The 144,179-nt window shown below is 38.8% G+C and overlaps 3 protein-coding genes across 9 annotated transcripts; 1 reads left to right on the forward strand and 2 right to left on the reverse strand.

Annotated features, from left to right (window-relative positions):
* The first annotated feature begins 4,123 nt into the window (after nt 1–4,123).
* On the forward strand, nt 4,124–92,374 carry MTUS1 (microtubule associated scaffold protein 1). Of its 6 annotated transcripts, none has more exons than XM_066548380.1 (15): nt 4,124–6,100; nt 8,274–8,469; nt 20,157–20,343; nt 24,082–24,206; nt 26,047–26,136; nt 27,393–27,440; nt 59,463–59,680; nt 72,045–72,111; nt 79,908–80,122; nt 80,643–80,748; nt 81,726–81,799; nt 81,904–81,999; nt 84,488–84,604; nt 85,801–85,898; nt 86,698–92,374. In XM_066548380.1, exons 1-15 carry the CDS (start codon nt 4,124–4,126, stop codon nt 86,912–86,914), a joined length of 3,831 nt encoding a protein of 1,276 aa, XP_066404477.1. In that variant the 3' UTR covers nt 86,915–92,374. The 6 variants fall into 6 exon arrangements, with proteins under 6 accessions (XP_066404477.1, XP_066404476.1, XP_066404475.1 ...); XM_066548379.1 differs by having other exon boundaries at nt 20,157–20,339; nt 24,075–24,206; nt 26,047–26,151; XM_066548378.1 differs by having other exon boundaries at nt 20,157–20,339; nt 24,075–24,206.
* On the reverse strand, nt 92,316–113,025 carry PDGFRL (platelet derived growth factor receptor like). Its single transcript, XM_066548385.1, has 6 exons — nt 112,953–113,025; nt 105,372–105,666; nt 97,969–98,120; nt 96,405–96,698; nt 95,975–96,114; nt 92,316–92,969 (listed from the first exon to the last, which is right to left on the reverse strand). The coding sequence occupies exons 1-6, from the start codon at nt 113,005–113,007 to the stop codon at nt 92,781–92,783; spliced, it is 1,125 nt and encodes a 374-aa protein (XP_066404482.1). The 5' UTR covers nt 113,008–113,025; the 3' UTR covers nt 92,316–92,780.
* A 7,242-nt stretch (nt 113,026–120,267) lies between these two features.
* SLC7A2 (solute carrier family 7 member 2) lies at nt 120,268–142,071 on the reverse strand. 2 transcript variants are annotated; one of them, XM_066549084.1, is made up of 12 exons: nt 142,020–142,071; nt 135,711–136,101; nt 134,339–134,494; nt 131,322–131,487; nt 130,832–130,968; nt 129,950–130,172; nt 126,809–126,945; nt 123,515–123,617; nt 122,150–122,349; nt 121,697–121,863; nt 121,009–121,117; nt 120,268–120,451 (listed from the first exon to the last, which is right to left on the reverse strand). In XM_066549084.1, the coding sequence occupies exons 2-12, from the start codon at nt 136,084–136,086 to the stop codon at nt 120,273–120,275; spliced, it is 1,953 nt and encodes a 650-aa protein (XP_066405181.1). In that variant the 5' UTR covers nt 136,087–136,101; nt 142,020–142,071; the 3' UTR covers nt 120,268–120,272. The 2 variants fall into 2 exon arrangements, with proteins under 2 accessions (XP_066405181.1, XP_066405180.1); XM_066549083.1 differs by lacking the exon at nt 126,809–126,945 and adding an exon at nt 127,351–127,490.
* Between the last annotated feature and the right edge of the window lie 2,108 nt (nt 142,072–144,179).

The following is a 144,179-nucleotide window of genomic DNA, read 5'->3' on the forward strand; positions in this document are numbered from 1 at the left end:
GTTAATTAGAGCACTCTAGACAGCCTCCCTGCATGTCTGGGCATGCCCTCTCCTTTCAGATTTATTCCCCACCCCACGTCCCCCCCTTCATGCAGGCTTCACAAACAGCTGATGGGTTTGAGTAAGTGCTCTGTGATGATTTGCTTGAAAGAATCAAGTTCCAGATGGAGTACCAGGAAAAGTGAAAAATTATTAACGTCTGCACGGTGACACTAACACAAACTAACTTGAATTCTTGTAGTAATTTGTTAACCTGTGAGTTGAATTATGTATTGTAATTATCTGGTTTTGATTCCTGTTTACCTCACCCTGAACCAGTGACTATCCCCCTGCCCTTTAACAGCACACCCGTGGACGCCTCTTGTTGGTTAGTAGAAGTGACAAGATCTTGCTCTGAGCCCAGTTCTGTATGTTGTAGTGTATTTAGTGTATTTCTCCTGGATCCGGGGCAGTTGGCAGCCAATCCCTCCTCTTTTTAGGAGAACCTACTTGCCAAGCTTCTTTTGTTGTGGTTTTTTGTTGGTTTTGTTTGGTTTTGGTTTTGGTTTGGTTTGGATTTTTTGTTTTTGTTTTCCAAGTGGTCCTGCTGTTACCCCAAGCTCTTATTTCAGTTGAGGAAGGGGAAAACTTTGAGCTCAGGTACTGAAGACTTTTTCTGCTGTGTATAAGCACTGGAAGTATGCAACTGAAGTAAAGCTGAGGTTCAGTAAAGCTGAGCTTTACTGAAGGCAAAACCAGACTGAACTGTTTTGCACTGCACTGTAGTGTGTTGTGGAGGCCAAGCATTCATAATGCTTGATGTAAGACCAAGTCAAAGCAAATTTATTAGTATTTAGTTTAGAGAATTCCTCCAGTCACTAGTTGCCAGGAACAGTGTGTTCTCAGCGAGGGCGACTTGTTATGTCTGTGCTTCTGCTACTGACTCCCTCCCCATGGAGGAGATGCTGGGCTGAGGTTAATTTTGCATTCAGCCTTATATGGCAAATCTAAAACTAATGAATTTCATTGTTATATGAAAGTTACAGAATGCCAGTTCTTTAAGGAGTAATGCTCATCAGATTTTTAAATAGCAGAGCTGATCCTTAGGAATGCCTCTCTTTTTATGCAGGATGCTTTCAGGACTCTAAATATGGATGTGAAACCAGTCTACTTGTTCATGAAAGTATTGATTGTGAAAGTGAAGGCTTGCTTAAAAATAGTTGAATTAGTAATTGATTTCTACAGGTGCTATGGCTATGTGAAAGTCCAGAGCATTGAGTAACAGACTTATATATGTATATGTCCACCTTGGTGTGTGCAACTTTATTGTGCTTCCTCATTTCTCTACTCAGTATCAAATCTGCTTTTACTTTTTTGGAGTTTCTTCAGCATCAGTTGAATCAAGCTTTACTTACCTAACTGTGTTGTTTCAAATTTTGGCATTATTAGCTACATATACTGTAAGGTAATGCAACATTCTTTAAATTCTTGGGATTTTATTCTTGCTAAGTCTTGAAACTGCCTATTTTCTTCAGAAGGAAAACTCTTGAAAGAGGTGAGACTTCTGGTTTGATCTAAGCTACTGCTGAAACAAAATGGAATCTTAACTTCTGTTGCATGACTAGGTGAGCAAGCTGTGTTAAGGGCTAGTATCCAGACAAGCAGAAACAAGTTTCAATGTGTCAAAACAACAGTGAAAGCAAAGTTTGCAAATATTTTTCAGCAGTTGATTCTGTGATTGACTTAAACTAATGGAAAATTATTCAGAACAGATTCTTGCCCTGCCTTCAGGGAAGACTTTTTTAAGAACTCTGCAATCTGCATAAGTTTCCTAATTAAAGGTGAAAGTGAGGGTACTACAGTTGTTTATGTTTCTTTAGGGATTGAATAATAGTCAGTAAGCAAAAGATCTAGATCAGCCTTGAAGAAGCAGGAGATGTTTTAACTAGACAAGTCTTTTCATCTTGGGGATGGGAGGGGGGGCAGAGGAAGGTGTGCTGTCTGATCTCAGTAGCTTTTTTTTTTCCTTGTTTCATGGTCTTTTTACCTTCAATCTGAGTCAGATGTTCAAAGTACCATGTAAAGAAAATGGGTTATTGACCAGAATCCACTCTGTGTTTGGTTCATAGTGAGCAGACAAATTCTTGAAGTTCTGTAGTAGTCTTACTTTGGATGTTGCTGTTTTGTTCTCAAAACTATTTATCAGCCCTGCAGCTTTATACTTTTCATTAGTGCGATAAAGGCTTTATTTGAATGTAGTCACTCAAGCTGTGTTTCCAGCTGAACAAAGAAAGTTTTAAAGAAAAGTTTTTTGCAAGAAGTTTAAAAAAAAAATTCTTGCATTTTGAATAATGCAAGAAATCACTTACCTTTCCCTACTTAGTGTGCTGGCTTCATTTTACACTTTCCAAAGTATTTGTGCATGAGAGTTTGTTTTCTTTCCCCTGCTGTGGTTTCCAGAATGGCTTATATGGTTTCTGTGAGGATTCAAACGTACTTGTTAAAGAACAAATCAAGAGTTGCTTCTCAGAACAAACTTGTTTCCCAAAGAAGTCTTTGATTCCTCTACAAAAATATGATTACAGAATTATTCTTCAATGTTCCTAAGCAACATTGCGATACCAGAAATCTAATATTAGTATTATCAGTATCATTATAATCTTTTCTGATCTTGTTGCAACTGTCTTGTATTGCATCCAGTATTGTCACCATAGTTGAAACAGTGAAATAATTTTGGACTTTAATATAATTCTTATGTGAATTATGAGTTATTCCACCCACTGTCCATACTTAATCCTGATTTACATGTACTGCTGCACCAAATTTCAAATATGTCATTAGATCAGTGCTCTTGTTTGAGGACACCACACTGTGATATCAGTCTGCATTTTTATTTGAACACCAGAGACCTGTTTGCTCATTGTTTTTGATGACAAGTGTCCTTCTTCCTGTTCTTTGGTTGAAGAGTATAGACTATCATTCCAGACAGGTGAAGGTGTTCAAGGTGTTCATTTTCTTCAGTTGGGAAGCTGACCTTTGTCCAAGAATGCATCTTCTGCCAGATTGCCTTGTCAGATCTATTGAACTTCTTCCACCTATTCAGGTTTTAATTGCTCCAAAAGCCTCCTTCTGACAGATTCCCCACCCACTGCAACTATATGTTATAAATCTGAGGTTTTTCCTGCCTCTGGTCTCATTTCTGGTACTAGGAGCCTTTCATATGGAGTGCTCCAGAGGTCATCCAGCTGCTTTGGACAGTTTGATCTTCTCTCTCATTCACATCTTTGTGGTTTTGGTACTTGGGTGCAGTCTTAGTGCTTGTTAGGAGCTTGTCACTATATGTTGCAAGGGCTCTGTGCTGTTTTTTGTTTGTGAATCTCCACTCCATGTGTGGTCAGTTGTCCTCCATCGTCTGTCCATGTCAGTCCCACCCCTTTACCTTTCCATTGGGTTTTGGGTGAGGGTATATGGCTCTGCTCTGCTGGAGAGGACATTGGAATTGTTTTGTCACTTGGCTAATCTCGGCTCATCTTTATAGAAGATGGAGGCAGTTAACTGATATGGAATTGCTTTCCAGTGACTCTGAAGGGATCCCACGTGTATCTACAGTTGGCTGCCCCACCATGGGGGCATGTGTACTGCTGTAGCCCCAGAACTGATCCCAAACCTCCCTCTCCTCTCTATTTCAACTCAAATGTCTTAAGTAACTCTTCCAAAATCTTCAGCTGCCTCGGCTATGCATTCCTGCCTTGAAGGGCAGGAAAAAGGCCTTCAGTGCAGAGAAACAGCAGTCTCTAGGTGCTCTGCAGCAAGGGGTGAAGACTGAAGTTTTTCTTTGCTGGGGTTCTGAATGTTGCTTCTGTGTTGCTGCTCTGATGTCTAAAGACTAGGAACTTGGGATTGCGTACTGTCTTAAAATCCTGGTTTGGTTAACTTTTAAAAATTTCTTTTTAATTCCAGAACATTTGAATCTTCTTGGGAAACATGAAAACAAAGAACTGCTTTTTAAATATCTTTCAGGACAATTGACACATTCCAGGGAAAAGAAGTTGTTTTTTTTTTCCTGCAAAGTTCAGAAGAATCTGCATTCTCTGAGATTTTAAAGAATTCTAAAATGAAAACAGTTTAAAATTTAGCTTTCAAAATGAATGTTGGGAAGTCCGATGACAAAGCAAAGAATGGGTTGAAGTCTTCCTTACTTATAAGGGATGAAAATGGAAATAGCTATGCATGTGACAGAGGTACACCTTCCTCAGAGAATTGTGCCACCAAGATACATGGTAATTCAACTGCCCAAAATATAGGGGCTGAGCATGAGGGTGATACCATTTTTGAAAATAAGGGCAACTTCAGAAGTCTTTTAAAACAGCAGTGTATTGAAGTGCTTGATCTGCAGAAGACACCTGGTAAATACAGCTGCACAGGAGCTCCATCGGGAGATACAGATGCTGCACACAAGTCTTCTGGGACTGAGCAGACATGTATGTGTCCTTTGAACTGTGGCTTGGAAGCAACAACAAGCTTAGTGAAAGGTGATTTTGCTATGGCAAAAATGCAAAATCAGAGTATCAAACACTCAGTGCCTTACAGCCAGACTGACTCTAAGTCTGTACTAACTCTTCCTGCTTCAGAGGAGAACATGCAGTCCCTGGAAAATGACAGGGCATGCTGCCAGCTGAGCACATTGGATGTTACTAATGTTACAGGTGAAAATCTGAGAACTGATCAAAAAGATGACATGCATCTGGGGGAAACATTGGTCTCTTCTGAAGTATCTATCTCAGAGAAATTTGATAGAACCAGCTCAGAAAGAACACCTAATTTCACCTCTGCAGGTGTTGAGCCCTATCAAAAAAACCCTATCAAGAATGATAATGAATCACAGGAAACAGAAGCACAGGCTGTAGAACTACCTGCTGGATGTATAGATCCTTATAAGCTAGATGCATTATCACCATGCATTAATATTAATGAGGATGACCAAGTGAAATCCTTGCAGATTACTCCTTTCCATGAAGGAACTGGGAATTCCAATGCTGAAACATGCATGGATAGTGTTGTAAATAGTGTGCACCTTCTCCCAGTAGATCAAATAGAAGGAGAACAAGTATCAAACAAAACTAGCGAACCTTTAACCAAAGAACAGAGTATCTCTGGAAATGCTGCTCTTCAGAATATGCACAACATTCCTTCTGTATCTTGCAGTGTTCCAAAATTAAAGAAGATGGTTATGCCTGAGCTGAAATGCGAAGCAACTTTTTTAGTCTTCAGTCCAACAGCTGATGAAAGCAATTCATCTCTATGTACTTCAACTCCTAAAGAACGATCAAAAAATAGGACTTTTTCTGTTTCAGCTTTGGAAGAACTTGGAGACAAGTCTTCTAGACTAAGACAAAGTGAAGCATTTGTAGGAGGGCGTAGCAGGTCTGGGCTTAAAGCTAGTTCAGATCAAACTGCAAGAAAATCAATGGGCAGGTCTCCTATTGCATCAACAATAACCAAAGCAAGGAAATCAGAGATAGTTAGTTTTCCCAAACCTAATTTTAAAAATGTTAAGCCAAAGGTTGTGTCTAGACCTGTGCCACAGCCAAGAGACAGTGCAGCATTAAAACAATCTCCCCAGTCCCGTCAACTATCATCTGTCTCTTCACCTTCAAGGGTTGGTTCCCCAAGGCAATTGTCCTCCTCTATAAAAGTGCTGAAGAAAGCAGTAGATCCAGCTAAAGATACTAAGGTGGAATTGCCTGTAAATAAGCCCCATAAGCTACATGTTAACAAACACCTTTTCACTAGCCAAGTCGATCATGCCACAGCACATCCCCGAAATGCTTCCCATAAGGTTTCAAAAACACCTGCATTAAAGTTAAGTCTGCAAGACATTGACAAAGCAAGCGCTACCCATCCGGTGTGCTCCTTGGCTTCTGCTGCACTTCCAGCATCTAGAGAGAGCTCAAAAGACATGTTAAATGATAAAATGGAAAGTTCAAACTCCTTAATGACACCTTGTTCTCAAAACACCAACCTGACCAAAGGTGAAGAAGAGCAAAGCAGCAACATGGGAGTGCTTCTAGAAGACACATTGGTAAAAGATGTAACATTTGAAGTGCACTCTGTTCCTTTGGTAAGTTTTTTTGCTTTCATGATTACTTGTATGTTTTGTACATTTGCAGAAAAGGAAATTCAGTATTGCACAGTGTGAAAATTATGGAATGGGTTTGGTGTCTGCAAATGTAGCTGTAGTGTTGATTTCTACATGGAGTCTCTCCCTAGTAAAAGCACTGAAGAAGTATTGTTTTACAGATTAGTTGCAGTTGGCTTCAGCTGCAATTTAGTGTCTCCACCTTCATCTTGTTCCATAACACAATTTTTTTAGTAAAGTCCTTTTTTAAGACAATACAGTTTGTAAGAAGTCTAATAAAAGCAAACAAGTCTTAGTTTAGTCAACCTTGTAAAATTGCCTAGCCTAACTTGGTGAGGTTTTCTAAATACATCTTTTAATGTACATTTCTTCAAGATTATTCTAGCAGTGCTGTAACTTCAAATAGACATTAGAGATAAAGTGCTGGTTTGGGAATTTTCTTTCAAAATGTGCTTTAGAACTAAAGTAGACTTTTAAAAATTAGTTGTGTAAATGTTGTGCTTATATGAACAGTAACATTAAGTCACACAAAACCCAGAGACAATAAGTTGGTGAAACATTTTATTTTTAACAACTTAATTTCACTGTCTCCTTTGTATAATTTAGGAGTTTATTTGTTTGAAGTAGAGCTGGGACTCATTAGAATAGTTGGGAGTAGTCAGGAAATATTTCTCATGCAGAGGGCATATACCTGGTTTTAGGCAGTCAGCCAGCTGGAAGGTGCAAACTTCCTGGCCGGGAGGTATTCCTGTGCTGGTTGGTTGGGAAATATTTTGGGATGAGTCAGCTGCCTGTCAGGAGAAACATGCTGCTTTCAAATGCACTGAAAGAAGGTTAAAAGACAAGGAGAAGGGGAAAGAAGGGAAGAGTGTCAGAATTGGGTTGACCAGGATTTCTGGAGGTGTAGTAGGGACACAGACTTAGTGCTTTTTGGAGTCTCTTGTTGCTGGCTTGTGGATTCAATAGCTTACATTAAATTGGTGAAATGGAGGCAGCAGCTATTACTGGTAAAACTGTTGTCTGAATTTTTGACAGGCCTTACTAATTTGCCAGAAAAATTTCAGTGAAGCTCAGTATATGGGAGAAGCTACTTAGAACATTTTTGAAACATTGCACAAGAAAGTAAAAAGTACTATTATTTGGCTAATAATTTAACTTGAAAACCTAAGTAAGAATGAAAGCAAGGATGGTCTATTTTAATTCTACAGTCTTTATGAGTTTGCATTCTTTGTCAGTCCTTACTTTTGGTATGAAGAGTTGGAGAGAGTGCTTTTAATTCATTCCATTGCCAAAAAGAAAAACTTTGTGATTTTAATTGTTCTGCTTGTACCTGGAGAAGCAATAGAGAAATTTCTATAAAATGCACAGTAGACAGATCAGCTGGATTAAATTTAAGAATGGTCTTTTTAAGTGGAAAAGTACAAATTAACATCTGAAAATGAGCATGAGGATTGTCATTGAAAATGGAAAGTCTGGTACTCTGACCGAACTGCTGCAGTCAGCTTGAGTCACAGAAAAGCACATGAAGAGCTGAACTGTCAAGTGTGTCTTTATAGGCCTGACAGGAGTGGCTGTGAACTAAAGGCTGTATAAACTGGAGCAAGAATTCTCTGTGAAACATATATAAACCAGTTATTTTATACCTGCCCTGGATCTACTCCTGCACTTATGTTTTGTGTATGGCACCTCAATGTGAAGGATTTTAAGCTGTTGTGACATAAGACCTAGATCAGGAAACTAATTACAAGAACTGTGACACTTCAGGTAGTACAGGACAACTAAATTTTCAGGGCCTTGAACATGTGTAGTTTGTTGATCTTGAGAGTAGGTGTAGTCATGTAATTGAGTGGTTTAATTAGAGTTTGGGGAGGAAGAAATTCTGATGACCTCTGTAACCTCTTTTTAGTGTGTTGGTCATTACTAGTGATTAGTTTCAAACTAATAGGTTTGCATTGCTGAAGGCCATTCAGGGGATTGTTCTTGAGGTTCTGAACTGCAGATGTTGACAATGGGATAAAGACTACGCATGTTTCCTACTTGGGTGGTCAGTATTTCATTGCAGATGCTGCAGAGGGAGATCTTTAGTTTCTCACAGTGGTGGTGTGTGGGTTGAATTGTCGTTGGCTTTTTGTTTTCTGTTTTTTTCTTAAAACAGATGCCTTCTGTGAAAGATGGAACAACGCAAGGGAAAAACATACCAAAGAAAGACCAAATCACACTACGAAGTGTATTAACTCCCAAGGTTAAAATGGTGCCATCTGTGTCAACCTTGAAGAAAGGATGTGAAAATAAAACTATCAGCACTATTAAAACACCTTCTCACAAAGAAGCTCTTATGTCATCAAACTCTGGTAAGAGAATTTTTCACTGGAATATTATCACTTAACTAGTTTCTTAAAATTAAGGTATCATACTTAAGGTACTTTCTGACACAACTTTTAGGGTGGTACAGAGCTATATGTCAGTCTTAAATACAATACTGTCTAAATTGTAAATTGCTAATACAGGGTGTGGTGCTATTACAAAAATCAATATTAAATATTATTTATATTTTGTTCTATTATAGGATTTTGGGAAATTACAACTAAAGTTACTTGAAAGAGGGAAAAATAGAGTGCTCAGGTACAGTGCTCTTGTGATAAGCAACTGCATGCTACCCCAATGGGAATGAGTCCTTATTTCAGGACACAACATATTTTGTTCAACCTAATTTTAGCACAGCTCTGTAGTTTCTAGAAAGGGGAGAACATAATTGAAGGTGAGACTACTGCTTGAGCTGCTAATTAAACTCAGACTGATTAGTAGCAAGGGCAGGGATGAATCTCTCATCTAGTCTGTAGGCTGCTGCTCAAGTCTCATGACTAGAAAACTACATTCTGTAAGTGTATTATAGGGATTCAGAAGTGCTCTGGTAGATTATGTGCTGGGGTTTTTTAACCAAGTGTGGCAATCTAACTAGCTGCAAAGGTAGCCTGTGTATGAATGACTACACTGCAATGCACTGTAATTTGGAGAGTACACACCCAGCTGTACCCAGTAAAACCTGTTCTTTTTTTTATTTTTTAACCCACTCAATCTAAGATTATAAAACAGTAAAAAAAAAGTCCTCTTAATTATATACAGGTGGTGAAGTGTGATAAAATCTGTGTATGCATGTAGGCCTTTATGGGATGAGTCCCTCAAAGAAAGTGGGTATAGACTATTCTCCCATTTGAGGCTTGCTCATGTGAGGCACTTGCTCAGTGAACCAGGCACCAACCTGTAGGCTGCCAGTTTCTTGGAGAACTCATCACCCCCCTAAATACCAGCCCAAACCTTTCCTGTCTGTAATTATGACCTTAGAAGAAGAGAGATGGTTAGATATAGAGTTTTCCTTTAGGTTATTAATCCAGATAGGATTTATGATACTGTCACTAGAAATAAATGTAAGCACAGGTGAGTTATAGGACTACTTCCCTTCAGAAAAAAAAAAAAAATACTTTCAGAAGAAACAGAAGTCATTTGCTGTTGAAAATAAAAACATTTACTCCCCAGATTTGTTTTTTTAAATAAACCTGTCACTCCTTAGCCAATTGATGTACGTTGAAATGACGGTAGTCAGTAGAATATTTTCCAAATTTTTCCTACTGGAAAAAGGCTGCTTAAACTAAAAGCAGAAAGTAGCACTTCAACAAGCAGCATTTTAAACTTGTGGTATGATCTGGTACTGGAACTTTAATGCTGCACATGAGAAGAAATTTGTTTTCTCCATGCCCTTTCTCCAGTTCCGTGTTCCTAGTTTCCTGGTGCTAGCACGTACTACCCTTCATCTTCCTTATGCAGTGTTTTTGTGCTGCGAAGTAGGGTTTGATGCATTCAACTGTATGAGATTAGTTTCCCCATCCCTTACAAAGGGAGTTTTTAAAAATGTGTCCTTGCTCCTTGGCAAACCTTGTACTGATGCAAATCATAGGATAAGATTATGGGGTGGGATATGGGGCAAAGTAGGAGTTATTTGGGATTGCTGCTAAACCCCCACAGTATTATGTGACCACACCTTTCAGGTAAAACCATACTTACTGCTGCTTACCCCTTCTGTTTTTAACATTTTTGAAGTAAAACTGTACATACACTTTTTGTGACAAAGTGGCAGTTTGTAAACCAAACCCAGTTACCTCTTTAGGCTAAAGCATTCCTGAAGGGGTATAATTGTTTTTGCCTGTGGAGTAATTTGAATACTTTGGTATTAAACTTCAGCCCCCAGATAAATCATTCAGTAGCTGTACAGTTGTTTGCTTTCAGGATTTTGTCAGACTACAAACAGACTAGCTAAATCCAGAAAGGAAAGGACTTCTGAAGGTCGCCTAGTCCAGCCCCTGCTGCCTGTAACTGGGTCATTACTGAATTCAGACTAGGTTGTTCAGTTGTTTGTCAAGTTGAGTTTTAAAAATGTCCAAATCCTAATGAACTTGTTTCTTCCTGAGGTACTAACATATGTGCAGCTATTTCTTTTCCAGTTACTGATAGTATTTGGATCGTTGGGCAACAAGAGAAGTTTATGTAGTTGAATTCATTAAATACTCTGAACAAGACAAATAATAGTATAGCTCTATGTCAGCTCTCACATGTGTGTGGTGAGGGACAGAAGTGGTGCATCTGTCCAAAATGTACTAGTGTGTGTATTATTCCTAGAATAATCAAGAGCTTGTGAGTGCTGTCTTCATATAATGGCTGTTCAAGAAATGAAAGAAAAAAATGCCATGTATAAAACACCAGTTAAAAGATCCTTGGAACTTCTCAGGAGTTAAGATTTTGATAATTTTTTTTACCACTTGTAAAACTTAAGTACTCAGTGGTAACATACTAACCCAATAGAAAGAATTTCTTCTCAGGAAGTTTCCTGATTCTCACCTGAACAGCAGAAGGAGACAAGAACTCATATCCCAAACACTATTTTTGTGAGGTTATTTGCAGAGCATGTTAGGCTAGAAATAACTGGGTTTATTTATTTCAAAATGGTTGCTGAGCATTGTCCACCAGTATTGGTGTATTTTAGCTGGAACTTGAAGTTTTTGCTGAATTAGAAATAGGTTCTCGAAAAGACAAGCCCACCTTGATCCAGTGTACCAAAGTGATATGGGAAATGATGAAGCCCCATTTCTGCAACTGTGACCAGATTTGCTGCAAGCTAGATGCGTCAAAATTATTTCTGTAACTGTTTATCTCTTTTCTTCATAAGAGGGGATGACACACTCACTCAAAGACAAAAATCTGAGTTCTCTACAGGTAACTCTTCCATGGAGTGGTGTGTAGGTTTCTGTAGTACTGGATGGCAGGCTGTATGTCTTTCGCTGTGTTTGTTTTCTGTCAATGAAAACATTTATTAGAATTTAAAACACAGAATAACATTTTTGACTTAACCCATTTTTACTGGAAGGGATATATAATTTTGGAGCCGTGGTAGAGGACTTTGAACTAGTTTCAAAATCAAAGCAACTGTTGTTTCTGTTCTCATGAAATACACAGAGCCTTCTGATTTGGATGTGTCATAGCCAATGTGGAGGAGTAATAGCCTGATAATAGTTGAAGTGTTATGGTTTGGGAAGAGTCATGTCTTTGCCTCACCTGAAGGGAGGAGTTGAAGGGGATTGGAGAAGCCAAGGAGCTTTGGTGTTCCCATGGAACATCACTCCATGATTTTCTGCTATCATACCTGCCCCAGCAACTGCATATTACCACCTGTGCAGTTGAACAAAAGCACTGTGACAGTTTGAGCCACAGGAAATTATTTAAACAGCATCAAATAGGAAACTAAATGATTTACAGTAAATCTAAAAATGTATATGCCCACCAATGCCTTTTTAACCATCTTTTGTGAACTAGCTAGGACTAGGACAAGCTACCTGAAATAATGTAAAGGGGAGAGGAGCTTTACCTGCAAGTAACAGTTCTGCTATGCTATAACTTCACCTTCAGTTCTGCCTTAAAATTACACTATTAGTTTAAATTATTTCTCATTGTAAGAAACTTCACATTCTTTTGGATGTCTTAGCTCTGTCAAGATGCTTTCTATGTAATTGAAACTCTTTGGGAACCTGAAAGTGTCAGTAATACTGTTCCTCTGCTTACTGTTAAAAGACTTGCAGAAATAAATGGAAACCATGTGAATCATCTCTGTAACAAAAACGTCTCTTGCTGTCTGGTGGGTTTTTTTTTTTGACATTTCGGGTACCCTTTTGTCTCTGATTTAAGTCACTGATATTCCTTCAGCAGTAATAGTAGCCCTGTTCTTTACTTCTAATTTCCATTAATCTAGTCCAGTGGTGACTCCCTTTTTCTCTTGAGGGTATTTTTATAGCATTTAACAAGACCACTGGAAGTTTGGATACAGAGAAGCTTTAAAGTGTGAATTCTGTGTTTCCTTAAAGATATTTTTGAACAAGTGAGTCCTTTCCCTGATGACAAGTTGGTCATACTGAAGGACTTTTCCTGTGTTCTGCGACTACTAGAAGCATGGGAAAAATAATTCCCCAAACGGTATAGAGAATCAGTATGCAGGACTAGTGATACTTTGAAATACTGATTTTCTTTGTAGTTCATAATTGCTAAATTCCTGCAGCTGAATTTTGGCTTGATCATACATTAAATGTGTGATTGAGAGAAGCTTCCATAGTTAAACAGAACAGGCAGGGACAGATTAAGACTCAGTTTGTTACTGAGTGTTATTGCTTTTTATTGCACAAAGAAAGGCTTCTCAGATGGAAAATTCAAACCAAATGGTTTCATTCAGTTTTCATACAGCTGGAGACATATATAAACTTGATAATTCAGGACTTCTTGGTACAGCCTTTCACAATACTAGTGAAGCAGGACCAAAAGAATTTAGTTCCACTAAGCATTCTCACAGTCCTTGAGTCTTTGTTCTGACACTGATCTAGGAGCCAACCCAAATGTAGTTACTGAAAACAGTTTTTCAGCTTGTATCATTCCTTTTATCTACCATGTGACTCTTTAAAGCTGGATTGACATGCTGCCAAGAGGAAACAAAATATTTAAAAAGACAAATATAACTTCCAGGTTCTCTGGATTGAAACAGTCACGACTTTACTCAAAATCCTAGAATAGACAGTCACTTGTAAAGGTGTTCATATATTTTCTCACAAACAGGTCTGGAATGCACCAGGGTCTAAAAATAAGGCTTAAAATTTCATTTCAGACAGTATTTTTATGCTTTTCTTTTACAGAGCAGCCAGTTTCTTTTATGGATCCTAAAAGCAGGTTCTTCATAAACTAGCTTACCCAGGATGATTATTTGTCTTTCTTAGTCCAGATTAGTGAGTTTCAGTCTCATTTTCTTTAATATATCTGTACTAATTAAAGCCTGTGTTAAAAGTGAACTTAAAACTTGCATGTTTCCCTTCAGAGGTATAGGAAGGAGGAAACTAAAACATGACACAAAGCTTGTGTCATACTCCTTCTTTGGTCGTCATAATCCAGACATCTCCTCTGCATAGTGATTCTGTAACATGTAACTAGTTCTCTAAACTGGGGAAGAATTACACTGTGTATCCAGAAGGACTTTTGTCCAGTTGATGAGTTTGTGAGAGTTCAGAAAGCAGTGTGAATTGTGAGGGCCTGAGAGCCTTGCTGTTTACTGTTTCTCCAGTCAGTTGAGTTGGAGTTGCCTGGTAACGTTTCCAGTCTACTTCGCCCTTACTTCCTGGACATCCTCAACAGGAATGGTTTGCTGGAAGCTGCCTGGAGCAATATATTTATTGTGCCAAGTACTGACTGTTAAATTCCTGCCTCAGGTGTTGATCATTCAGCTACAAAATGGTCAATTCACAATTTGAAGCCAGAAAGGAGCTATAAAATGATGTAATCTGAATTGAAGCTTCGTCAATTTGCTTTTGGCCTTGACTACATACACTATCAGAAAAGCTTACCATAATTTTGACACCTATTTTCTTTTGTTACTTTTCATTAACAAGGAACTCTTCCTGTGGGATAGGTTCAGCTTTTGTTTTTGCAAGCCTTTCATAGGTTCTTCAAAAAAATGTATTTTGCAATAAAATACTTCCTATTTAGCTTTGGAAGTCAAGTTGACCATGAAAAACAAGTAAAAGTGAAAGGGTTTTTGTTTGTGAGGTGGTATGGGATCTGTTGCTGTGAATGACTTCAAAGTAAACTGGATTATTTATCTCTGTATAATTTGGATGGGGTTATCTGAGTTTTGAGGGGATGGGAGAGAAGAGGCAGAGGGAGTTGGAAATATTTGAGTTTATGGATAATTCAGATAATATGGCTTTCAAAAGGGGGCATTTCATACTGTCAGTGTTGCTTAAGGTGCCATCAGTGACCATAGTTTAGGAAATAAATGTTTCCCATATGTTCCCACAATTTTTACAGGCAATTTTGTTACTAGCCCCATTGAAGTTTTAGTATGTTGTACCTGTACCAAGAAGCGTGATCGTACTTGCAGAGACTGATTCTAACAGTCAGCATATTGACGCTGTCAGAAGTGTGAATGTATCTATAAGAATATTCTCCTTTAGGAGAGAGGTGTGCACTACTTCCCTGCAGGGGAATTTCTTGGTGCCTAGTCATTTACTTGCTAGGGCATGCTGCTGTGTCTTCAATAACTCTTTACCTGTACTGCTTAGTTCTGAATTCTCTCAGGGTGGGTGTAAAGGAGGAGGGAAGTACGCATAATTGTCTTCCAGAAGAAATTTGTGTTTGTTTGGCTGCAGTGAGCTTCCTCTTTCATTCAAGAAACACGTGAAGTCCCACAACAGAAAACGTAAGATTTGTAGATAACGTGAGTTTTAAAGCTACAATCTAAGTCAAAAAAAATTCAGTGCCAGGCATAAAGGCTGTGTGGTATGGAGAGTTGTACAATAATGAAAAGCATGATTGGATGAACCCCATCCACCAACCTGGTGGTTTGCTTCTGCCTCAGCTTACCTTGCAGTACATTGATTTAACTTCTTGTGCCCAGTACTCCTAAACAGACTGAGCTTTACCATGGCTGTGTGAAAGCTAGTGGTTGGGATTGGATTGTTTAAGTCAGCATGCAGCCTACGAGAGTCTCCTGGCAAAACCGGAGTGGGCAAGCCTTGTGAGCACTACTGTGCCTGGGAAGCTGATGTAAAACTATCTGCTGTCCAGAGATAGGCTTTGCTTGGGCTCATAGGAGGTTGGTAGCATGACTGTGCAGACTGCATGGTCCCTCATGGGGCTGCTCTAGTTCAGTCTTCAGAAGGAAAAATTCAAGATGGAGTAAATCCAGTAGGCATCATTGTGGGCAGACAGGAGGTGAGAGAGTGGGTGTGAGCTCAAACTTGAGGCCAGGGTAGAAAAGGGCTGTTTCTAGGTGCTGGAGAGGTTATAATGCAAAGGGTTGAAAGGAAGATGGGGAAGGGAGAAGTCTCTGATTGTGGAAGGGTTTAACCAGGAGAAAATCTGCCACATTTCAAAACTGGACCTAGGAAGGGGCAAAAGTGAAATTGAACAGTAGGCAAACATGAGACACTACTCTTCCTCTCTCTTCCTCTAATTGAAAGCACCCCAGTCACTCTTCTGATGGTAGGATCATTTGAGGGAAGAAAAAGGGTTGTTTTGGTTGTTGGTAACTGCTTATAAATGCTCTAGTAGTAGTAGTGATGATCCGTTCTCCAGTTTTAGTCCAAGAATGTTTAGCTGAGAGGGGAAGAACATGTGAACACCTACCTGCATGGCTGCTGACACTCTAGTTAGATTTTTGGCACTAGCTTGCTGCTGGTTCCTTGCTACCTGTCTGAGGGTTGTAGGGGAAAGGGAAGAATGCTGTCCAAGTCTGTATCAATGGAGAATTGAATCTTGCCATAGCATATAAACTGTTCTCTGACCAGCTGTTACCTGTTAAACTAGTAAATGTCTCTCCTATAAATATTTCAAGACCCAGAAATAACTTGAAATTCCCTGCTTCTGTCCATGTTTATGTTGAATATTTGAGCATTCATAGCAACATAATGTAACTGTGTCCTGCCTTTTTGGTAATTTTGGTAGTAATTTGAGACTTTAAAAGGGAGACATAATTAGAAAGACATTACCTCAGAATTACAAAACATAATGTAAGCAGTCTTCCTTCCTTGAAGGAACACTGATACATGTATAGCATAATAGATAGTATAGTTAATAGTGCTGAGTGGCTAATCAGGCAAACTGGGGAGCTTGCAGCCATCAGAAAACTGTTAGTATTGCTACTGCTTCACACTGTTTAAAATGGCAAGCATAGGCACTCTTACATGTATGGCAAGATCGGTCTGCTGGAAACAATACCAAAGTCCGGTTTATTTTTCCATTATTTACTTGTACTTTTCAGTAGATGCCAAAAAAAGCTTGTTTTCTTGGAGGTTTACTCCCAAGGTGCATTATCAAGACCTTGTACTGTAGGCTTAGACAGGACTTTTTTACCAGCTAAGAAGTTTAGCATTTTTAAAACAGAGCCCTTTGGATTTTTAAACTCACAGGGAAAATCAGAAATGCATTAAACAAAAATCCAAAATTCAACATTTCCAAGAGCTTGGGCATTGGAGGGCTGAAACAACTATTAGTGTTAGCTTTAGGCTTAAACAAAAGCAGCAACAGCAAACAATATCCTTCAGAAAACTCCTTTTGCACTTAGTGTGCTCAAAATTCGTGTTTGGAAAAGGCTTCCAACCACTCATTTCCAGGTGCCGTGTAGCTCAGTGAATGCCAATTGCTCAGTGTTCAGCGCTAGATGTAAAATGTGTTGATGTGTTTTGAAATGGTGGACATGAAATTTCAGAATTTGTGAATATGTATGTATTGGCTTTACAGTCTGCCTCATGTCAACATTCTGTCATTGTGTGGTTTTTTAGGCTCCAGTGCTGTTTAAAGGAAGCCTTAACTTTTTCTTGACAATAACCACCTATGATGGATTGATATGAAAGGATGATTATTTGAGTAAGGATATGAAAGCTGACTTCAGAGCTTCTTGAAGAATGAGCTTTGTTCTTTAATGATTTCCATTCCAATACAAGAGAGACTTTAATGTAGTTCAAGTAACATGGTTGTTGCATGGAGACTTTTTTCTAAAGAATTGCCAACTCATTAGTTCACTGTAGAGGAATGCAGTATTGCTGGTATCCCACTTCAGTGACTAGATTAAATAACTGATGAAAGCCTGTTACTTTGATGCTACTGCTTGTTTTGTTTATAATAATGGTTGACTAAATATCCTGCTTTTATGCTCATTTCCAATACTTTTGTTTGTATTCCATATCTTCCTGCTTCTGTCTTCAAAACCTTTGCATTTAATTCTGTGTAACTCCTTTCTTAGGGAATGGTACTTATTAAAAAACTTTTAAAACCATTAGTTGAAGTAGTGCCTAGAGTAGTTTCTTAATAATCTTTTGTCATTACTTAAATTCTCCCTCGAGCTGGGCTTTTGAAAAATGCATTTGAGTGCTTGAGTAATTACTTTAATAGAAGCATTATAGGAAAGTATCAAGCAGCAGAAAAGCTAAGAGAAAAGGTGATCTGCTTGGGAAAGGTTTGACATGCTTTTGAAACTGGACGTGGTAGAGATTGCTGTGCTCACTGGATGGGTTTGCACTCGGAGCACTGCCACACTGCAGCCTCTGAAAAGAAATTGGGCTTGCTGCAGATCATGTATAGAGAACATGCTGTACTAGACAAGACTCAGATTTTCCCATGCTTACTTTGATTCCTCTTGAGTGAAAATCACTGTGAAGAAAACAGGATTTTGTTCCGGTACGTTTTGGAATGGATGAATGAGTTCAGCACAATGGCAATCAAACATGTTACCTTCACCTTTAAGTAATCAAATACAGCTGATAAAATGCATTTGTTCCTCTAGCTCCCTTTTGTAATGTAGAACATTAACTCACTGAGTCATACAAACTTTAAACACAGTGTTTGCACAGTGACACTTCTTTCTGTTTGTTTTTTGGGGGAGTTGTTTGGGTTTGTACCTTGTTTTGCTGGGAGGGTATTTACAAAAGGAATTCTGACTGGTTTGGATTAGTTATTTTCCTGGTATGTTGACCCATTAATGAGAAAAAATTTTAGAAAACATTGTGGGAAGCTTTATAAAGCTGTCAGGTTTGTTCTATGACATGCAAATGGGACAGAAACTTTTTTGGTCAAACACATAAATTTGTTTCTGTTATGTTGTCTAGAGTGCTGTTTCAGAGGTGTTTTTAAAAAGTGTGAATTTATGGTGTTCTCATAGCACAACAAAGCTTGTATGCTCTTTAGCATGTTCCATATATTCAATTGTCCCTTTCAATAACTTTCAAAAAATTCTAAAATACGGCTGATAATTTTGTCTCAGAGGTTTAATACCAAGCTACAGTAAAGTTATGTACAGAATCAAAGTTCTGCATAATTAGTGACAGGTAGTAATAGTGTTCCTGTGAAGAGACATCTGATGCAAAGCTTGTTTAATTGCTCATTGAAGTTTGTGTGTTATATTCTGTGACCAGTAGTCTGTAATAGGCTAATGCAGGTTTAGTATATATTATGAGGCTTCTCTTTTGTTTCTGAATTGATCTGAACTGAGGGAAGTAGCTTGGACATACCTTCATTTACCAATCCTGTTCCTGGTTTTGTCTACTTGATACAGGATGTTTTGACGCAAGTTACCTAATCCTGTCACACCACCTACTGTTGAAAGGCAGACATTGGGCATGTTTTTATTTTCTAAAATTTAATCCAATCCCCTTAATGTCATGATTTCCTGGGTTTGGTGCAAATTGCAGGTTTCTTGGTCATTAGTATTTAGGAGTAAAAATTGTGTAGTAAAGCTAGTGTTGCTTAAAGTGAAATTACTGGCTAATTTTGTCATATTTCAGCAGTCTTCTAGCTTAAGCAAAATTGAAATGTTGTTTAGTGACAAGAAGTAATGGAAGGGTATTCCCTTTAAATAGAAATTTGATTGTTCTATGTAAATTCTTAGACACTGTATTGCTTCTTTTCCTTTAAGATAAACTGTCAGCTTTGAAAATGGCAGTGGCATAAGAAATCAACATATTGTAGATATATTTTTTAGAAAATATTTTGTTATAAGAAAAACTAAGTTTGTCTTCTCTGTTTTTGCACAAAAATGAAAAACTTTTATCCATATTCAGAAAGCTGATACTAAGATCTTGATACTGGGGCTGGCAGGAATAAACTCAGAGCTGGCAAGAGAAGTCTGTGTGTGTATAACTTCTCTGGGCCATTGAAATTTTAATCTGCGTGCCCGCTTCTCAGGAAATAAACTAGAAGCTTAATTTGTCTAAACTCAGATTTTCTTGTGGAAAGTGTATTTGCTTTGTTAGTAATGCAAGAGTGAGCTCCTCCTACACCTATCTCTTGTGTAGGTGCTTTTCCTGTTTGATTAACTTAGCTGTTGGGTGCTGGTATTCAACAAGCTCAAATGAAAACTGGACTTAATGCAAAAATGTTTCTGCACCAACTGGCATTAAGAACTTGTTTTTGGAAGTGCTGTTAAAGTAGTTCTGTAGAACTACTCAGTTTTCAGGATATGTATTATATGAGTACAAAGCAATTTGATACTCTCATGCTAATTCCTTGAAAGGGTTTTATCTTTTAGAGATAATAGATAATTATCTGGCCAAGGGGAGTGGGGTTGTGGATCTATTTTGGGGAGGAATAAACAGAAGAATCCTTTCTTAGACTGTCTTTGAAATGGAGGTTATATTTTTGTGGGATTGTCAGTACAGCAAACCATAATGTGAGGTGGGAAAATACAAAGAAGACTTTTTTAATATATGCAGATGTCTGCACTGAAGGCAAATCTGTTAAACTCTTGACTTGTTTCTAAGGCTTTAAGTCGTTGGAACTGTTTTTATGCATTTACAGCACTTTTTACCATGTCAAAAGGAAGTAGATTAAGCCATTTTATATGGATTTTTACTGTGTAAATATTTTTATTTGTAGGCATACACTTAAAAGAAGCAATCATTTAAGTTTCTTTCCTACTCCTTTTGTTCTTATTTCTCCCTCCTCTTTCCTCCCTAATTGACAGGTGTAGGATCTTTGCCAGGAGAGAGGCATGCCTCAGTGAAAAATTCTCCAGCCTCATGGACTAGCTTTGGTAAATCCCTTGCCAAATCCAAAGTGCCTGTGAAAAGGTCAGTGCTTGAGAGAACATCTAGCCTCTCATCAGTCAGCAGTGCTCAGAGTGAGCAAAGTCTTTTCAGCACTAACTGTAAGTATATGTGAGGGTTATGGGTTTTAACTGATTGATAGCCAACATCAACTGTTTGTTGGTAAAAATCCTCTTGGAAGGGAGTCCTCTCTGACAAGTACCTGAGTGAATTTGTACTACTTATTAGTTCTAGGTCTTACTCTTTTTGCCTCTTTACTTAAAACTTTCCTTTTTGAGACATACTGTCGGAAAGAGCTTTGAGCCTTGGATTTTGGGTTGATGAGTAGAGATTTTAGTATAACTTCTCTTCCATCCTGAAACACTACATAATCAGCATGTCTTTTTAAGCGCCTAGTGCTTACATGTAGTGTAATATGTCTGAACAGAATGGTTTACTTGTCAAAATATTTGGAACAGTGTGTTACAGGTTTTCTGATGCTAAATGTGTTCTTGAACCAGTTTATATCTGCTTTCAGCGTTGTAGGACAAAATATGTAGATCAAATTTCAGGCACATAAGTGAAACTTTTTTTAGAAGATGAATCTTTGTATGGGTAGACTTCTGTAATTTCTAAGATAGCTGTAAACATTGGTGTATGACCTAACCAAATCAATCTTGATTAAAATCAGAGAGAATAATACCAGGATTTGCTTTGATTTGAAGTTCTACAGCACTTCTTAGGAGTTCTGAGGGGGAAAAAATATTAAGAAAATATCATGCAAGTGACTATCAGACATATTAGTATTCCCGCTATGCATATTTAAATCAATACATTCAAATATTCTGCTAGTATTGTATCACCTGTTAAATATTGACAACTAGGCAAAGACCTTTTATTTGTGCCAGATGTCACTTAAATCTCTCTTCAATGGACTGAAAAAGAGAGCTGTGATTTAGCACACGTCTGTGGTTTATATATGCGCATATGCATGCACACATAACAACATTTTCTCCTATTCTTCTCCCCCCTCCCCCCCCACCTCATACTGCCTTCATTAAACTAAACCTCACATATTCCTCTAATGAATAAGAATATGTGTAATAAAATAAGCATGTGCATCTTGCTCTGTAATGGGATCAGTTCTGATACTGTGACAGCCATGTTGACTTTTGCTGTTCAGGTTTAGAACTGTATCTGGAGTTGCTAAGCAGCTTTGTCCTCTTAGTTTTGCTCCCTCATGTAACAAAGGAAGGGGTCAGCGCTTCATAACAAAGGAGTGTATTCAGATTAAGTATCCAAACAGATGACTCCTTATTTAGCCTGATTTGCTAGCTGCTGTAATCTGTTTTGTCCACTGCCTTCAAGCTTACAATTTTTTCCACTCCGATTCACGAAGACCAAGCAAGAGCAATATGAGAGGCTGAACATGGCTGCAGTCTCATAGACTTTAAGCTCGCTTAGATCTTTTTTAAATGACTATACCAGGAGGACTCCGCAGTTGCACAGAAACTAATTTTTCTCCTGTTATTTTCTTCAATTCTACACTAACACCACCGACTGACTCAGGAAGCCACTATGATATTACCTTACTGACACTGCTGGTAGTGGGGTCTTACAGCTTTTGTATTGTTCCTTTGTTAGCCACGTTTACTGGGAAGAGAAGTAGGTTGTATTCCTTTTATTTCTATTCTAAAGCATGTATTTTGTTTTGTGGAGGTTGGTAAATATATGCAATGTTTTGATCTGCTGATTTTCTGTGATATTATTTTTCTTTAAGGAATTTTTTACACTTGATGAGAATTATTTATATCTAATAGTAAGGTTTTGTGAGTATAATGACTTAAGATTATGTGTAATTCATATGTTAATGAAATTTGACATTGAATCAAATTGGAAAGAACTAAGGACTTTTCTTTGTATTCTAATGCTAAGTACAGTGCTGTTCTTGTTTTCTATTCCTGCATTTAGTCTACTGTGTAATAATTTCAGAAAAAAAATTTTGAAGCTTAAGTGTTTTCATTAGATTGGTGGGACACACAAAGATCAGAATGGGAGGCTTATGCTGTGTGTTTCATGAAATGTATGACAAACTACTGCGGTCCTGTCAACAATATTAAATCAAAAACGTGCTTGGCTTGTTTGGAGTTTGTCTTCTGTTAGCAGAGAAAAAAAATGGCAAGCTGCTGCTTTATCAGCTCAGCCCTTTGTTACGGGATGTCCTTGGATTGGTAATTCCATGTGGCAGCATTAGCCTTGTTGTTTTTTTTTGTCTAATGAGCACTTGAAATTTATGATTCTTTTCTCTAAAATGACTTCTTATTTGAGAAGCTCAAAAATCACAAGGTTTGAAATGCTGTTGTTCATAAAAACATATTTTGTATGCAGTCAGTTGAGCATTGAAAACCAGACTTTTTTTAACATTAATTTCAGTTTTAGTGCTGAGCTGAAAATGCTATTCTTTTGAACATACCAAAATGTTTAACTCTGAGGTTAAGAAAAAATATTCCAGATTTTAATTGCATTAGAATAATTGTATATTTAGTAAATAGTGTTTCAAAAGTTAAAAAGCTGATCCTAGCAGTTGACCTGCATCTGCCATTTTTGTACAGCCAATACTTCATTAAAATTCTTCTAATGAGTTGAGTTTTCAGATCTTTACTGGGCTAAGATAATTTCATACCTGTCCATCTTTATTCAGGATTGCAATAGCTGCTCTGAATTTGAATCCAAAAGTGATCAAACTCTGTAAACCTGGGAGGTTTTTGTGGGGTCATTTTGTTTTTTTTAATTCTTGCACACAGCCTGGTTAGCTGACTCTGGAGTTTTAATAGGACAAAACAGTTCCCTAACTAGTCCTGCACCAGAAGGCTGCTCACACACCCAAAGCCTTACCACCATGGTATGCTGCTGATTTAGAAGAGGAAGTAGCACACTAGTTTGCAGGCAATTCTTAACTCCTTGCAGTGTACTCTGAGCAAACATCCTTAATTTAGTGATTCACAAACACAGTTAAGGACTGCTTCACGCCTTACTAAAACAAATTTGTTTTAATTATATAATGTTGATCAGGGTCAGATTCCCACAGAATAACTGTGTTGCTGATGTGTTATGCAAATTGCTCCTCATGCATAGATTTTTTTGGCAAATACTTAGCATTTGTGTTTTTAGAGAGGCTCCAACTTCCTTTTTTTAAAAAAAAGTTGATGGCTTCAGTTGCATGTGTTTGTTAAAGGGAAATCCTCTTTCCGTGGTAGAAAATACTTAGTGGCCAATTGCATCTTTTTGAAGTAGTTAACTTACATGGTTTATACTAGTCTGTTTAAAGACAATAAAATGATCTCAAGACTGCATGCTCCATCTTTTGATGAACAATATTAGACATGTAGTTCACATTGTCTTTAAAAAAACCCAGTCTCATTAAAACACTTATCTGAGGCAAACCTGGTAATAGATGATAAAAGCTTCCCCCTCCCCCACCCTTTTGTTTTTCAGTGACTAGAGACAAAAGCTTTGACAAACAATTCCACAATGACTTAAATTTTTTTTGTCTCTGGTAAATGCCATGTGAATTCTTACTCTTTAATGTGTTAGTATACATAATTTTTTTGTGTCCAAAGCAAAGTCTACTCAATCTGTACTTACTTTAGAAATATTTTCGGTTTTTTTCTAGAGAACAGAAACAGTGTTGCCCAAAATTTCATTTTTTGTTTTTCAGGGAAAAGTTTCTCTTGTGACCATAAACTCAAACCTCTTTCAAGGTTGTTTAGTCTCTGGTAAAACTGACTTGTTTTATGATTTAATTTTCTCTAAACTATATATGCCTAAAGCAAATCCTTTGTGATTCTGTTTTGCAGCTGCAAGTGCCACAGTCATCAGGAATGGAGAATGGCCTTCAAAACCAGCCTGCCAGAATGGCACTTCGGGGTCTGTCCCTTTGAAAGCACTACCAAGACCTAGACTGCACTCGTTGAGGTCAACTCCAAAAGGTATATGAGTCTGCTTGTAGACAGAGGAGGTAAAATCACATCAGTGGTGCTTCAAGTGTTGTAACACTTCATAGGAAGGCTGAAATATTCTTTGTATTGCCATAATTAATTGATGGAGGTATTTCAGGGAAATGAAGAGGTCTATGCCATGGTGCAGCTCAGGTTTGCATGGTAAAGGGACTAAATGCATCTTGCTACGTGGCAGGTGTCATTGCATGGGGTTTGTGTTGTTTTAAAGAGTTTACCACTGCTGGTAATCTGCAGAACAGACACACCTGAATTTATCCTGAGTGTTTGGTTGTTCTTGTCTTTATGCAGACTTTGTATTATCTTCACCCTTTTCAGGACCGTCAGGGTCTTGGGGGATGGGGATATATTTTTGAATAAGATATTGTTAAAATGTATCTTCTTCTGTAGATCAGTGACACTGTCCCATCTTTCAAAGGGAAGAGTCACAGAAACTTAGATATTCATGTTGCTTTTTCTTGATATTCTTCTTGGGCTGAATTAGAAGATTTAATGGAGACGAGACAATTACTTGTGTTTTATCACCTTGTGCTAAAAGAAACATTACATGTACTTCCTGACTTTGTATTAAGCATTGTTCAGGTTCCTATTTTGGTTCGAGCTAGGAACTCTTGATTGGCCAACAGTGCAACTTCCACTCAAGCCACAAACAGCAGTTGACAAGTCATTCTCTGACCAAAATTAAAGACATAATGGGAGCAGATAAACAAGCTTGCTGTGTCTCTTTCCTAAGTCCTAGCTGTAATCAGCTTGTTTCTGACCATCTTTATGGTGAACTCGTTATTGTAATTGGATAAAACCTAATTAAATGCTGTACTCCTGCATTAGACTTAAATTTTAAGCTGGTATCTGACATAATGGAGAATAAATAAGAGATGCCGGCCAAATATCTTGCTGTAATGACATGCTTTAAAAGAGTAAACAGTGAAAAGAAACAGAATTGGCCACAAATTATAAGTCACTTTGAAACAAACACGAATCATATGGCTTTCTGACAGGCTGATGCTTTCTGTTGGCGTCCAGCACATGCAGCCCAGCTATGCATCTTCAGTGACCTGGCAGTGTGTCTTGAGCACCTGCAGGAGCAGTGTGGCCAAAGGAAGCTGGTATTCCCCTTCAGATCAGCATTATCTGGACTCTGGTGTTGTGTTTTGGGTTCTTTCCAGACCCAGTGGATGCTTAAGAAGATGGGTGGGGTCTCTGTCCAGAGAAGAGGTTGAGGGAGTTGAGCCTGTGCAGTTAGTAACTTGAAAAGGACAGCTATAAAGGTCATGCTGCCAAAGTCTTCTCAGTAGCATCAGATCATGCAGCAATCAGAAGTGCTTGCAAATTGTAGAGTGGGAGATGCATCCTTGCCCAGTGGTGCTGTAGAGCCACCTTTCCTCGAGGTTTGCAAGGCCCATCTAGACAAAAGCATGGTCAGCTGATCTCATCTTAATGGTGACCCTGCTCTGAATGGGAGTGTTGCTATCTGCCCTCTGGAGGTCTCTTTCAGCCAGTGTTTCCTTAGCTGCATTGTATTTGCTGCTGTTTTGAGACTTCAGTAACTTGATCTTAGTGCTAAAAGGAAATCCTTACTAATGTTTTCTCCTGCTTAGAAGGTTTTTTAAATTATCTTTTTATTTCTTCCAAGGTGAGTTCTGGCAAAGCAGGGCTAAGTTTAAATACAGCTTAAACAGTCTAGGTTTCTCTTTTTGAGTTTGAATAGATTTGTGGATCTTGTACTTAAAAGTGAAAATGTAAGATATGTCTTTAATTACTTTAAAATTTTAAATAGTTCTACTTTAAAGTTAATCTGAGCTTTTACTTTTAGGAGCCAAGGCCAGGTCTGCTTCACTGAACCAGTGCACACCAAAATCATCTGGGCCTCTACACTTAGCAAGGAAAGTTGGTGAGACTAGAGGTAATCAGCTGTTGGGTAGTCAATTTTTCACTTTTTCTTGGATCTCTCTGGCTTGAGGAGGAGCAGCTATGTTTTATGATTTCAGAATAATTGGGATAGTTGACTCATTTTCTTTGCAGTTCACCAGACTGGACACTGGCTCTGCAAGGTTCTGTTCCTTACCTATTTGCTTTAGGGATATTCATTGTCTGCTACTATCTGCTTGAAACTTGCATCCCATAAGGACTAAAAATACAACATAATTAATCTGTGTGTTAAATGCTGTTCTGTCACCTGCTTATAAGGTTGCATGCTTGCAAGACACAGTGTAGACTGGATTTTGCCAAGTTTGTGTTTAATTTAAGCAAGATTCTTGCGACAGCATGCTGATCAGCCCTGGCTGCTGAGGATATTTACTCCACTTTGTTTCTGTATCAGATGGTTTTTTTACATTTAACTTTGAATTAAAATTAGTTATTTCTGCTAGAGTGAATCAAAAGAACAGATAAAAACCTTAGGACAAGGTTTGTAAGACCAAATTTTCAGTTTGGGAGCAAAGCTCTATTTGAAAGGCTGAGGTGGGGGGAAACAAGTACAGTGGTGATACCAGGCAGATTGTTTCCTGAGGAAACCTGTGCCATAGGATCCACACTATTCCTAAAGCCCGCAGAAAGGTGTTGTCAAAAGAGCTTTTATGAACTTCTGCACATGACTTTTTCACTTACACCTAGCAGTCCAAAAGATTGCTTTCATTGAAAATCCTTCAAAATAATAAAGTTTGTAGGTCAATTTTCACATAACTTTTAAGTAATACAGTAAGGGTGGGGTAACTTTCTCAGTGCTGTCATTTATACCTAACTTGATTGTTAGCACATTTGAGAATGTTGGTAATTTATTGCTGTTCTATGCAAATAACATAACTGTAGCATACAGAAGGAAAAAAAATGCTATAATACCAGTATAGATGATAGTTTTTTGTTTTCTGTGGTCCTCTTTGAATGAGTAAAGTGAAACAGTGCTACCTGACTTAAATGAAATATAGTAATTTGTAATGGGATAATTGTAATTGGGAATGCATCCTACATTTCCCAAACAGTTTCTTATAATGCTAAATCTTGCTGTAGATCATGCCATCAGCCATCAGAAGAAGGAAGCTGAAATTGCAAAGTTGGATGAGCTTATGTGGAAGGAATCTTGAATCTTAAAAAAAGGCAGCCCTACTGCCCCTTACTGGCTTGAAGTATAATTTTTTGGTTTTGTTTGTTTCCTTTCTGAAGGTACTCCTGGAAGAAATGTACACCAAAGCCTATCTTGTTTGGGTCCTGGTGAGTTTTCTGAGTGCATTTTATATTTTCTGTGGTGCAACTCAAGTTTATACATTATATTAGTGTGTTGTTTTTTTTTCTGGAAAGAACAGATGCATAGTGGATAATTCTGTAAACTATCACCGACTCTAATTTCAAGGAATATGGAAAAAAAGCCTATTTTCCTGGGTTTTGTCTCCTTCCTGTCTTCTGGCTACCCAGCTTAGGCTATACAGTCTGTTCTGTTTCTTCTGTTTCCAGTGAAATCTAAGGAGGTTTAAACAGTATGCAAAAAAAAAAAAAAAAAAGGAAATTAAATTTGGATGTATTTTTTACTTTTTAGCCAAAGTAAGTAATGAATGAACTTGTGTGTTGCAGCATTAAAAAAAACCCAAAACCAAACAAATAGAAGAATCCCACATAACCTTCCTTTTCTGGTGCGTTCATTGTAGATCACCTGTCAGTGTGAGCTGCCTTTGTGTATCACTGTAGACTATGTTTGTGTAAGAAGTTGAAGTTATCAGAGCATGTTGATGTGAGTGTCTGCTCATGTGGCAGAGGGAGAAATCGCAGCTGATTAAGTGGCAGATGGCGTTTCAAAATCTGGCAGAGTTTTAAGGACTTCATATTGGGTTTGTTTTTGGTGTTTGCGCCAGTCAGGACACCTGGTGCCAATTTCTGTCTGCCAAGAGACTGAAAAGTCTTCAGATGATGCTTCTACTTGCAGCAGTTTCCAGGTCTTTTCAAGAGAGTTGGCAGTCTAAATTAGTTTCCCGAGAATCAGTGTGTGTTTGTTGAATTAAAAGCTACTTGTAATTAATTACTCATTGAAAAGCCCTTTTTGAAAGAGACTGAAGATCACCGGAAAGCCCTGTGTCCCCTGAGTGAATAGCAGATGTCTTTCTGAAAGAGGGGCTGTAGCCAAGCAGATGTTGTAACTTTGAGTCTGAAATTACTGGGCAAATCAATTCTGACCTGTAACTCTGGAACTGTGGCAGTATTTTTTACATTTCCTGTAGTAATAACATGCATTTAATACTTTTGTCTTTTCCTCTCTTGGGTGTCAAATATATTCATATTAATTGTGGCTGAGTACTTCAATATCTTCTGTAAAGAGTCAGGGCTTCTGTCAGACTTTGCCCAAAGTTTGCTCTGTTTGTTGCTTTTAATGATATTTGACTGAACTAATGTTAGTTTAGGTAAAGCCTGACACTGAGTTTCAAGAGCTCAAACACTCAAACCTAGTCTGTTGTATAAGCATGTAGGGCATGATTCAGCTAGCAACATTGATCAGTTCAATTGAGGAAACTCCTAATAAGCAATAAAATCTGTGTCCGGACTAGAAACTAGAAAAGTAAATTTCTCTTACGCTTGCTTACAGTAGTCTCAAAATATAACTTTATTTCCCTCAAAATTCAGTGTGCCCTTTCTTTCTGCTTTCCAGAAAGTGTTCTCTCCCCTTTTTACTGGTTTAGTAGACTTTTGCTTATGATTCATCTTTTCTGACCTAAAGAAAAGTGTAGCTACATAACTTTGAAGTGTTGGATTTGAAAAACACAGCCAAACTCCAAATTGACTGTAATATTTAGCAATATTTTAATAAATGCTCTTTACTCATACTTATGCCTATAAAATGGCTGTATTTCAGTTTGTTTTAACAAACCTGAACTGCTTACTGTACTGAATCAGTTTCCAAAACTGGAGATGTTAGACATTCAACTTAATACATTTCTAATTTGTACAGAGAATTAGTATAATATCCCATTTATGAATGCAGAGCTGTCTGGTGGAGTATTTTGCACTTTTAAGAAGCTTTTCTCCATCCTTACAGTTGCAGATAGTTCTTACAGAATAAAAATACTGTGTGACTGCTTGGATATTCTGCAGTACAATGTCATACATTTTAAGAAAAGACAAATGATCTTTTTTGAAATGAACTGAAATAATGCCAGCCAGTACCATGTAGAATGAGGCCCAGTATCTTCTTTTTTTTTTCTCTTTTGGCTTTGATATTACAGTGAAGCTTTGTTCTAATGACTACAGCTAGTATGAAGCTTTTGTTCTTTTATTTCAGTGCCGTAGTTAAGTCTACAGTTTTTAGCCTTATCCAGTCAGAAGTTCCAACGTCACTTCTATTTCCCGCCCATGTGCCCAGGACTAATTTGTTACAGCAGAACTCTGGTAATTTATTAACTCTTAACCAAGAGTTAAAATATTAACTCTTAATATCAGAATTCTGATATTAAGGTATAACTAAGTGTCTAGCTCAGTTGTTCATGCTGCCTTTCACATTTCTTCAAGGATGAAAAAATAGCAGGTTTTTCTAGATACACTTCTGTTCCCTTAATGTTGGTGGTGTTTCTCCATTTTCCATTCATTTACAGCAATGATGCACAGCCAGAATCTGCTTGATGAAGCAAGCCACAACATACTGTTAGTGTGCCTGTAAAACTGGACAGACTTGCCTGTTTGCAGCAGTTTGTTTCTTGTTTGTGTTAAAATATTCACAAGGCTTCTTTTTCTGAATTCTGTATTTTTCATGGGTGATGTTCAGTGCATTAGATAAATTCTACAAGTTCTATGGTGTATTTCTTCAGCACTGGCTTTAAAGCTAAGGCAGAATTAAGTTCTTGGGAATGTTTTATTATACTTCTTAACTTTCTAACTTCAAGTAATGATGTTTATGTGCACTTGCTGTAATGTCTTAAGGTAAATATGAATAAAAATGTTGTCTCTTATGAGATGGAATTTTGAACTATATGCAAAACTGCCTCTAAAAATGCATAAAGTAAGTGCTGTTTCCTTTTTACTTCAGCTTCCCTGTAGAAAAAGCTGGCTGTGTCTAATCCCTTTGTAGTATATTACAGTGCAGTGTGTGTGGAGGCAGTGGGTATTCACATGTCAGGTCTCTGTTACTGGCCAAACATTAAGTTACAGCACAGTAATCCCTAAACCCATGTAAGTCAAGCAAAAACAAATATCCTGTTTGGCAGTTCCAAAGGTAAAGCAATCACTTTGGGAATAAAGCATGTGAATGTTTGGCTTATCCTGTTTTTCCATGACCCTGAAAGGGATCTGTGGTGTATTATGGATGACAAGTTAGACTTACATGTGCAGCATAAGACCATTGTCAGGATAACAGCAAGGACAACTGATGGATACACCTGTAAAGTGTTATTCAATATAAACAGTGTGATTCATGTTGTATCTTTTAGCACTGCGATGGAGTATGCAGCATAGAATTGGTTACTAAAGGCTGTAGAAGCCATGAAAATCAAAGAAGCTTTTATCAAAAAATGGTACATGCTCCACCATGGTGTTCTGTTTTCTTACTATCTTAAAGAAAGGATGTTTGCTTTAGTTCAGCTGTTTGTGAGAAAATATAACACTGAGAGAGGGAATAAATTAAGTCAGGGGGCTTATTGTAGCAGTGAGTAATAGTGCGGATCAAGCTCAAATGGTAGAATAATGTATAAATGTAACAGTCTAAGAAGTTGTCCCTTGGAAGAGGTTGTTAAAGGTGGGGCCTGACTCTTCACTCAAACCCTTATACTGACAAAATACTAACAAAATACTCTGGTTCAGACAAAAGTTGGAGGCATGCTTTAAGGTTCAGTTTACACCCCTTTCTTTCATGCTCTTAGTCATCCCTGTTGAAACTTGAGAGGAAGCGGTTCTTATGTTGTAGATTCTTTGATAGAAAAGGTTACTCTCAAAATACTTGCACTTTCCAGGTCTGAAAAACAAGGATTGATGTTTATCACACTCTGATTGTGATTTGTCAACAACAAACAAGACTTAATATTTTAAAATTATATGTTATACTGTGTCAAAATGTGTATTTTTCTTAAAAATTGGGAAGACTGTTCTGAGATGTGATGCACATGGTTTTGAGTGCCAGATAATTAGGTCTTCAGTTGACTGGCATTCAGCAATGTACGGGAAATTACCCTAACTGATGAGGGATATCTGCTCAAGTAACTCATTAGGGCTCTGTTTCTCCTTTTGTATCTGATTAGAAGATCTTTAGGGGTTTGTTATTGATTGGAGAGTGGTGTGTATTTGCTTGTAAGAGTTTTTGCAAGTGTAGAAGAATCTGTGCAGGCAGTAGTGAAAAGGCCTTGATATGTATGTGAACATAACATGCCCTGACAGCCAAGAGGTGCAAGTCTTCTACATTACAGAAATGGGACTTCTGACTAGCTCTAACTGGGAATTTTAATACAGAAGCACTGGATACTCTGGATTCTCAGTCTCTGGTGTTAAGAGCTTCAGCATTTGTAAATAAGTTGGGTTCATCAGTTTTTCTGTCTCTGTCCCTATTTCCACAAGAAAAGCCAGGAAATCCTGAAGAAGAACTTGAAACAGCTTTGTATGTTTTGGGGTGACCAGATTAGTACAAGATTGTATTCTGTATTCATTTAAAACAGTTAATGTTTTACACACTGGAAATTCTGGGAGTTGAACAATGCAAATTAATATTTTCCCTTTATCCCTTGAAAAGCAACAGACATCAGGCTTAAACCTCTTTTTGCAGATATTTTACTGTGGCTGCACAATTTTGTTGCCTTCCTAGCTGCAATAGAAAGCTGGCTATAGTCTTTTTTAGATGTTTTTTTCATTCATGTGAACTATGAGGACTCTCTGAATGACTCAATTGTCTCGTGATCTAACCTTAGAATACCTTCAGGCTAATGCTCTTATAAACAGACAGCAAAGCTAAGTAGAGTAGCTACTGCATGTGAACTAGCTATGAAAGCTGGCATTTGTTTTGCCATTTCTATATAAATAAATACATATAATCTAAATGTATGAATTGGAGTTTTTTAATGATTGTATTCATTGGGGACATATAATGATATTTATTTTGAAGAGTTAAAGGAATGTATATAAACCTGAAATAATCATTGAAACACAATAGCTGTTGCCTTCTTGGCCAGATTTTTTCACTGTTACTAAATATAGTACAACAACTGGATCTAAGGATTTAATTTCTTGGGTGAGAACCAGAATGCTACAGAAGTCTTCAAAGTGGAATGGCTGGTTTTGATAATCGGAGAATGCTCAAGTAATCTGTTTTGGGTTGGGTTTTTTGGTTTGATTGTTTATATTTAAACAAATGGTGTTTTCCTGATATAGTGTGTTTGTTACAATAGGCAATAGGACGCAAAAAAGCCAGAGGTACATGACAACGCTATATAAACATATACCAGATTTGGTCCCTTCAGCTGAGTCTATCAGTGTATTTGCATTCACGTTCCTTGTGTTCTTCTCAGACTTGATCTTCTGAAAGTTAGCCATTTGGGAAGGTTGTCTGTTGTTGGGTGCTAACAGCACTGTTCCCTGCGCCTTCAGTAATATATGAGCCATCTAATTTAAGTGGTAGTAGTATTGTGTGGGCAGTTTGTGAGATTGATGGACTGAAAATGTTGGGATTATATTTAAAATTCCAGCAATGAGGACTTGGTAGGGGTTTTATCAGTTTTGCTCTTGTGACAGGTGATCATTCATTAAGGCCTTTTGTAGCCCAACCAAAATGGTTTTCACACTACCAGGTCTGTTTCTTCTGTTAATGCTTTTAAGTAAGGACCTGTTTTGTGGATTACAGGTTAGATATTTCAGAGTTCTTTGTTATTATTTAGTTTAGTTCCAAACTTCTGTGAGAACCTTGCTCTCCAGCTCCACACATCCATACCCCAAACAAGTGGTGATGCAGAAGTATGCAGGCTTTCTGCAGCAGGAATGTTTGTAGTTTATTTCTGTGGTATTTATTCTGTTGTGGGGAGGAATGTCTGTGGTTCTCTTCCCTGGTATTTATTTTGATGTTTTACAATAACAAGCCACACAGGAGAGCAGCACAGAGCTTTGGTTTTCTCACACTTCTCTAAAGATTGGATAGGCCAGCCTCTGTGTGAGTAGAGAGGACAGCTGAAAGGGATATCTACAGAGTGCATCAGCTCAGTCCAAGTGATAGAGAAAATTCCCATGTTGGGAGCTGGAGTTCGTTGGACCCTGTTAGGGGCTTAAGTGGACATAATACTTGAGAGATCATTGAGCTGTCACAGAAATGTGAAACTCATGGCCTTGTGACAAAGATGGTTAAACAACTTGTACATCTGCCTTTTTTCTGCATGTCTGCAGTGAGGGAGGGTGTACAAAGCCCACACAGGTGGGCGAAAGACAGTGAGTTATCTTGAATGTGCTTTGTGCTGTCCAGATAAACCACTGTCATGTCTTAGGGCATATACTTGCCAAATTGACTTTATTTACAATACTGCTCTTTCTTAGAGGCTCTCTGGGTATTGTTGTGAGGCCATGGGTGAAATACATGTGCATGGGGAATATAAATCAGTATTGTGTAAATAAATAATTAATAGATCTGTAGGCTGTGGGTCTAGTTAAAGCATTTATTTTTCTTGTGTTGCTTGAGGCTTGAGCTCACAAGAACTTAAGCATACACCTACCCTATTTCTGAATGGCAGCTAAGAGGTGGTTGCGAGTTTTTTTCACATCTGGCCAGATCATTGAAGGGCATTTTATTTCAAATTTTAGGGCATTTTACTCTAACATTAGTGGTATTGTACAATGTTGTAGAGTAGTAGCTCTGTAGGATTTTGACTGAGGAAGTCTAACAAAAATGCCATTTTGAAAGGGATATCCTGCAAATGCACTTCCCTTAAATCAGAAGTTAAAAGTGAAATTATTCTTGTAGTGTTTTGTGGCTATTCTCAATTATAAAAGAGTGAAGATAATTTAAATACCACTGTTGCATGTGGGAGGCACAGATCAGCCTGATTCCTGTATCAGTTTGCTAGGGACTCCACTGCAGCATCACCTTCAGTTTGACAGGCTACTGAATTTATAATGATTAAAAGCTTCTGTATACAGAAAGAAGAAACATAAATTATTTAGGATTTTAGTTCCTGCTCTGAGGAAGGAAGATATTTCCTTTTTTTTTCCAGGGGAGGATTTGAGCTTAAAATTAGTCTTGAAGCTGCAGTTTGCATTCATTGTGGCAGCAGGTACTGTTGCCTACAGGACGATTAGCTTTTCAAAGTGGAGCACTGGCTAGAGCAAGCAGATCACAGGAGAGTGGAGTGGGAGCAGTCATTTTCCAGAAATAAAAATGAGGACACAGATGACCCTTTGGCTCTTAGCAGGTTCCTGCTTTTTGCATCTCTCTTTGCATAAGCAATTACCCTTCAGTTCTTCCTGAAGTAAAGCATGCCAGTAAAATCCATCTGCTCTGCACTGCTCTTGCTGTCTTGTGACATGGAGCCAAGTGTCCTTTACATGGACTTCTTGGATCTAAATATCTAGCTCCTGATTTAGACCTTTATACAGAGAGACACTTAACTGTGTTCCAATGGCATTTTTAGAGATTGTTGGATGAGGAGAGAGGGAAAGGGGCAGCAGAATCGCAAGCCTCGTGAGGCTGAATTGAGAGCCTATGCATGCCAGTGCGCTTTGCTTCTTTTTTTTCATATTGCTAATGTTCCCAGGAATGGCAGATATACTAAATCTGCTGGGGTTAAAATAGGTGTGGTCCCTCCATCAATCTGATGGTGTCATTAGGTACTGATGCATTTAGCAACCCAGACTGAATTACACGGTCATAACAGGATATAGCCCCTTTGTCCATGTTGATCACAAGTTGTGCCCTTGGAGTCAGAGGGAAGCCAGCAGTAAGATGCTAGTAAATAAAATCTGTCTTGTCCTTTGTGTATTGCTTTCTATTTTATTCTGCTCTTTTCTGGTGCTGTTTTCTGTCACCCTTCTCTAATGTCAAGAAAGAGAAAGACCTGTCTGTGATCCTCATATTATGCATGAAATGTAGACAGTGCATGCTGCTGGCATGCTCTGTTAAGATCCCATGGATTACGCCCTGGCTTTGTAGTCTGGCAGCACGAGGCCCTAGATGACTTTCGTGGGAGTGCAGACAGGAGTGGAAGGTGCTGTTTTCCTGAGCCAAGGAAACCATGCTGGCACATGCATGGCCACCACAGTGGGGCTGTGCTGTGGTGTGACACTGAGCTCTAGAAAGATTATTGGAGGAGCCTCTCTGCAAGTTGAATCTTGCCTGGGAGTTGTTCAGACTGGCATGGTCAGTGCTCTTGCTGGCTGCTGTCAAAGCACTCAGAACATGGGGTACTAGATGGCACTAGATGAGACATGCATCCCTTGCTCTTTATTTGTGCTGTCAGGTCTGCTTCTGAATAACACAGACTTGTTTCAGGTTTCTGGGGTTTAATAGAATTAAAACTCTAGAGGCTGGAAAGGCATTTTTGTCAGATTAGAAGGTTTTTTACAAGTAGTGTGATGTATCTGTTTCTTCATGGCCTATTTTCACCCAAACAAAGAGCAGGAAAGAAGAGGCAGTATAAGTATTATTTGTGTATCTCGGTAAAAGTAGTTTTGGTCTTTCCTAAAAGGATTTTGATGTTCATATAGAGCTTTGGTCTGCTCATATTTTGTTTGGTGATTCATTCCTTCTGCAGTTTCCAAACTGGTTCATTACATCATGTTTTTCCTGTAAGATTCTTTGTTCTACCTCCTATTCCTAGGAGGTTTCAGCAGGGTGTTCCATCTTCTCTGGTTTTACAGCCAATGAGGAGTTCTTTACCTTTCTCCTAAGCACTGATGCAAGGATGGGGAGAAGTGGTGGGTTGTTTTTTGGATGTGTTTTGTTGGTTTGCAGTGGTTTGGGGTTTTTTTTAAGCCTGATTGGATTGTTTCCACCTTTTTGAGAGCATCAGATTGGGAAGGTGAGAAAACATTTACTACATAGGGCAGTTTCTCCCTTGGAGGAATGTGGGAATAGGAGGGAAATAAAAGGGAGTTCTTCTGGGGGTGCCCTGGCAAAAGGGTAAAACTTGCTGTGGCTGGGTGCTAAATGATGTCTGAAGACTGGCTGTATGCCTAGCAAAAATCTCAAAATGCCTTAATTAAGAAAGGATTTGACAGTAATGATCTAATATTTGATGAGATGTGCTAATGAAACTGTGCATGTGTGAATACACAAGTCTACTGAACTGTGCTGTAACAAGCCTTCTGGTTTACTGCTCAGTGTGGTTTTCAAGCATCATAATAATGCAGCCCAGAAAGGGGCAATGTCTTTGATAATAGTATTGGATGAGGAAAGAGTCTGGAACTGCAGGCTGTTGGAAAGATAGATGAACACACATTGCTTGTGCCAAAGCTCTTCAGACTAGAAGGAATAGATGAGGTTTTATAGTAGTAATGATATGCATGCCCTGCTGTGTGCAGAGGCTGCCCTGGGAACCAAACAAAAAAACCTGATTTACTGTCTTTGTACTTATTTTGAATGGTTTTGTGTGGACCGAAGATGTATTATCGTACTTCAGAGTTGGTGTTTCATCAGTGTGCTGGGAAATAAATATTTTGGTACCTGCTTTGAAAACATGCTGGTGTATTCTCACACAGTCTGCTGTGGAGGTTGCCTTGATGGGTCTGTCTGGGTGCTGTGCTGCAGCTCTTCTGCTCTACATACAGTGAGCATCTGCTTCACTGTCACTGCACCGGGCTCTGCGTGATCTCAGAGATACCCAGATACAGCAGCAACATGCTATTTTTAGTTCTAGCTGATGTGGAAAATAAGCTCTATAAATTTAAAGTGCATCTTGAGCAAGTAAGACATGCTATTAAAATATAAAAGTTAGATTTGTAAGGTAAGGAGGTAAAGAGAGGACAGGTAAGGCACTGCTGAAATGAGACCTGTCACTGTGATATTTGATTTGGCTTATACCTGCTTCAGACTAAGCTGAGTTAATTGTTTCTGGAAGTGGAAAAACTGTTCAAAGGTATAGATGTTAGAGAACATTGGCTGGGGTTTGCTGAAATAGTAGACGTGCAGAATCAATGGAAAAGTCCCTAATTTTCTTATCTCTAAAGAGTGACAAAGTCTGTGGAGGCCAGCTCTTCAAACAACGCCAAAGAAGTATGAGCTGCCACTGTCTTGTCTCCACCTCTGGCTGAGAGTACTTGGGTGGTCCCTGCTGCAGTGGCTGCCTGGTAAGGCAGCTGCTGACCTCAGGAAAAGTAGTGAAAGGTTTCTTTTTGCACAGGAACGTGGCCAGTGCATGTGTGGCTAGTCATGGTCGCAGGTAAAAAATGTGACGTTTTCTAATATGTAAAACAGTTACTCCTTTATTTTATAAATTTATTTTTAATTTAATTTTTGCTAATGGCAGTGGACTTCAGCAAAGTATATGCAAAACTTTTCAACTTGTTAAATAATAAGAGGAAACTTTTTATATGAGGGCTAATCAAATATGGGAAGTACATCTATTTTGTAAGAATTCCTCCAACACTTATTTGCCTCAGTGTTTGGGTGCCTTCAAAACCGAGCTGGCAGAGAACTGCTTTAATGTGAATTAATGCCTGAGTCCTTCTCCTCTGATGATAAATGGAAGCATCTGCAGTGTTGAGCTGCCAAGCTAAGCAGAATTTCCCTTAAGCAGCTCTCAAATAGTCAATTGTTCTTAGAGAATACATGTGTCTTTGAATTTGTTAGTACTTTAAATGTGGACATAATATTTGATTGAAAGAAACAGTTTTAAAAAGTGCACCCTGAGAAGATTTTTGGAGAGCAAAGCTGAACTATGCCTCCAGGAATATTCAAATAATGTTCCTTACAGTTTCCAAAGAAAAATTACATGGACTGTGACATTGCCGGATGATATATTCAGCTGGTGAGACCACCCACTTCCTCCTCCTCCCTCCTCATCCTCCTCCTCCCATTTCTCCTTTTCCAGTTCCCAGCTCACGGAGTCCCATAGCAGATTGAGCATTGGTACTGTGATGCAATTCAGAGGCTGCTGGTTTTCGAAATCACTAAGTCGGTTTTATTCTGAGGACAAGCTTTGTTTCCAGAACATCTGGTGAGGAGAAGCTGCCAGCAGCATTTACATTGTGGATATCTGCTTTTACTGATTTTTTGCTTGTCTGTGCATAAGGAGTAACAGCAAAGGAATGGAGACCTGATTATTTCTTCAAGCCTGTTTTCTTTAGCAAGAATTGCTCACTTCTGCCAGTAGTGATTTAAAAACATAGTATGTGACGGTACATGGAGGCTATTTCTTGCTTGTTTGTCTTCAAACTGCACTGAAGACATGTTATGGTCCCCGAAATTTTCCTTATCCAACATGCGCATAAGGCTGACAGCAAAGGGATTGCTCCGAAACATTCGTCTGCCTTCTGGCTACAAGAAAAGCACTGTTATATTTCATACAGGTTTGTGTATTTTTAATATGATGATTAGAGCATGCACTGAGTATCTTGTTTACTTTAACAGCATCTTATTTTTAGCAAGTAAGAATTGTACTGGGCATGAAAGTTTTTGAATTTCAGACAGAAGTCTGATTTTCAAGCAAAGTAGTTTCATATTCTAAGCCTCTGCATGTGTGCTGAGCTGCTTGTTTGGAAGATAGTTATTCTGTTTGTGAAATGCAAATTGGGATTTGCTATTTCCTTGCACAAATCCAAAAATAGTATCAGGAAGTCTGTGCTATTAAATATTTATCTAATCATTTTAATGGTTATCTGCTAGGAGCACTGTCTTTTCTGTATCTTGATTGGGTGCAAGGGGGGAAGCAGGGAGGGAAGTAGAATGAATACAGGCTGTCATGGTGTGGCTGTCTGTGGGAAATATTTGAATACTTACCTGTAGACATCTGTTATCACAGTTGTGCTAAATACATCTTACTTGCAAGTGGAACAAATAAACTTTTGTGCCTCTTCTTTCGAGAGAAACATAAAAGGTACAACATTTTGAGACACTGGAGACAAGTGTGTGTGTGTTTAATTCATGCACACACACAGAGAACACAACAAACAAAAAAAAAAATTACAAAATTCTCAGCTGCATCTGACCTGATTTTATTTTCAGTGTCAGGTGAAGCAAATAAAGCAAGTTTATGGAAGGTGGGCTTTATTCCCGGACATACATGTGTCATTTTGGGGGTGAGGGGTGGAAGTTGTTTTCTTGTTTGAGCTGAGCTATGTGACATCCTGAGATACCCAAGAGCATCTTATATAAGCATTTTTCTCCACTGTACTACTTACAATTTTCTTTCATTTTATTTAGAGGGGAGCAAGCAGCTACATAAGCTAGTTTTGCAGAAGTTCTTCAAGAATTTCCTCTCTCACTTGAATACCACCGTTTCTGCTTTTATTTTCTTGGAGTTGAGTGCTACCAGTCAGCTTTCCTTACTGTCCTATCTTTTCACACGGCAGCTTAAACCATTTGCCTTGTCATTTCTTATCCTTGCCAAAGTAAATCCAGCTTCAAAGTTCTTCTGGGACGATAAATGCATTTATGAACATAATACAGGCTAACTGTACAATATAGGCTTCTGTTTGTAGGTTGCTTGTGTTGGCTTTAAACTAGGATTTAAATACCTTGGTGCCAAAAACTCTTATGTAAAGGGTGTCTTTGTGCATATAACTATATAAATAATGTGAAATTTCTACATAACACATACTCCAGCATCAAAAATTCTATAGAAGAAGATAAGGGGAGATAATGCTCAGTCTTCCAAATGTTCATTAAATGCTACTGAAATTTGTGTAATTTTGGAAAAATAAATGTCAGTGCATGTATTAAGAGAATTTTGCAATTACAAGAATCAGCTTTTGGTTTCATTTATTTTGAGTGGATGTGAAAGCAAAACCTGCCTGAAAGTATCTGTGAAATACAACATGTAAAATAGATTTCAAGCCCTGTGTTCTAGTTGAGCAGCACTACATTAAATAAGAAGTGCTGAATAGACCTTTTGTGTGTTTTCTCTATGTGCAGTTTGTACAGACTAATAGCACAGCACTGAAGCCTCAGAGGTTTTTGCTTGCTTTTCTCCTTCTGCTTTGTTGTCCTTGTGTCTTGTAGGAAGTTAGTATGTTAGCAGAAAGATGACCAGTGATTAGCTAGAGCTGAGTATACCAAAAAAGTAGGGCATGTGAAAACCAGGTCATAGTCTGTAGTGGAGAATGCAAGTATGTATAGATAATACTGCGGGTTTTGAAACAGCAGAATGCATCGAAGCTTGTTAGTGATTATTTCAGGTTCATAAAACTCAGCAACAGTACATAGGGCAATGACTGTGTATATCACAAGCCTAAAAGGTTATTTTCTGTTGTTGTTAAATGCCAGGAGGAGCCATATTTAGTTTTGCAGCACCAATATGACTGTCTTTTCTTGTAGTGGTTTAATTTGATTAAAATGATGTGTGGCTTCTTTCCAAGGTCACATGAGCAGTAGGCACAATAAGCAGTTGAGAGTGTGTCAATAAATAAGGGAAGGGGTAACTGCCAGATGGAATTTCAGGGTCCATCTAGGAACATGAATATGTATGAGTGTTATGTAAACAACCCTGAGTTCCAGTTTTGATGTAGATTGCACTTCTAAGAAGCTTTATCATGAATTTCATTCTTTGCTCTCTTTGTTCATAGCATAGATCTCAACTGCCTTTATTACTATAGACCACCCTTGAGATACAGCAATTGTTGAAGTGTAGAATTTTGAAGTAATCTAGAGCACAGGTCAGGTTGGATTCTTCTGTTGTCATTTTGTGCTTGACAATTGCAGTGCAGTGACTTGGTGAGGTTAGGATGTAAGCACTTTTGGGAGGAAGAGGATGGAACTTGTTCTTTGGTTTTCAGTATGACCTGAGGGTAGTTTGCAGCAGCCTGATGAAGTTTCTTCACATGGAGCATGGGGGGGACACAGAGTTGTTTACACAGGTGTTAGGTTATTCTACGTTAGTCATTGCACTTTAGCATTGAATGGATCCTTGGGCTGGATATCTTTGCACTACTTGTATTGTCATTCATGTGGAGGTGTCCAAGTACCTAGAGTAATTCAGATATGTTGCAGCATAACCATGCAGTCTGTTCAGGGGAAGCCAAATAAAATCAGATGTTTTTCCCATAGGAAGGGAATAAATCCAGGTGAAATTTAATGTAATATTTAACATGTTTTTAAGGTGTTTCAGCTTGTTGCCTTGTGTCTAACTTCCATGACTGTGCTTTGCACTGCTTCAAGGTCAAGATATCCAGAAGTTTCTTCTCTCTCCTTAAATGCAGGCAGACATCAAAGTATCATTTTTCTCAGCAACTGGAAGTGTACTACACCTGCATTGTTAGCTGTATATAATGAGTGCCCTCTTCAGCAAAATAGAATCCTGATACCTTAAGGAAATAATTTATTTTCCCATCCTGTGACTTATAAAACTTAATTGTAGCAAGTAACTGCAAAAATCTAAACAATTCAGAACTGCATAAACATGGCAGAGGAGAGTGGGAACCACTGCCTTTCAGTGATGAAATATTATATTTGCTTCCTTTATTGAGCCATTTAGGATTTTTACCAGAGTGACTAAAGTGCTCTTATGTTCTTCATGCTTCAGTGGTGTGACAGAGTAAATCATCATCTCTGTGTAGATCATCAGTTCTGTGTAAACTGTGAGAGAAAGACATTCTCTTATGAATGATTCAAAATACTAGTTTTGAATTGCTTATGCTTTCTCTTGTATAAGGATAAAAGTCCAGACAAGAAACTAGCTTTGCAAATGGAGGTCAAAGCTCTTGCGATTTTTGTTGAGAATTTGTCAATGTTTCTATATTGTTTTGTCTCAAAATGTTTTCATCCAGCCCCTCTTGCTGCTTTTCCTCTTTCTTTCCTTCCCTTAAGCAAACTGCACTTGGTGCTCTTGTCTTGCTGATTTCCATTGCTTATTAAACATGTCTTTTCAGCAATACCAGTTTTAGAAGCTCCCTGGCTAATAACAAGCAAGCATCATAAATGTGTTTACTTGGGCAGCTGACATCCTTTTTCAATGACTTCTTCCCAAAGTTGTTCTTTGATCACATTGGGAACTATAAAATTACTTCTGTGTGTTGCAAAGCAGGGCTCTTAAAAAAGGATTCTAAAAGCCTGAGATGTTATGGGTTGCTTAACTGTTCATATCACTTTTTTCCCATCCCCCTGAAGAATAAGTGAAGTGCTGATTAAATGTCTGACACTGCAGTTTAATACAGCACCACTGAAAGATACCCAACACACTGAATCCTACTAAGTATTCTAAATCCAGAAGTCTGCTGAAGAAATTTTATACAGGACAAGTATGTTAAATATTTGTGTCACCCACCAAGGAAAAAAATAGTTCAGAAGTAAAGCCAGCTTATCTGTTCTGAGCAAGAGAAGTTGAATAGCTGGAAACCATTCGTCATGGGGGATTTTGAATTTAATCATGTTCCTGTTTAAGTCAATGACATTCTGCTCCTGACTTAATCTATTCAAGACTGGGTACTAAATGACCTGCCTGATGTGCCTGATTTCAGTCTTAGTAGGTCATAGCTTCAGTAGGCATGTACATGAAAACTGAATGGAGATTCTTATTTTCAGGTGTTTCTGGGTTTGTAAGTACAATTTTTACTCTGTGCAAGTCTCATTCAATGGATGTGTTTACAATAGCTATAAAATAAAGATAGCACTAGGAATTTCAAAGGTAGTCTCAGCAGCAGAAAGGATCTTCCAAGCTCATCCAAAACCCTGCCCCCTGAACAACAAAAGAAACTCCCCAGCCCAACAAAAAACATGCCAGAGTCAAAACAGGGTAACTTATATGTGATGTTAAAATTTAACCTGTGCATATATTTAATAAAGTATGAAAAAGAATTGAAATGGGGAGCTTTGCCCCAAAAAATCGGAAAAAGAATAACTGGTGTGCTACTGAAAAACAGATGCATAGCAACTTGCATTCTACTCCACTGTAGCAAGTGATGCTGGATTTTTTTCTTCCTTCACTTAAATAGATAATTATATGTGAAGGATGCCCCAAGTATTTGCCAGTAGGAAGTAAATAGAATTGTTGCTTCAAGCTCAACCTCATAAAAGAAAATTGGAGAGTAAATTGTTGGAGTAAGTTGGAGAGTAAATATAAAAGACACAACAAATAATCTCTACTAGTACCACTGCATATTCTAAGTGTGCATTTTTCCCACTTGACAGATCTAATAGGTGAAAAGCGTCTGGCTGCAAGTTCTGTTGCTGTGAAGTAGGTTAGGGTTTGAAAATGACAGGCAGCTACACTTACACTTAAAAACTTGAATAGCTTTTAAATACCATACTTCATGGTATTCCCAGTGTGGTAAAACGAGGCTTATACTTCTAAATCTGCCTCTCCCAGTTTTGCAGTTTGTGCAGATGAACCTGTTACCATAGTAGAAATAGCTTGCAGCATTCAGACAAATGAAGTATTACTACTTATTCAGCCCTTCTAATCTGAACTTCCTGAAACATACAGCAATAGCTTTCTTTTGTGGAACATACCATGACATTTCAGTGGGAGAATGCAATGTTTTGAGTGTTAGCCAACTGTCTCACTGTCTTGTGTTACCCTTCTTTCTTTGCTGGCACTGAAAACTGATGTGTGAAGGAGAATAGAGTTTCTTCCATTTCTAGTTAATTTCATTTTATGTTAAGTAATGTGTAGATTAGGACCACAGTTACCGCTCTTACTGCCATGAATGGCAAGAAATTATGATTTCTGTTTATAGATATTTGCTATTAATTTAGTATCATGTAGTGAAGCAGCATTGCTAGTGTTTTCCTTATTTAAAAAAAAATTCTAGTCTCTCAGTATTGCGACGCATAGAAATAAGCTGGATCCAAAGGTGATGGATTTGATGTCTTTAGGGAAGTTGTGTTGTTCCAAACAGCTCTTGACTGTTTTGCCCAATATCATGCCAAAACATAACTTATTTGGAAAATTATTTGCAAGCAGACCCTATCTCTCCTGGCTTGTCTTTTAGAAAAAAAATCTGTGAAGGCTGCGCTGGTCAAGCAGTCTAGCTGGAATAGTGTTGTTACAGTTAAACAGTAACAAGTTAAAAGTTGTTGGTGTAACAACTAAAAACGTTAGCACTATCACCAGCACCTTTCTAACCATGTACACCAACAGGTCATGGAGTATTGTTTCTGTTCTTTCTCCTACAGAGACAACAAAATAGCATTTGATCTGGTGAAAAATGAATGTATTGGCAGTGTTACTTATGTCTTAAAATAGTGTAAAAAAGCCCCCCCAAAACAACATCCCATTTAATTTATCTGTCCAGATACTCAAATGTGAAAATAACTCACCTTAAATAACCTGAGTTGTATCTGCACATGATATTGCTTTACAGTTGCTATTTACAAACCTTTCATTGGTATCTTCTTTACTGATGTGTAGTAATTGTAGCTAGGGCATTAAATAACCTGGGGTCCTGTGTTCAACTCCTGGTTAAATTTATATTTGCTACTTCTTGTCACAATAGTGTGCTGCTTGTACACTTATAGCAAGTAAAAGATCATCCTCAGGATCCTTGTGTAAACAGTTTGTATGTGATGTTATGGAAATACTTTTAGTTAGGCAGGAAATAGAATGGCTGGGAACATCTGTGGTGAAATTCTTTTTATGAAAGCTCATCCTTTTCTCAAAGAATAGCAGTCTTTCAGTAGAAAATTCACAGTATTACAAATTATACTCATTTATTGCTTAACTTCTGTAAGAATAATTTTACACTTTCAGATATTGCTTATATCAGAAGCATCTAAGTTATTAAAAATGTTTTGTTTGTATTTATTACATGAATAGACTTTGTGCTAAGCTTTGTCAGCTATTTTAAGTCATAAAACAGGATTATTGGAAATGTTTTCTGCAAAAGAATAAGTGAACTTTCTTAGAAAGCCAGTTGCAATTATTCTACTCCAAATAAAACAGAAGACTAGAAAAAAATTTGCTTTTCTTAGCCTTAAACATGGCTATGTTGTGTAACATAATAAGGCTTGCTTATTTCCACAAATATTACTGTACAATCTGCCACCTGCTTAACTCACTTATCAAGTTAAGACATTTTGCCAGTTAAAAAGATGAAAGGTCCTGATATGAAATGAGTAGCATAACCCTATTAAACCTGTATTTCACCAGGGACCTCAATTAGGATTTAATGTAAAGGAAAGCAAGATGTGTGTGTAATGTGCAGTGAATATTTATCTTGCTGCCTTTGTTAGTGGCAATTAAAGGTGCTCATATTTGGAGATTTTTCTTGAGGATTGACCTCACATATGAATATTTTGGTCCTTGTGATATGTTATGGGTATGCCCCAGTGAACACCACACTTACCTCAGGTGTCAGCTCCTCAAGAAGATTTCTGATGTCTTCTTTCTCTTCCTCCCTCCCAGCCCACCACCCAGTTAAGCCAAAATCTGTCTGCCATCTTTGTAGTTTGTTAGCTTGAACAGAAGAGACTCAGGGGCACATAAAGTGCAAGGAATGATATGTTGAATGTTTTAAACCCTCTCCACAGGAACTGCTTGGTCTCCACAGTAAGCATGACAAGCAGTCCCTCCTTGATGGAAGCACTGGTAGCAGTCAGGCAATGTTTGCCAAAATGGTCTTCAGTTGTGCAGCTTGGTTAGGAGCGGCTGGTAAGATAAGTCCCTTAACTGCTCAGCAAGCAGCAGAAGGACTTTGTGCCTCTCAAAGGGTGGAGGCATATTTTTAGCTGATGAAAGTGGTGGATGCTGCCCTGTTCTCTGTTTTGTTTTCAGCTTGGCAAGATGTTTTCAAATAGGCTCCGAAATGTTGCACTAAGGGTGTTCCTGAAACAATGGTGTGCAATGTCCCAGGCACATCCCTGGGGAGATACCTTTGCTGTTTAATAGCAGGAAAACTGCTTAACATGACAGGAGAGACACAAATAGGTCCTTGATGTGTGACTGCCAAGATCTATATAAGCACATTTTGTGTGTCTTTTGAAAATGTGGATTTCCAGCAGCACTTAGAGCTGGTATGAGGCACTTGGGATGTGATATTTTCTGTCTTGAACTTGCAGTGAAGCATGGAAGATTGAGTTCACATGAATGATTTTAACCAGCAGCAACTGAAGTGCTTCTATTAAGATGCTGTGCTATTCTGTTGACCAGCAAATGGTTTTTCAGTGCTAGGGTAGCTTTAAAGTACCATTTCAAGTTTAGATTTAGACACATGTTCATCTACCTTGGTATTCCTTAAAACATGCTATGCTGCTGTCTCCTTAAATACATTTTCCTAAAGTTGTGAGTTTAATTTTGATAGTTTAAATTTTCTTTTATTCTTCAGGGACTTAATGTTAATTGTTCTGATATATGTAATCAAAAGGATGAAAAGCACAAGTGCTTAAATTTCACCTTAGAAAAACAACTTTCACTTGTGTGAACCAGCCCAGTGGAGGTGATCATGTGCAAGAAATATTTTTAGTGCTTTAGAAAATCAGTACTGATCTATAGTAACTCAGTCTTAACTGAGCTGTAAAACAAGGTAGAAATAGATAATCCTTTACTTAGACACAGAAAAGTTTATTGCCACTTCCTTATGTGCTCTTGTCATGCCAAGGTAGTCATCTGCCAAGAGGGTAATGGTATGTCTCTGCCCTGTTGTGTGGAAATGACAGTACAAATTAACACTTCTTGTAAAGTAATTGCTTGGTTATTTTTTGGTCATGGGAAAACACTAAGTCTGGGACTGATCCTGAACTTGTCAAATGAAGTCAGTGCAGCTGGGGAAGAGCAGCCTGCTAGGTTACTATTTTGGGCTGTGATTAAAACCAATCAAGATAATGATTGGAGCAAACTCACTGATGCCATAGTCAACAATGTTGAAACCACTGCATCAGTGTTTTATGCATAGCCCCTAAAAGTGCTAGGACTGATTCTTGAAGGGATTTGGGAATTTGATCAGTTATTGTCAGCTACTTTTCTTAATTAATTTCCAGCCTATAAGCTTAATCATGCCTATATCATCACTGAATTTATTTTTTTTTAATCCTTGGTAAAAATTCACGTACTAGCTTTGTCTCTGAATTGGGTTGTACTCTATTTTATACTCAGAAATTTGTGACTTCTCTTACAAAGTGAATCTCTATGTACCAAAAAAGAGAATTTGGATGCTAACTGCTAGTTTTGTAACTTGATATTGCAATCTGTGGCCATCAATTTTTTGAGGAAAATGTTAGAATTTAACTTCTTAGTGATCTTTTGGTAAATAAATTATGATTATATTGGATAACTTAGCCCTGATTATACTGCTTCCTACATGCTTAGAAATGCTGTCACCTTCCTTTTTAAAGAACATTTTTTTTAAAAGCAAATTCAGATTAAAAATCAAATCTGCATTATCAGCAGATTTGATTTTTAATCTGAATTTGCTTTTAAATGGTTATAGAGTTTCATGAACACCAGAAGATGTGTTTCAGCTTCAGAAACACTTTTGGTACAAAGACAATAATGCAGGCAAGGCTTTGGAAGCTCTCTAAATTCCCAATGTCTGCCCTACTTTTTGTTCCAGTATATCCTTTAGGCAGGATTTCAGTGCCATAGTTAAATCAGTGACATTTGTTAGAGTCATATAACATCAGCTCACACTAGTATGATTAGATAAATAGCTTCTGAATTCAAACTAAAAGCCATTCTGTCCTCTCTATCCAAGATAGCTGCAGATACTGCACAAGGAAAAATGCTGCATATTAATGTACTAGTCTTGTGGTCAAAAATGTATTTTTCAAGTCTCTTCTTTGTACAGTTGGTTTCAAGGGAAGATTATGATTCTTTGCAAATTTCTAAGCCTTACATAGGCTCTTCTCTGAAGGACTTCGAATTGCTGAGGAAAAAAATCAAGTTCTTGAATCTAACATTAGTCTGAGCTAATATATGTTCTGACTGTTAGCTAATGTGTTAGTTGTGAAGAAAGAATTACCATATTGAATTAGAAGCAGGCACAATTGACAAAATGAAGTTTAGTGATTCAGTCAAAATTCCAAATTCATTTCAGTTTGATTGGTTTGTTGGTTTTCTTTGCCTTTACTGCAACAAAGTAGAGGTCTATAGTACATCAGCAGAAAGCAGTTTGCAACTTTAAAATATTAGTTGTATATGCTATCAGAGTCCTGGTTGGGGTTCCTCCTAGTCCTTTCTTGGGTTGTTGAAGCCAAGTTTTTTATGTAGATATAGATTTAATTTATGATGCAAAAAATTAAGTCTGTTTTCTTCTCTTACTTGGATTTGTAAGTAACAGTCTCTCCCAGTCACTTTATGTTTATCCCTAGCATAACTTATAATGCTTGCCAGCTCTTTCAGAAGGAAGCATGTTAAATAGTTGAAAAACAATTAAGCTGTTCTCACATCTGACTTTTCAGAACATAGGAGACTGCTCTGCGTGCGTGAGAGCAGAAGAGAAAACTCAGATAGCCTTTTAGTATCTGTGTGAAATGTGGCATGAAGAAAAAACTCATGTCAGTGTTTTCATCTATGTGAAATCAGGTTGGGTTTCATATGGAAGAAAATATACAATGAAAAAATGCAGCAAGTCTTAACCTTCTTTGTGATAACACTTGAGGTAAAACTTTTGAGCAGTAAAAAAACTTTTTGAGGTAAAAAAATTGAGCAGTCTGGTGAAATGCCCTTTGTGTCTAGGTACTGTTTACCTTGCTTCAGCAAGGAGTGATGTAAATGGTTTCAGGAGGCTTTTTCCAGCCCTGTATTCTTGATGTTGAGCAAGGTGGTGTGGACTGTAGTATTAAAGAAGGAATACATTCAAGTGTTGCAGCTTAAATGGCTTCCTCCTTTCTGGCTGTGTTTCAGCCATTTCACCCATGGTAACATGTGAGGGCTGGGATTTCACAAAGGCTCAAACAGGAAGAGGCCTGTATTGGCATCGTTCTGCTCTCAGGTCTTGTGTTAGGGTTTTCTACACATGTCTGTAACACACATACTTTCTGAGGGTATCCAAGGAGGATATGGAGAACCAAAGGGATCAGGATTTGTACTGGGGGGACAGTTCATTGGATCTGGGAAGGTTTGCCAACAGTATGAACTAATCATGGTGAGACCCCTGTCCCCAATGACTCTGGGTTCTGGTTTTGTGGACAGAGGCTGCAGAATGAAGGGCAAAAACGTGCCATATCCTGTACTTGCAATGAAGCAGTAGAGGGCACCAGACAGTAAGGAGCAACTTTTTGTACAGGAGTTAGGGAAAGAACAGACTGAGGAACTAGGAGCAGAAGGGAGAGATACCAGTCTTCAACATCACTCCATGCTTGGGCTTGGTTTTTTGGGAAGTTGTGTACTTTATGGATGACATGGCAGAGCTGCAACTATAAGAAAAAGGAGAACTGGTTCGCATATTTCTTTGCCTAATCAGAGAAATACCTGAACTAGAAACTTAATGAAACACATACCCCTTATGTAAAATAAGTATAGCTTCCACTATATTGTATATTTTAAAGTTAGGAAATTCAAAGATTTAAGGTTGCCTGTAATGTATATGATGAACTGATGTAGCAGAGTTCGGATACCTAAACTGAGGATAATACATTGAGATGTAGTTTAGTCTTTCATTCAGTCCTCACTGGCCAAAGCATCAGCACGCTGTAATATCCTCATGCAATTATTTTCCATCTTGTTGTCATCTTTTTCATTAAAAATGGATGACAGTGGGGGTTTTTTAAGGTGGATGAAGTAGTTTTATTAATGTAGGTATGGTCAATCCATCTCATATCAAAATACCCATGCTCTAGGCTTTCTAGTACAATAAACTATTTCTGCCATCTTCCTTTTTTTCCCCCCCAGACAGTGGTACGTAGCACTGTATGGGTAACTAACATGTGTTAGGCTTTGTCCTAGTTCAGAACAAGCTAAAAAATATTAAAAAAAAATCAAGCATCAATATCACCCTTGGTTGTTTGGAAAATAACCAGGACAGCCCTGATGCACTGGTAGCCTATCTGGTGAATGTTAGAGTTGTTTTCTGTGAATTGCATTGCATTCCAAATTTGTTTGTTTTGTTTGTGGTCATCTCTGAATGTATGGTGAGCTTATTAATATTTTTATTTTTGTAGTAGACATGTGTCTCATATGCATGCTTGCTGTTTACTAGCTAGATCACACACAATCATGCAGAATATTCTGACGTGGAAAGGACCCACAAGGGTCAGTGAGTGCAGCTCCCAAGTGAATGGCCTTAGAGGGATTGAACCCACAACCCTATCATGCTCTAACCAACTGAGCTATGAAGACTTAATTCAGTTCTACATATTACAGTTCCTGTTAACTTGACAAAATATACACTGTGAATGCAGAGGCAAAATCACTTTGTATAGTAGGTGTTCAAAGCCCAACTAGTGTTTCTGTAAAACACACCTGTGGTACATAAAGTAAAAGATGTGATGGGAACCATAGTGAGATTTTAGAAGAACATAAATACTTCTGAGATTTCCCTTTCCTTTTCATTGTTGTGTGTATAAAGATAATATCGAGTTCTGGCTGGAGAAGAGGAATGAAAAGGGATGGATTTAAAATGTTGCACTGAGGCTACAAGTCAGTGCTGTAATAAAGTCAGTGGGTGAGGATAGACAGAGACTTCAGGAACAGTACTTGAAACTGAATGCCTGGAATAGTATGTGATGACTCTGCACTCCCCCTCCAGGCTGTACAACATTTAAAAAATACATGCTGAAGAACCTTTGTACCTCTGAAAAAAAACAATGCTGAGAGATTTCTGCTGTGTGTATTAGTCCTGCTGAGTCGGTTGAAGCATCTAGGTCAAGTTTCCCTACCTGCAGTTAAATTTTGTTCAGTTCTTGCATCTTTCTTAAAAGCCTCTGTGGTGGTTGATTGGTTTCTTCAGAACAGCTTGAAACAGATATGATGACAGCTGAAATAAGCTGGTGTTCCTGGACATGGGCTAGTACTAGACATTAAAGAAGGGAAACTCAAGAGGTTACAGTAAGAGTAGAGGAAAGGGAGAGCTGCTGTACTGCTTTAGGAAACATTTAGTTGTCTTCTGGGGCTTCACACCATGTTGATGCAGGGGAGATGCAAGATGAGAAGTGCTGTTTCTCGTCACCCATTTGCTTTGAGCTAAGACCACAGATAAAGAAGCTTCTGAGATACAGCATCTTAAGCATTTCAGATGATCCAGGTACAACTCTGAAGAATGAAGTCTCTTGCTGCAAACTAGAGCTGGCTCCTGACTGGCATGCTTGAAGTGTGAACAGAGCAAGTTGGGACTGTCTGCACCAGCTTATACAGACAGGCCTGAGGCAGAGCTTAGAAACAAAACATCACTTCTTCAGGAGTCTGTGTTTGTACAATCACCAGCCAGGACTGTGAGAGGCACAGGAGGAAGGTGTATTCACCACTTGCCAAGATGGATGCGGGCAAAAATTACAGTTGACGAAGCTGTGGAGGGCCTGGGGGGGGTTGAAGACTTCCATCCAAGTCCAGCCTTGCCAGGCTGTCTGCAGACACCATTAATTTAGTTTTGTGACTGCTATCCCTGTGTATTTCTCCGACCTGGCTTATATTATAGCCCAGAGCAGGAGTTTTGGAAGAATTTAAGGTGGTAATTTACAGCTAGCTGAATTTCCAGGTCCTCTCAAACGTAGCGTATGTACTGCTACAGACTAAACCCAGCAGCTTCCTTATTTGCATGGGTGTTCTTAAGTTGTCCTCTCCTAATGGGCATAGCTTGTCACAAGGCAAGCTTTAAAATTACAGCCATGAGATTAAATGGCAAATCAGTCTTCCTGTTGCATTGCTGAAATAACTTCTACACATTGTACTGGGGGAAAAGCATAATTAGAGCTGTAGAAATAGGGGTGCTTTGTGTTTGCTGGTTGGCAATTGTCTAGAAGATTTTTGTATCTCTGTAATGCGAAAGAAATACCTTAAAAACAAAACAAAAGACACCCACAAAAAAAACCTCAAACATATCTCACACAAAATAGACCAGATTTTATTTAAGTAAAATAAGTCCTTTGTTGTTTTGCCCTAATTCTTAATGTACAATTGAGAGGAAATCCTCAACAGTGGTTGATCCATGTTACTCTATGTAATTAGGAGTTTTTTTCCTAAACAGGAAAATCTGTTAACACACTTGAGATGCATCAAGGATAGAGACATCTCAGCTGGAGCAGAAGCTGATGTGCAGCAGGTGAAATGAGTAATTCTGAGACAATGAATTCTAGGTTCTGAAACTTGTGCATTGATGGAATGTTCTCCATCTGTTGTTGGCTATCAAGTATTCCAATTGAGGGACATGTTGTAAAATTCAGAGTAGCAACAGCTTCTGTGGACTTAAAATTTGCTTTGTAATATTAACCTATAAATTTAATTTTAGGTAAGGTTTTAAAGAGTGTCTTTCAGAGTGGGGAAAAGTAAAGGAAATCTTTCTGAAATCTATGTCAAGAAGGTGGTCTTTACAAATTGACAAGATTCCTTATGATCAATCAGCCCATCTTAGTTTCAGTGAGGAAGGTACCAAACACATTGACTGCATTCTGGATGGAATTAATGTATTCATATAGAGCAAGAGTCCAGCTTCCAAGGACAGGTTTTCTCAGTGTATTACATTATAGCAGAGAACACTTGGCAATTAGGGTGGGTGCTCACACTTGTAGAAAGGAGGCTGCAGCTTTTGGATTTGATGATGCTGGACAGGAAGGACAATTACAGCACCTAATTTAGTCACCTGAGCTTTGTCAGGCAGGTTTTCAATGTAGCTTATGTAGAGAAAGGCTTCCTTCAAGTACTTATTGATGTTGTAGTTAGCATTCTGCTCTAAGGATCTGCAGGAATCTGTTCCACTACAGAGGGACTAAGGGGTCTCAGTTGGAGACTTTTTTTTGTCCCCAAACATTTTTAATGGTGCAGGTATTTTGATTTGGTTTTGGTCTTTTGGTTTTGTTTTTTTTTTTGTTAACTCAGCTGAAATCACTGCTTCATGGAATCACTCTTTGTGTAACCATACCTTTAAAATCATCAGAAAGTGATATTATGCAGGATGGCACTTAAGCTATTTATCTTACTATAAACACAGGATTCATGTTAGCTGCCTAAAGTTTCTAGGAAGATTTGGATCTTGGAGGTTACATGCATGAGTCTGGAAATACCCTCCCTTTCACCTGTTTTCCAGCTTTATCACAACAGAAACAGTGGAAATAATTTCAGATAGATTTTGCTTCTGACAAGGTCTTCGCAAATGGTTCGCCAAGTGAGATTTTTAGTAACCACTAAGGTATGGTGAAGAGTGGAATGAAAACTTACACTGCTCAGCTGAATTACTCCAGCTGATGGTCAAGGGACACAGAAGTACTGCTACTGCTCTTACCTGGCTCTCTTCACCTACCTAAATCTTCCGTCAAACATGTTAACTGGATTCAGACTTCAGTTTGGGTTTCTGCAACCTATGTGCTAGTCTTTAGTGGTGACAGTGTGAATAATAATGCTTAGGAGCTCTTGGGGTAGCTAGGAATGGTGCAAGGAGCCAAAATGGGAGGAAAATATGTCTGTGGCCTGTGCTGGGAAATCTCATTAGAAAATCCATGTCTGGCCTTCTGACAGGTGATGCAGTGACTTGGAAAAAACCTCCAGCATTGACTTTGTGTTTATCAGGGGCTGTGATAGCAAAAGAGTTGGGGAATACCTGCAAGTCATGAGGTGCTCTATGTGGAGGGCGCATCTCTGATACCTTCCTGGTATCACACTAATGGGACCTTCCTCGTCCCATTAGTGTGCCTGGACTAGTGTAGGAGGAGCACTGGCAAACCAGCAGTAAACTTTCACTGAAGGCAAGAGTCCCCAGATTGGCCTTTTGGCCAGCAGCACTGTGGTGATTTGGAAATCCTGAATCTTGCATGCATGGGCTATTGGCATTCCTAGTGATGCTTCCCAGCCCAAAACAATGCTGAGGAGCGTTATTGCAGTTATTGATGGATAGCATGGGTTTTTGCTCTGGGGTCATCACTGCCTCTTAAAGCATCCTGGAGTCATGACAGGGCCAAAGGTGTGGTGTGGTGTAGTTCTCCTGAGTTCCAGGTTGTGTGGTCTGAGTTCTTGTTCTGCTGGTGCCATGCTGAGTATGTGCTCACCTCTTTGAAAGCAGAGACTGACACCTTCTGTAGACGAAGATCTACATGGTGTTGGTAATTCTTTTCAAATTGAATGCAGTGACTGTGTAATTAAACTGCTGTATAACACAACAGCCAACAGCCCAGTGCCATTAATCTACCTGTTTTCACATGGAGCCTAGACCTTTTAAGAGTTTTGTGCTTAGAAATAAGAAGCCTTAGCTTTTCCAGAGAAAAGTTAACACTCAGACATGGGAGCTAAAAGGCTTGGCCTCCTTAACATGGCAAAAATATCTCATTAGTAATTTTCCCCATATTGCTGCGATAAGCCTTTATTGTTTGTGGATTAGAGGGTTTCCTCAGGAACTGTGTTCTTCCAGAGATTGCCAGAAGGGTGTTGCTTGCTGTGTGAATAAGGAGAGCACTCAGTGTGAGTGGGGCATTATCAAACATTCAGATGTACACCTGAACCTCACATTAGCAGGACAGGTGCATAATCACCTTGTTGAATATACAATTGAAATAACTACACACTGTTGAACTGTTTGGCTTTCAGCTCCTGCAGGCAATTCAGGCTTCCTTTGAGCCTTTGTGTCATACAGGAAGGGGCCAGTGTGTTCTCGCAGAGTGTTTGGCTGCGTTGCAACAAACCTGGTTACTGATGCCCAGGCATATTTTGATTGATGCACAGATCTAGTGACTGTTGGGAGTGGCTTTTGAGGTGACGTCCCACATAGAGTGATGTCAGCAAAAGATTTTAAAAAATTCAGGTGTGGCATAATCTGCCAATTAAACTGATTAGTGCTCTGGCTGAGTCCTGAGAAGGAGCTCTGACTACAGCCCTGCCTGTTGAAGTCTTTCACATAGTGCCTTTGGCTCACCTTGTACGAGACTTTTACCGAGTGCCTTCACTGCAGGGTGCTGTAAATTGTGGTAGGATACCATCCCAAGGGCTGTGTGCTTGCTGGCTTGCCATCAGGGGAAATCTGATACTGGCTCACAGATGTCCCTGACCGTGTGGAAGCTGTGACACTGGAAGAGGTCCTGAAACTCCCGTGGGATCGGGATGGAGTGCATCGCTGCTCTGTTGGCAGAAGTGAAAGCTAGCCAGGAGGCAATGCAGGCTGGGCAGAAGGCACTAAAGCATGATGTGGAAACATCTCAGAAGGAAATCAGAACGGTGTTAGCATTGCAGAGGAGCCAGCAACAGGTGAAAGAAGATCTCAAAGCAGAAATGAAGTCCAGTCACTTGGATATAAGAACTGTGCTTGAGGAAATCCAGAGAGTAAGAGAAGAAATGGAAGCTCGATTAAATACTCAGGCTGATCTGGTGCTACTGATCAAAGAAGTGAGCACTAATTTAACATGTGTAGACAAGGCTTTCCAGAAAATGGAGGAGAGGCAGAAAGTTTTTACCAGCCTGCATCTTCCCATGACAGAAAATGTTGAGCAAGAATTTTTCTTTGAAAAATGCTTACACCCGACGCACGTGGGTTTTGAAAGACCTGTAGAAGCTAACAGTTTGGATGATGAATGTGAAAAGACTGTGCTTGGGGGTAAGACAATTGTGACTGTCGGTGTGGGGAGAGAAGTGAGGTTGTTTCAATTTGTGCTTGTCAAGAAACTTGTTTAGTCTATTTCGAATGCTTTTAAGAAATTTGTTTTTAGAAATTGAATCTCTTGTCTAAAGTAATTTGTAGTTAGTGTAGATACTACTACACATACCTTCCTAGTACATGATATGCAAAGGAAGGCTTTGATTTGGTTCTGAATCCAAAGAAAGTTGTTAGAGATTTTTCTGGTAATCCAGCAACAATGCACAAGATAGGGAGGCTCAGGAAACCAGTAGCACAATGCAAGCTCAGAGGCAGCCAGCCAGACAAATACTGTGTCAAGCACTGGGCAGAACCCCAGCACCTAAATGTAACTTTATGGAACACACCCTATGTACTGACAGTTGTGTATTTCTTGCCTCTGAACAGCTATTAACTAGAGAAGCTATGCATGAGAAACAGTTTGCTTCACAGAGAAGCTTGGAGTGGGTCTAATGTTCTCCCCAGTGAACTGGAGACTGCTGTGCCATCCATATAATGGCTCTGGGGAGAGGGAGAGGATTTGTGGACCTTGTCCAAGATCCAAATCAAATCTTCTGTGAATGATTTAATCATCAAAAGGCTTAGTCTTTGCAAAATCACTGCTATTTTTTTTCTTCACTGGTGTGAAGGATAGGACTTAGGATGGTGATTCTGTCCAGTTACTGTACTACATGTAGTACTTGAAAATCTGATTTTCTGTCTTCCAACTACCAAGCTTTCCAACTTACCAAGCTTTCCATTGGGAAAGGCCTGCTGGAGAGGAGTCCAGAACCTGATTTAAAGGTGGAAATTGTTCTGTATTACAAGTCTGACTGTATAGAGGTGGCAGGTGAACTGGCCCAAGTGAGAAGGGCTTGGGCTGTTAATCAATACCATCTTTAAATTAGTCTCTGTCATTGATGTGGTGGTACCAGTAATCAGACTCATGATGCTTTTGTCTTAATGAAAGCATGGCTTTTGCTTTGACACCACAGCATGCCTTCTATACAAATCTGGAAACGATCTGTCATTGCCCAGAGGTACGTAGGCCATAAATAAACATCGTAGTGTCAGTGGTGTTAATCTGTAGAGGCAGTTCATGCTACAGAGGGCTCATGCTTTTCAGCATTTGAAGTGGCTGTGTATAGCACATGTCTATGATAAAATTGCCAACAGGAATGTCACTGAGTTTCACTTCATGCATGTTTTTTGTTCAGCTTTTTTTAGTGTAGTATCAAGCGCTGGCTTGGTTGGATGCTTGAATGAGCTTCTTGGAAAATACTTGGTGGTCTGGGCAGCAGGATAAAAGCAGTGGCATGAAACTGACAAAATGATAAGGGCTGGCTGAACTACAGAAATAATGAGTATTTGGAGCCTTTTGTCATTTGTGGTTAGCTGTTGTATCACTGTATTTAAATGAAACTTTTTCATTAGATAATTAACTGTGTGATGTAATTTTTCCCCAGCGTAAAAACTGTCTGCAATTGTTCAGGTTTAACACAGCTCTGTCAGTGTGGTGGTTGTAAAACTAATTTCAAATATTTAATTAAATTATGACACTAGCATCTGTATCAGTGAATTTACCCAATACTCCTACATCAAGAAGAATGCTCTTGTTCTCTATTTGTCATAAGTGGAGCATTCAGGAAGGGAGGTGGAATATATGAGAGAGTAGGAGTATGTAAGGCAGTAGGGAAGGGAAGAACTGACTCTCCATGTTTATTCTCTAGTCCCTGCTCTTCCCCCCACCCCCCCTTCTCGATTATTATTTGTTGTGATTTTTGAAGGAGCTTCAGAAGGTAACCAGTAGTTTCCTTCACACAGTATTGTCCATAAGATTGCTGGAAATTTGGCACGGTTGCTCTCAGATGTGAACTGGCATTTGTGTAAAAGTGTCTACTTAAAAGATGTTGTTACACAGTGAGAGAAGAAGTAATGTTAGTTAAATAGTGGTAAAAATAGCTAGAACTGGCAGCCAGCCTTGATGCTTTTGTCCTACACATTTGTATTTTGATTTGGGTTGATACACCTTTTAATAGCTCTAATATTAAGCTGCACAATGGTATGTTTCTAATTTTAACAGTCTTTAACAGTCTGCATCTCTGAGCAGAAGTGTACGGAGATCTCCAAGAGTACAAGGGCATTTGAACATTATAAAGCACGATATGATGACAATTCTCTAACTAGCAGAAATTCTTGTCCAGAGCAGATTTATCTGGAAAATTAATAGGCTCAGGAGGCACTTTATACCAGGCTCAGTAAGGAAGGCATAGAGGATGTTAGTATTTTGAACAGCAAAACTATTTTCAAAGAATTTAAAAACAAATGCAGGCTGTGGAAGACTGAGGTATTGATACAATGCCGATATGTCAGTCAGACTAACATTAACTGAGAATTAAAGCTTTTGTTCATAATACTTTATCCAGTTGTGAGATTGAACCTTACACTGCTGGGATGATTCTAGGGTCATTTGACAACCTTCAAACCAGGTGCTTGGGATTCAGAACAGATTGACTCTTGTTGCTTAGTTTGTCCCCTGTTTTTTTTCCACATGTTCCTATCTTTCTTTTATCCAGATCTCACCTCTCAGGTTTTTTCACTCTATCGTGAAGAAATCTTGTTAAGTTGAAACTGTACAAAGTAATCTGCTTAGATGTCTTCACTAAATTGCCAAGAGATATTTGTCTATTGCATCAGCCTTTTATTGCAAAATTGTTTGCTCATTCCCGTTGTGATCAAGGGGGAAGACAGCAGTACTGTACTCCCTTTCCAGTCTGAAGGCAGCAGAGAAACCTGAAAATACAGTGTTTATGAGTCAAGTGCTGATTTATGTAATCTGGTTTCCTCTGACATGAGATGAATGTGTACTGTGAAAGCATTGAGATTGCCACAAAACTAAGACTATTAAATTAATAATGTAATTTCAGGACTGTGAATATATATTGAAATATATTACATTTTAGAGCTTTCTTAAAGTCTTATCCTTGTGACTGAAAATTGCTAGCACTAAGAAATGCTGCAAGACCTCTAGTTAATAAAGATCAAGCCTCAGCTGCAGAGAGGGGAGTTTTTATAACTAAAATTTTAAAAGGAAGAAAAATAACAAAGAAAATGTAGCGAAAATGGTTTTGTATTCAGTGTTACTTTAGATTGCATTCCATGGGGCACACAAAAGAGGACAACTCTTATGTTAGAAATAAGTTACAGAATAGATAGGAGGACAGATATCTTGCATTTTATAAAAGTATTTTTTCAAAGCCCAGTGTGAAGAGTATGCTGAAACGTATGCCGCAGATCACACGAAGGTGAGGATGAAGTACAGACCATGGCATCCAAGGTTATGGTGTTAGGAATTAACAAATTGGTAGTACCTGCTCTGCAATGCTACTGAAATGACCCTTTCTCCTAGTTAGTATTTCAGCAAGTGTTTGTAGGAATTTATAACTACTTTCTTTTGCACCTGTCCTTTACATTGTGATGAGATTTCAGCATGAAATGCATATTGATTTGTTGTTGTTTTCTTAGTTGACAAGGGGAAGCAGCGGAGTGCCAAGAGCTCATGCATACGGACTCAGGCTTCCACAGATGCACGTTCACCTAGCACTAAAGCAGCCGAGTTGACACAGTACAAAACAAAATGTGAGACCCAAAGTGGAATCATCCTGCAGCTGAAAAAATTCCTGACGTCCAGTAACCAAAAGTTTGAAGCATTAACAGTTGTCATCCAGCACCTGCAGTCTGAGGTAAAAACTCATGGCTCATCAATTTTGGCTTTAATTGTTTGAACTCTTCTCAGCAAGGGCTTCAGAAAATACTAATATACTGATAATAAATTTTGTTTCCATTCCAATGGTTTCTGTTTCCCTGTGGAGGTTATACTTCTAGCATTAGTTAGCTAGAAAAAGAATCAAACCCATGACACTGGGCTTTGTGGCCTCTGCATGCTTCACGTGCTCTTTAAAAGAGTTTTTAAATGTTTGTAGTCAGAGAGTCCTTCAGGGCTGAGTAGCGTTCCAAGTATGTCCTTCAAGTTCTGCCCTTGTAGGAAAGACTAGTTTCAACAGATAATCTACATAGCCTTGCTTTGTTATCTGACATTGTATGGAAGAGTATTTAAGGGGTGGATATGTTTTTCAGCTACTCAGAATAGAGCCTGAGTTGTTACAGTTTTATTTATTGAATCCTGCATTGTTGATGGAGTTTTTAAAATTACCAATAAAAATACAGAAATGCATCTGGAATTATAGAGTGGAATGAATCAGATGTGGCTTAATCTTACTTCTTCTAATCTGTTTGAAATATGTAATGACTTAATAGTTTGATACTACACTAGGAACTGTTGGTCTGCTTTGAAAACTGTTGAGAAAAGGAAAATGTGAAGTCAAGAAAATTATAACAGTTATGTGTTTATACTGCACAGCTGATGCAGGCTTTAATAGCCATTATTCTTGCATTTATAACTAATGTTCTAAGATTGGTATCAATTTCATTTCAGCTCTTCTGCTACGTGGTGATTTTAGAGTCTGTTTACAAAAAAGCACTAAATTGTCTTAGTATTGGGGCAAAAATGTAACGTTCTCATGGGATAATATCTGCTTGCTTTCATTTAGTCTAAAAATACTGCATTTATCTCCTAGTCTGCTTCAACTCTAAGAGCAGTGGCTCTTAGCCAGTTTTCTGGGATTGGTTTGGTTGGGTTTTTTTAAACTCTTGGTTGAAACACCTTTCTCTGCCTAAGGAACTAGCTTGAGATATTCAAAGCAATTTGATGCAGGATTTTTGGATGCCTGTCATCCAATATGATATTGTGAAATTTTAAGTGAAATTCTCCCTGCTAAACTTCTGCACCGTCTTCTAATTACAGTAGAAGAAGCACAATGATTTTTTCAGTAACTCTTACAATTAAATGTCTTGGCCTAGGTTCTTCTCTCCATTTTTTTATTGCAACATTTTAAAACTCTCAAATACTTTATAAATGTCATGTTTAGTAAGAAGAAGGTCATCATACTAATTTGCTTTTTCTAGGCTATTTTACAGGTTCCTCTAGCCTAAATGTGTGGGTTTTTTTAAAGAATATTCAGGGGTTTAAGGAAAAAGTGATTTTGAAGGAGAGAAGAGAGAACTGCATAGAAGAAACTAGTGATTCTTTTCCTTATTCCTCTTTGTTAGTCTTTTGCAGATGGAAAGAAAAAATATCTCTGTCAAATGATATAAAATTAGTAATCTTGGACAGTTAAGTTTGAGCACATGAAATTGAGCTAGATATGACACACTGATGTATTTTCATACCAGTTATTGATTTTGAGATTGCTCTCTCCTTTCCTGGGGTAAGACAAATACTCATTGCCCCAATCTTGTGGAAGTACCACAGGGATGAGAAGGACTCTTCTGCCATGGTGCTGTAAGGAATACTTAAGCACTACTTGTTAGTTAGCTGTGGCAGACATCCTGAAGGATTTCACTGTTCAAGGGAACACTGTGAAGAGTAGTTTTAATTTTGTTTGCTTGTTTGAGTTTTTTCCTTTATGGTGAGGGGTGGAGTCTGGTATAGCTAAGAGTCTTAGCTGCCCATCTGATTATTTGTCTGACGTATCACTTGGGGAATTCTTTGATGTAGTTTTCAAACTCTGGATAAACTCAGGGAAAAACTTAAGTTAGGCGTTAACTCATGAGGTAGGTTTTCATAGGTTAACTACTGCATAGCCAACTGAAAGTAGCCTCAGCTTCTGTCTTTTTTAAAAAAAAATAAAAAACATACTTAGCTGATTACACTAAGAACTGTGCTTCCATTCTTCCCACTGGAGCAAGTGTGAAGTGACATGATGCAGCCTAAGAAACAGCTTGCTGGAACCAGAGGGAGGGGAGGGCCTGCTCTGGACTCCTCTAGTGCTGCTCTGTCCCTGCAGAAAGCCAGTTCAGCCCACCACTACCAGAAAGCTAAACCAGCCAAGGAGCATTTCTTTGCCAGGTGCTGACATGGATTGCCAGAGCCAGTGTGAGGGTGAGATGGGGTGAAGGACAGGCTGCCTGGCCAAATGGAGTAAAGTACTGCAGTGAGCACTTGGGTCACTTCAAGGCTGGGCAGCCCAGCCTGAGCCTCTTGGCAAAATCTGCTGCAGCCTCTCCTGCTTTATCCCCAAAGCTGAGGTGACTGGGATATGATTTGCTGTTAGATTTGTTTGGTTTTACTGTCATGTGTTTTTTTTTCTTTTTTTCCCCAAGAGTTCCTGATATATTTCTGCACAAAAGATTAAAGTTATTTCTTATGAGCTCATTTGAAGTGGAATATAGCTGAGAACAAAATCAGGACTTGCTGGCAATGGCTTCTGCCAAAACTGCAGCTAGCCCATTGGAGTGAGGTTGAGAGGCTGCTGTCAGAGGGTTAAATGGGATTGAGCAATGCTGCTCTATGTTTCTAGCTGAGCAGGAATCTCTCAAAAAACCCTGAGCTCAAACCTGTTTGTTGCAAGAGTTACCTTGGAGCTGTCAGTAGTAACAGCTGCTTCTGATAAAACCTTCCCACTTGATCTGTTGGTGTTTCTTTAGGGAGGGTGTCTATGCTTAGCTACCTTTACTAAGACTCTTCTGAGTTAAAAAATCCTAAAAGTCTGATTTCTACCTCACAGGAGCTATTGTTGCACTGGATTAATGCTAGATGGAAAACCTCTTGGCATCCAGAATATTTGATGGCAATGAGCAGTGGGGCTGATGAGAACACAGAGTTTTTCCATTGTTGGACAGCTATGTGTGTGCTGGCAGTGATAGGAGCACATGTTAAACTGCACACTGATCACAAAAGCAAGTTGAGGCTTTCTAGAGTGCTGTGCTTCCCCTGATCCCCTGGTAATTCCTGTTATTTCATGACTGCTTTCCTGTTTCTTAAGTGACAGAAAAGTGGCAGTACAGAGGAAATGGTGAAATCGGCCATTTACAATAAGTGCATGAAGTGCCAAGGAAAGCAGTTTTCCATTAACTTTCAACTGCACTGAGTTCTGAAATTTGCACTACTGCATTTGAGTTGATCTTTTAACTTCCACTAGTATTAATTTTGAATTTATTGTCCCTTCAGTAAGAGATATGTTCACAGATGCTTTAAAAACGTGGTTAGCATGTCTGTGATAAGTCAGGTTGGGGATGCCACTCTTGCAGCTCTCTCCTCTCTTCCCTAGCCCTTGTGTATGCTTGGGCTTCTTTGGAAAGCCAGTAAAAAACTTACTCTGGGTCTAGTTTTACAGGTCTGTCCATGTTGAAAGTGTTTTGGGTATGTCCCCATGCAATGGTTCACACTGGGAAGGAGTGGAAGTGAAGAACTGCCAGTGCTGGGGTGGGGTGGGAATGTGTGCCTGAGAGGTCTGCAGCTGTGGCTAGGAGCCAGCTGCTCCCTTGGGAAGCAAAAAACCCCCAGTACATCACCAGCTGATGAGGCTGGGGCTATGGCAGCTTGTGCCTGAACCTCTGCTTCCTGCCTCCTGAGAGGTGTTCAGCCCCTTCCCCTGCCTCAGGGCTGCCCCCCGAGGCTGTGTGAGCCCTGCACCTGGGCTGTTCTAACCTCCAGCTCACTGCTGAGTATAAACTCTTACATCTTTGGGAGTGGAGGGTGATTGTTTTAGCAGTGTGATACCAGCTTGGTTTTAAATCTAGTTTCACATTTGTCTGTCTAAGGCAGATTTGGCTGTCAGAGGAAAGGGTAATGTGTAATTAGAATGGCTTTGTAACTGTTCAAAGTCTGAATTGATAGATATTTCATCTAATTTTAGTGCATCAATTGCTACATTCAGAACTACTACATAAGCTGTTTAAAAAAAAATAGATGGTAAAATATTTAGTTATGAATATCCATTTTTATTTTTCTAGTTTAATAAATTAATCCAAATTAAGCATCTCAGTAATTCTCTACAGATTCTGATATGGACATGGGCTTCAAATTTGAATCTGTGAAACAGGGTACTATAGAGATGAAAAAAAGCTCAGTTTTACTGTTGTGCTTTTCTTGGTATGGTCATGGGAATGCTGCTATTTACTGGTCAGACTTGACTTGGGAATGTTGTGGTGCCATCTCTAATAAGTTTCCTTAGTAGAGGAAAAGGCCATTTGAGAGGGTATAGAGCCTTGACAGTGGGTAACACTAATTGTGGATGTGACACAGGAAACAACATGAGGAATATGCTAGAAATGGTGTGACTGAGCAGGCTTCAGCATTTCTAGGTGGAAATAGAAATTAACCATTAGTATAAGAGCTGTAGTAACTGGCATTTCCTGACATGTGCATGACTGTAAGAGTCAAGATGCTTGTTTCCTTGGGAACTTAGCAGTTTAAAATGTTTTGGTTTTTTTTTTCATTTCGGAATACATGAGCACATCTATCAGAAATGTTTGTCTTGGCTTTTGTGGAAGTTCAGCAGAAAATGTTTATATTTATCAAATGAGAAGTGCATATCTAGGTTAAGGGGCAGAAGTACACATTGCATCACTAGACCCCAAGAGTTTTGGAACAGTCATATCTTTTGACCTATATGTCCTGTTGTTTAGAGCAGCTGTCTCTGAGGAAAACTTTTAGTTTTGATTTTCTAGAACTTAACATCAAACTTGGCCAGGTTTTTTTAGAATTTTCATACCAGGTGTATCTGGCTTCCCAAAATATGGACATAACTTTGTACGAGAGAGAATAAGGATATGTAATTGAGATAAATTTTGTGGTTACTTTAAAAAAAAGAAAAATCAGTTAGAAGTCAAAATGTAATATCCTGATTTTGAGGAATGCAAATATTTTCTGTTTTATAACAGAGAGGATTTGAGTAGTAGCACAGTAGTTTCCCCCTGTAGAGAAGACCTAGGCTCTGGAAGCCTGTGTCTGATGAGAAGCACTTGGAAAGCAAGGAAGTTTCAGGTGATTCTCAATGTCTCTATAAAACATGGTATGAATGAACAAGAATGTTTTGGCAACAGATTGAAAATTTGTGAGCTCTAACATCCAGAAAAACATTTTAATCCATTAATTACTCTGAAACTAGGCTCTGATGGAAATAATCTTTTAGAAGATGCGTCAGTTAAGCAATTTAAATGGTACACCTGGGTGTTCAGAATGGGTTACAGCTGAAGAGAATTGGGAGTCTTGTCCTATAGCTACTCCTAGCTACTCCTGTCCTATAGCTACTCCTTGACTGAAACAAACTTGATGTTTCAGGCAACCAGTGCTGCTTTCCACAAAGATTCTGATTTTCATGGCTACCTTGTTATTTCTTGTATTTTTTTTTTCAAGAAGCTGAAGAATTAATGACAGGAGCAAAATAGAGGTATCTATTGCAAAATTTAAGGGAGCAGTTGTAGAAGAAAGAAGGCAACATATTTCTATCTTGTTTCCTTCTTGATTTGTACTACCTTTTCAGGTGAAATTCTAAACAGTCTTAAAAATGAAATTAATAGTGCATATTATGCTCAAGCATAGGCTTTTATTACAACATTTTGAATAATTTTATAATGGTAATAATGGTTTTATAGATACGAGAAAAATAGTGACAGTATAACTTGTCAAAATTATAAGGTATCTGGTGGCTACTGTGTCATTCAGATGAATTGGACTGAGACAAAAAGCTTTAACAAAATAGTGAGAAATAAGTGATCACTTAGATGAGGTAAACTTAGTTTTTATGAGATTGGAGTTTCTACAGGGAAGGAAGGAGTCATTCTGTGTGAGAAACAAGAACTAATGTTAGCATTCAGAAACTGTAAAGTAGCAAACAGGCTGTTATAGAGAAATAAAATTAAGTAGCCCATATTATTCCCTATCTTTGCAGGGCTGTTGCATGAAGGTAGGCATGACTTCTAAATTGGAAAACAAAGGTCCCTGCGAGCCTAAGATCCTGTGTAAAGCTTGCAAAAGCATAAAGAACCTGCAAGTAAATGTGTTAAATACATAGTGACTCATAGGAATCCTGCTTGGCTGGTTCTCTGCTTTAGTGTTTTCTGCTATAGTGTTTCATACACTAAACATCAGGGAAAAAACCTCTGATTCTCCATAGATGTACCTAGTAGATAAAAGAAGTAAAATATTAGAAATTGCAGTAAATCTCTATCAGCTAATCATGTAAATGCTGTATTCTGAGTCTTAATTCTGCTTGAAGTATGTCAAGGTGAAAACTGATGGCATATTTCATGTGGTAAGAAGACAATGGCTAACACAAATGAGGCCAAGAGTAAATGAGAAGTATTCATTTCACTGTATATTTATTGATTTGAGAGGGTTAATGACATTTTTATTTTATCACAGTAATAGTCTGCTGCTGGAGCAGAGACTGTTTGTTGTACTGCTTCCTTGGCTCATGTCTTTAGCTTGCTTTTGCATTGAGTGATGCAGAGGAACTAACACTGCAAGGGGGTGTTAAGTGAGGTAGGGAGTAGGTGAGTTTATAAGAAATCAATTTCAAAAATTGCTAGTATCTAATGAGAAGTCTTACTTAGAGGACTGGATTTTGCTAGGGAAGAAGGAACAGGGACAGGTAGAAATACTGTGGTATAAGGACCAAAATCCTCGAGTCAAGTGTCATACTGCAAAGCGGATACGAATGGTCCTTTTGTTGTCCCTTCCTAATTACCTCCAGGCTGTAGCTGATGACACATGAGTGACTGGAGTTTATGCAAAGATGTGACTCAATTTCTACACTACAGCCAGTGATGGTGATCATGTTTTTATTACTGGAGCTGCACAAGGATCGAGTAGACATAAATTTCTAATGCTTCGTACCCAAGAGGAAAATCTCCTTGGATGAGAAAGACATCCTGTTGACAACTGAGACTGTACCAGTATTAAAAAATATTTAAATTATGATGGTTTTTTCCATACAACCGCAGCATATCTCCAGTAGGCTGTAACCATACACGTTACAGAAGTGCTTGGAAATTTACTAATTTATTAAGTTTTTTAAATCCTCAGCATTTCTAAGTTTAATTTTAGGAGTAAGTGCTTGTGGTTTGGTTTGACAGTAAATGTCTTACAAAAACCAGACTCTTCTTTCCAAGAATAGAATTAATTTGGCCCTGTGTATGATAGTAAAACACATTTAAGTGCTTCCATTCTTTGCATTGATGAATTTGCTTTATGCACTCTGAACAAATTTTATTTAGTCTGTTATAATAAAATGCTTTTTGAAAAGAGCATTGTGATGCTTTTATATTTAACACTTAATTTTCTACTCCTTTAAGTTCTGAGTCCTGAAATTAGTTGTTTATGAACTGTATTGCTGATGGAAACTAGAAGGCTGATTACAGCCTTGCCAGTCAGAGGTGTTCCCACCTGCCAGTTACACCAGTGAGAGGTTCAGTTGCTGGGCTTTGCCTGAGACCTGGATCTGCCTGTCCTGTCTGCACACTGCAGAGGGATTGGCACTGGCATTGTCAGAGCCCTTCTCCACCTTCCCTGGGCAGGGACCACCTTGCATCCCAGCACTGAGATGAACATTCCAGGATGGCTGCTCCATTTGTGTCATGGGAAAATTGCCACAACACAGCCTGATTCCCTGGGGTATTTCATGGCCTCAAAGTGAGTTGTGTCTCTTTCTTCACAATGTACCAGTGCTTAGCAGTTTTTGGTTGCAGTGATCTATAATGCTTCTTCTGAATCTGTTACTGGGGGTAGACTAGGCAACTGTAGCAGGTGCCTTATCACATAGATATCAGTGTGATATAGCTGCTTGAAATTTAAAAAGCAACAATTACTGTATTTTGGTATGTAAATGGGAACTTTTCATTATTGGTTCTTGTGAATTTTTCTTTCTTTAATACAGCTCCAAAAGAGTACATATTTTGTTTCCCAAAGGAATGTGCCTTGTTTAAAATGTGAACTGTGATATTTGGATAATTACTACCAGATTGGGCAATGTTAGCTTATTTGGACACACATACTCAAAACCTGTTTTCTGTTGTGATTTGCTTTTTTATATTGAGTAACTGTTGAAGGACTTGCAGCTCTTATCATGGATTAAAAACTTACAAAAAGTGATTAGGACTTTTTGACCAGGCACAGCCTATCTGTGGCTCTCAAAGCCTTGATTTGCAGGCAGAGCATGGGGCTCCCACACCAGCATCACCCCACCTGGCCAGGAGCAGGAGTGTGCTGGGAAACCTGGAATGGTTAGTCTGTCTGGTTGCACATCCTCTCAAGGAAATAGAAAGTTGCCAGTTTGCTGTAAAACTTCATGCTCTTATATTTGGGGTCTGCAAAGTTGCTGTGGCATACTCGAGGAATGCCCACCTATTCTAGCTTGAGAGCTGCTCAGAACCTGATGTCTTGGAGGTAAATTGGGTCTGTCTTATGTGAAGATTTGGTATAGGTATGTAGGCAGGAAGGCTGTTTGTTTGTGTGCTTGGTACAAATAACCCTCTTGCTCATTCTGGAATGTGGACTTTTGTAGAGCTTCCTGCTTTCAAAGCATAGCAATGGAAACTGTTCAAACAGTGATATGTCCTCACCCTTGTTTGTATCTAAAATGACCCTAGGCTGGTCTGTTTGAATCTCAAGCTGTAGCAAAAACAGCTAGTTACCAGGAAAAATACTCTTAAGCCTGTAATTGGGCTGCATAACTGCCAACAAAACAAACATGGATGACAAACTTCATAATTTATTCCATTCCTGACTTGGTAGGTTTTGCCATGTTGAAGCTGTGGTGTTCTTTAACCTTCTACCTTGGGCCTCACCTTTTCAAGTGTCTTTGCTGTGGGCCATATGTTGACCTGAACTTGTCAAATTTTCAAAATGTGAAGGATTTTTTAACGGTCTCATTTTCCTCAGAACAAGAAGTGTCCAGGTCTCCCTCGTTATGCTGAGAACTTTTTTGTAGCATTCAATGGCAGAGGTGCACTGCTCTAATATTGCCTGTGGCAAATCTTTTATCCCTAAACTCTGTTCTTGTTCTTTCCTGAAGCTTCCATGTTCATGGCAGGGGGATATTTTGGTTTAAGTGCAACCTACAATAGGTTCTTTGTGAAAAAGAAAAAAATAGGTACCAAATAATCTACCTGATCTTTACATAAATTCATAAATTGTACCAGAAGAAATTGTAAAGGGTATGAAGATGCTTCATGAGTCTCTGACAACTAAATGAGGATGATCCTTATTGCTGGATTTATGTGGGTAACAATGCCAAAATTGCTTGATCCTGTATGTTCCAGCTTGGTTCTGCTCTCCCAATTTCTGGTACTGATTTTTCAACTAGAATCTTGTTCAGCATAAACTAGAAGGTTGCTGGATATTCCAGCCCAAAGCATATGCATACCTGTCTTTAAATTAAATATTGAAGATAGGCCCTTACTGGATTATTCAAGTATTTTTGGTATTTTTCTGCATTTAGATTTCAGATTTTGGAAACTTCAAAGTTTTCTTGGGGAAACCCCCATGCCTGCAGCTCCAGTTCTCTCAGAACTTAGATAAAAGTATACTAAATAAACTGCTAGTCAGTCTGACTACTTTAGGTGGCTGGTTATCCATATGAGCAGCTTGGTCTTCTTATTTTAGGCTGGCAGGTTTTTTCTGAAGGTATTTGTGAGCAGGAGGTGATGATACAAGTCCATCTGGATTACTTTGATTTGTTAAACTATGAATGGGCAAGCTGAACTAAGGCAACAGGTTAAGCAACACCAGTAAAGAGAGCAACAGGGCTTAGGAGCAGCAAGAACCATGAAGATTACACAGGCAGTGTTATTTGATTTTGTTTTGGATTTTTAGTCTTAGCCTCTCATTAGCCCTTAGTATATGCTGGTTGTACATGCCCTTGTTGCATCAAATTTCTTTAACTGAAAGCAAATACAAAATGTGTAGACCACGAAGACGCCCATTTGGAAACACTAAACAAAAAGGGTCTGCATCATGGTACAGCCACTAGGGAAAATTTGAGATCTTCTACTGACAAAGGCTGGAAAAAAGCAGGTTGTGTCCCAGTGTGCAAGGATGCAGCTCAAATAACTCACTGTAGCATTCCCATTTTCATCATCAGATGCTGTGTCCATAGTGTTGAACTGGAGTGAGATGACTCATCTCTCCCTTCTGAGCAGAGAAGCAGGGAAGAGCAGGGCAAGTCCCTTCAATAACTGAGCTCTCTGCTCTCTTGAGAATTTACTGTGGAGGTGAGGCGTGGTTGTCAATCTTAGCCCACTGACACTGTAAAAAGCCTCTAAGTGCTTAATATAAAGCTGCTTAATAGCCCTACCAAAATGTAAAGTGTCCAAAGAATTGTTAAGGCTGTTAAATTGAGTGATTAAAGGGGAATATTTCTCATACAACGTCAAAAATACAAATATTTCTAGTAAAGGGCTGGCAGTTTCTTCAAACAGCCTTAGCAGCTGCATAATAATTTCCTAAAACTTGCAAATGAGCGCATAGCATAAAAATGACTCATTTTGATTAGTCTTGTGTCAGACCTTAATACACGACTAGGTTTTGGGTGCTTTTTCTTTCTAGTTTTTCTTAAGAATTTTCTTAAGAATTTTACTGCTTTATTTGTTCTGCAGGCATGCAGTGAGTATTTCCTACCTCCAGGATGGGGTGTTCTTAAGATGCAAGCCTGTGGTCAGGCTGTAGTGAGAGTGACCAAGGGCAAAGGGGGAGTTTGCTGTAAAGGTGAGGTTTTCCCTTGGGAGAACCAGCTGTAGGTGTGGCTTGACCAGTCTGCAAATTCATCTGCTGTGCTCAGTTGTGGACAAGTGCGAGGATTTTTTTTTTCTTTCCCTCATGTATCCTCGCTAAAGGAAAAGCATGCAAAGTTTGAAGCTATTTGCGTGCACTGGGGCTATTGAACATAAGCCGGGGGCATTGACAGCAGCAAAGCTGCTGTATCTGTGGCTCTCCCATTCAGTTTAGGCCTCCTATGGTTTATTTTTGCATCAACAAATTAAGTGGGAAAGCAGCGTACAGCAAGCTCGAAACAGCTAAAAATAAGCTCGGTTATCTGCAGAGAAGGGCAGCGTTCCCTCGGTGATCCCGGCTGCCGTCGGAGCAAGTGGAGATCGATCGATCTAATGTCTGGGCTCGCCTTGCATAAAAGAAGGGCTGTGGCTTTAAGCAATCGCTGGCTGCTTGTGCCAATTGCAGGAGCTGCAGTATCTGCCGCTGTCGGAGCGCTGGGCGCGGACGCACGATAACCTGCGGAGGCAAGGTCCAGCCTTGCCGCCCGGCCCTGGCCGGACCTGCCCGGCTCGGTGGTGCCGCCGCCGCCCGCGCGTCGCCGATGAGGGGCCGGGGGGCCGAGCGGGGGGCTGCCGGCGCTGGAAGATGGGCTGCTCTAGCAGCAAGCTGTGCCTCTATTCTCAGTGCGCTGCAGCAAGGGTAATGAGTGCTTGTTTCACAGGGAGCCGGCCGGGAGCGGTGGAGCGCCCTGCCAGGCGGACGCGTGGATCTTGTCACCTCCGCGCGTGGCGTGAGGCGGTGACCGCCGGGCCACGGAGCCGCTCTGCCCGGCCGTGCCTGCGCCGCTCCCCGGGCTGCGGGTCCGCGGCACAGCGGCCTGGCCTCCTGGCCGGGGCACGGCTCCTGGGGAAAGCAGGGAGGTAGATGGTGTTTCTGCCTTGGTACGGTCTGTTCACACGTGCCTTGTGATGGTCTCGCTGTAGGAAACACCATCTATCTTAACATTAGGAGCTCTGAGCGGCAGGGTGGGTTGTATTCAACTTTGAACAGGGTTGTGCCTTTTCTTCATGAAAGACTAAGCATTTAGCAAAGTTGATGGTTTTCTGTTTGAGTAAGCTTAAGATAAATATTTAATGCATGCCTCTTTCACATATACACTATACTTCTGTGCCCTTGACATCTACCACTGATTTGTTCTGGAGGCTTATGTTGCTACACCCACCATAAAATATATAATTAATTGCTGCAAAGTAGGATTTTAATTGCAGAGATGTCCTGGAAAAAGCTGTTCTTTGTTTTAAAGTATAACTTCCTTAACAACAGAAGAACATCTGTGTATATTGTGACAGCTGAACTGTTATCATAAATGAGTCATATCTTGGCTTCTTGCTCTTGTTTTTCCTACAGAACACATGGAAGTTAATAACTGGAAGGTGCCCTGCTCAGACCACTAGTAACCAAACGTTTGGATTTTTTTGTTCTTTTCTCTGCAGAGGGAGGAAGCACTGAAGCAGCGGAAAGCGTTATCTCAAGAGCTACTTAATCTTCGAGGAGAGCTAGGTAAGAATTTATTTTTGCATTCATCATGAAACAGAAATGCAGCAAAGCAGATCTGCAGAAGGCAGATGCCCTGATACTGTAATGGCAGTCATTTAATTCCCTGACTGAATTCCGCTCAGATGCTTTCAGTGCTGCGCAGCCCTGACAGCGTGACCCCAGGTTCACTGAATTCCTGGCACTGATCTCACTGCGCCTTGCAGGGCCTCCTTACAAAACGTGTCTGATGACCACAGCACTCACTTCTAAAAAATGGGAGGATGGCTGACAGCATATATACTTCTCTTTGATCCCTAACTCATTTGTATGCTGTCTTCTACAGATTTGCTGGCAAAAAATTCATAAACCTGTAAAACATACTGTGCAAAATCTGCATTTTTGCCTTAGTGACCTGTAGGTGAATGAGTGTAAAATTAAAAGAAGGAAATGCTTTCAGGCTGATGAGATTAAATCTTTGAACTCATCCTAGTGGATGGCTATAACATGAAATTGAGCTATTATGTGCAGGGGCTGGTTTTGCCAACTTTGAAGTTTGATTTAGCTGCATTTAGAGGTAGCTCCATGTAATGTATTTTAACTTAGCAGATGTTCCAGGCAGCTCTCAGTAGGGGCAGGTTTTGAAAGAGCCTGGCCTTCCCCTGCCTTTGCATCCCCCTGTCCTCCTTGTGGGAGCATTGCTGCAGGGACAGCCATGCCCCCACCGATGCAGTGAGCTGCCTGGGGACCTAAGCCAGCCAAAACTATTGCCTGGTAGTGCTGTTTTGCAAAGCTGCCTGCCCTGACTTCAGTATGTGACTGAAGGAATACTGGGACTGGAGCAGAGAAAAGGGAAGGAGTAGCAGGGTGCAGGGTTGTGTCCCCCATCAGCTGCAACTGATGTTTCTATTACCCTAAAGTGACAACAGGACTAGAGTTTTAATGTGGAAAAGGCCTTCTTGCATCACTAAAAAGTTGTGTTATAAACTTTATAAACCAGATTTCTTTTTATTTATGTACTTAATGTGATTCTCTGAGCAACCCCATTTGTTTACCTCAAGAAAACTACTTCAGGAGGATTGCTATCAGAGCAAAAAAGTCTCCTTCTCTAGGCTTGCATCTTCAATATTATTTTTCCTTAATCAACCTAGGTACTATGTTTATCACTTACCTAGAAGGGGAAAATTCTGCTTACATGGGTAGACCAAAAGCTGGCCAACACTTTTGCCATTACCACATTTGAGGGTTTTGGTGGAGTTCAGGTTTTTTTTGAATGCTTAGCTCTTTGTAAGGATGCCTCATGCTTAAATGAGCTTTCCATAAACTTGTTATCTTCCTGCTTTGATCAGCAGCCTGATGAGCTCATAAATGAGACTCCCATTGCAAGCATGTGCCATTCAGTAGGTTGATAACTAGAAAAGTCTTCAAATGCAGCTGTGCCTGATGGATCTGTGACACCCGAGTGCCCAGAGCTCTCAGACAGGGATGCTGGCTGATGTGCTGCTGGATGCCATCATCAGCTGTTCCCTTCACAGAGCTGATCTTCCTGGGTCAGTTCTGCAGGAGTGTCTGAATGGCGGCCTGGGGCTCACTTCCTTTGTAAGGTTTCCAGACCACGGTTTCATGAAGCATTTATTTATCTTCATGCAGTTCCTTTGTCTTAACCATGTCACATGTCTAGCCTGTCTGTACTGCTCTCCTCAGCATGTAAAGGGAGTGGATTTAATTATAGCAATGAAAAACTATCCAGGTCTTCAATTCTATCTACCTTTAAAAAGAACTTGGTTTGGGGCTTTTTTTGAAGTTAAATTAATAATTTGTTGACAAGGTGTGAGAAAGGCATTCTTAAAACAGTAGCTTTAGCTGAAAATAATCTGCTTAAATACATACCTGCTAATCAGCTTTCTATTGACACTGTTAAATGGATTCAGCTGAACTTAAGATTTCCATAGACTGTTTTGACGTAAGTACTGGGGATTTTCATTCACAGTACAATCTAAGCATACATTTGCTGGGAAAGATAAGTGCAGTTTGAGTCTTAGTTTGGCCATGTAATGTTTTGTGAAGTCCCAGTTGCCATGTTTTTAATGACTGTTGGTTTGCAGTTTGGGGACAGGCAGTCTGAGAAGAGAAACCAGGTGTGCACAGCCCAGTGGAGCCTGTTCCCTGAATGCTGCTGAGTTTGAGGGTATCCTGAAGCTTGTGCAGTTTAGACTTCTCAGTTTCTTACTTTGAAGTTTAACTGTGCACGTTCCCAAGCTCCTTGATTTACCTTGCAAGACCGAATTGACTTGCTGTCAGATGGTCTGTTTTGCTGGGTTATTGTGTATGACCATTTCTACCAAAATCCCTTTTTGTTAAATGGTTTAAATAGGCATTCCTGTCCCAGCATGTGACTGTGCCAGCCAGGTGATGGTTACCAGACAATGCTTTCTGCTCTCAGTAGCTGGAAACATGTGCAAGGATTAGCAGTGATAGGTGTTTGGGGATGGGCTTTTTCAAAGGGAGTTAAAATTCATTAACAGTTGGGTTCTGAACTTGGACTTCCTTAAAATCTCCAGCTACTGTTTTACTGATATTGGCTTAAATGAAAGCACCCTAGTTCTGGGAGCCTGGAGCAGCTAAGGATGTCCTGCTTATCAACTGTTTCTCTTAAGATGCAAGCTAGTACGTAAACTGCTAATTACTTGTTTAATTATCTGAGTAGAAATTGCAAGGGCTGCATATTTCTTGAGAGGTATTGAAACTGTTCCTCTAAATCAATTGCACTCCACATTGTTTCAGAGCCTCCTTGCAGTCATGCTGGATGTGATCCAGCTGAGTCCTGCCACAAAGTAGCAGGTGCAAAGTTGACTCAGCCGGCGCCAACCTTGGCCCTTTGAACATTTCCATTCGCGAGCCTTTCTCCATGGCCTGCAGAGGCCTGTGTGTACCTGGACAGACAGCCAAATGCCAAACCCCTCTCTCTCACCTCCAGCTGCTGCATGGCAAGTGCTAAACTGTATTTCCTTCAGAATACCTTCATGTTCTTTTTTATTACTAAATTATCTTCAAGATGCTTTGGAAGTTCAGATAGAAGAGACCGTTGTGTTTTACAGTGAATGTGATTCAGTTTTCAGGTTAAGGTGATCTGTAACAATATTTAATAATAGGTAGATGCTTCTTTCACTTATTTGAGACAGAGCCTGACTTGCCACACTTCACAGACTTGCCTCTTTGCCTTCTTGAACATTCTGTCACTTGCAGTGTTTGCAGCACATGGGATGTGAATTTACTTCCCAGCAGAGAATTGAATGCTTCACATTATTTATTCAATCATACCTGCTTAAATGTTGCTTAAAGCAGGCTTTTTTGGCTACCTGCCTTGTCTAACTTGCCCAAGAACAAAAATATGCAATGTGGTTTAATGTCCTGTATAATTAGTCTCATTATGGAAGTAACACCAGAAAGAGAAAGAAGAGAAACCTGGTCATAAACTTGAAAGCATTTTTGGGAAGAAGAATTTTCCATATTGACAATCTGCCAATACCATAAATTTCCTTCTCTATACATAAATATTGACAATCTGCCAAAATATATAAAAATATATATTGTATAGAGAAGGAAATGAGCCTGTCTATAGCAGATTTACTGGTCAAGTGAACATACAGCTTGCAGTGTGAAATACAAGGTTTGAGCAATTAAATGTTAGTGCAGTGTAATATCACGTAGTACTAAATACTTGGGCCTTTCTTGTGGTAATTATTCACATTTCACATCCCCCACATCTATTAAAATGCTGACAGTTTACTGTCCTAGTGAACTCTGGTTTAGAATTTCAGACAGTCTAATGCCTTTTCATAAATCATAACTAGGCCAGTGAGTGACTTGGACAATTTTATGAAGATAACTACTGTTTGCAAACCATTTAATTCAGGGTTCAAAAATCCATTGTATTTTATCTTAGAGCTATGGTTATGGTAGCTTTAGGGGAATGTAAATTGAAAAATGTTTAAGCTAAGCAGTTTAGCCATAAGGGCTGTATTGGATGATGGTTTTATAATTAGAACAAGAAAAAAAAAGTGAAAGGAGATGCACACTCGTAAGGTCTTATCTCTTGGCTACTTTTAGTGAAAATACAAAATAGCTTTCTAGGAGATATAAAGACAGTTTTTGTAGTCCTCTCCTTCAGCTGCAGCCACTGTTACTGTGGTTTGGATGTGCTGCTGTTTGCACTGTGCAGGGAGTTGCCATGTGCCTGGTTCTCCATGCTGCTCTTGCAAGCATTTGTTTTATGATTTTGGCATTTAAAAAGCTTTGTAGTGAAATACCCAAGATGCAAGTGGCTGATGTTAACTACTACAAATAAAAGGTAATTTTATATGTCAAAACCAGCATTTCTGCTCTGAAGATTTGCTGTTACCAAATCTCAGAAACTTTTCATGATTTCTAAAGGTCATGGTTGAATGGAAAAGAATGAGGCTCTTCATTTATAATTAGAGGTGTTAAGAAGCTTAAAACCACAGATTAATCTTGCTCCATGCTGTACTGATACAGGGAGAAACAGTTGTATGATTGGGAAGAGAGGCTGGGACAACCAAGTGGAGACAAAATATTTGGAGGGGAAAAAATGAATTAATGGCTATGCTATATGAATGAAGAAGTAAAAGGATTGCTTCTGGCTGCCAAGTATAGCATTCCATATACACTATCCTTAAAACTGTTTAGTGTTACAGGTAAAATGGAGCAAACTTCACAGACAAACAAATTGTGCATCTATTCATATCTCTGGCTTGATTTTTCCCTGAAATGCTGTTGGACCATTTGTTTCCTGTTGGGTTTTTTTTTTTTTTTGCTCAAGGTTTGTGTTCTAATGATGTGGAATTGTGGAGAAAAGCACTTCAAGAAGGGAAAGGAAACACAGTAGTAGTGTACAAAAACTATGAAGTATGCACTTCAGGTATCTCTGAAGTGGATGAGAAGTTGAAATAGATTTGTGTGTTTGCTACTGGAAGAGCACATGTTCCAGTTACAAATTTTTCTTCCAAGTTTAACATGAGTTCAGTGAGATTACTCTTCAGTTGAGCAGCAATCAGCTTTGGTTAGCCATTGGCTAAATGGCCAAATTAAGGAATTTGGGACAAATCATGAAAAAGGCAAATTTCTTAAAAAAAAGCAGAGCAGTCATAAAATACATGATTCAGTCTGCAGAGGGATAGGACAGTGCAAAACACTTGCTGCACACATTTCAATCTCAAGTATTTAGACAAGCTTTGGTTTATGGGACACCTCATAATTTCAAATTAACAATTCTTTAGTTGGTGATTTTCCCGAAGTCAAGAAAAACCACGGTCAGTTTCTTGCACCACCATGATACTGGGAGCTCACTGGTTATGTAGGAGTTCTGCTTCTTGTTTGCATGGCAGGGATATAAGTCAGGCTTGTGATGTGCAAGGAAGCGTTGCCGCCTCCAGCTTTGTGGAGGCCAGAGTTTCCTTTACGGTAACAATTTTGAACTGCTAGTGCAAGTTTCAAAAGTTTTTTGTTTGCCTTTGTAACATTAGTCCTCTCATAAATCTGAATTGCGAACTGCCTGAAGGGGAACTGATGTGTCTGTTTTCTTTGACAAAGGCGTGGTTTGCTATTTGCTTTTTTTCTGAAGTGCTTTGCATCATCTGAAGCTCTGTGTGCTGACATTTAAAGATAAGGCAATGATAGGCAGCAAATTCCTCTGGCTAACTGGAGGCAAATGAATAGCTCTGGCCTTACAAATAAGGAATTTGATGCTTCTTCCTCTGTTGGTTATAAATGAAGTGGATCATTTGAAGCATTTTGCTGCAGTTACCTCAACTGAGCCATGCAAGTCGCCTGCCTCTCAGCTATGCCCTTACTCTGCTGTAGAAGGTCAGCTCCATCTGCACGTGGTTGGCTGTGTAACACCTCCATTTGGCTTGCTGCCTGGGTCTTGGCATTGTAATACAATGTCCCCTAACAATGGTGTTACCTCTTCTCCAGAAATGTGGCAATGCAGAGTATATATATATTCAGTAACTTTGTGCCACTGCAATGTGGTAGTAGTGTGAAAGCTAATTTATTTTTTTTCCCTTTCCCTAAGGGAGCAGTTGTAAGAGAAGTTTCTGAAACGAATAAAGATAGAGGAGCAAAAACTTATTTTGGTGCTGCTGCAGAAGGTAGCAAAAACTGTGAAATCTGCTCAAGTTGCAGAGAATGTTGTGGTAGGTTTCAGTTGAGCCTCTGTTGCATCATTGCCAGTCAGAGAATGAAGAGCTTGGCCTAAATCTGTCCAGATCAGTACATCTTTTGCACAGACCCAGCATAGCTAAGCTTGCTGTTAAGCCTAATTCAGGTAGACACACATGTAGATTGACTTCCATGCAGTACAGCTCACTCTCTTAACACTTTCTAGTTCCACTGCAGGTTCCAAGCGATGGTAGCAAGGCCAAGATTCTTCACAGTTCCCTTAAAAGAGTATCATCCATCAAGTTACTCACATGCTTTTAATGAGCTGTAGCAAAGAAGAGTAAGACATGTGTAACTTGAGGCACTCTGCTGGGGCAGGCTGCTTTCCCTTCAGCTGACCCATTACTACTTTGGGAATCAGTCCCTGAGGATACTGTTATTTATTTATCTTAAGGCTCAAACACTCTTGTGATGAGAATTTCCTGTACTGCCTGTACAGAAATCCTTGCCTCTTCCCATACTTTTACATAGAGTTTATATTTACACTGTTTGGGCAGTGTGCCAGTCTGCTGTGAAGTGCATGCATGCATGACTTCTCCTGCCTTTGGAGGATCAAGTTAACATTTTAGTTGATTTTTCTCCTAAACAGCCACTCATCTGACTAATTTATTTTAAACCATAGCACTATAGAGTCTGTATAGAACTGGTTTTGCACAAGTGACCACACACTTGGGTTAGAGATGCTGTTTCACCTTGCTTCCAGGCTTTGGGTGCAGCTGGAACTGCATCAGGCATTTACTGCAGTCACATTAACAGTAGGAGGATGACTCCTCCCATTCAGGCCTGGCTGGCTGGACTTGGGCATGCTATATTTCAAACTCAAAAATGCAAGTTGCTGACTTCTGTTTTGCCTTTCAAGCAGCTGCAAATATGGGGAGGCAAACTTAGGCAGCCTTCTTAGCAGACCTGTGTTAATGCAGATGTAAACAGAGTTGCAGAGCATTTATCTTTTCTTAATACTCTGCAATTTTTGCCTAAAACCATTTTCTGTCTTGCATATTTAAATATCTCATGCATAAACACATGAGGGTATCTTTCAGATTGGCAGATCTGTATCAGGTCCATGTCAAGCTAGAATTGCTTCTTTGCTGTATATCTGAGTATGGATGTCATTAAACATACAGTTTTCAGGAAATTAGGACTTTCAAATTTAGCTAAGTGGTTTCTATGTCAAAAAGTGAAGTACTCCAACAAATATTCTACTGAATGGGATCAAATAAGGTAAAGTAGCAAATACAATTAATTTTTATATTGGAGCTCTTCAGTGTCTCTCATGAGACATTCCTCCTTCCATGTCATGTCAATCTGTCACACTTGTGCTTTTTATGTGGGCTCCTGGCTTAGCTGGGTTCAATTAATTCTCAGCCTAAGAAACATGGAATTCGATATTTTTGTGAAGATCTGTTCATGTGTCCTTGGAGGCACACATTTAATGGATAAATCATATTTATCTTTGTATATAACCATGTTGCTGTGTAATGTATTCACTGTTTTTAATACCTGTAAATGAAGATGTGACTTTTGTATTGAACTTGATCCAATTCCTTTCTTTTTCTTTTCTTTTTTCCTTTTGACATCTTCAGTAACCACTTCTGCAGCTTGTGAGAAATTGGAAAGAGACAGGAATGAACTGCAAATTGCTTATGAAGGGTATTTGCAGAAGTTAAACCAGAAACATAATGATGACTTAGCTGAGGTGGAGGAGAAGCTTAAACAGTTTTACACTGCAGAATGTGAGAAACTCCGAAGTATCTGCATTGAGGAAGCTGAAAAGTATAAAGCCCAACTCCAGGAGCAGGTTTGTAACACTTAAAGTAGAAAAGTTCTCTAGCAACTGCTTTCTGCTACAAATGAGCCTTCAGAGAATCCTGGGTTTTGCTAATAACAGTTATTTAATGTGAAATTCCACTTCATTGCAGCAATAAAAAATACTACCACACTAAGCTGTACAGATCTTGGGCTTATGTTTAAATGTGGTGGTGTTTGGTTGTGTTCTGCCAGCTTAAGTTATTTCTAGAGCTCCATGGGATATTTGGGTCAGCTTGAGTTTTAAGATTTCTAGAAACACCCTTGCCCTCTGACCTTGCTTTGCAACACCATGCTTGTGAGAGAGGCACACGTTTTGCTTTGGTAGTGGTAAACTGTAAGGCATCATTCTCATTTATTAAGTCTTGTACATGGCTTAGCTTCTACTTTTGAATCCTGCTAGACCATTTTAAATATACTTGACATAGTACATGAAGCCATTGAAACAATGCTTTAAACAAGGGTTAAGTTGATACATGTAAGGGGAGAAAAATCATGTTGTCATATTGCAGGTGGACAATTTAAATACCACACATGAAAGCTTTAAGCTGGAACTTGAAAACAGGCACTCAGAAAAAGTAGAGGAGCTGAAAAAGGAGTATGAATCCTCTTTTTCAGGCAAGTATTTTGTATTTAAGTACGTATGCTATAGTACTGCTAGTCACAAACAAAAGTATTCAGGTGTTTTGATCATTGTGTCCGCTTTGCTGTTCTTTAATGTTTAAAAACATTGGCTGAATTCCTTCCATTGGAAGTGACAAGTCTTATTTTACATACAGCAAAAACCATGATCCAGTTGTAGTTGACTGAAACTTTATAAACAGTTTGAGTGAAAATGACTTTTCTTGCAGTAAAAGACATCTGAATTGCCCTCAAAATCTCAAGTGACTGAGTAATTCCTCCCATCCCCTAGTTCTGTAAGGAGCACCTCAGAACTGAAAATGAGGATGAGTAGGGTTGTGTGCTTTCCATAATGACATGGATATGTTAAGAAATATCCTACACTGTGTACTGTACACTGTGGCAGAGGTGTTTCTCAGGGAGGGGGTGGTGACGTGCTCAGGTTTAAATTGCGTCTCATTGATTTAAGGGATGATGATTTCCATACTCCTTCCACCCCATTTGATAGCTAAGTTTTCAGTGATACTTTTTTGTCTTGAAGACTGGTCATGCTTCTATTGCTTTCAAAGAGAAAACTCCTCTGCATGGCATCCAAAGTGTGAAAATAAATGGTTTTTTAGAAGTTTCAATTTCAACAATTTCAATTTTTGCTTTGTTTCCTTCCATAAACTCAACTTGTGTCAGATGTGACCTGTGCTTAGTAAGTCCATTTGTTGCATGCAGATGAATGTTCCCAAAACTGATAGGCTGTTTGCTAATGAAATGGATATGTGAGGGGACAACCAGCAAATCTGAAGTGGGAACAAATCTGATACTTCATAAATGCTTTGCATCAGTTAATGATAAATGTTCTGTGTTGCCATCAACTGTATCTATGCATATATTTGTAGGCTGGCTCTTCAAGCTGTTTATTTTCAAAAAGAATTTTCATGTCTTATGTGGTATTAAAAATCTGCAAAAATAATTTGTTTTAGAGCTCAAGAGTACCCATGAATCTGAAAGGAAGTCGCTTGAAGATTCCTTTAAAGAGAAGCAGGAGTTGCTGGAGGTTTGTTAAGGGCTGGGTTCATTGCAACAGTTTAAAACTTGAAAAGCAGTTTGGATATATGCACTGAATTCTTGGCCTAATGATACAATATATTTACATTTCAGAAAAAAATCGATGAACTAAAAAGTGAAAACAACTCTCTGAGTGAGAAGCTGAAATTAGAAGAACAAAAACAAATAGCCAAAGAAAAAGCCAATCTCGTAAGTCTTGATCTTCCACAGTAATGTGGATGAACAGATCTTGCCTGGGTTTATTTTATTGCATAATGCAAAAAATTTGCAATGAAGCCTTATAGGGGTTCCATACTTAGTAATATTTTTTTGTAAATGGCTCATCATTCAGATGTTCTTCGCAAGCACTGTGATGCTGTGTATTAACTTTACCATTATAATTCTATAAAGCTGTTGAGTATCTATGTCAGAGGTGTAAATAATAGCCTACCTAAGCTAAACTGAAGACCCATGTGTGTACAGGAGTTGTACCACAGCATTTTTGTGCACAGTCAGTAACTGTTGTACCAGTGCTATGATCAGTGTGGGCTTGCATCACTACTGCAAAGCTCATTTCTAATGCATTTATTCAAAAGTTGATTCTTACTTTTTGCTGATTTATCCTTCAAAGAAACTTTTATTTTGTTCTGCCTTTCCTCCCAAGGCTGCTGTTGCCTCTGATGCTCCTGGGAGAGAAATGTGTTCTGAGAGGTTTTTTTATGCACTGGGTGGTGGGGCTTAGACACAAACATGCTTATCTTTCTGGTTACCCAGAAGTGGAATACCAGTATTATTGTTTATTCCACAAAGAGAAATTCCATGTTAAAGACTCACTTAGGATGCCTCTAGTGGAAGTTGCCCTAGTTTTCACTGGAATTTGTTCTGTATTGTTTTCTCTTATTGCTTATTCTAGTAGCAGGGCCGAGCTGCCACAAGAAGAATCTGCAACCACAATATGTTGCTGTGGCGGCGGGAGTTTGAGCTGTAATTCCACAGGCACGCTCAGATGTTGCTTAAATTAAAGGAGCAATAGTCAAGTGCCTTTACATAGCTGCAAATGTGCTTTGTGCTTTCCTGGCAGCCTAAGATGCATGATAAGCTTGAGACTTGTCTTTGGAAAAGCACCAGTTTGACTCAGCATATTCTTCTGTACTAAGCACAAATTCTGCAGTATTGGAATTCCCAATAGCCCTTTGAAGAGAGAGATGTATTTCCACCTCTCTGGTATCATTTAGATAGTGTCACTTGATATTCCCAGTTTTTTTTGCTAAAAAATGTAGGCCTTTCAGTCTTTTTATTTGCCTGTGTGTTCTTCTCTGAGTAGCTAATGTGGGGGCTCAGACTTGACTTTAAAAACACATTTTAAGACCATTGGACTTGAGGGAAATAAAATAAAGTGAATATTGAACATACTGTAACATTTCAACTTTTCAGGATTGCTTTCCTTGTTAGCTCCTAGATTCCATGTTAAAGTCACAAAACAGGAACAGATTGTCTGCTGCCTTCACTGAGGCAGCACAGCATGCTTCACCCTCACACAGACTTCTCAAAAGTTAAACAAGAACCACTACTGCAACAGGCCTTAAAAACAAGCAGGAGAATGAACTAGGTGATGGAGCCCCTATTACTTGTGACATGTGCTGGCCCTGTGCTTCTGGGACCACACCCACAAGGCTGCAGGCATTGCCCTCCTGTCCGAGGTTTCTGGTGTAGCAGTGGAGCTGTTACTCAGTGCAGTGCACCTGTGTTCTTACCCAAATGCCCTAAAACAAGTTTTGTTTGATTTTGAAGATAAACTTAGTTACACAACATGCTTAATCATTGATTGAGTTCAGCTCATGTTCCATTCTCACTATCTGGAAATGGACTCAGGCTTGCTCTATTTTCCCTTTTTTTGGCTGTGACTGCCTTGAAATGCAGACAATCTGTTTTACTCTGCAGTGTTTGAATGGTTTCTTACTCTGGAAAACAGGTCCTTGAGGCAGCCACATCTTACCCTGCTGTGGCCTCCTCCTGATCTCCCTTCCACCTCCCAGAAAACAATACAAAAAGGAAAAATAAAGAAGTCCTAACTTGCTATATTGTAGATAAGTTATGGAAGTGTACCAGTGCAAAATTTTTATGTATAGGTGCATTTTCAGGCTTCAGAAGAATGTAAAGCTGAAAACTTTCAATTTCTGCTTATGAGCCAGCTATTTTCAGACTCAAGCCAGGGAAGATAAGCTACAGTCAAGTTCAGAACTTAAACTTCTAGTGCTTTTTTGAAGTATTCCAGTGCCTGAAAACTCTTGAAATGTTTACTCTAATTATCTCTTGGGATGGGTTATGAGTAATATGAAATAAATTTTGGAACTCCTAGCCTTAAGGCCTTTGGGCACTCCTGTGAAACAAGTTTTGCTGTGACAGCATTCATGCCTTCCTTTGATTCACAAGGTTTTTTCATGTCTGTGCATTAAGTGTTTTCTGAACAACTTCTGATGAAGCAACTGCAACTGTCCACCTACCCTGAAGGACAAACAAAAAACAAGAAGAAAGTGATATCAGATCTTGTTATTTATTTTCATGTTTGACTTGATTTCACTTAGAACACGTAACTTGTTACTGTAATTATTTCCTTGTTTTTTTCAGAATAGCAGAGAAACATCTAAATTATTCCTGAAATTCAGGGTACTAAGCAAACTCTCTGGCAATCTTTCAGAAAAACCCACAGATTATGTACCTGGAACAGGAGCTGGAAAGTTTGAAAGCAGTGCTGGAGATCAAGAATGAGAAACTCCATCAGCAGGACATAAAGCTAATGAAGATGGAAAAGCTGGTGAGCATTCCTTGGGTCTGGCATGCTGGGGCTGTGTCTCTGACTTGTGTTCCTATAATGAGCTTGGGCTGGACGGACTTACATGCAAGAATTAATAGTTTTTGTTTAAAAGGAAACAGGAATTAATGATGGGACATGCTTACATTGCAGGTACAGTTTTGGGATATGTGTCAAGAGGCAAAAAAAAATGACCTGATGCTCTAAATGACCTTTTAAGGTCTTAAGACAACTACTGGTTTGCACAAACTATTGCTATGTCAGTACAGTTATCTGGGAGCCTCTTCCCCTAAAGAACAAAATCCTTACCTGCTACATTGCTCAAGTGGTATGGAAGATAGATTGCAGTGTCAGGAAAACATTAGGAAGGAAATTATCCTAATTTAACAAGAAGGGATCAAAAATGAAATGGAGTAAGTCTTGATTAGCTCAGGCCAGTCATTTTACCTGTTAAGCTGTTTGTTTAGCTGTGTTACTGTCTCTTTGACCTGTGTGTAGTTCCACATGAAAATTCAATTTCAGAGGCAGGACTTGTAATCCTTAGCATGCTGTTATTTGTGACAGGACAGGGTCCTTCTCCTGGGTGGGGCCTTTGAGCACTGTTGTAATACTTGCTTAAGCAAGACTTTAATGAGGAAGTATAGAAAGAGGTTTGGATACAAAGGAACACATTGATGTCAGTTGTTCAGTATTGTGCAGCAGTGTATGTTACTCTAGTCTGCTATTACTGGCAAATTGCTCACAAACCTTCATCTTTTCCAACAGACATTGGCCTCAGTGTAAAAGGCCTTGGACCATGCAACCACTTAATCAGTTTTTCCTTTTATTTTTGATAATGTTTTCCAGCAGTGATGTGGAATCAGAAGAGCAAGAGGGAAAGCTGTTTATTAGGGGAACTCTTGAATTTGTTGTGTTATTTCTAGACAGTCTTCTGTCTAGAAAGGTATTACAGTGTCTAAAACTTCCCATCACTGGCAGAAATTACTGGAATGTGCTGGTTAACAGCAATCCTCCTTGCTGGCATCTAATCAGCACAAGTGGCCAAGTGCCAGTGTTATGCAAGGATAAGCTAAGTAGGATGTTTTTGTGTGTACTGTAAGCTCTGCAAACTCTAGATTGCCAGCATCTCTGATAGCTCAGTCAGAATCTTGATGAGTGCACGTATGGGTTTTATTTCAAATTGTGACCTTCTTTCCAAGGTGGAGAACAACACAATCTTAATGGATAAATTAAAGAAGGTTCAGCAAGAAAATGAAGAATTAAAAGCTCGGATGGACAAGCACATGGAGCTCTCAAGGTGAAAAACATCTGTGGACATTTAGATGCCTTTAATCAGGGGGAAGGGGTTCCTGTGACAAGAAAGAAAATTCTCTTGGAAGTATTGGTGAATGCAATTTTTTAGTACTCTGTGAAAGAACATATCCATTTCTTCCCCACTTGTATCTCTACAAATGTGCATTCCTTTGTACAGTTAACAAGCAGGAACATTTTGAAATGGGATAAAGGTTTAGTGTGTTCTTAGTATTCCAGTATTTTAGGGAAGAAAAACCAACTCAGAAATACCATCATACAAAGATTGACCTTTTTAAGTACTACTGGCTTGTAAGCTAGACTTAGGTCATACTTATAACCACTTCAGTGAGTGATTGGTCCCCAGTTTAGATCAGTGTTGTTTATTTAGCAATAACAGTAATATTTAACATGAATAAAACGCGTCTGAGCTCCTCCTAGCGGCTGCTTAAATGGATGGCCAGACTCTTCTGGTGTGAAGAAATCTGTAGCTTCCATGTTGAGCTGAGCCTGCAACAAGACCCAAAGGCTCCAGCACAGCTGTTTAAAAGCATGTGTTCTTTTAAGCCTCACTTTTCTGATGCTTTTTCTGGTCCTTGGGGATGTTTCTTACTGGGACTTTCTCCTGCTTTCTGCAAGCTACCAGTTTAAATATAGCTAGGATGAGAACATGCTCAGTCCTATTAAAGCTGGAATTCAGTTGTGAGCCAAGCAAAGGCTCATGCACTTTCAAACCTTTCTTTAAGTTTTAATACTGCAGCCTCCAAGTTGGGTTATGTGTTCTGATGTAAATCTTCCATTTGCAGGCAACTTTCTACAGAGCAAGCTGTTTTACAGGAGTCACTAGAGAAAGAATCAAAAGTAAACAAACGCCTGTCAATGGAAAATGAAGAACTTTTGTGGAAGTTGCACAATGGTGATCTATGCAGCCCAAGAAAACTGTCTCCCAGTTCTTCATCTGTGCCTCTTCAGTCCCCACGAAATTCTGGTAACTTCTCTAGTCCTGCAGTGTCACCAAGATGACATCTCTTGAGAGAAAGAGAGGCCTGCATTTCATTTGTGATCTGCAGAACCTTTCCTAACTTTAATCACAGGAGCAAGAGCTATATTAGCCGCCTATGACAACTGAACATAACTGGAAACTATGTGTTGCAAAAACAGCGATAGGAGACTGTGAATATGGGAGTAAGACATTCACTCCTCCCAAAAAGACTTATGACCTCTATGGACATCGTTGCACAAAGCACTTATAGAGCAAGGAAAGACTTATTTGTTGCCTTTTCACCTAACCATAAGAAGAAGCTCAGGGGCTTAGAGATAAAGATCACAACCTTTATAATATGTTCCTTATCACCAACACTTTTTTAAGGCTGTGTGTGTGCGTGTGCGTGTGCCGTGGATGGAGTGGGTGTAACACACTGTGCGTGTGTCTAATGCTGCCTTCTTTGCTGTGTACGTAATAAAGGATAAAAGCTGAAGACTATACATTGACATGTACTTCCTTGATACTGCTCTCAGTATGCATGCTTAACAGAGTACCCTTGCCAAGGAATGAGGAGAAACTGCCACCGGTACTGTAAGGTAATTTCCTTCATCATTCTGGCTGGTAAAAAAATGCCATGAAGACCTCTGTCAACTGATTTATTAGTGTCTTGGCCAACCTCAGTATGCAACTTTGAATTAATTTTAAAAACAAATTGAATTGCAGCCATATTTTGCATGGGTTCTTGGTTTCATGTCCGTGCACAACTCTGCCATTTATGAGGAGAACTTTTTTTGCAGAGTGCAATGGATTTTGGATTTCAAGTCAACAGGGTTGTAGTCAGAACCACAGTAGCCCTCAAGGTCAGAAGTTCTTAGCTGAGTTGCAAATTTAGAAGCCTAGACGTAGCATCTTACCTGCTGAAAAGGAGGCACTGATTTCCCCAAAATAGCATGTCTGTTCCTGAGGATAAACAAGATGTAGATTTGAAAGCCAAAGAGAAATGCAATAATTGTAACTAGGTGCATTCTTAATTCAGTTCTCAAGAAGATTAAGTAATTTGTGAATCCAAATATAGCTAGTGACACACCTTGCCTTTTTAAGCTTTAGCATTTATATTAACTTTCCTCAGGGTTGGCTAAATTCACCTGAGGATGAAGGTATTTTACCTTGCTAATTCTGCCATACTTTTCCTCTTAGACTGCAGGATATTGGTGTTTTGATAGTTCATCAGGTGAAAAATCCTGTTCAAGAGATTCTATAGAGTAGGGGAAAAAGTTGTCCTGGCTGCTGGAACTGGAGGATGAGAGTGTCAGCATTTCTGGAAATACCACATGCTGAGTTTCGGCTTCAGCAGGGTAATTGGATAGCCTGGCTCCACCCTTGATCAGACCTGTTTAAGATGACTGCTCTGTACCTATTAAAACAGGTTCAGCTTCAGATTAGTCTTAGAAAATACTACTGATTCTTACAGTAGCTTGGGCTGCACAGCAGGGCCACGACATTGTTACACTGCTGGTTAGCTAATACTGATAGCTGGCTGAGTTTCCCTGACTTTTTCAGTAGCTTGGGGACAGGAATCAAGGGCATGGGAAAGCATTTAGGGAACTCAACTGGAGAACAACTTCAAAGTATTTTACCTAAGACTTGCAAAATCTTGGCTAATAATGAGGAACACAGACATAGAAACAACACTGTTAACAGTGCTCATACAGTAAGTAAATTTGTAATATATTTAAACTTGTGATTGACTCTTTCACCATTAAATTTACTTAAACCTCTCATAATGTACAAGTTGAGGGTGCCATTTCTAGGTAACATTATGCTTTCTTTTAAGCCTTTCTAGGGCACTGTACATACCACTTATTAGTGGTGTCAGTACTTAAAATGTCTACTAGGAGGTTCAAATTTAACTCTGAAAATCCTATGTTGGCTACAACTTGACTTTAAGTATGTCTCAGAACATTCTTACTTTCTACAGTCAAAGGGATTTGATTGCATGTATTTGAGCTGAATGCTTTACAATAAATATTTTCTACCAACTGAAGGATTTTTCTTCTGCTTATGTTAGTCAAAGGATCTTTAATCTGAGGAACATTTTTCCATTTACTAAAAACTCTTGGTATCTGCTCTGCACAGCAAAACCACAATGCTGAAGCTTCATGGCACAAATTATTCAGCTATCCTTAGAAAATTTCCCCTTGTTCCTCCACTTAGATATATGGGTAGAAGACATATGGGCAGGATAGGTACCTGCCTAGCTATGGGTAGGTGGGAGATCTATGGAGGTTGCTTGTGATTCTTCAGAACATTCTGTGGGTGAGAAAAGCCCCAGTTAGAGGTTAGCAGTTAACAGGTCCTGTCACAAGGACACTTACCTAGCCACCAGTAAGAACTTTAGTACTTCAGTTGCAGTGTAATGCCTCATAAAACATGCAAGCAGAGTGCACACAGATGTTTGAAGGTTAAATATGGCATAGCCCTTCCTGTAGCAAGAGCAGGGAAAGCTTTTCCAGGCTACCCTACAAGAAAAGTAAGTATGGTATAGTAGATAATACAAAGACTGTTAATTTGTTGATAATTTACCTCCACAGTGAAGGTGACTCTTCATGTCTATTAACTGCTTGCAAGTAGACTCTTTAATGCTTTTATGAAGAAATGAAGGCTGCTTGTGTGTAGAAATCAGATTACAGAAATACCTGTTTAGCGTTTGTCCTGTTGGTCTCAACAAATTAAATAATTCTGCTAATCTGTAAATACTGTTTCAATGTTTTTCTCTGTTTGAGTATTAGTATTTCAAGCTTTAACTTAAGTACCATGTGTTAGTAAAGACTTTGTTCAATCCAGTAACTTTTACATATTTGGGGTTTTTTCCTTTAGCATAAGGTTTCTTCAGGAAAAGCTAGAAACCTGCTCATCATCATAAACCAAAGGTCAAGCAATTGAACAAGTGATTTTCTTCAGATATCCAACTTTACTCTCCAACTTTACAGTTCCAACTCTAATGATGGGTTTCAGAGGAAGCTATGGTGACATTTAACAGCTGTACCACATAGTTTGTTACCATTCAAAGTATTCATAGTATGGTTCACCTTCAATGCTTTTCTCTAAAGGTCATTATATGAGTTGTACTGTATTTTTTATAAAAGTTGAAGTGAATCATTTCCTTGAGCTAACTAAAGTCTTGATGTTTCTCACTGCTAACACCAAAGACACTTCCATGTAAACTGGTGTCATGCAATTCATGCATGAAATTCCTTCTAGACAGTAATCAACCACTGATCTTGTCTGACAGCCAGGAAATCATTTAGGGCTGAGCTGCAGTTAAACGGTCATCATAAAGTTGGGATAACCACTGAACCCTGAAGAAAAAAATACCTTCTGACCACTGCTGCTGCCTTGCCTTAGAAGAGCAGTGACACAGGTATGGAAATGGAAGTAACAGCACTGGCAGCTTTAGGCATGTAACTTTGACAAGTCAAGTAAATTTTATTTTCCAGGCCTCATTCTCTTCCCCTGTCACTGTTCATTTAGGTGGAAATGTGCAATTAACTGCATCAATGTAACATCAGCTCTGCCCAAGACGCTTTTGGTAAAATAAAAACTGTGTAAAATACATAGTAAAAGAATTCTCATAGTTTTCAATTACAAGAATTATTCTCATTCTTGGTGGGAGGACAAGGACAGAAAGGATCGGCAGGATGTGACACCCACCAAAACTCTTCCTTAGAGGCACTGCTTCTGTATCAGCTTGAGACCTGCACATGATGGTTAGGCATAACCATTACACCCCAGGGCAATACTCAAGCAATGGAATTACACCATCTTTTCCTGCCAAACTGTCATCAAGGAAGTGATGCCTTAACTGTGCTGTTGAACAAGGGTGGGCAGGTGACACGATCTCCCACTTCCCGGATACTTTGAGAAGGAAATAAATTATTGAATTACAGGCTCAAATGCACTTTGAAATTCAAAAAGCTGGCACAACTCCTTTAGTTCAAAGGGAAAGACATTGTTCTGAGGAATGAAAATGCTAAAAAGGAATTAACACATTGCACAGCCTCATCTAGAAGGTCAAACATTGTTAATTTGGTCAGAGTGAAAAAAAAACACATGATACAAGGAAATTTTTTCCCTAAAACAATAGTACGAGATGCTTTTTAGGTATTACTATGAAATTGTATAACCTACTTAGTCCTTTGGATTACAGTGTAATGTTCTTGACACATTTTAACAGATTAACCTCACTTCTTACACCTTCAAAGTCAGTTCTATTGCATGCTCTTTTAAATATTTTTTTTTAGATATCTTATTTTCAGAGGCCAGAGGTAAAAAAAGTTCCTGGGGAATGTTCTCCATGTAGGCTATTACATGAGACCTGCATGGAACCATTTCTGTCTTTACCATGGGGCTATTTCTCTTATCAGTTAAATTGGTTTAGGTTCCTTCATGCTGAAGAAAACACATTCAGCAAACGTGTCTAATGTTTTCATTAGCTACTCTACTAATCAGATCATTGATTTTATTGGGAATCTGCCATTTCTACATTAGCACTTAGAGCTGCCACTATTCCAAACAGTGCTGCACACATCTGCTCAAAGGTCTGAATTAGCTGGAGCACAGGCTACCTCAGGCCTTCAGCAGAAGAAAATTTCAGGAATTCCAAACTCAGGCTGAAACAGGGAAGTGTGTGACCAAGGGACCAGTTCCTGCTTTGCTTCCTTGTCTGTTCAGAATAAGCTGGTTTTCACTTGCCTTGGAACATGGCTTGTATTAAATGTTTTTTGTCATTTCACTACTAAGGAGTGGATTTGTATTTAAAGTTCTAGCCCACATAAAGATGGTGCTTGAGACTAAGAAAAAAAATCAAACATTGCCAAAATGTCCAACAATGTTGTTATCAAATTCTTACCTTCTCCTCTGGCAAGCTCTTTCTTTGTACTGGTAACTGAACCCGGGGTGATAAAAACAGTGTCTTATTTATCCAGGTATAGTTCTGTGTAAATGAAAATATCTTTCCTTTTCTCCTAAGTAAATTAATACAATGAAGTTGAACTTGTTATTAACCTAAGAGGAAATTCTCCTGTAAAACTGAACAGTATTCTAATGTTTGCTTTTTTTGCCTTTTTTTTTTGTTATGTAAATGCTAATATATAAATAAATGCAAGTTTTACCTTTAGCAACCATAATTTTGCTACATAATTTACTAAACATAACACCAGACATCTAAAGAGGAGTGAACTATTAAGTAAGCTACATGTTGTAAGGGTGTAAGAATGCAGCAACAGAAGGAAAATCGAGCATACCCAACTAGATATTAAACATATATTAAGGAGATATTAAATATATATTTAGGTCCTAGAGGGTATTCATCTTCACCTGGAGAGAAAATTTTGTGTTTGTCTTTACACACATATGAAAATGAGCACACACACATTTATGTTTTCATAATGTTCAGAAATTTAATTATTCTTGCAAAATAAACAACTGCTATTGGCTAACTTTGTTACAAGGCTTTTTTAGTTTGCTTTTTTATTGTTGTTGTTTTAAATGTGTACAGTACTCTTAATGTTAAAATTGCACGTTCCACACAGCAGGCTGACCTCCTGCAAGAGTCTGAGGGAAAGACCATATGCAAAGGAAAGCCCAAAGAGCACCTGTTTCCAAATATGCACACACCCTAGGCATGTTCAGACTTACGCTTTACTGCTTCATTGTAGTTTCACTAACTCACTACTGCTGGACAGAGTGAACTCTGTTGTGGCCTGTCAAGCTAGTCAACATGAAATGCACTGACATATAAAAGAAACAGTGAGAGAGAAGTTACATTTAAACATTAATAAAGAAAATTAATGGCTATAATGTCAAATAACATACGGGTCAGTCCACAGCCAGAAGTCTTTTCTATCACTTCAGTTCAACTTTGGTAGCTACTGTTGTTTCTCCTTGTAGGTTCTGAGCTATACAAACATAGTTTCCCACATCTGTGTCTTCAAAATCCTCCACAAGAAGAACACTCTTTGAGATTCTTGTAGTATGGCCAATTCCTCTGTTTATCAATCTCCAGAAGTTTTGAATAATCACAGGCCTCCCGGACTGTTAACAAAACAAAACAAAAACAACCCACCCACACAAAGCAGGTGATTTCACAAAGTGTATTTAGTGACACCACCCCAGCACCTTGAAGCAGGAGGCTGGAGAGTACAAGCCTATATCCAAAAGTCAGCCCTAAGTGAGGGAATTGAAGGTGTCTGGCAGTGGCAGCAACATTGCTGCATTAAATATTGATTAAATAAGCTATGCCAAATAAGGATAATGCAACGGCTCTTCCACTCCAAGCACAGGTACCAGGCCTGCCAAAGCTCTGCCTGGAGCCTGTGCATGAGCTCAGTTTTAGGGCACTTAACTAAAGCTGCATTTGAGTACTTGATCAAATAGGTGGAGTGTCCTGGGGGAGGTGTCAAGATAGATGTGTGAGCTCATTTTCAGACTTGAAGCATGTCTCAAAAAGAAGGCAGCAGTGGCAGTGGCATGAGGTAGCTGACTGAGCTTTCATTCTCTTTTAGCACAGTGAATAGCTGTAAGTCACATTTGAAAACTAACTCCTCCTCTAGTTTTAGAAACATCAGATAACATAGCAAAAAACAGTAATAATTCTCAAATACTTCTGAGTTAATAATCTTCACATTCTGCTTTCCAAAATGTATATGTAACTTCAAAGCCAAAAGTACAACCCCTGCCCCCGCCCCATTTATATTAAAAAAATGCCTTTTCATGGCTGATGTTGTTTTGGTTTTTTGGTTTGGAGATTTTTTGTTATTAAATAAAAGGTGCTTTTTTTAAAAAATTCTATAAGGGAGTTCTCTAATGGACTAGTTATGAGGTCACACTGCCTGGCACCTCAGGAGGTCACAAAATGCTGGATAAGAGAAATTGGCCCAATGATAGACTAAGGCAGTCTCTTCTCTTCCAAAATCCAGCAGCTGCTAGTCAGCAGCTTTAAGCAGACTGGCTTCTGCTACACCAATAACTGGGATAAAAATGCAAGGGAGAGATTTCTGTGTGGAAACCATCCTCCCTTGCCTCATGACATAGATGGATTAACCACTTACCAATATGAATGCTACAAGGCTTAAGCTAGATGTAGCAACAGGTTAAGTTAGACACTTAAGCAGAGTCAAAGCTACAATCTCACACTTGCAAAATGACCAGTACAAAGGCAGCTCTCAGTCTTCCTGAAACTTAGGGATGAGTCACATTGCAGTCAGTGAATGCCTAGGAAGTGGCAGGCATTACCAGCTTTAGAAAAAAAAAACCCATAAAAACTCTTGGCAGTTGTAAATGTAATAAAAATTCTTAAACCTTTAAAAGTAATTAAGCCACTTAGCAAAGGTCTACCTCCTGTTCCAAGCCTGAAAATTAAGTGCTATCTACAATCAAGTAATACTGCACACTTAATTCAAGTCTAAGTTACTTCTTAAATATAGCAAGTGGAACTTCCTTTACCCTGCTGAAAGTGAAGGTAAAGACTGTACAAAGTGGACCCTGTTTACCTGGTTAGGCTCTTGCTAGTCCATTTTTCCTCAAACTAACTGCCTACTTTGAAGCCTGTTGCATGGAATCAGATTAAGGGTGGATCTGTATGCATTCACAGCAATTGTCAGGGAGTGGCAAGGGGAAACAAGAAAAAAAACCTAACCAAGTGGAAAAAAAAACAGAGAGGTTACTGACTACAGAGGTAAAAGGAGGGTCTCCACAATGCACCATACCTAGGGACAAGCAGGGATTGATGTGCTGCTTCTGCTCAGGAATCAGGCTGAGAGCCCAGTTGCTGGGTGGTGTGGGCTGGGACAAAACCACCCCTGAGCTCCCAGCACTGAAAGCAGCAGCATGAATGGAAACATCCAGTGAATCTTAGAACAATGTCAGTCCTTTTTCTTGTATAAAAGGTCTATATGACCAGCATCACTGATGGTCCTGTCTCTTCTCCTTCCACCCTACCTTTTTTCTTTGCAGTATGTGAACACACTCAATAAATGTTAAGTCTTCAACAAGTGTGCAGTGCTTCTACTCTGACATTTACTTGATCCTTTTGTTGGGGCAGAAACCCAAACACAACTGTCCCCTCCCTATCCCCAGGCACAGCTGGAGCTGGGATAGTTTACCCTGGTGGATAAGCAGAGGCAGGCCACAGGCCAAAGCCTCTCTCACCCCGTAGGTGGGTGCAGTGAGAGGGTGTAGTTCTGTTGATAGCCCATGTGCCCTGCACTGCAGCTCTGGTATCCATAGCAAACCAGAGAGATAACCTGCATGCTTTAGCTGTTTATATTCTATCAGTGCTAGAGAGGTGTAAACATGCACATGCCAGCATGCATCAGGTGCAGTAAAACCACTGGGAACAGCTGGGCCAATAACAGCCAGCAAACCAGGCTGGGGGCAGCCTGGGAAAGATGCAAAAGTAGGGTGGACACTAATGAGATACAGAGTTTTGGAAGGCCAGGCTTGGTCTAGAATGATTAAGAAATGAGCTCCTGCTGTAACAGGTGAGGGTGGTTAGAGGGAAAAGAGAAGAGACCTTCAGTAATGCTAGACAGATACATCTTATTTTGTGCAAGAAAAGAGACCACAGATTCACATTGTGTTTCCTGTGGATTCTTTCAGATGAGGCTGGGCAGAAGCAGATTCAGCTTCAGGACATCGGCAAGCTTAAAAATTCTGTGCTGGCATAATTCACGCACCCAAGCCATGGAGAAAGAAGGCATATCAAACACAGAGGCAGCAGTGGGCCTTGTGGCTTGCCCTAGAACAGCCTCTTGATGCTGCTTGGCTTTGACCCTGACTGAGGAAATCCTGCCAGAGGAAAAGTATCTTTGGATGGAAATCTGACAGAGGAGTGAGCTTTGCTGAATTAGATTTTTACTAACAGGGCTCTCCAGCTTCATCCCTGTGTGACTTCTCAGGGAGACTCTCAGGGAAAGAAAGGCTGAAGTTGAAAGGGGATATGCTGCCTCCTCCTGCCAGCATGTCTGAACTGGCAAGAGCATTCAAAATGCTGCCTTTGTGAAGAACAAACCCTTTCAGGCAGGGCATACACCTCTTACCTCTTGCCCTGGATACTGCCACCTGAAGCTCACATCCACATCTGGCTCCCCAAGGACTGTGCAGACGACACAAACTCCGTCACTGAGTCCAGCTCTACCTGATGACACCGTGATGGAGGTTGAGGGTGGGCCCTTCGGAACTGAGACAGTGTTTAGAAACAAAAAATTAGCTGCTAAAGTTAAATACACTGACAAAACTAAGAGTCAGTTTTGGACTCAGTCTGCTTAATGCAACAGGTGTTTTACACCTGCAACTTTCCCCTTTAAGCTGGGAAACTTGCTGGAATTTAAACTTGATAAATGTTTTATCACACATACTTTTGATCAAGATTTTAAAACTCTCATTACATTACTTATTTTACTTTCTAAAAATTATTTTCTTAGTGTCAGCAGAAGAGTCAACTGAGGGACATAGAAAACTGCACTTTACCTTCCACATATAGTAGGTGATATTTGATGGAAATCTGAGGTGCTCCCTGTGACTCTGCTTTGCAGTAGACAATACCTTTATGATCAGAAGTAGGGTGAGGGAAGACAAAACCCTTCTTTGCATCATAAAAAATATCAGTTCCATCTGTTTCAATTTCTTCTGCTGGAAATTCCCTGTGAAGAGTCACTTTTGCTGAAGGAGTAGTAACACGGCATGGGATGACTGCAGGTTTATCTGGGTTCAGGTAGACAATCTCAAAATAACTGGGAGTAGGTACAAAAAGCTCCTCTTTGTCTGTGCAAAAGAGATGACATAATTACAGAAATAATTACATCTTGGTTTAACAGAAAGAAAAGTACATTTGACAAGAGAAAATAGCTGTGAGCAACATTTAAGACAAAAAGCTTTGGCCTAATTTTAATATGCACACACAAAAAGAAAAAAGAACATTGCTTGCATTAAAGAAACATTAAATTGAAAATAAAAATGAAGTATTTTTTTAATCTTAAGAAAATCTTTGGAATGTCTTCTAGTAAGCTTCCAAATACTTATCTGGATCTCATCACCACTGGTAAGATAAGGACTATTAGAAAAATATACTTTTTGAAGCTACAACTTTTTATACCTATGCTTTTAGTCAAAATGTTTGCTTACTGTACAAAGTAGAAGAAATATTTAGTGCCCTCAGAATCACAGTTAAGGAGCATTTCCATAATTGGCATGCTTCTTGGAAACCTAAATCTGAAATTCCTCTTTCTAGCACAAGCATTTATATAATAATTTGACTGAAAAGTTTATTCCAGCCTTTCCAAGGAATGTATCCTAAAAACATTAAGCTCTTTTTTCTCATGGTCCAATTTAACGCCAAAATGTATTGCAAACAATTCTATCTTAACATTTTGTACTAAAACATTTTCTAGCCACAAATACTTCAGCTCTAATGAGGCATCAAAGGTTGTTTTACTATTCAGAATGCTTTCCAGAAGAAAAAATGAACCATTTGATTTCAGCTCTGTTGTACCAAGCAGCTGCAAACTGTGCACAGGCTCTGGGGGACATCATGTGCACTTGAAGAGTGTTTTGCCTCTCAACATGCTATAATGACTCCTCAGAGAAATTGTGGCCTTAGTGAGTTTTTTAAGGCAGTGCAAGTAACTGGAATGAAGTGACAAGTGGGAGAGTCCATGGGGTCATCTGAATGCCATGACAAAATGAATCTTCTGCACAGATTTATTTTCTTTATCAAGATACATTTTCAAGAATTATAACATTTTTTATTAGTTTTGTAGAAAATCTTCAGAAAGTCTGTTGTAAAGTACATGCTTTTCATTGCATTATCCATTACTTTGGGTATTTTGCATAATCTGAGGGAAAATGGACCCAAAAAAAAAAATCAGACTAAGCAAGTAATTTTCTGCCCACCAACAGAGTCTTAATTAACATCCACTAAAAATAGATGAAAATTGTGGCAGTAAAATCTTGACGATGAAATCACTGATATAGCTTTATTCCTGCCTTACCAGCAAATATATTTCCACTAATAATCCCCCAGTGAGTTAATTACCTGTGAAAAAGATGTATGTTGACCCTGTTTTAGTCTCATCCTTCCTGCATTTGTTACCATTGCACAGCTGAAGCCAGCAGCTGTATTCACCTGTGTCTGCTGCAGTGGAGTTTGCAAGGATCAGCTGACTGTGCCTGTCAAGCTGCTTTATGCTGTGGAAAAATAAAAACAAAAGCAAAGACAAGCACAGATGTATTTCCTTGTATATTTCTGTCAGCTCATTTCCACTTTTGATTTTTTTATTCCTTCTCTGCAACTAACCACTTTTTACTTTCAGAGCTCTGTTGCCATTTCCCCTTTTGCTCCAGCAGAGACTGTTTACATGAGCAGTTTTATTGATTTTAACTACATACAAGAACTTGCAAAAGTCTTTACAGTTCATTTTTGGATTCCTTCAAGTCTCCATTTTGAAACTGGGCTGTGACTGTTCTAGGCCATATGTTCATCTATGTTTTGGCCTAGTTTGTCCATGTATAGCCCTTTCCTTCATTCTACACATCAACCCACATGCACCTCAGTCCTTTTTCAATACTGTAATACTGCTTCAATAAAATCTAACAAAGATAATTGACAAGTAGTTAGTAGCAGGTATTCTACTGAGAGTTTGTTTAATAATTTCTGCCTGCTTTCAGTGTGAATGCTTTTCCAATTTTTAACATACCAGTCCAAGTTTCCACCTGCAAAGAGCTGCTACCTCAGCTTGGATTTGTCCTGCAAATTAAGTCATTCTGCAAGACCTACTCCTGTGATCTAAGCCACCTCACTGGAGTTTCCTCCACATCCCTTGGCTATTTTAGAGCATGACCCTGAGAACTGCTGAAAGTGTACTGGCAGTGCCATCACGTAGCTACACAAAATACAGCCTGTGTGATTATTTCAGACTTGATTTGCCTTTTTTTTTCCTTCTCCTGAATTTCCCAGGCACATCTCTCAGTGGATTGACATTTGTAAATGTGCAAATATTTATAAATATGCAGACATTTACATAGATACTGACAATTATTCTAAAAGGCAAAGGTCCTATATTATGAAATACAGCAGCTACAGTCTCACCTTGTTATTTTTTAATATATTTTAAACTTTACCTTCCTGGCTCTTTCTGGCAGACAGATGGTGGTGTGGTTGGCAGTCTACTGGGTTGACTTTTGATGGGTTGCAAAAGCAATAGCCCAAAAGTACCAGCTCTCAGGGAATGCTGTCAGCACAGCCACGTGGCAGTACTGATGCGCTCTGCTGCTGCTCCAACCCTTAAAAATGTTCTTTTCAACCAGCTGCCTCTCCTGGTAGTGGATCTAGGTAATGAAGGGTTCCCTCTTTCCTTTGCAAGAAATTGAGTTACAAGGTAATTTCTTTCTAATCAAGTCAGAAATTATTTTTCCAAGCTAGGTATTTGATAATGAATTTCCTTTTACTGTTTTAAAAGGGATTTGGACAAATATACACCTTGCATTAAGTCTGAACAGCTCTCATACTCATTCAACTGTGGGTTTTTGAATATTTATTACCCTCCTAATTCTTACTATTGTGGTAGTTATTCTGTAAGGCAGATACCTGACTGAATAATTTCTTTCCAGGATTAGCATCTTTGAAGAAATTGTAATTCTTTTTAAGAGTTTTGTTTAACTGTCCATTGCAGGCAGAATAACTGTTTAAACAGAGGCCACCACTTCAGCTGCATGTGCTTCCCAGGAGTTCTGGCTCCTCAGGTGCTCTGCCAGCAGCTTGCACCATTAGCAGCAATCACAAGCAGCAGTCCACATAACTCAAATCTCAGCCTTCAGCCAGGCCAGCAGCTCAGAGATTAAAATACACCAAATACACACCTCAAACACAGATAACTGAGAGCTGCCTTTCCCAGTAAGCCCTCAGACACCATTAGACCCACACCAACATAGAAACACATGGATCCACCACAGGGCAGTTTTGAGGCCTGCCTCAATAAACAGGCAAATCACAATTCCTATCCACTAATGCATTTGTTCTACCCAACCATGTCTGATTCCATTTTTTAGAATCATGTAATTATGGTGCAGTAGCCTTTCCATTTTTAATATATGCACTACCTTACATTATAAAGTATCTTCAGGTTTTGGATAGCTTTTGAGAGATTCCTATCTGTGCAAGAGAACATGCTGTGTTTCATACCCAAAAGGAAGAAAAGATAAACCCAAAGCATGTCCTAGTCTGTATTATTACTGTTTAGTTTCACAGTTCACATTTCACAGGTTATATGACAACCTCAGAATAAAATGTTCTCCAAAGATCAAGTAATAGATGTCTACAATACAGAGCAACCATTATGCCAGAACTCTTTTGCCTCCAATCATTAATGCAGACACTGAGCTATAGCTTGAAATCCCAACAGATAGCAAAATAAGGTCAGAGTTAATTAATTATTGTACAGTGTGTTCTTCTTAACTGTGAACAAGCTATTCAGTAATAACCTAGCAAGGCAGTCATCCACAAACATGCAATAACAAAACCTGGCATCTGAGAGTGCAGGTGTTGAAACTTGAGACGTGACCATATTAAGCAGACAAAACAGGCCATATAAAATAAAGTATAAATGGTAAATCCTGCAGCTAACCAATATTTCTAGGGAAATGTGTAATTTCATTAGTATCTTATAAGTATTTTAGATGCTGGGAAATCTGACCCAGAAGCCAAAACTTTGCTGCATTGTAGATGTCACAAAGTAAAAATGTTGTATATACAAACACGTATGTATATACAAACACTACCAGACTGTTTAAAGAAACTAGAAACATAGCCCAAAATCTTATTCCATACATTCATCTTATTAATAAACTTTATTCAAAGTTCAGAAGATTTTTTTTGCCAGAAAACTATGCCACATTTAGAAGCTAAAATATATATTTATATAAAAAATATCTATAAAGACAGTGTACATGGCATCACTCAAAGACCATCTACCCAACCACTCTCAAGTAGCTGCATTCATACTGACAAAAGAGAGCTTATCTCAAATACATACTCACTAGGACAGGAACATAACATCTTGCTGTTTTACACAAGAAAAATATCCTTAGCTTTTAAACTTCAAAGCACAAGCAGCAAAATCAAATTCAGTTATACATACACATGAGCACAACTGACATCCCACTAAGCCTGTGGGATGCATTCACTGCATTCAGTGAAAGCAGTCTAATTTCAGTCTAATTCTGGCCCCCACCACACCCAGGTTCCTCAATATTTGTGGGAGTGCTCCTGTCCAGACATCCTCCTCTCACAGGAATGTACATGTGATGTACGTCCAGATGTTTGCTCCAGCTTCTTCCATCAGAGCAGCTCCATTTTGTGTCAGTTTACTTATCAGACAAAGTCAAAAGCAGCTTGCCTTCAGCAGAGGAGACCCATGCTCCAGCCAGGCAGCACAGGACTGTGTGAAGTCAGAGCAGCTTTCTGCTATAAAGCTTTAGTAAAGGGAAAATACGCCTGCTCTTATTTTTATCCCTCTCTTATGTTGTAGATCCAGTTTCTGGGTGAGCCTCCAGTCATTAATTTGTTATTCACAGTCTTACAAAACAGCATTCCAGCCTTCCCATACTAGGGGTGCAAGAGCAGCCTCTGACTGTTAACACCACCAATGTTTTTGGCCACTTCAGCCAGCACCCAAAATTTTCAGACAAAAAGTATTTAAGTGCTGCACAAAGCAAGAAAGCATTTACAGATAACAGGCAAGTTCTGAAGTTCTGCAGCAAGCTTATGTGTGTCCTTAAGCTGGGAACCATGTCTGCATGATTCAAGCTTTCTCTCTAGAGTTGTATGGCACACTACAGTCTCTAAAGCTAAGTAAATTGTTTCAGTGTGTACTGTTGTGTACTCCAGTTAGAGCAGTGGAAAGGCTGAATTTCTGCTCAATCTCAGCAAGAAGAAGCCAAAGAGTCCTCCTCCTCCTCTCACTCCCTCAGGTGTGATAATTATAGCGCATGTAACAGCTCCAGACCCGTTAAAAACCGAGACTCTCTAGTACAGCAAGTAAAATATTTTATTTACCAGGTTGTAGAGTACGCCTACAAGGACAAGCTCAATGAAAGCATAGCCACTAATACTACAGAAATGGCTTTTCTAATGAAAATCTTCCTCTTTAGAAAAGGCATATTGTTCCCCAGATTGCGGTACTCTCCTTACCATATGGGTGAGTTTAAAATGTGGTAACCATAGAATGGAGGCAAAACATCTGGGTTTTATCCCTACTTCTTTTTGCAACCACCCATACAAAATACATTACATTGATGCTAAATTTAACTAGTTGCAAGCCAAAATGCCAGAGTAGTTGAATTTGTACATACCTTCTACTATTTAAGGGAAAAGTAATAACTGGATGCCTGAGCATCTGTTGCTATGAACAGAAGAACTGTAGTCATTAGTCCCCAGCAACTGCAGGGATCTCATCACCAGCGCCTCTCCTCCTTTTCACTTTTCCTCTGGCACATCAACCCACTCCTTCTTCATTTTCCATTACCTCCTTTTGGCCCCATCACATCCCCCTGCTACTGTCATCAATTCTGGTTTGCACCAGTGCCCCAAGTCCAGCAAGACCCATATGGAAATCTGAGGTAAAAAAGGCCCAGCCCAGTTAATTAGCTTGGGTTTTGCCCCACACCTCACTAACTGGTAATGAGGGGATTATCTTATACTTGATCTTTAAGTACTCAAAAATGTCAGAAGATACTGGACATATATCTACCTAGATGATTAAACAATTTCTGCTGTAGGTTATTTGCTAATAAGTTTTCTGAATCTCCCCCCTCTGCCCTATATTCATCATTTTGTTTTAAAATAATGAAAGTAATGTATTAATAAAATTTTTTAAATTGCCTATTGCAGTTGATGCTTGGTGCATGGTGTGCATATTCCTGAGGAAGATCTGAGCTCCTCTTGAAAGGTCATAACTTTGCTGACCTTTTCTATTGCCAGCTCACTTACAAACACTGCCAGCTGAGCTGAGTAACATGGTACCTTTATGGTACTTCCAGTTAAAATCCATCAAACCTTTCTCAAACCACAGAACATAAATTTCAAATTTCACATTCTGTAGAGCAGACTTTGTTTCACAGGCACCTATTACAGCAAAGACCTTGATATAATTAGCAAAGCCATGCTAAAAACGTGATCAAAATGTAACTGCACAGAATTCTGTGGTCAATGTCTCCATAAATTATTACTATTCTGTGACTCTGAAATCTGCTTCTAATCTATGTTTTCAATTTTTCTAGTTAATTTTAGGATCTTCTGCTTGTATTCAAAACTGATTATTTAGTCAAACACAGCCTTACTGCTTTAACAACTTATTTCAAAAGCAAAGACCATTATATTTCAATACAGATCCTTAAGTATATGCCTTACATACTTCTAAAAGAAAAGAGATACTTAGGCAAGTTACATCTCCCCAGTCAAAATGTTTTACAGCACTTATTTTATGTGGTGCAACTAACTTTTGTTGTATGGTTAAACTACCACTGTTAACTTGACTGAGTACAAAAATGTAAATTGCTGAAGGATCCCAAACTACTTCAAACTGGAAACCAGAAAATTACACAATCATGACATAAATATCTTTTTGCTGTTTTCCCAAACTATCTCAATTTCTTGCATCAGAGAGAACACTTAATTTTGCATGAGAAGAATAGACAGTCAACTAATTAGGAAGGATTCAGATTCCTCTCCAAAAACCCTGAATACTCACCCTGCCTTCTTCAATGCCAGATTCTGACACACAGATGGCATGGCCTGGAGGTCTACAGGACCAAACCACACCAGCACCTATTTGCAAATGCACAAAACATTAAGAACGATGCCACCACCACTACATGCACACTCCCTGCTGGTTTGCTCCTCCAGCTCTGCTCGCTGGGAGGGCAGGCCTGTACTGCAGCTAATAAACGCCACCTGCTGAAAGAAACCGGGATAGAACAGTATTCCTTGCAAAAGAATAAGCAGCAGCAGGTTAAAGGGGCCTTTTGACAGATATTGCTGTGATAAGCCCACAGCAGGAAGCAGCTTGCTGCTGTAACTTACTGTGGCAGAAGCCTTGCACTCAGCCAGGGCAGTCCTTGAGCACCTCAGCCAGCAAGGGACAAGCACACAGTGGCACAGAGAACTGGCTCATGAATTACAGGAGGATGTGCTAGAGATCACAGTGGGTGACTGCCATTCATCAACACTACCCTTGGAAAAGAGAAGTGGAAAGAAGAAGTATATATCTGAAAAACTAATTAACTGGGAGTGATTTTAAGGTAACATCACACCTGTAAATAATGTACTTATAATGGACACTGAGATTCAGATAACCTGAGGGACTTAGTGAGAGCATACTCACTTGTACTTCATTTAGGAACAACAGGACAAGAGCAGCTGACATCTTGACTCATACCTCTGTGTCCCTCTCACCTAATAATCCAAGAAAAGCTCCTAACTGTTCTTTCTTTGGGTATCACTCACAGTGCTTCACAGTCTCCATAAAACAGCCACTGAAAACAAACACTTCTCAGAGCAATAACATGCCTGTGCAAGACATCCTTAAGCTCCTTATATGCCCCTCCTCTTTCTAATACAGAACTAAATTACTACATTTAATCTACATTTAGCTACGTGTACTACCCTGAAAAAAACAGGAATGTAATGTATGGAGAGTCTCAGAAAAGATACTCAGAGCAACAGAACACACTCAGATGGTGGGGCAGTCAGTTCCTCTTCCTGCTCTAATAAATCTTTCTGTGGTTTTCATTAAGATGTCACAAGATGAAAGAAAAAGCTTTCCTCAATTTAAAGTAATAACCCTCAGCATTAAACTTGGATGCAACACAAGCCCTGCAATTTCATTTGCACGCAAAGGCAACTCTGACTGAACCACTACTCTCGCTAGCTCCTGAAGGCTGGTGTGTTTTTTGCTAGTTAAGAGATGTGGGTTTGAGTCTCTTCAGGAAATTAACCTTACTACCTCACCTGGTAGCCACATACCAGTACAGCCCAACACGAGCAGGTCTCTGCAGAGCAACAGAGTTGGTAGTGAGCACCTGACATCCACACACACATTTTGAGAGTTTTACTTTGGACCAACCCTAACATGGTTCCCTGTTTGTGGCTGGAGCAAATGGTGAACAACATCTTCATTTTAGATTCATCTGAAGGAAACAGAGTTCACATGCTGTAAGACTATCCTAGACTGCACATCACAAGGCAGTAACTGGTGATGACTAAAAGTTGATGACTAAAAATTGCTCATCCTTTTTTGTGGACACTAAAAACCTATTAAATAGAACATCACGATTGTAAAAATGTAGATAAACACACAAACAAACTAAAACACCAGTGGTGCTGAACACAGTAAGAGAAAAAATGTTCTGGATTTTTCCTGCAAAAAATGAAGAATAGCTTACCTGAGTCTGGAGTCTTTAAAGGTGTCTAAATAAGAAGGATAGCTCCAAGTGACATTACTCCCCTTACATCGCAGCTCTATGCTTTGTCCTGCAGCCAGGCTTAAGGTGGCAGCTAGTTTCTGGAAATGACCTTTATCCATCACCTGTGTCAGTATGGACTGGGACTTCAAAGAGGAGTCCACAGACTCTCTCTCCTTCATTTTGGCATTCTTGGGTTTTACTCTCTTGTTAACAGGCTTAATTTTGTTTTCTCCAGGTTCTTTGGGACGCTTACTCTTTGCAGGCTGTCCAATAACTGGTAAAATAAAGAAAAGAAGGCAATGTTACTGATTAGAAAAAAGTTTATATAGTCCTCTGGGAAAAAAAAATCTTATTATCCCAGAGAATAACTGAAGTTTTGTTCTTCCTAGAAAAGATGAATAGAACTTAGTAAGAGTTAATTTCCTTAAGTTTTTGAAGTCTGCCATGACCCTGGGGAAAAAGGGGAAAAAAAAAAGAGAGCTTTCAAGAACATGTGGAAAATCTACACTTACATAAACAGAGAAATATGCAAGCTATGAAAACTTTACAAATGGTAAGGGAAAGAAATACAGCACTTCTATCTGCAGCCACTTTTGTCATTTCCACCTCCTGGTGTTGCCATGCAGCACTCAATGCTACACAAGCTCTCCACGTCCGTGTCACGTGCCCATCACTTCTGCATGACCTCTTCACACACCACACTTCCATAAGGGACACACGAAGAACTCACAAGTGTAGAACTTCATGACAATTTATAAAATACTAATAGTGATGCAGGTTTCTTAGTTTACAGTAATTACTGAAATGCAAGTGATACTTCAGTCACTTGAAGGTGACTTACTTAAGTTGTCACTCCTCCCGTAAGAGCCATTTATTTTGACAGTCCAGATGAAGACAATATCTTATTTAGAGACAAACAATAAGAGATTTCATTACCTCCTAGAGACAACAAGGATGCCCAGTTGCCTTAACAAACAAAGGAAACAGAAAGAAAAGGTGAGCTGTCTCAAATATTTAAAAATAATAACAAACAAAAAATTCCAACTTTAAGTGACATCAGGAAGCACAGTCCTTCTGTGAGACAAGCCTAAAACTGCTTTTGCCAGACACCAGAAACACCACTAACTGCACCTGACAGCTAATTCTTGTTTTCCACATGGAAACACTGAGGTATTTCATTGTACAAATCAATCAAAAGGCTCCCTCTGGAATGAAAAACTCAGCATACTCACATACTCAGCATAATTAAAACTAGTACAGGCTGCCAGTATGAACAGCAGGACTTCCAGATTCCTGCCACTGATGGCTCCTGTGACACTCCTCAAACCCCAGCTGGACACCTTGCACTGCGTCAGCTTTGACTTCTCCGAGTCCAGGCTGATGCACAACACATTTATTTTAAACAACACAGTGCCTTGTGAACACAAATTTAAAAACCAGGAGTTTGTAGCATTTTTTCTTTGCATTACATTAGAAAGGCTACAGTGGGTCAGGCCAAAATTATTTGCACTGACACCACCTAGTGTCAGATGCCAATCAGGGAACAGGGCAACCACTCTGCTCCTTTGATACTACTCTCCTGAGCTTCCAAGAACCTTTAGCTCAAGGCGTCTGTGAACCACAGCTGTCATGATTTTATTGTGCTTGGCTGGTTTTGGGTTTGGGGGTTTTCTTGTTTGTTTTTTTTTTATATTGTCCTTGGATGTTTTCCTTCATTGATTTGTCTGGTCAATTTTGAAAATTACACAAATTACACATAAATACCAGATGCCGTCTAGTTTTTGTATTAAAAAAATAAATATTCATGTTTCGCCAATAACATTCTCTCTAACACAAATACTTTTACAGAACTTGAGGGTTTTTGACTAATTCACTTTCCAGACTGACAAGTCCAACTCTAATTGTTCCTGTAAAGAAAATGCATCTTACAACAGTTCAGCTACACCACATTTGGCTGAAGGCAAGACACAACAGCAGACTGTACACCAGGTTCAAGGTATGCTCAGATCTAGTTGTACATATTAATGGTGTCTTCTTTCCTGTCTAAACAGCTCATTACTTTTCAAGATAGCAATATTAGGAACTGACTTTTTTAAAAAAAATCAAGTGTAATTCCAGGACCGCTTTCCTACGTAGGAAGTGTTGGTTAAAAATTCGTAAGTAGAAACCCATCAAGGCATACATGAAGTTAGAACAGTTTGTGTTATTTAGCATCCTCCAACATGAAATGTGAAGTCCTACTTTCCCTGCCCAGTTCTTCAAAATTGAGAGATCATTCTACAACTCTTTACTGACAGTTTTCTTTTCTTTTAACAGCTACTTAAACATCCTGAAAAGCATGTGCCTTACAAGATCCCTGTTAAATTCAGCTGGTTAAAAGCAATTCTATCCATATGGCAAAAAGACTAATTCCTAATCTTTATTTCCTATTAGTTATTATTCCATGAGAGGTCTTCCCTTGTCTCACAGCACATTGGTTCCCAAAGAATCTTTTACAATAGGCTTACAATAAAAGCCTTTGGGAATCCAACTACATCAACCAACTCATCCATGGCCACACTCTTACAAAAAGTCCTTAGAGAACCTCAGCAGCTCCAAAGAACAAATCTTCTAAAGGAAAAAAAAAAAGGAAAAAAAAGGCAGTCATGCCAAAGCCATATTGACTTTACAGTAATTTGTTAGTTCAGTTTACAGAATACAGACTTCTGTTTTTGTGCCTCTATCTCCTCAAAATATTGTAAAATACTGGGATATTCCATTTCACTGGAAAGCTGCAGTTCTTTGATATGATATAGTGATATGCAGTGATAACACAATCAATTCAGTTGGAAAAGACCTCTGAGATCATGGAGTCCAACCTCTGATCAAAACCCACAATGTCAATTAGGCCATGGCACTAAGTGCCATCCAGTCTTTCCTTAAACACCTTCAGGGACAGTGATTCCACCACCTCCACTGGCAGCTCATCCCAATGTCTAAGCACACCTACTGTGAAGAAATTCCTCCTAATGTCCAACCCAAACCTCCTTTGGCCCAGCCTGAGGCTCTGTACTCTCATCCTGTCACTTGCTGCCTGGGAGAACAGACCAAACCCCACCTTGCTACCACCTTCTTTCAGGTAGTTTTAGAGAATGATAAAGTCATCACCGAGCCTCCTTTTCTCCAGACTAAGCAACTCCAGCTTCCTCAGCCACTCCTCACAGAACTTACCCTCTAGACCCTTCACCAGCTTCACTGCCCTTCTCTGGAAAAAGATAAGTAATGACAAGCATCTGGGCTAAGGCTTCACTAATTTCAGATTCAAATTTCTTTTACAACTCAGGTGTATATCATAATATCTTGGCACTTAATTTATGTTGCTAATTTTCTCTATCTGAGAACTGATTCTTTTGGCATGTTAATGAGATGTCCTCTAATGATTCTCCCCATAGAGAAAAATTCTATTTCAGAACCTGCTCTTACAGTGCTTTATAGGATGCTGCACTCTAAGTTTCTTCTATGCTTATCATGTCACCATTTGCCATTAAAACCTCTCTAAGCACTTCCATAGTTAACATGGGTGTACACAGATAAATTTTTAAATTTCACTTTCTATAGATGCTCTTTCTTATCCCCCATTCCTACCAGTCATAAAAATTCTGCAGCCATGTCTCCCTGCCCCATCATAGTACGTCAGAAGAAGAAAAAGAATTTATGGCTGATTTTATCGTTCTGTAAGCTGTTTCTCAAGCTCTTTTGGTCTGCTTTATTCTGGTTTTTATATTTAACCCACATGTGAGTTAAGGAGCCTCCTCCTCTTATGTAATTCCCCCTTCGGAAATTAAACACATCAGTGGTTTCTTTGTCTTTTATTATTCCTGAAAGAATATTAGAACTACAGTCAGGCCTTTCCACAACAACATCTGAATCCAATTACTTGAGTACTGCTTCAGAGCAAGTCAAGAATTGCTGCTCTTCTGAGGGGCTCTCTGAATAGCTGCTCTAAGTCATTATTTGTGGCCATCTAAACAATTGCATTCTGCACCACGCCTTGATGTGTGTGACCCAGCCCATGTGAGGGGAAGTTATTCTTCCTTTTGCTTTTCTATCTTGCTGCCCCTCTGATTTTCCTTAGCAGAGCAGTCACTACACATTGGGTGGTCAGTTACCAGGTTGGTTCCTCTCCACAGGGCTGGTATTTCAGCCCCGGCAACTTTTACCACCAAAACCCACTAGGAAACAGATTTAACACAAAAGTTTTCTTCAACACATACTGCCACTTCTCCCTTGGGTAAGCTATTCCATCTTAGTGGGATTCCATCACACTACTGTGCCATAGTACAGGGAGGTGCCACTGACAGGCCCCATAAGCCTTTTGAATAAGCATTCCCATTTCAAATTGGCCATTCCAGCTCCTTGTTGAACTTTCCAGATTACTCTGTAGCAGCACACAAGCTTTGGCTCAGCCACCCTTCAACCCCCCCCCCCCCCCCCTTCCATCAAGCCCTACTGAAATTTGTTCAAACTACTCTGACATTTCCACTGCTTTTTGCCAAGCTCGATCCTGACATTATTTCTAAGGCACATGGACCCTGCAACCTCATCCCCAGGAAATGCTTCATCCCATACTGTGTGCTCTGCCGCACCTGAGACTCTGCCTTTAAGAAACTGTTGAAGACTCCCCTATGAAAGCTTTCCAATTTTAAGTGCCAGAAGCCTGGTTTTGATTTTCTCAAGATTAAGTCTTTCCTCTCCACACAAGCTCTCTCTGTTTCATGTTTCTGCAGTTCAGCGAGTTCACACTTTCCTCCTACACCACACTCCCAGCTGCTCAGTGAGAGCCTTGTCTGCCTGACCTTGTACTTCCCTCCAGGTGACAGCAGGGGCATTTCAGGAAACATAGATGAGCTTTTATCTTCTTACACAGAAAACCTGGTTCTGCCTCTGTTGCACCTCCCAAAGAGGTGAGTTTCCAAGCAAGCTGTGGCCATGCTCCTTCCCAACACTCCCTTGTCTTTCCAGATATCTACTGACCACTTCTAGCACCTCTTTTGCACCTCACAGTCCTGTCTTCTCTCTTAGCTGAATTAAGTCTTTTTATGCCAGGTAACAAAATTAACTGCTACAGTATCACCCAAGGTAAAGAGGATACACAATCAAATCCCTCCAGGAACACAGAAACCATCACCAAGAATCCTCCATTTCCTTATGCAATCTGCAAGATTTTCCCAAGAAAGGGAACAAAGTCAACCAGCCCATTTATGCAGGCACATGAATATGCCACATTTGGGATATTTCACTATCTCACCACAGGTATGCACTGAGCCCTCACTGTTTCAATAACATTGCACTGCCTAATGCTGCACTGCTTTAGTGCAACAGCATTCCTTATTATATAATAAAATATAATAAAATTAAGACTTAGAAAAATATTAATTGAGAAAATGCCTCATTTCTACCACTGATCAGCTCCTGAAGTTGGTTCTAAAGAGGCACTGTACTAACTTTCAGCTGCAACAGTACATTCAGGATCCCTAATAACTCATCATGCCAAAGTAGGAGACTATGCATCCATATGCCACAGAAATGTATCATGCAGCACCTTTGCTCCTGGTTGACAGTATTTGTCTTACCCTATTCTTTAATGTCTGCCCCTTGTTCTCACAAATGTTAACCCACACAGCAATATCAAAATGAGTGTTAGTTATATAATCCTAAAAAGCATTTGTTTTTTGAGACATCTCCTATATCCACATGCACATTCCACTAGTCTCACAGATGAACAGGTTATGACTCAAGAAGGCCCCTGATCTCCAAGTGCCAGCCCAGAGAACGAGAAGCAGTGTGTGAGCCTGGTCTCCCACAAGTACAAAGGAGTCACGTTCACTGTCCACCAGACATACCCACTCCACAAGGCAGGTCCCATGCTACATCTTGGCACCACCAGAGACTGAGAACTCTCTCAACTTATACTGATTAATTCTTCTTTGAGGTGAAAATAAATTATTTGTGAGGTTACCATACATTTTAAAAATAAATTTTAAAATAGAAATAAAAAATAAATTGTCAGATTACCATAAAGTATAAATAACCAGCAGGATTACTATATGAGGAAAGACTCTTTGTGATTACAAGTAATATAACAGAACAAGCTGGACACATCATTTGGGATACTTCAAACAAAAAGTTAATCATCCAAACACAGTGCCAATCTGGAGGGGCATGTTTCATTAGTCCATAAATTAATATAAGATAAATTAGGAAGACTATTCTGAAATTACAATTCCTACATTAGGACTTCTACATTTAGCTTTAGACAAGAAATTCTAATTAAATATACTTGGTTGCTTTCTTCCATTGCTAAGCTTCTGGATAGCAGAGCGGGGAGCACCCAGTCACACTACAGTATAAACAAAAGAAACTGACAAGAACAGACACTTGGGAAATCTTTCTGAAACCCAAGTTACAACTCATTTCTTATTCTGTTTTTATTATCTACTTCTCAAATAGAAACCACTTTTCTTGATGTGGTATACACACAGACCAGATCTTTCAACAGAAATCCTCTCCTGCATCAATCTGATCCACAATGCAATTCCTCTGCATGTAGCCATGAGAAAAACTAGGCTGGAAAAGGCTTCTGGAATTCCCTTCCCATCTCTGTTCAATGCTCGGAGCCATGTCCAGTTGAGCTCTGATTTTCCCAGAGGCTGGAGACTCTACAGCCTCCTCTGACAAATTCTCTCTATGTTTATCAGCTCTTAGGTTGGAGGATTTTTATGTTCTTATAAGAATGTTTTCCTTATGACCTACTAAAGTACTTGTGGTAATTGCCTTTCAACATGCACCTAAGAGCCTGCCTCCTATTTCTCTACAAACCCTTCCATGGGTTATGCAGGCCTTGATCCCCAAGCCCTTGCACAGTGAAAAACAATGGAATTACTTTTGTTGTTTCTTCCGAATAAGTATTGATAAGTTCATTTACATTTTGCAAGGGGGAAAGAGTCTCCCTTTTGCTAATTAAAGTCTACCTAAATCAAAAATTAGTTACGGATGTCCCTTCTCCACCAAGACTTTCTCACAGCCTGAAGCGGCTGTGAGAAAAAAGTTATGAAAACTTTTCTCATAATACTTAAGTTATGAGTAAAGTTCGATGCTCTCAATCGAACAACGATGCAGAAAGCCAAATTTTTGTTGTTGTTTTTTTAAATCCAAGCATCACACCCAACGCTGTCCCACACGTCCAGCCTTGTCCCCTCCTCAGGCGCCACACGGGACTGGACGCAGACTGTTCTACCCCAAAGAGAGCGGGCGGCAGGAGCAGCCGGGGCCGCTGCCAACGCCTCTCCCCAAACCCAAACCCACATTTTCGCCTGAAGGCTTCGGCGACCTGCTGGCCTCACACGACGCGAGCAACCCGGCTTCCCTCCGCCTCTGCCCAGCGGGACGGGAGCCCCGCCGCCGCCCCTCCCGTGATGGCTCCCGCTCCCGTCCCCGGGACGGTCGGGCCAGCGGGTGCGGCTGGAAAAGGGAAGCCGGCGGCGCCTCGCAAAGCGGGAGACCCGTCGGGCGGCGGCTCACCGTGTGGCAGCGCTTCCTGCAGCAGCAGCACGCTGAGGAGCACCCAGAGCCGCATGGCGGGAGCGGCCCGGGCACGGCGGCGGCGGGGCGGGCGCGGCGCGGGGCGGCCCCGGGGCGCCTCGGCGGGGAGGGGCCGGGGCCGGGCCGCTCCCACCGCCACGCTCCATTCCTCGCTGGAAACCCGGTGTGCGGAGCGGGGCTGCAGCCGCAGGACGTTCGGGGACACCGCGGGAGGGCTGTTCTTGAAGCAGCTCCTCGGTGCCAGGTGCCCCTCTCCCTACGAGGCTCTGCACAGGTCCGGCTGTTTGCGGCTGCCCTGGGGCCCACAGCCGGGTGGGCAGAGCGGAGTACGGGCGGTACCGCAGGTGACCCCGGGGCTGCACGTAGGGCACTGAACAGTGCTGGCCTGAGACAGCAAAAACATATTTTTACGTCAGACTGTTGCACTCGTACCAGCCTGGCACACCGAAAGTTTCGTCGCTGTGGGAAAGAGAGGCGGTCTCTCTCTGGACACAGGTGAAGCACATTGGGAAGGCGCACGTCTCTCTATGCTGCTAGCAAAGGGATGAAAATGGTAAACTTGATGTCTGCCGTGTGTGTGTTTCTGCTCACAATGAGCTGTAAAAAGCCATTCCTTTAAATTTGAGGGTTTTCTTGGAGGAGAAGGGAGAGGAAAATATGACTGGAGGGGCCACAAAGGTAGATGCAAGGCGAGGTTGGACTTGAATGGGGTGGGGGGAAATAATGACTGTCAGAGATCAAAGGCAGACCCCGTAGTAGACACAAGCACAGTCCAAGATGAATAAAGATAAATAAAAATTGTGTCCCTGACCACAGCTCCAGGGCCACAGCAGATGTCAGAGTAGAGTATTTACAGATTACTTAAAGGTTTACTTCATCTGTATCCACACAAAAAAAGTTAGAAGGTCCATGCATAATGTTCCCCCACCCTCATAAACACACGCACGTGCAGAGTTTGGAGACTTGCTTACCTAACCCTGCTCTGAGACTTCACCCTGGGGCACCTGGTTAGCATAAAGAAACCAGTCGGGCCCAGGAGTGGACTAGGTTGATGAAATTTCATGATCTCTTTTTCATTCTGTTATCATAAACGTGTCATCCATTACCTGTAACAAATTAGGGAAAAAAATTTTGTTGCTACAGTGTTTCCCCCTTGAAACAATTAGAATAACAACTATTATATCTGAAAAGGTTATCAGTCTTTGTTTTAAGGTAAATGAATCTCAGAAAGAACTTAGAAAAGTTGTGTAGTATAAACTGCAAAATTTGCAGTGGAAATATTCACAACTCCTGCTTATGATGAAGAGTGGGGTTTTTTTTCCCCTGTTATCTGCAAAACTACTGGTTGCAATCCTTATTTGCCTTCCTAAGTGAAATTTCCCTTTTGCTTTCACACACCGGGTAGGTCAATGATCTTATGGTGTCTGAGCTGCAAGTATTAATGTATTGTGGAAATATGGTAATAGCACATGGAAATAACACTCAGACTGCATTAAGACATATTTAAACTGGCATATTCTTTTTTCCTATGAAAATGTGTACAATGAAGAAAGTTATTTCATGGATTTCACATGTCCTACTTTACAAAGGGTATGAATGAATTTTAATTTATAGCCATCAGAAAAACTAATGTAAACCTTTATGTGAGGACCCCAGTCCTCCACATGAGTAAGCTGATAGATTAAATACATTTTTCAAGTAATATTTTAAATGTGATGAGATGCTTGTAGATGACTTGCCCTCATTTAAATCAGTGGCCCTATTCCACTGCTTCATGGGACCAAGATTTTCAAAACCAGTTTTAGTACATCTGTATGTACAGTAAGGTGATTATTAGTAATTTGATTATTATTATATAATTCCTTATAAAGAATATACCTCAGAAAAAATACTGTCATAGCCACTTTTAAGTCTGTGAACAAAGATGACTACTCAAATGTCTTTGAAAACAGTGCCAGATGACAATCTTTCTCTGTCAGTAGGGTTCTGTGTCCAGACTATTGTCATCCATTGCCTAGATATATGCTTTTATTCTCTTGCTATACTCAGAGTACTATTAAAAATTGAGGAAGGTTTTGGGGTTGGTTTGTTTGGGGTCTTTTTGGGTTTTGGAGGGTTTTTTTAAGGATTGGGGTATTGGGGGGGGGGTGGCTGTTGTTGTTAGTGTTGTAGTTAGTTGATTTGGTTTGGGTTTTTTTGAAAAATAGGGAACAAGGAAACAACAATGAATTTATTCATCCAACTCTGCGGGGTTGGGTGAATACCAGGACAAGGCTTGGTGCTTCAGAAAGTTGAGCATGAAGCTAAGGGCCACTCACCCCCGCTGGAAATCAAACCTAACATCATCTCTGGTTTGGCAGGGTAACACAAAATGCCCAAATCAAAGGCTGTTATTCTCTGTTCCCTCTATGCAGTGAATACAATGTTATCATGTTATTTCTTTTAAATGTACTATGATTTGTGCAATGTCATGACATTAGATATCTGGCATACTCATGATGTTAAGCTACTATATTATTTTAGTGTTAACTAAAACAGTAGTAGTGGTTAAAGTTACAGCTACTATATGAAGGACATACAAGTGATATTCAACTTTATTTAAAAATACGGAACAAATGCACTATTGTTATCCCACAAAGCATGTTTTACAGTAAATGAGGAGCAATGTAATTTCCATTAAAATTTGGAACTAAGGTATCTAAAAATGTCACTGGTAACAATTCTGTTGTAAAGTGGAAAAAAGCACCATATTCTTAAATACAAGCAATTTTACATTCATAAAAATTCAAGATTTTCATTCTGGTAGAGCACTTCAAAGAAATACAAATCTGTAGTTTAAGTTGCATCATAATCATCTTATCTACACTTTTGAATGTTCAGCAGCATACGATACAGAAATAATGACTGAAATGTACAAACAAACAAAAAGAAAAGATGGATATGAATGCTATTTTTTTTAAATGATTCACACATAATTGATTTTAAAGATATGTAACACATATTTCATGCTTTGCTTTCTGGTACCACGAAAGAAAAAAGCTCTCCTAAATATTCAAATCCTCATATTCTGACTCCAACTAAACTTGGTGAAGCTGGAGTTGACCTCGTACAAGGCTCATGAAAACACAGAAAAACAACAGAATTTGTCAAACTGACAATAAAAAAAATATATATACACATACAGTTCTTTGTAATGCATGTCTGCATGTCTATGCACAGAAATCCTTCAGCTCATGTAAGGAGTTTGATTTCTAAGATCAAACAGAAAATAGATCAGCACTGGGTAAAGGCATCATATTTAGTTTTGAAAAGGTCAAACTATTAAAAATGCAGAGGTCCTCAAAACATACCAGAAAGAAATACTAAAGGTACAGGAAATTAAAAGCAAATACAAAGATCCTATACTATATGAAATACCACCTACTCTTTCTGTAAAATTTGTATTTGCTTAACATTGAGTAACCTCAGTGCCTTCAGTGAACATACTGCTATTCGTACCGACTTCCCAGCGTGTCCAGGAAGAATTAGGGCCTAAGAGCATTAAAAAGGTGCTTTCATTTTCTCTTTATGCACTCAAGTAAGACACACAAGACTTCTTGTGAATTAAATTCCTACTGTAAAAAATGTGTCTCAGTGTCAAAGGCCTCATACCCAATTGCACAGTCCCACACAGGCTTCCTGCACTGTCACCCCCTCAGGATGCTTATGGAACATTGATATTGGCACTTATTAAAAATTCTGTACCTTATACACTGTACCTTATATTTCTCAAATATATCTCTTTTTCATAAATTTTAGGGGAAAGGTGACTAGACTTGTAAATTTATTGTGTAATAAAATACAGAATATATATTTAAGCTTTACCAAGCTTTGCCTCTAAATTCATTGTATCATTCTAAGTTTCTGGATGACACAAGTCAATTCTTGCTTAAGTAACTCTGTATCACTACAACTGACATTTATTGCTGCTAATTCTCCAACAGCAGATAATAAAAATGTATTTAACACTTGGCAACATAAGCACAATATGACAGATTTCAGGAATCTGACCAGCATTTGTTGTGCAGGAAAAAGCGTACCATTAACAGAATAGTTTTATCCACGATAACAGACAATGAAATCTAGGTTACCTCATAAAAATCCCATTGCAGAATGAGGACTGGAATACCACAGGAACACCACTTCAGTTAACATGAAATATTCAGAAATGTTTTATAACTCCTTTACATCAGAACAAAAATATTTATTTGTTCTCTGTTAAATATGCTTTGGCTTACTTTCTTAAAGCCAACTAGGGAAGAATAATTTATCTAATGGCATATCCTGAATTTACCAAAAAAAAAAAAAAAGCTTAGAATAACTTTTTTTCTACAAAGGAAATAAAAACCCAATAAGCTACCTTCAAAAGTAGATATTTTGTATTAATATGTACCGTTATATGTACCGTTGATATGTACCGTTATTACTTGCACAGAACAATTTACAATACCAACAACTGTGTTAAAAAATAACAATTATTTAATTCCAATGGACTTGTGCTTTCAGCTGATCTTTCAGCAAGTGCAGAGATACAGCAAATGTGAGAAAGGATCAGGATCTCTTGCATCCATCACTTCTGTGTAGGACTAGCATGGCACGTCCTTTGCTTCTGCAGGGTCCTGCTAAAGCATCTGGAATTTTAAGACTGCATATACAAATGCACATCAAATTTACCATAAATATCTTACTTCTGGCTTGCCTGTTTTCACTCAGCCACTGACTCATAATGACTATACACATGCATAAATAAGCTTTGCGCAGTTGAAGCAACTAAGAGTACCCAGTGCCTTTCCTTTAATTTCATTTTATATCTCATTAGTTATGTGGATAGCTCTGGTGCTGCAGCTCCTCCCATCTGTTTTAGCAACACTTGTACAGGCACATCCTATTATTTTAAAATAATTAATTTTGCTAACAAGTGGAGAGAAATATTCATGCAAGTAAAAGGGGAATTTGTCAATACACAAAGTGCTGACACATCCAGCAGGTAAATAAGCTAGAAAAGTTACTTCCCTTAGTACTCTCCAGAGACCTTAGCTAGCATTTGCTCTAGTCAGAAGCTAATTGTATTGGCAGTATCTCTTAAAAGGAAAAGTCCAGTGCAATACAGAAATTATTTTAACCAGTACATCAAATTTGCTATGGGCTAACTTCAGACATGCAAATGCACGGACAGGTGTGCACACATACATTCTCTAGGATAGCCTTGGGAGGGAATGGAGTCTTCCTTGCACAGCACAGAACAGCAGCAGTTTGTGCCTTGGGAGCCTGGCTGGCCTGCTCTGTGGCATCAACAACCATAGCAAAAAGTAAGTCTGTGCTTCCCACATGCTGAGATGTGGAAGGAATTTTAAGGGTTCTGTTTCACTGTAGGCTTGTAAAGCCATCACACAAAATCTTCACATGGGCACGGCTGACTTGCTCCCACAGCAATGGCTTTTTTTTGAAGCTGAGGATTTAAGACTACTGGGAAAGAAGTCATTTTCAGATTAAAAAGAGCAACTTACTGCTCTGAAAAAGGAGAGAGACAGAAGCAGCCTAACTACTTTGTTTTTTTTTTTTTTCTTCTTTCTTTCTTTCTTTCTTTCTTTCTTTCTTTCTTTCTTTCTTTCTTTCTTTCTTTCTTTCTTTCTTTCTTTCTTTCTTTCTCTCTTTCTCTCTTTCTCTCTTTCTCTCTTTCTCTCTTTCTCTCTTTCTCTCTTTCATAAAATTCCAGCTCTTATAAAAAGTAAGGTGCTCTTCACTGTCAACCAACATAGCTCTCATGGCATCAAAAGTTCTTATACCTAACAATGGAGATTAATACCAATGGTTAGTACCAGCAGCAGATTGCAACTCTCCATGACAAAGTCCAAGACAGTTCTTACTTTAGGGAAGGACTTTTTGTCAATATATTCTTGCACAACTACTTCATATTGTGGAATTCTTCATGGGACTTGAACCGACTCCTTGCTGAGAAAAAGTGTTAAAATATCTGTGTGCCTTTGACAGATAACATGACTTATGTTGCAAGAAGAACATTTTCTGGTTTTACCAGCATTAAAATAATTGTTTACCCAGCGCTGCCACACCAGTTTGGTTCTTTACATAAATTAGCATTTAGACATTATACCCACATGAATGGATTTGTGGATGTAGGCTTGGCTCACAAAAAGTCCTATGCTAACATACATTTTAAGACTTAATGAAGCAATTAAATACTGTTTTGATAAGGTTTTTTTTTTTCCAAAATCCACACCTCTGGTTTTTTTAGCCTTCCCTACCATCTGAAAAGAAAGCTGGGATTTAGTGCATTAATTTTTTTTAGGAGAAGCAATGTGTAACACTAATCTCAGCAATATCAGTTCTGGGACATGTATAAAGGAGAAAATATAGGGGGAGAAGTGAGTAGTAAGGAGGAAAACTGGATGACTGCTGAAGGTAAGTACCAGATTATGTAAGTACCAGACTAAGTACCAGTCAGATGAAATTCTGGCCCTTCTGAAGTCAAAAGCACAGAATTTGCTAAATCATATCTGACTGTCACTGTCAATACTGTAACCAACAGATTATTTCCCTGATGATTTTGCAGAAAACAAGAGCTTCTGTTGTGAGAAGCATCCTTCAAAGAAAAGGCATGCTTAAGTAGAAATCTTGAATGCTACTTAGAGGGACTAAAAACCTCTTAAGTATCTTCACTGCTTAAGTTCTCCATGACTACAGATTAATAGTCATAATTAGAAAAGATAAGCAATTACTTTTTTTACATCAATAAATGCTCCTCTAATTTTTACTAAGTATCTAATCCATGCAATTACCATTTTGCAAATACTTTCCAGGCCTGCATGAATGAAACTTATCTGCCATGAGTTACTTCAACAGAAAGAAGAGAATTTAGATTGTTACCAAAAAACATAACAAAGATAAGGAAAAGGTATGAAAGGCACTTATGTTCACAGTGGATTGTCAAATACTCAGAACTTCTTGCAGACAGTTCTAAAAGTCTTCATATATGATGATTGCCAGTGATTTTGGATGACACTTCAAACAATGTCTCCAAATTTTTGCTTGCTAAAGGGTACTTTTAAAAAAAAATTAAATATTAACCTCCATGCTGTCAGTTCTGAAATTGTGAAGATGGATTAGCAGCTTGTCCAAAATATCAGTTAGGCCTTGTAGTAAACACTTTCAAGAGGCACATGTTGGCAGAAATCTTCTGAAATTTCAGTCTGCAACTAAAATGCCAATTGAAGGTTTAAAAGATTTGTGTGTTTGCAGAGTTTAACATTCACTTGTCCTTTCAGGTGGAAGAAATTGATCCCTTTCATTTGCATTTTCAGGGTCATCCACTGGGTTCTTTTCTTGCATCCCACTATTTTCTGAACAAGAATCATCATCTCCATTGCCACGATGACCTTCAACACTGTGTCTGATGCCATAAGCAAAGTAAATGAGGAAGCCTTCCAAAAGGAAAAAAAAAAAGTTCATGGGGTTTTCAGGCAAGTAGTGCATTAAAAAGAATATCTTTTTCTCTGGCTGAACAGATTTTTGCTAAAGACTATTCTTCTTCAGATATCTGAATCAGAGCTCATGTTTCAGGTCTTCCCTGTTTCTACAGGAAATTCTGGTGCATCATTTTTGCATACTTAAATGCTCTAATAAGTTATGGAAAGTATTATCTGTAATTCATGTCTAGATGGAATTAATACCATTTTCTAGATCTAAAAGAGGACAGACTGATATACTGGGAAGAAACCTGTTATAAGCAGGTTTCTACATAATTTTGGCTATATTTACTGGGCTTACTGGAATTCTTCCTATTACCTAAAAACTGTATTTGTAATTTTGACTGCATATAGATACTTCTGAAGCATGCTCTTCCTTTTCATCAGAAATATTAGCTGATTTTTACTAAATCAGAGAGATTTTTTTCAAATATTTGAAAGAAAAGAATGTTTTAAGATGGGAATCACGATTTCTAGTGTATGAAGTGACTGAAGTGAACAGAAGTACATACCAAGTAACATCCAGAAGCTAAATCTCATCCAAGTCTCTCCACTTAATTGTACCATCAAGTAAATATTTACCAGTATACTGAATGATGGCAAATATGGCAACAGTGGAACCTAAAAGGAAATATTTAATATGTTTCTATTAAACATAAGTTTTTTTGCATGTCACATTTCAGGTATGTAACACAAACTAGAGGTAAAGTGCAATCACTAATAAAGAATTGAATTTTTTATTGGTGTTGTAATGTAGTGAAATTTTTACTGTGTTTAACCAACAGTTTCTATAGATCTTAAACTTTTAAAATACATTATGTTTAATATATATTCTCTAAGGCTATAAAAAAATTTCCAGTTTGTGCGAACATATACTTGTGAATTTCTGTACTTACAGCTGAAAAACAGTATATGTCTCTTATTCTGAAATGCTCCCCCACCTCCACTAGATTCCTTGACCTTCATCATTACACTTCACGATTTCCATTAAATAACTGATCTTAGAATATACGTGAAAGTGCAAAATGAAAGGATTTATACTGTGTATTAAGTCTAAAGGATTGCAGATTACACAGACAAGTGATTGTACACTCATCAACTTCTGATGAGGTTGTTTTCCAGCTTTAAGTTCTCTCTCCCACTCCTTAGAATCCATCCAAAGCTGTCATCAGAGAATAACATAGAGAATAAGTTGTTCACCATAAAGGCTACTTTCTGCTGGTTCTGAGGCTGCCTTTGGATGAGCAGAATGGTGACTATGAAGGATATCACCAATAAAGCAAGAAGGCCAATACTCCAGAGCTCCAAGTTAGCAATGGAATGAATCCCGTATGTAATGAGGACACTGAAGCCACAAATCAAGCAAGCTGTATGAAAAACAAAATTACAGAAATAGGTCACTTATCTCTGTGTTGAAGAGGAAGTGACTTTTAAGAAGAGTGATAGCAAGCTTCAACATGAACTGTTGTTACGAATATGTTTAATTAAATGAAAATGACCACAGATTAGATTGATTCATGAATGATAAAAGCACAGAATGACACATGTATGACTGAAAGAGGGCATGTTATCAGTGGATTTTTAATTCTGTCTTTAATAAAATCCCACTACAAATGTTAATGCATACATGAGTTTGGACAGCCAAATACTTACCTAAGAGGCCCACTAAGAAATTAACTATAGTTGCAGTCTGCTCAGTTGGTAAACTGGATCGATTAATCAAAGCCTGAAGACGGAAGTGATTTTCTTCTATCATGTTTATCTGTGACTCACTTACTGCAGATGCTCTTTCAGTTGCAGCCAAAGCTGCTTTTTCTGGAGCGTATTTTGGTTCCTCATAGGTGGGTTGGTACCTATGCATAAAACAGAGTAAAACCATAAAGCACACTTCTACATTTGAAGCAATATGAATCTAGGAATGTACTGAAGCCCTAAATTCTTTTCAGCAGACCTTTAGAACTTCCTAAGTTATAACTGCATTGCAACAGCATTACTAGTCAGTGTCATATATAAAAATACTATGGCAATTTACTTTTTGGATTGGTTTGTTTGGAGATTGGGGTTTTTTTGCATTTTTTTAAGCTACCAGAATGCATCAATAGCTCAGATAAATGAACAGTCCCGTACAGAAAGAAACGACAGGGTCTGGTAGTCAACAGCAAGGAAAGAGTAAGGGATCTTGTTTCTGACTTGCTTTCCATACTCTAAGAGGCTTCTAACTGGCATCAACTGAAAATTGGCATCTGCTTTGTTAGCTTTTAAATGTATTTTAAAACATCCTTGCTGTGAGTTCTTTTTAAATAGAATAGGCTTCTCTTTTAAAGTGCAAATTATTGCAACAATTAATTTGAGCTGAATTTAAGCTCAAAGTTAATTACTTAGCCTTAAGTAATAAAGGCTGACTTTTTAAAATCAGAAGAGCAATACATAATAAAGTGATCTGCAGCAAGGAATATATAATTCCATAGCTTTACAAATATGACCAATACCAGAGTTTTGCTGAGAAGTATTTATCATCTCACACATATTTGCACTCTCTTCTAGGGCCACCACATCTTAAAACACTTGTCTGGTCTTATATTTCTGACTAGGATAATAGAAAGCAACTATTAGAACTTGTTCATCCTGCAAACCACCTGGAACGTCAACCCCTTTCACATATAGTCTCCAAAATGCAATATGCCTGATGTACAGTGTAGATTGTATTCATATACAAGTATCATTCACTGTACTCAAGCTTATATTTAGTACCTTTGGGAGTAATGCTTGGACCAATACTACTTCTGGAAAATAAAAGGTGTCTCGATTTCACCAGGAGCTTTAACCCGACTCACTGCTATACTTATGTAATATACCATTGTTTACTTAGAGGAGTCACTGCTTATTAGAAACCATTTATATGCTTACAGCTACTGGCTATCTAACAAAAAACATGTCTTGTAAATATGACTTCTGTTTATTTACTGACAAACCCAAAAAAAACCCCACAGCAGAATACAAAGGATATTTTTAGCTCACCTAAGAATGAGGACACAGGTTGCCACAAGTGAATAAGCAAGAAGTGTGCCAATAGACATCATGTCCACTAAAGCCTTTAGGTCAAACAGAAATGCCATTACAGCTAAAAAGAAAAGAAATGGGAAAAAATTCCAGGAGACTGACATAGAATTGTAGCATCATCTACACTGGGAAAGAAATTTAAGATCATCAAGTCTAAGCATAAGTGCCAAGATTAATATTAAAAATATATTAAGCTAAGATTTTAAAACCTGTCTGCAACGTGACTTATTGTTTTACTGACAGCAATATGAGTGAAATCATGATAATCCTTAAAACCACATCTTTTAAAGTACTGGTATCATTCCAAACCTAATTCCCTACAGCTGGGAATCTCATTCATATAGACAGGCCCTGATGAGTCCTACAGTCATGCTGCATAATCAAATGCTTATATCAGACTTATTTGGATGTAAGTATTTGCACACATATTGTTGAATTTGGGCCATCTTAAAAATACATTTTGATAGAATGTAGTTCAGATCCTGCAGTAGAATCTCACCAAAGGATGGATCCCACTGCCAAACTGAGGAAAAGTCACTGTGATGTAAAATTTCTGCTGAGCTGGTGAAGAGCTCTATGTGAAGAGGACTTTCAGGAGTTGTCTCAAATAAAATAGTTTTGTGGGGTTTTGTTTAATGGTTATCTTACTAAAAATAGTTTTCAATTCACCTTCAGGAACGACCAGTAACATCTCTCAAGAATTAATATTCTTATGACCTCTGAACTCAGAGGCAGAAACTTCCATGGCAGTGGAAGTTATTCTAGAAGTCTTATATTTCTAAAAGCTAATGCCATATAGATTTGGAGAATCTGAAATTTTTTTTTTTGTCTATGCTGTTTGCACACAGAAGCACATTATTTATAAAGAAATTAGGAGAAGCTATCAGTAAATGAAAGGCTAATTCCAATTGATTTGAAATACATGTGCTCAAAGAGCCTTTTAAAGGATTTGTATTTTATTAATATTTTTGAGATGCAGATTTTTTGAATCATCAGTAATCTCAACATCAAAAGAAACTATTGAATGTAGTCTTTATACACAGTGTGTATATGCACTCCCAAATTATTCTATATTCAAAATATTTGTATTTAATATTTATGATATGCATTTGTTAATGTATTTGTAGACAGCTGCATGAGTGCACAAACACATGGGCACATACTCCCGGTTATTTGATCCTAAAGGAAGAAGCAAAATGTGATTTTCTGAAAACAAGACTGCTGGATTTCATAACTTTTATATAATCTGGGAGTCTCTTTTTCCAATTAAGACCATCCTTTTTTCCCTCAATGAGAGTCGATGTTCCTAAATCCAAAAAGCAATTTGCAGTGTAGATTTTTGAATACCCCTCTGCTTTTCATGCTCTAAAGAGCAAAGGTGAGGAAGAACAGAACCTACTAAAACCTCATGAACAGTAGCTATATTTAATTTTTAATCCCAGCTTCAAAAGGCTACTCTGTAGCCTAGATGTTCTTAACTTTAGAAACAAGGTGAAAAATGCCTGCAAGTTTCTTCTTAGTAATTCTTCTATACTAAGAGAAAAAAAGGCAGAGTATTTCTTTTCCACCTCTCTTAGTTCTACTCCAAGAGACAACAGTAGGTCCATTAATGGTGAAACTGGACTGACACCAAAACATTTTGCCATGTGCAGAGGTCTGCCATGGTGATTACCACCTGTAAAAAGGTCAGTCACATAGTAACACGTGACAGCTGCCTCAGCTGTAGTCTTGACTTGATAACTTTAATTAGGCACCTCATCTTAACATTTCTTACAGCTGTAAAATTATTCATGCTACAAATGCATAGAAAAGTCAGATAACATAAGCAGTCACATACATCCACAACTATTCCGTCAAAACTATTTATGACCACAAATTACCAAATATGGATTAAAAAAAAAAAAAATAGAAGAAGAAATGCTGCTCCAGCAGTAGAGAAAGTTGTTTTTCCAGTGAGCTGTTGATGCACCAAATTCCTAATGATTGTCTAGAAGCAGTCCAATGTGAGCTGCTGCAGAGCTACAGGCAGGGCTGTGTAACTATACCAATCACTTTACCAGCTGGGTAATACACTATTCTTTCTTCTCATCATTCCTGTGATTTCACATAAAGATCTTGATTTCATCCCACAAAAGTGCACTTTCAAATTCTTATAGGAGAATATGTCTATAAGATAAATTCAAATAAAATAAAGTTGAAATAATAAAAGTAATGCTATGCCATCTATTTGTACTCTGACCAAATAAAAGGGAACTGATAATAATGCTTCATGTGGGAACTATCTGGATAATGACTGTGCCTTTCTGCATTATTGTCAAGTACACAGTTTGAGCAAGTGTGGAACACAAGTTCCAGTCTTGTGGCATCTGAGGATGACTCTGACTATAAATAAAAATATTTTTGTCCCATTCCTGAACTTCTTATTTGAGATAAATTTTAGCCAAAGTTGTAAAAGTTCTAAAGGCATGTATTTGATATTTGAATTACTTAAAATACTTATTTATTTTCCTTTGAGCTAAATACTTCTAAAGCTTCCAGTTTTCCCGGGTGATTAGACATCCCACTAAAATGATGATGAAATTTGGGCAAAGCTATATGTACCTCTGCAAGAAGTATGAACCCAAGTGAAAGAGTTGTATGTTAAGAATTTACCTTAGGAGTTGGCAATGGCTCCCAAAATACTGTTTTGGTAAAATATATATAGGCACCTGTGGGTATACATATATGTGCAGACATATAAGCGCCCAACACACACATGCCTCTCAACCACAACCTGGTAAGCCTATACAATCATTTTCTTTGGAAGACAATTGAAAAAATCCTTGTAGTTGACAAAAAAGTTGATCCTGCTGCAAATGCATTTTTTTCTTAGATCTCATTAAAAAAAAAAAGTGAGTTATTTTCCCCCCATTACAGATGGGATAAATATATTAGGTCTACATCAGACAAGGAAGCCCTGTCAGTAGAGCATCAGCCTAAGGGACTCAGATTAAGTAACAAGCTTATTCACCATATGGGGGTTAATATTAAAAAAAAAAATTAAAAATTGAATTCTGTGGCATTAAGGCCATCACCACCACCATGATTGGCTTGATCCGGAGTTCTTACACCCGTTGATTACTCAGTAATTTTTTTCCCATTGTACATGCAAGGGAAGTTAACAAGTAGCCCTTTTCAAAAATATAAAGTACCATGCACGTGCATAGAGTGTTTAAATCTCAGTTTGAAGTAAAACGGGCTTTGAGAGCTTACCAGAGATGACCCCTGCTGTCAAGGTGGCAGAAACTGGTGCCTGCCTCTTATTCACTTTGGCAAGAAAACTAAAGAGTAAACCATCACGTGCCATGGCAAACAGAATTCGGGGCAAAGGGAACATAGAGCCGAGAAGACTAGAACAGAAAAATGTATAGTTCAAGTACAGGTTATTAAAAGCACAATGCTTTCCTGGTAAACTCAACTACACAAAAAGAAAGCTTGGAGAAGTTAATGGGTTTAGGTATAGTTTTGCTTAGGCTCTGTGTTGCTGCTCTTAGAATTTTGTTTGGTCGACTGATGTTCTTGGTTTTGGGTTACTGTTTATTTTGACCCTAGGCTTTGAAAGCACTTGAGATAAACCAACAAGTAAAAATCTGAGGTAGAAAAAATTTTACTGGTAGATTACTTTACCTAGTAACAAGCAGATTTGATCATTTCAGTCCAAAGCAAGTCAAAGCTGCACAACAGTGGTTTATTTCCATATATTCAATGTGTTTAGCAGTGCACCTTTCTTTACAAGGATCAGCTCTTAGTCTCACCTGCTACTGCACCAGACGATAGAGTAGCAACTAGTGGGGTCTTCGTTTTGGAATTGATTTGAGCTAGACATTTGAAAAGCAACCCATCCTTCGCCATAGCATAGATTACACGTGGTATTGGGAAAATGGATCCAAGAAGACTAAGTAAAAAGCAAACACATGCAACATGGCAAACACAATTCATGCAGAGTTGTATTTATGGACAAGATAAAAAATGTTAATTAATGGCACGTATAGAAACAAAATGTATGGTTGTAAGACAAAACCAGAAAGCCCCATAGCCCAAGGTATTACCGATCAGACACAAATAGGTTTTTTTAACTGCAAAGTTGATTTATTATTATTATATTAATTTAGATAATAAAATTGCTTCATCAGACAGAATCCAGATTATCAAGATAACTCTCTTCCCATCACCATAGTTCTTGGGTATTAATGGACCAGGAACATGTTCCAGATCACACTAACTATGCAATTCAGCTTTAGTATTCCTGGAGAAAGTCTGTCAGTCAGCAGCAGCAAATAAATAAGCATAAGCAGCATCCCTTACACTCTATATTTCCATGTAAGCCTGCTGATTAAAGTAATTCAAAGTGAGCACCATACAAGTGTACTTGGGCAGATTAATTCTTTTGATTAAAACACCTCTAGGCAAGCTGCATTAAGACTTTATTTTGGAAGAAGTAAAGCTAATTAATTTAGATGTTATTAGAACACAAAGCTTTTAAACTATTGATAACTTGAAGCTCTTAAACATACTTCTTAAATTAGGTGGTTTCTTTCCCTCAAAGAGAAATACTTTTAATTAAGAAAAAAAAGGCGAAATCATAGCCAGTATAACCTCTGCAGCAAGCACACAAGTTTTTAACCAGGTGAAGGGTTTCCTTTCTTACTTTAGAGAAACAACTATATCACTTAAAGAAGGCACAGCTCTTACATGCCACAGGTGCTAGGTACATCCAGTAATGCTTGTGGGACACAAGTATTAAGGGTAGACAGGAGAGAAGTTTTATTGCAAATGAACTGATTTTGATGTATAACTGTACCTTCCACAAAGGAGGTACATTCCAAAAAATTCCAGAAGTTTTTTGTTGTTTTAGCTTTGTAAGATTCATTTATCCTACCCTTCTTTATGTACATTTGCATACATAATGGCAGTATTAACAAACATCTTTGCCTGGCAAACAAGTTCATGACATAGCACAGTAACAGGAAACCAAAAGCAATTCATCCCAAAGTTTTTTCTTCATTGTACCTCTAAACTGAGGAGCATGAAATACAGTTTCCTTTGTTTTGTTCTAGACTAACATCAGTCAACAGATTGAAAGATTAATCTCTCCACAGGAGTACATATAATTCTTCAGAATACACTGGAAAAAGACTGACAGTTCAAATTTCTAAAAATTTCTTACCATCTCAGTTCGTTTTGTTTTCCAGTATTAATTTCTTTAATCTGGTTTCTTATATATAACTTCTACTATTTATCAATGTAAAGAAAAAAAAAATCAATGAAACCCTCTAACCTGAGGGGACCATGACAAATATATAGAAAATAACAAAAATAATCCCAGGATGAACTGTGTAACTGTGACATTCTTCAGTCAGTCCTACATTTCTTTTAGTGTCCTTCTGGAACTACTTCATGTTTCTATCCTCTCCTGGATCTAAATGTTCCTTTCCCTTAAACCATTGCCCACAGTTAACAAACTCATATTCAGGCTAATGCCTGCAGGGTTATGTTGGAGTGCTGTAACTATTGGTGCTTCCACAGGGAACTTGTTTTCCTTCATGGAAAGGCAGCCAGTGCTCTTACCACTGAAGCTCATGGAAATGACTCCTTTCCTACATAAGCTCAGGTAAAAGATTGGCATCAGCATTTTTCTATCCCTAAATTCAAGTATCAAGCAATTTTCTATTTTATTAAAGTGTTTGTATCATATTAAAATTGGGGCGTAATATATTTGAACACATACTAATATATATTGTGCCTTCCCTGATCTTTTTAATCAAAATAATATGTTAAGGTACATTCGTGATTTCACAAAGGGGATTAAATTATAGTATTTTCACAGCTATAGTCTACATCTCAAATACCCACACAGAAACCACAGGAAGGGATGATGTCAGAAGACAGACTGGCTGCTGGAGGAAAACAGAGACAGGCAATGAAGATGAGGAGTGGAGCTAGTTAATCATGTCTTCAATTTTGCCTGCAAATACACAGAGCCCATAAAGTTGCTGAGTCACTGGGAATAGACAGCAAAAGAAAGGAAAAATGGGGGAGATTTACCTTGTCAGTTAATAAAGATAACTTGCAGGTCATATGTTTGAAAATACTTATACATTAAAAAAAAATAGGTGTAATAAGCTTCTACCAAAGAGGTAGAGTTCAATAACAGTACAGTTTAGAAAAAAAAGGAACCCAAATTAACACAGCTATTGTCAACTAGACCTGCTTAAGTTTAATACTTGCTTATATTACTTATTGTTAATTCTTTGCATGGACTGAGCCTTCAAAATGAACACACGAACATACATACAAATGTAACATATTATTAATCAGCTTTTCCCAATAGAATTAGTATTTCAATGTCTTTACCTTGTAGACAAAGCACAGAGGGATCCCACTGCTACAACGTATTTAGCAGGACCCCATCCAACATATTCAAATGCTACTGGCAGAGGACTTTTCTCATCCAGGAGATAGTATGGCATCATAAGTGTCAGTGCAGCTGAAACCAAGCAATAGGCCATGAAGCAGACAAGTAGGGACACCACAATTCCTATGGGTATGGCTTTCTGAGGATTCTTGACCTCTTCTCCTGAAAAAAGAAAAAGAAAATGCCCCACCAAAAATTTGTACTATTTTTCCCCTTCAGTTTTTAGAGACAACATCAAAGACAAATCACTTGTTAATCTAAGTCATGGGAATCAGATCTGTAATAGAAGTTTTAAAAACCTGAGTAAAATAAACTGAGACATACAGAACAGAACTCAGTATTTTGTTGTCAGAAATAGCGTTAAAATAGTGGTAAATTAAAGGCCATAAAATAAATTTTATATGCAGAGTATTCCAAGCCCATAATTTTTAGTTATTTACCTACACTTTCAATGTACTCAATATACTCATTCCCTATCAGGCATTGGGAAAGACACCTTATATCAGAGAACTGTAAAAGTGAGCAGGTGATTAACATTATTTGAGCAGAAAAAATATACTAAGCACTTTTCAGACTTAGAAAGCAGCAATCATTTCTTTAGAACAGGAATGAAATAAACAGAACCTCCTCCTTCTTACCAGAAAGACAGCCACATTCAGGAAAGAACTTAGACTCAATCTACATTGACTGAAAGAGCTTTGGAAGAAAGCAAAGTAAGAAGAGTAGACTGAGTATTATATTTTTTGTGGTTCTTTGGGTTTTTTTTTTTGCAAAAATATCCCCATGTTAAACATATATACACACAAATATAAACACTATACCAGTTGTTGCAATGCAGTCAAATCCAACAAAAGCATAAAAACAGGTTGCAGCACCAGCCAATGTTCCTGTGAAACCATATGGCATAAAGCCACCACTCCCATACATACTTGTCACATTTTCATAGGATGAGCAGTTCCTATAAAGGACAAAAATACAGCAGAAAGATAATTTTTCCCCCCCTCCATTATTGGTAGGATAAATACATGCACCCTCCTACCCTAGACCTCTAAAAAAAAAGTTTAAATGTTCTCATCATAACAGAGGTCTGCTTTACAAAACTGCATGAGATTACATTTTTATGTTCAAACTTGTAAGAAAGAGAAGAATAACAGCAAGAGGAAGAATGTCTGAATCAAGTAACTACCATCTTACTTACTTTGAAGTTTATGACAAAACATATTCAAACACTAATAGTGTTTATTATAATAAAGCATGTGTAAGAGGAAACTGCTAGGAATATGAGAAAGGAAATAGATTTTTAAAAATTACTCTGTTACTGCAGTAAAGTTTCTGAGATATTCTTCACTTTTCTTCCAGTTGTCAACTTCACCTTTCACAAAACCAGAAATAATAACGAAGACCAAGACCAAGATGTTAACAGCAGTGAAAATTCTATTCACCCATGCAGACTCTTTTACTCCAAAGGATAAAAGACCTGTAAAATAGAAATATTTTATAGATGTGAATGGCCCATTAAACTAATAAAATGGCATTTAAAGAAGGGATACATGTGAAAGAAGGTGTGAGCATGTGTGCGTGCATGTATATGTATATGCAAGTACTGTGAATAATACTAAAAAAATCACCCACCAGATTTTAAAAAAAGCATTATCACAAACTTGCTAGACTCTTTAACAGCATGACAATAGGCAAATATATTGGAAACCACAAAAGAGAAAGCTTCTTCTTTAAGTATTTAGAAGTATTTTTAGCAATGGCTACTTTTACTTCTCAGAGATGCCAATCCATATCTCTGTTTTATGCCATGGAGTAAAAGTAGCTACAAGAATACTATACTTTGTAAAAACAGATTGGTAGAATATATTCCTTTCAGAAGAATTATCTGTTAGATTAAGAAAATAAGCAGAATTATTAAATTAAAAATATGACTGATTGACTCTACATTTCTCAGGGCACACCCATCAGAGTGCTTCCTAGTTCATTAATAGCAACTTTAAAAGAATTGCACACCTCATGTTTGTAACACTGATGCACAGAGATTCTGGGAAACAGTCAGATACAACATACACATAGCTTTAGATTACAGAGTAGAACATTTAAACAATCTGAAAGTTATTCAATTGGGATTCTAGTTTATCATTAGATTTCAAACAATTTTAAGTGCTAGAGTGTTAGCAATTTAATGGAACATGCAGTAAGCAGATCAGGAAAAATTAAATTGGAAAGTTTTAACAGATCCTTTGCACTCTAAGCATTTCCACTAATATCACATACATACTTTCCCTCATTATTTAGAGATTAAGTCTGAAAATTTTAAGCCTCTCAAAATAATGTCTAAAAGGTTTCTGACTCCTCTAATGAGATATTTGCTATCTTATCAGAATACAGAAATTATGAGCTGCTCAGGTTTTCTTCATCAATGATATTTGTATTGAAATAGATGTATGCTTTCTTCAGCTCAGTTTTTCCCAAAAAGGCAGTGTCTCAATCAGCCTAATGCAGTGTGAATCATAGTTTGTGCATTTTTAAAGTCCTTTCATTACCAGAAAAACCAAAACAGAACAAAAAAACCCAAACTCCACACAAAAAAATAAACCCCAAACCCCCCAAAATTAAACAAACAAAACCCAAAAAACCACACAAAAAACCCAAACAAAACCAAAAAAATCCAAACCCCAGAGGTTTCCGTGTACTTTTCCTTGAGCTTAGCACGTAACATTTTCTGTAAAACATCACCTGCTACTCCTATGACTCAGCTTTACAAAGCTCACAATCCAATTACTGTATCATGCTCAGCCTACACAGTCCTGAGCCACCCCCACTTCCCTCCTTTCAGCAGTGGGGAATTCCACCCAGTTCAGTCACTGAGGGTTTGGCTTCTGATCACAGACACCTGGAGAGGCAATTTGCAGCAAAAATAGGAAAGGAGTGAAGAAAGAATGATGGTAGGGATGAAAACACAGGATACAAATGAAAACTCAGTAGCAGCGATGAACAACAGGGGAAACATTTCCTCTTTTTTCAAGAACCTCTAATTCTTATGTTCTGAAGCAGCAATGGCAATGGAGAAAACATGAAAGATGTCAGCATCTAAACTAGGACTGTATAGTTTGGTTTGTGGTGTTTCAGTGCTCTGCTTTTCAGGGTGTTAATTTTTGTCTCCTTTATTTGGAAGAGGTAGAACTCAAGGTCTGCTCCAGTTATATTCCACATTCATTCCCAACCCTCCTGAGGACATAAGGGTCTGAACTGGTCCTACAGGCAATTCTTAGCCACAAATGTGGCAGGATGCTGGACTAAACCAAGTCAACTCCCAGATCTTCCTAAGTATAGGAAGCCGTTCTTTTATGTATAGAGACCTAATAAATCTTCACATGCACTGGTCATTCATTCTAGCAGTAGGTAGAACAGAAATATTTTCCTGTGTCAAAAAACCCCACTCAGAACAAGAGGTTATATACATATAACTTATTTTTACTTTCCAGAGAAGAAAAGCTTCTGCTTTGGCTTAATCCAAAGAGACTGCACATGACAAGTATATGAGATATGGGTAAGACCTCTACTGAATATTGAAATGCTTCTAGTATTGCCTGAAAACAAACTGCACACTTTAGAATACACTTCCTGTTTCCTTCACTCCCAGTGCCAGTAGGAACATTTCTATATGGTAAATAATTGCTAAACACAAACATGGAAATAAGTTGCAGTGTTTTTGAGCTTTCTGATCCCTCAAATAGGAGGTAGCCAGTTTGTGATTTAAAAGCATGATACATGAGTAAAGACAAAAATAGGACTTAGAAGAGGAGACAGGAAAGGTTTACTCAGGTTTCAAACTGGTCTGTTGGTCCATATAAGTACCTCGGGGTGCCCTTTAGGTCAACAAACTCTAGGATAAACAACTGAAGACTTAAAAAGGGGAACTTTATTTTATACCAAATAAGAGAACAATTTAGGTGGAAAAACCCCCTTACAAATGCCCACTACATGCACAACTTGTAATTTAAGGAGACCATATCACCAAACTACAGAGCTTAACCTCCAGGCCATTCCAGAAGCATTTACTGGTGACAGAGCCATGAAAACACTGAGAACTGTGTAATTTTCCTGTTACCATAAATCTGTAGAATAGGTTTTATTGAAAAAAGTACGAACAAGTGATTCGTTCATACCTCAGTTTCAAGAAAAGAAGGTGCATGTGAAAATTTGGTTATATACATGTAATTCACAGAGCCAATGTGCCAGTACAAAATGTGGCTCTGAACAATTTAGCACTTTTAACTGTAAAATATCAGAACCACCATAAATTAAGCCATATATTTTCTTACCTGATAAAAGTAATATAAGGAGTACAGCAAAGAAGTCAGGATACTCTGCTAGCCCAGAGTAATTCATTTTGAAGTAAGCACTGAAGAAATGACCAATCCGTTTTCCAAGAAGTTCATCAAAGGTGCCACTCCAGGCTCTTGCTACACTTGATGTACCTTCATAAAATATATGCATGTTTAGGCTTTTACAGTGGGATACAGCTACTTCTACTGAAAAGGAAACAAAACTAAGTCTGTTACTACTTGTATTTTAAAAAGCAGAGCCTGTGATGTTTGTTTTGCTGAGGAATTTTAATGCTTAAGAACTTTGCTTGTTAAATGGTAAAAAGTTTTCCTAGAACCAAAATATACAATTTTTTTTGCCTTGTTTATTCCCAGAAGATTGCAGAAATTATTTCTTTGTCATTTATGCCTGATCCTGGATGAAGCTATTTCTAATTTCCATTACATATGTTAAACAATAAAAAGTAACACAAGAAAGCACTTTAAGAAAGAACATAAAGGAAAGTTTGCCCACCCGTAAGTAAAGCAAAAAAAAAAATTACTAGCAAGACATATGGTACTAGAGCCTGTATTTAAAATTAATACACTCCTGTGGCAAAGAGTGCACGGCCAAATACAATTTGGCCAATCTTATTTGTATAACTCTCCTCTCAGGAAATACATCTTAATACAATACTGGGGAACATCAGTTTTGTAATGATTTGAATAACCATCCTGTAGGTACACATCTAAAGCTAGGCATGTTCATACACAATATAATGGAAGTTCGGAACACATTCCTCCAGGAGAAATAATTCTTAAATCCAAAAATGCTATCTCTGCTGAAGCACTGAAATAGCTGTTTGACTATCTGCCACATAAGTATTTATTTTATTCAACTCTGGTCAACTTTGTGTTTTATGGGATTACCTGATAGGGCAGCACTTAATTAGCACAATGTAGCAAGTTAGTACTTTAACATCATGACTTTCCTGTAAGATACTATAGTGGAGTCCCTGTAAATGTCCTTGCTGTATATATAAAAAAAAAAGTTTATTGGTTTTACTGAAATTATTTTTGCTGACCAAAGATGGCAAATAAATCTTGTTTATTCTTGTGCATCATCACAGAATTGTCTGACACAATCTTCATACAAAGTACGTGGTTCATATGTCACACTGTTACAAAAATATCTTGCAAAAAACCTGCTTGCAATGGTGATGCACAGAAGGAAATAACCTAATCAAATTATTTTGGTTATTTCATCTCAACAAGACTAAAAAGAAAGAGCAGCTAAGTGTAGAGACAGAAAAGAAAAAGAGCCCTAAGTCTGTATCTTTAATCTGCTGTCGCAGAAACCCCTGGGAGCGGTGTTTGTTCTTTAGCTTACCTATGATATAGGATAAAACGAGGTTCCAGCCAGTGATAAAGGCCCACAGTTCGCCTACTGTAACGTAAGTGTACAAATACGCAGAACCGGTCTTGGGGACACGAGCGCCAAACTCGGCGTAGCAGAGACCTGCCATCACAGATGCAACGGCAGCAATGAAGAAAGAAACAATGATGCTAGGTCCAGAATCAGATTTGGCCACTTCTCCAGCAAGCACATAAACACCAGCACCAAGGGTACTCCCTACTCCCAGGGCTATCAGGTCCACTGTTGATAAGCATCGGCACAGCTTGGTGTCCTCGAGACTTTCGCCGCCAATGTTCTTCTTCCGCACCAGACACCGAATAAAGGACAGAGCCGTTCCACAGGGCAACATGGTGGATGTAGAGCTCTGAAATAAAGGAAATTATTCCAGAATGCAAAAGGTAGTGCAGACTCTGGTGAAAAACAATGGGAAAAAGTATTTGCATGAAGGACTTTAATCACATCTACTAACTAATATATTCACACTGTTTTGTGACATCAGATAAGATGGCAGGTGCTTTTTCCCCGGATACAAATCAGGGATAAACTATTCCTAATTATATGTAGCACTTATGTCCCCAAGGAAAGAGATCCATTATCCTTCAGTTTATTACATTGCTGTAAAAAAGAAGAAATTGTTTGTAATTATCTGCTAATGGCCAGTTCTTAACCACTTCTAAAACAGAAACAGACTATTATCTCGTATATCATACAGCCTTTTAAGATAAGGATCAACAACATAAATAAGACGTTTTGGGATCTAAGACTAAGACTATAAACAGCAAAAGTTTAAAATACACTATTCTGAGAGCACCAATTCAATATCCTTTTGTCTTCAAATACATAGCTTTTGCATTTAGAATTTGCTTCAGTAAGAACTGCTTGGAAGCAGATTAAAATAGTGTTTCTACTCTCTCACATACCAGTGAAGTTTCTCAGATCTGATTATCCTTACAAGAAATCTTCCACACCTCTGCCCAACAATCATCTAACGAAACCTGATGGGCTAACCCTTCATCCCATGCCAGCTGCAGTTTTTCAATATTCTCAGTGCCCGTCACAGTGGGGGATGTGATCAGCTCTAGCACACAAGCTCGAACTCTGTGACCAACCTGGTCCTGGAGGCCAGCAGGTGGGCAGTGCCTCTCTGGCTTGTGATATGGGTGCCTGCTAGGAGCAGCAGTGATCCAGATTCCCAACTAAAACAAATGGTCACTGAGGGTCCAAAGCATTTGCTTAGGAGGGATGCCATGGGCATCCCATAGAAAATAATATTTTAAAGAGGCAATACTAACGTACAAGTTCTATCTTCATGTATTTGTTTGAATTGTATCGTTGATGGCTAAGAGCTTGGTATGACCATCTGTCATCTTCCCAAACTGATGTTTGTCTGTGCAACTCATACCATAAATATCTATACTCTGCTCATGATTTGTTAAGTGGAACCCTCCTGGGAACTGAAAATCTATTTAATTTAGACAAAGATATTCTGCTGGTTTATTTCTTCCTCGTCTGTATCAGTTTCCTAGAACAGTAAAGGACATTTCTACTCACACTAGCTCAATCCACTAACAGCAAAGATTTCGTATGAAGATGGATAGCTCAATTAACAGTGCTTGATCCTAAAACAGAGAGTCAGAAGCAGAGAGTACCAGGAACTCTGCCATCTCTATAAAAGATTGCTTGGGGAAAAAAAATCACCAGAGAAGAGAAAGAACATTTTCACCGTATATGTGTAATAGCTCCCCAAGAACATTCAAACATGCCACTCCTGCCTTCAAAGAGCACCCTTAAGAAAAAAGGTCTCTATTCCCTTTTAAGTAAAGGGAATTTGACAAAGGGTAGTGAATGGAATTGAATAGCTGTGGATAGTGATGCTTAATCCCCTTAGAAAAGTGATAGGTGGCCCAGGACACTGGGAGGAGGCAGACAGGCACGTTTCCAAAGCTCTGCTGCAATTAGGCAGTCCTTTCAGCACACCAGAGACAAGAATCTGGCCATGGTACGCAGACTCACCCACTATGAAAACCACACCAGTTACAGAACTCCAATGATATTCATGTCAGCCGACATCCACATCTTCTAAGGGAATTAGCATTGAACTGTTCAGGCAAAATTCCCTGCTGTGTCTCCTGAGCTCTTCAGGGAGAGCAGCCTTTCTTTGGGCCTGAGGCTGAGGCTGAGGCACTCCACTCCCACAGAGCCAGGTTTATTTCTCCTGGGCTGTACTTGGACAAATATTCTGAGGCCACTCTTGTGACTCCATGCCCTTCACCTTAGCAATTTCAATGTTGCAGAAACATAGCATTTTTTAAGGAATTATTTCTCCCTCCCTACTAGATGATATTTAATTTCGTAAGTCATTAACATGAAGAAATATTCTGGCAGATCTTGTTCTCAGACCACTAAGGAAGTTGTTGTTATTCAAATGGCATTTCAGCTTGTTTTGCTTCTCTGCCATTTGGGACAAGAAGTCCTGAAAATCGTACAGCCATTTACTGCAGTGGCCAGTGGCCAGTAAGTGATATTATATTATGGTTATCTCTGCTATTATATGCTAATACCTCTGGATATTATGCTTTTCTCTGCTGAGAAGGAATCTCTATGGCAAAATAGGAAGAGTTTTTCTGCTTCTGATTTCTGCTTCTTGGGGAAAGGAAGGAGGCTAGCTCTTGCTGATCACAAGCCAGTAAAGACACCTCGTCTCACAGAAACCCAGCCTTTCTTCTTCAGCCTTTAGAAACTGGAGCACAAAGACAAAGTTCAGTATACAAACTTTGTGTCAGTAGAGGAAAAAAAAAACACCTTGTGCATGGCAAACTTCTCTTTCTAAGTATATCCATCCTAACATAGATTTAACAAACACATGTCCTTTTACAACAACCAGTGGAATCCAGCACATCTTCCACAGTTTCCTACACTTAGTATGCCTAAATTCATAGCAAAAAATGCCTGAACCCTGCTTCACAACTTCTGTTGCTGTGTGCCAAGTCCAGCACTGTACCTCAGGCATGGCCCCCTTTCAGATTTGGCTTAGACATTCCAAGACTTCATACTTGATAAGACAGTGCAGCAGGAAGAACTGATGAATATCTTACAAAGATATTCAGCTTCACACAGGACCAAATGACATAGCTACAAGGAGACAAGTGTCCTCAGAAATAACTGACAAGTGTAATGTTTTTCTGAGGTGTCTCTTGTAAAGCAGATCCTTTAATGCATTACCCCTGCAAGAGAACAGCCTGAGCAATGGCTCACTGCTGATGTGTGCTGACTCAAGCAGTTTATCAGAACACTGAGGCAGAGACATCTCATGCTAAAATACAAACCTACAGGAGCAAAGAAGGTAACAGCTGGGTGTGCCTTTTGGTGGCAGCATTGTCCTAGACAAGCTTATACTGACTGCCACCACACACCCTTCTTATATGGGGTCTTATTCCTGCAGACCTACAGATCTTTCTGAGTTGGACAAATAGCACTTTTCTTCTCTGCTGATCTTTATGGCAGAGAGAAAAATGAAGTAGGGTAAATGAGCATATTAAAAATTATCATTCTACTTTTTGACTAGCAGGTTTCAGTATTTTCCTATCTGCTCCTTTATTCTTCCTCCTTTCCCTGCTGCAGCCTCACTGTGCCTCATCCTAGCACACAACTGTGGGCTCTGCTTCATCTTGGCCTCTACTGCTGCGAGCTCTGCCAGTGCTGGCCTGGGCCCCTGCTAAATGTGCTGCACATTCAGAGCACTGGCTCTGCTCTGAGCCTTCCTGGGAAGGCACATTTGACAGCTTGGGAAAGGGGGTTTTTGATAACTATACTGGGTCATCAATCAAGGAGGAAGTGAGCGCTTCTGAGGCATCTCTGGTGCACCTGTCCTACATTTCTTGGAGCAGAGTTGGATACCTGCCTGCCTTTGAACAGCAATGTTAGGCATGTAGGCTGCAAGGACCACCAGTCAGCGTGGGCTGTGCTGTTCATGCAATTTAAACAGAAAAAATATTGAATCCTCACCTTTTACAGAGTTTAAAAATAGGCAATGAGTGATAAGAAACAAAGGAAAAACCCCTTGAACTCACCAACAGTATTCTAATTCTCACTAACAGTTATTTCTAATTAAAGTGTGGAGACGACCTGATTAGTGTCTCATGCAATGCAAACTGCGCTAGGCTCCTCTCTGAAGTCTGCTTTACAGAGAGCGCTGCGCCACAAGCACAGCAAGCTTCACTTTGTTACACTTCACAGAGCTGTGAAGTCTGTTTGTTACTGACGCTGCCATGCTCCTGCTGCTGCACACAGCCAAGATGGCAGCTCTTTGGCTCCCATCTGCTGGGTCACCAGCTCCTGAAGGCTCTTTGGACCAAGTTTTAATTTAGCTATGGGTTACGCTATAAACACCGAATACACCTCCAACAGCCCTTCAAAAAAGGCAAGGCTCAGTTCAACTGCCTTAGCCTTGAGGACCAATGACCAGCCTTTACGGAAACCTCCTTCTTCCTTGAAGGAATTCCTAGAGAAAACTGCTAAACTATCCACACTACAGATTAGTTTGACCCCTTCAACCACCTTCAGCAAAGATGCAGCAAGGAGGAGAGTAGGACATAATTTAGACAGGAAAGGAACTCGACAGATTTATCTAACAGGGAGAGGATAAAACAAAACAAAACTTTCTTATGTCTAGTGGACTTTCATAGTATTTGTCAGAGTACCTGAATAAGCAGGTATTTCTCCAAACCCTTTTGTTCTTTATTGTCTTGGTTAATTTTTTTCTCTACAGCATATGCTAATAAAATCATCCTAATTTCAGCCTCTCCTGGTCAATTGTAAGCCAGGTAATTTTAATGCTTGTCCGCTACACATCTGAATGCCAGTCCAAGAAGATGAGTTCAGCCTTACAATTCATATCAGCTCTTTGTTCAAGTGGATGATCAGGAACATTTAATCATCATCTGTTATCAGCCCTCTTCTGTCAGGAAATGTTTGGTGTCAAAAAATGTGTAACTAAAAACACAAGGGACAAAGTCTCTACCTGAAAAGATTATATTAATATTTAAACCTGCTTTGACTGCTCCAAAGTCATACAAAATTTACCATTTCTGCAAAGTATTTTCCATGTAAAAAATAATCTGATCTAACCTCCTATTCCACAGAAAAATCAAAAAATATGTGGATATTGGTAAGGTAACTTCCATCATGTGCCAATAATTTTATTTCCATTAAAATAAAATTTTAATTTGATTGTCTCATACATGGTTTAAGTTAGTACACATTAAACCCAAGCTACACATGGGAAAATCCAAAGTTTTGCTGCAGTTGCCATTCAACTTTTCCCATAAATTTTTCCATTAAAAATTTTAATAAAAAATATAAAAATTGCATATGGAAAGCAAATGTTATAAAGCAATATGAAACCTCTGAAAGTTTTAGTACTGTTGAGATTTATGTTTAATGATTTTTGAAGCCAAAATAAAATAAAGATATTTTACTCAAAAATATTCTGTTGAGCTAGTATTATATAATATACTATTAATTTTAGATGCAGTAGTTAAACATGTTAAACAGCATACTAATTAAGGATAAAATACTCCAATAAGTTTGTAACATATAGAAAATGGGAAAATATAAATATATACTGCTTAATCAGATTAATTTAGCATATTTTTTCAGCCTAATTTCTCCTAAAAAACCTGTAAAAGTTTATGCATTTTTTCCTATTAAGTACATGTAGCATTATTCAAAATTGCAGTACTACATTTATTAGGTCTTGTGCAATAATATATGAAAGTAAGGTCTTGTGAAATAATGCAAGTAAAAGAATACAGAGATGAAGCAAAACTAGGTATAATCTATGATTTGTGTGTGTGTACACACATGCACAGGCAATACATTATTTTACTGCAAGTGTCCTAAAAATTCATATGGTGCTCAAGCCTTTGACAAAACTCCTAACGGCTTGAAATATTTAAAGTATCGTATTTCAATAATAAACCATAAAAGTGGAAAGCAGCACCTGTAACAGAAGTATAAGATGCATAAAAGGGAAAAGCAAAGCGAGTTTTATCATTCAAAAAGCAGAAACACCTTCTAGGCAGACTGGGAAGGAAAATATAACTGCATCTTCTATACATAAACACAGAATCTTTACCAAAGACAGAATAATGCTGTAATGTAAACAAACTGCATACCACAGCTCTTGCTACTCAAACAGCACATATGTTAAAGGCAAGGTTCCCTAAGATAACCTAGGCTGCTCTCAGGTTGCTTCTTTCAGCAGTAAACTTCATTACTAACCTGATTCAGAGCAACTTCTGCTGGGTAAACTTCTGCTCCTCTTACTCAGTCCCGAACTCCTGCTGTCATAAATAGAAGAGTAATGACTTAAAGTGATTTTATTAAAAGACTTTTTTATAAAAAGACTTGCTTTAAAAGCCAGCTGCAGACAGTGTGGGAGCCCTCAGCGCTGAGGGGTGGGGAGGCTTGGCTGCCCAGGTGATTGGAGGGCTGCTAGCTGGCTAGCTATTTGCCCAGCCAAGAGGCAGGGAGGGAAGGAGGGAATCTCGCTGGCGTTCAGATAAATCCTATCCACTCTTCACGTTTTCAGTGCACAAAACCCAACTAGAATGCCATTCCCTGCATTTAAAATGCCTATGTCAGGGAAACTAGTTACACATCCTGAAGGAAATACATGGGGAAATCCCAATGTAATACTCTTCCATTGCCCTTGTGAAAAGCAAACTGGTTTTGAAGCATATTGAAAGATGCTTTGCGATGTTTTGAGACCTGAGTACATTTTAGAATAATGTATATAATTTTGAAAGTATTGCTGTGGCTAGAAGGAACACAGAAGGCAGTATATTTACAGAGATGGGTTAGAGCCCATTCTGTTGAACTGGGGTAGATGTACCATAGATGATCTTCTCTTTTATATGGCTTGAAATTAAAAAAGCTGAAGACTGGACTTAGAACAAGTCAAACATTCCCGTGACACAACCAATAAATAAATCTGAATTTCTTAAAAATCAGCTTCCAGAATAAACTAAACCCCAGTGTATAATTTACAGCTCTATTTTTATTACTTCCAATGGCAGACAACCCCAATCTAAACATGTAGTAGTATTTCCAGCCAGTATTGTTCACATCATATTGTTTCCTTCTAAACACTCATGTTTCAATCACTTTATTTTTGTTCAGCCAACATAACATAAACCTTGCAGAGAAAAGTGCTATGCTTCTCATCATTAAAAGGTCTTTCCTAGGAAAATAGGTAGAAAACCACATTGTGTAGCTGCCAGCTGCAACTTCCTCTCAGCTTTTACTTTTCCCTTAGTGTAAAGTCTGCCAATGCTCCAGAAGCAGAGCATTTATTGCTTTATGAACAGCCCTACTTCCTGCAGCCACACACAAGGGAAGAATACAAGCTTTCCTCAACTCTCCAAGATCCAAGGAGAAATGCATCCAAGAAAGTTTGCTCCACAAGGATGGGCTGTGTTTCAAGACCAGGAGTCCAGCTTATGTTACCCAAGCCAATTATCTTCTGACAGGCAAAAACATATTAAGAGAAAAGGTCTTTTTTGCTGAAGGTCTACTGATGACCATGCTAATGCTTCTTCTCATGTTGACCTCATCCTTGTTAAAGATGAACTTTATCTCTTTCACAGTTAATACACAGTCAGAAGATAGAACAAGAAGTTATGCTACAGGTTAGATTTCTTGTGCAGAAATGCATGACAATCACTTTTAAGGAACATCCCTCTGACCTGTGACAACATCTAGGCAATGTCTTTTTTTTATCCAACTAGCACTCTCTAACAAGTTCATGACTGACTCAAGAATTACTCAGATGGTTCTTGAATGTCTCCAGTGAAGAAGACTCTGAATCTCTCTGAGCAATCTCTGACAGTGCTCTGGTCACCTGCACAGTAAAGAACTTCTTTCTCGTATTTAGCTAACTTCCTGTGCATCGTTTTTTGCCCTTTGCCTCTTATCTTTGCCTCTTATATTTTTGCCCTTTGCTGCTTATCTCCTATCTGTGATAACAATTCATCCCTGGTAGCACCACCACACTTATGGATCATTACAATGACAGGACTGGGCTGCTTTGGTTTATCTAACTTTCTAAAACTTAATCCTGAGAACAGTAGCACACAGAAGCTAAAGGCACTCAAACCTAGACCCCTCCTGACTCGCAGTCAAGAGGCAGAGAGCACTCTGGCTGTGAAATAAAGTAGTTTACTTTATTTCTGGTTTACTTTTTTTATCTGTGCCACCTCGACCTAGAGCACTGGGGGTAGATCAGTACATCCCCATTACGCAGTGTTTGGATCAAAGGTCCCATGGACAGACACTCAGGCATAGTTTTGGGTGTGTTTTCAGTAACACATGCTTAAAACTAACATGTTGCCACCCAGGAAAGGTCATTTTTGTAGATTCAGCTGAGAGGTGTATCTGTGT

The sequence above is a fragment of the Molothrus aeneus genome, chromosome 4 (genome assembly GCF_037042795.1).
Source record: "Molothrus aeneus isolate 106 chromosome 4, BPBGC_Maene_1.0, whole genome shotgun sequence".
Lineage (NCBI taxonomy): Eukaryota > Metazoa > Chordata > Aves > Passeriformes > Icteridae > Molothrus > Molothrus aeneus.

Coding starts and splice junctions, on each gene's coding strand:
- MTUS1 (XM_066548379.1), top strand. CDS start 4,124: ATGAATGTTGGGAAGTCCGATGACAAAGCAAAGAATGGGTTGAAGTCT. Junction 6,101..8,273: donor AAGTGCACTCTGTTCCTTTG/GTAAGTTTTTTT, acceptor TTCTTAAAACAG/ATGCCTTCTGTGAAAGATGG. Junction 26,152..27,392: donor TAGAGGTAATCAGCTGTTGG/GTAGTCAATTTT, acceptor TCCTTTCTGAAG/GTACTCCTGGAAGAAATGTA.
- PDGFRL (XM_066548385.1), bottom strand. CDS start 113,007: ATGCGGCTCTGGGTGCTCCTCAGCGTGCTGCTGCTGCAGGAAGCGCTG. Junction 105,667..112,952: donor GCAGGAAGCGCTGCCACACG/GTGAGCCGCCGC, acceptor TTATTTTACCAG/TTATTGGACAGCCTGCAAAG. Junction 98,121..105,371: donor TTTAAAGACTCCAGACTCAG/GTAAGCTATTCT, acceptor ATTTTTCCACAG/CATAAAGCAGCTTGACAGGC.
- SLC7A2 (XM_066549083.1), bottom strand. CDS start 136,086: ATGTTGCCCTGTGGAACGGCTCTGTCCTTTATTCGGTGTCTGGTGCGG. Junction 123,618..127,350: donor ATCGTCTGGTGCAGTAGCAG/GTGAGACTAAGA, acceptor TTTTCTTTTTAG/CTGTAATGGCATTTCTGTTT. Junction 121,118..121,696: donor AGCAGAAAGTAGCCTTTATG/GTGAACAACTTA, acceptor ATTTCCTTTTAG/GTTCCACTGTTGCCATATTT.